This window comes from Rhinoderma darwinii, chromosome 1 (assembly GCF_050947455.1).
Source record: "Rhinoderma darwinii isolate aRhiDar2 chromosome 1, aRhiDar2.hap1, whole genome shotgun sequence".
Lineage (NCBI taxonomy): Eukaryota > Metazoa > Chordata > Amphibia > Anura > Rhinodermatidae > Rhinoderma > Rhinoderma darwinii.
This window is the reverse complement of record NC_134687.1, coordinates 568982452-569126630: the sequence shown is the minus strand read 5'-3', so window position 1 is coordinate 569126630 and position 144179 is coordinate 568982452. Positions and strand designations below refer to the sequence as shown.

The 144179-nt window shown below is 42.5% G+C and overlaps 4 protein-coding genes across 11 annotated transcripts in view; 2 read left to right on the top strand and 2 right to left on the bottom strand.

The window, feature by feature from the left end:
• CENPK (centromere protein K) overlaps positions 1-3650 on the bottom strand; it is a 92686-nt gene extending 89036 nt beyond the window's left edge. The window contains exons 1-3 of one of the 2 annotated variants that reach the window (XM_075839094.1): positions 3507-3650; positions 2306-2332; positions 1036-1164 (exon numbers count right to left, since the gene is read on the bottom strand). In XM_075839094.1, the coding sequence (XP_075695209.1) occupies positions 1036-1164; positions 2306-2332; positions 3507-3509 (159 nt within the window). In that variant the 5' untranslated portion in view covers positions 3510-3650. Of the gene's footprint in view, positions 1-1035; positions 1165-2305; positions 2333-3127; positions 3444-3506 lie in introns of those variants that run through there. The other variant, XM_075839103.1, reaches the window with a different exon arrangement.
• On the top strand, positions 3622-28954 carry PPWD1 (peptidylprolyl isomerase domain and WD repeat containing 1). Its single transcript, XM_075839087.1, has 11 exons — positions 3622-3868; positions 5118-5220; positions 10815-10915; positions 15588-15708; positions 17157-17604; positions 20181-20371; positions 21995-22184; positions 23779-23960; positions 24233-24314; positions 25374-25556; positions 27245-28954. Exons 1-11 carry the CDS (start codon positions 3676-3678, stop codon positions 27386-27388), a joined length of 1938 nt encoding a protein of 645 aa, XP_075695202.1. The 5' UTR covers positions 3622-3675; the 3' UTR covers positions 27389-28954.
• Positions 28955-40137: 11183 nt separating this feature from the next.
• On the bottom strand, positions 40138-81874 carry TRIM23 (tripartite motif containing 23). Of its 3 annotated transcripts, XM_075839064.1 has the most exons (11): positions 81763-81874; positions 79268-79430; positions 73060-73181; positions 61801-62079; positions 49862-50044; positions 48397-48612; positions 45817-45951; positions 45023-45152; positions 43732-43842; positions 41844-41968; positions 40138-40425 (listed from the first exon to the last, which is right to left on the bottom strand). In XM_075839064.1, the coding sequence occupies exons 1-11, from the start codon at positions 81862-81864 to the stop codon at positions 40246-40248; spliced, it is 1746 nt and encodes a 581-aa protein (XP_075695179.1). In that variant the 5' UTR covers positions 81865-81874; the 3' UTR covers positions 40138-40245. The 3 variants fall into 3 exon arrangements, with proteins under 3 accessions (XP_075695179.1, XP_075695183.1, XP_075695190.1); XM_075839068.1 differs by lacking the exons at positions 79268-79430; positions 81763-81874 and adding an exon at positions 73259-73340; XM_075839075.1 differs by lacking the exons at positions 40138-40425; positions 41844-41968; positions 43732-43842; ... (3 more) ...; positions 49862-50044; positions 61801-62079 and adding exons at positions 70795-71625; positions 71741-71894; positions 72108-72378.
• Positions 81875-82201: 327 nt separating this feature from the next.
• On the top strand, positions 82202-116228 carry LOC142661608 (trafficking protein particle complex subunit 13). Of its 5 annotated transcripts, XM_075839057.1 has the most exons (15): positions 82202-82499; positions 87309-87423; positions 87497-88281; positions 95961-96029; positions 97867-97966; positions 99177-99261; positions 101949-102076; positions 102489-102561; positions 103404-103448; positions 106546-106563; positions 110391-110524; positions 113542-113740; positions 114037-114137; positions 114751-114901; positions 115278-116228. In XM_075839057.1, exons 2-15 carry the CDS (start codon positions 87398-87400, stop codon positions 115383-115385), a joined length of 2022 nt encoding a protein of 673 aa, XP_075695172.1. In that variant the 5' UTR covers positions 82202-82499; positions 87309-87397; the 3' UTR covers positions 115386-116228. The 5 variants fall into 5 exon arrangements, with proteins under 5 accessions (XP_075695172.1, XP_075695153.1, XP_075695165.1 ...); XM_075839038.1 differs by lacking the exons at positions 87309-87423; positions 87497-88281 and having other exon boundaries at positions 82220-82499; positions 114754-114901; XM_075839030.1 differs by lacking the exons at positions 87309-87423; positions 87497-88281 and having other exon boundaries at positions 82223-82499.
• The last annotated feature ends 27951 nt before the right edge of the window (positions 116229-144179 follow it).

Here is a 144179-nt window from a genome sequence, read left to right as displayed (position 1 = left end):
TTTCTTTTGGCACTAGCCAGGATAAAGGAGGGGGCATTGTTTGAGCACACTTGAGCGAGTGTGTCTTCTCCAATTTTGCAGCATAAAGCTTTAGCACATGCCAATGCTGCAATTTTGGGAATTACTCCCTCTAGTGACCAGCACATGGAAATTTTATAAATTAGAATCTAATTTATAATATTTCCTGACTTGTGAAAAAAATTAAAAAAATTATAACAATGTTTAATCACTTAAATACTAACTGTTTAACTAAAAAAAATAAAAAAATTCTCAAGCTCTATTTTATCCTTCTTGTGCACTGGTGCTCAAAACTGCACACAGTATAACCTGTCCGGTCTTACTAGAGATTTATACCGGTAGATCTATGTTCTTGTCATGTGCATCTATGCCCCTTTTGATTCATTCCATGATCTTATTTTCCTTAGCAGCAGCTGCCTGACACTAATTACTACAGTTACATTTACTGTGAACAAAAATTCCTAAGTCCCTTCCCATGTCAGTTTTACCCAGTATTTTTCCATTTAGTATGCCATGGTGACATATATTTTCCTTCCTTACATTTATCAGTATTAATCATTTGCCACTTCTCTACCCAAGCCTCCAACTTCTCCAGATCCATTTGTACCATCTGCCCTCCCTTAAGAAATTTAGTATCATCTGCAAAAATGTTAATTTTACTGTGCAACTCCTCTACAAGGTCATTAATATATATATTAAACAGCATAGGAGTCAATCCTGACCCCTGTGGTACCCCACTAGTAACAGTGACCCAATCAGAGTATGTACCGTTAATAAGCACCCTCTGTTTTCTATCACTGAGCCAGTTACACACACTTTGCCCCAGTCCCAGCATTGTCATTTTATGTACCAACCTTTTTATGCGGCACAGTATGAAATGCTTTGGAAAAGTCTGGATGTACTGGCACAAACCGATTAGGAAGTTTACCATAAACGTCATACAAACGTAACACACACCACTTGGAGTGTTACACTGATGCACACTGTGTCACAGAGGACATTGACTTATTTACATACCTTCCCAATTTGTGCCCAGATTTCTTCATAATGTTGTAATAATTCCTCATTGCCTTGCAAGGAAGAAGTAAGTAAGTCAGATGGAATATCATGCTGGAATGCAGACATGTGTCTTGCAAGATGTTCAGTCTAAAAAATAAAATAACAGTTTTAAGTCTTTGTTTTTGTCAAACCATGCAGTAAAAGCAATAATATACAAAGGACAGCATATACCCCATGACCGAATGTTAAAGGGGATCATCAGTCACAAAGGGCACACTTCATGTGATGATTCCGTGACTCAGGAGCTTCTGCCCCCACTATGGGATATTTCTAGATGGTGGGAGTAATGAAAACTGTTTTATTGTAGAAAAGATTTTATATATATATATATATTACATACACACACTAAACATTCGAGGTGGTCCCACAGATGCTCAACAAGTCTGTACTTGGAAAGTACTTGGAAGTCTTGGTCGTGCTCTTCCTACCACTGTCGGACATTTCTAGCCGTGTGACATGTCTTGCTGGAAGATTCCATCTGCCCCATGGAAGACAAACAGCATGTATGGGTGGATGTGATCTGCATAGATGGTTCATTCCCAAATCGGTTCCACAAGTATGAGTGGGCCCAGAGAATGCCATAAAAAAAATCCCCAGACCATAACGCTGCCGCCACCAGCTTATATTCTTCCAGCAATGGTTGCAGGGTGTTTGTTCTCTGATGTTTCTCTCCGGTCACGCCAACGTCCTTCCGATAAAGGAGAAAGCGTGACTCATCGGAAAAACCCTTTGCCAATCATCGGTGGTCCAATTCAGATGCTGCCGTGCAAATTGAAGCCTTTTTTTCCGATGCACCTTTGTTAGCATAGGAGCGGTGACCATCTGTCTGCTTCGGAACCCCATACGCAGTAGGGTTCCCTGAACTGTTGTTTTAGACACACATCTGGTAGCCCACTGGTTGATTTTTTTCTCCACTGTAGCGTGTCATTCGGCCCTCGTGCACCTTCGTAGCCAATGTTCACCTCATATCAATGTTAGGGGCCCCACCACTGGGACCTCCATTGTGAGAACGTGGGGGTTCCGAGCCCCCAGATCTTCCTCACTGCCTAACAGAGTGAGGGGAACATTGAATTGAGCAGCAGTTGAGCATACTCACTGCTGTTCCATTCAATGTCTATAGGAATGACGGAAACAGCCAAGTCGAGCATTGAGGAGGATCTTGGGGTTCGGGACCCCTGTTCTCAGGATTGGTGAGCGTTATAACACAATTTTTTTTATTTGTACCTACCTCTTTCAGAAGGTCGTCCAGCTTGTCCTGCAAGAAAATGTTAAAAAAATAGTTAAATCAGTTCAGTAAAAGTGACAGCCCTAGTTCTATCGTTTTGTGTCCACAGCATTCACGCAAACCTAGGCTTCTCCATGGTGACCGATTCCAAACAAACTCTGTGTAGTCTGATCCTGCAGTCATACTTCCTTTAGATTGCCCCCCACATACATTTGGTAGGTTTGCAAGAAATAGGGGACAGATGGAAGAGAGTATGACGACAGGATCAGACTGCGCAGGTTTATTTGCAGATTCTTACCATGGAGACACATAGGTCTGCATAGGGGCTGTAGACACAAAACTATAGGACATTTTTAAATCAAGACTATTTGCAAAGAGGCTTCATTTTAGATTTCAAACTGATAACAACATTGGTTCCAAAGGTGTACACAGCCAATAAACTCGACCGCTGTGACTGCAAAAGGGAGATGTAACAGGAGAGTTTATAGTCCATTAGAGTTATGGAGACAGCCGCAGATCACTTTCCTTTTTCTTGAGGTCTAGTTTAGGAACACATAAGGAGTCACCGGACCCCATCTCTCCTGATGAACATAAAACACTGAAATCAATCAACTATTTTTAAAGATTTTATGTTGTCACTTAGTTGTTTTTGGAGATAAATGACAGTTATGGGTATACTAAATATGTAAATGCTATGTACTTTTTATATCGTGAGTATTGTGTTTGTTTGGGAGCATTTACTTTGGATCTATATACGCCAAGTCATTATGCATGTGAAAGATGATATATGCATCGGCATTTGTTAGGGGATTCCTTCGTTTATACCTGTTAGATGGTGTGAACAGCACTGATCAGGGCATCTAAGGAGTTAAAGGTGCAGTCTCATCTCAGGGGTTTCTCTAATTTCGCTGGGTAGAGGATAGGGCAGCAGGCATAGGACTGGGTTTTAAGTTTAGGTTTGTTTTCATGAGACGATGCCTTTAAAATGGGGTGCAATTTCCGTCCAGGCCCTCATTATATATAACCCACCTCCCTGTACGCGACATATAATAATATTATAAAGAATAATAATGCTCATGACAGCGTCTAGTTCAGTAACAGGTGACAACTACCGACTCCCTCCCCTGTTCTCCGCACACCACACGCCTTGACAATGAACACATTACTGGACTGAAATCTCCCACAATTATCCCCATAGTGTTACCATGGCAACAGTCGGTCCAGCCAACCCTGCGGATGTTAGACCAGGAACCGGACGACCTGTAAACACAAGCGCGAATCAAGCGCGACTGTAAACCATTGGCAGGCCACGGCTAGTGACGTCATCAGGGAGCGCAGAAGCGAAGCGTGTCGCAAATTAGTGACGTTCAAGCATGGCGGACAGGAAGCGGCGAGCCAGGAGAAGTAGCAGCAGCAGCAGTAGTTCTAGCTCCAGTTCTAGTAGCGAGAACAAGAAGCGGGTGAAGCAGGACGAGCCGCCGCCACAGCAGCGGGAAGAGGAGGAAGACGATGGCGGCTGGGTCGGACCACTTCCAGCGGAGGCAACTCATAGTAAAAAGCGGAAAGGTCGGTGATGCTCCTAATTACAATAATTACATAAAATATACACATATGAATGTATATTAAGTTCTAATACCACTGTTCTAAGCACACAGCTGTGACTACCCTGCTGGACTGTCCACCAAACCATTTTACAGGTTACATATAGATGTAATCTATATAATTGCACTGTATTCACAATCTCAGGGCTGAAGTCTCCCAGCATTCTTTGCTGATTCAATGTCTCCACAAAGATTGTTATGGTGATTTGCATTCTGGGAAATGTAGTCTTTTATTTGACACTATAGGAAGCAGTTCAGAGCCAGTTGATATGCAAATTACAGTGACCTTATTGGCAGAGAGGCAACACATGACATCATCCAAAGGAGTCACGCATCCGTCCATCTGGTTCCTTAAAGGGGTATTCCTAAGATGTCATTGATGGTTCAGTGTGCCCTAACTGCAAAACCATTTGTCTGTCTAATTATAATTATCACAAATGCAGTGTTTCAGAGCACCCGTCCTCCTAAATAATGAAATCCCAGGCAAGGTTTATCCCTTGTAGTTCTTGAATCGCCAGTCTAACATATGCCGTTCCTCCCCGCTTGCTACATGTGGGGTGCTGGCTCACCCTGTATGGCCAGTCTGCGCATCCATGGTGTGTCTGTGCCGCTCGGCTGTGTGACTGTTGCAGTTGTGGAATCGTCCACATGAACCAACAATGAAAAGATGTAAGAAAATAAAGGGAATGCATATTTATAATTTCGTTCACGTACCATATAAACTCTGTGGCGCCACAGAATACCATAAGAGGCAATGTCGGCGGAGGACAGGGAGGTGCATAAAGACGAGAGGAGACGCAAGGAGCTTTTGGGAACTTGTTACCCAGAGGTAAAAAGCAGTCCGGTGTTATGGCAAAATGGACTGCCCATTTGACTCTATGTAGGAGGAAAAAAACAGGAGCAGGAGATAAGGGATGCCAGTACATGGAAGGGAAGCAATGAGTAAGTTGATTTGGGCATGGGTAAGTCTGTGTTACTGTACTGGGATTTTGAAGGAAATGATTGATTGTGGGGGAACCCCTTTGATTTGCACATAGTATGGGGTAGGACCTGGTGCCCCTAATAGTTCAGCGTCTGATGCCTTTATAGAGCCATTGCAACCTTCCTGGTTAGTAGTGAAGGTTTGGGGAGTTCCTGTGGTTATCTCTCTGCCTGCACACAACACACTTCATGAATGTTAATATAAGTCAATGTTTTCTTTTATCCCCTATAAGTTCTTGAGTTTGAGCGAGTGTACCTGGATAACCTACCCAGTGCTTCAATGTATGAGCGCAGTTATATGCACCGAGATGTCATAACCCACATCGTATGTTCCAAGTAAGTATGACTTTTATTTGCTCCAAATACAGTATATCAGATGGTGGCCCTTTAAATAAATAACCATTGATGTAATGCGTGGCTGGGCTGGGTCTGTCAGAGTGGAAGACGCTCATGTAAAGTGGCTCTCGTTCTGGCTCATATGGAGAGTCCCAAGCAGGGGACCCTTCCTCTATGACATTCATAGTTTTCCACTAGACAACCTTTTTTTTAACACAAAAATTCTAAGCCGATAGATTTATTTTTAGTTTTAACATTTTTTTTTTCTTATTTTTTGAGAAAAAGTAACAAGTTTACTCATTTTGCCAAGTGCTAACCCCTCAAACATAGTTTGTAAGCAGAGTAAACAAGGTGTCCACCACCAAAATATAGTCAATGTATGAGGGGAAGGGATGAAGATGGGGAATAGCGATGTAACAAAAACTTTTATTATTATTATTATTATTATAAAAGATGCTTCTGCATACTTAATATGATATTAAAATATAACACTTATTCAGTGTGTAAATTGTTAGCTCGGCTGTGCTCAGTGTATTATACCAGCGGGAAACAGGGTGAACGGTCCGCTGCAGCACCTTATGTGTTAAATAAACCCCACCTGCTTGGTTTTATTCTATTTTATTTGAAAACCACCAAATGGGATTGAGGGATAAAGACCAACTTTATTTTAAATTCTACTACACATCATTAGTATTATACTGTAGTTGTGAACAAGGCAGTATATGTGATTGGCTCAAATATGAGTGAACCAAGGTGTAAACCACACTTGTATCACCTACTGTGTGAATTGTCAGTTATTTAGTGTAGGGAGTATTAGCAACATGTGAAGCTCTCTCCCTGTGCTCTTAGATTAACCAGCGTGCTGCGGAGCTTACTGGTTAGCCGTGTGACAGCTGATCGTGCAGTCTGTAGCTAAAAGCCGACAGCGTGTCTCACTGCCAGCTTCGTTACACTATGTACCCGTTCAGTGAACCGGGTTGTGAAATATAAGTATACACCGCGTTCCAAATTATTATGCAAATGTTATTTTTCGCTGATTTTCCTAAATAGTCGATGCAAATGACAGTCAGTATAATCTTCAAGCCATCAACCGTTGGAGTATAATGCAAATTTTATTGAACAATAATGATAACAGATTTTATTTTTAGAAGTAAAAAAACTCAAAATGCCCTGTTTCACATTATTATGCGCAACAGAGATCAAAACATTTTAAAGAGGCTCTGTCACCAGAATAAAAATGCTCTATCTCCTACATCAGTTTATCGGCGCTGGAATGTAGTTACTAGCAATGTGTTTTTATTTTAAAAACAATGTTTTTTAACAAAGTTATGGCGTTTAGAACATTTATGCAAATGAGGTCCTTAATGCCCAACTGGGCGTTTTTTAATTTTCAACCAAGTGGGCGTATGACAAAGAGGTGTATGACGCTGGCCAATCCGCATCATACACCTCTCTGCCTTACACCCAAGCTAGATTCACTGAGCAGCGTGATCTCGCGAGACCGGGCTGTGACGTCACTTCCGCCCACAGGTCCTTCATCCCTGCGTCTGAAGACAACATCTTTCGTCTCCCTCCAGGCCGATGAGAAGTCCCAGTTGTCGGATCGGTAGTAGTAGTAGTAGCAGCAGCAGCCTGGAGGGAGACGAAAGATGTTGTCTTCAGACGCAGGGATGAAGGACCTGTGGGCGGAAGTGACGTCACAACGCGGTCTCGCGAGATCACGCTGCTCAGTGAATCTAGCTTGGGTGTAAGGCAGAGAGGTGTATGATGCGGATTGGCCAGCGTCATACACCTCTTTGTCATACGCCCACTTGGTTGAAAAATAAAAAACGCCCAGTTGGGCATTAAGGACCTCATTTGCATAAATGTTCTAAACGCCATAACTTTGTTAAAAAACATCGTTTTTAAAATAAAAACAACACATTGCTAGTAACTACATTCCAGCGCCGATAAACTGATGTAGGAGAGAGCATTTTTATTCTGGTGACAGAGCCTCTTTAAAGGTTGTAAAGAGAACTAAAATGGTAATTTGTTGAATTTGCAGCATCAGGAGGTCATATTTACAGAAATCAAAAGCTCTTTCAATCAAAAAAAACTTACCAGGCCAAGTTACATGTTAACATAGGACCCCTTCTTTGATATCACCTTCACAATTCTTGCATCCATTGAATTTGTGAGTATTTGGACAGTTTCTGCTTGAATATCTTTACAGGATGTCAGAATAGCCTCCCAGAGCTTCTGTTTTGATGTGAACTGCCTCCCACCTCATAGATAAGTGGTCAGTCATAAACTCTACGTACTTTGCAGAGGTAATTTTCACACCGTCGGGGACCCTAAAGGGGCCTACCAGCTCTCTCCCCATGATACCAGCCCAAAACATGACTCTGCCACCTCCTTGCTGACGTCGCAGCCATGTTGGGGCATGGTGGCCATTCACCAACCATCCACTACTCCATCCATCTGGACCATCCAGGGTTGCACGGCACTCATCAGTAAACAACACGGTTTGAAAATTAGTCTTCATGTATTTCTGAGCCCACTGCAACCGTTTCTGCTTGTGAGCATTGTTTAGGGGTGGCCGAATAATAGCTTTATGGACACTGCAAACCTCTGGAGGATCCTACACCTTGAGGTTCGCGGGACTCCAGAGGCACCAGCGGCTTCAAATACCTGTTTGCTGCTTTGCAATGGCATTTTACCAGCTGCTCTCCTAATCCTATTAATTTGTCTGGCAGAAACCTTCCTCATTATGCCTTTATCTGAACGAACCCATCTGTGTTCTGAATCAGCCACAAATCTTTCACAGTCGATGATCACGCTTAAGTTTTCTTGAAATACCCAATGTTTTCATACCTTGTCCAAGGTATTGCACTAGTTCACGCTTTTCGGCAGCAGAGAGATCCTTTTTCTTTCCCATATTGCTTGAAACCCGTGGCCTGCTTAATAATGTGGAATGTCCTTCTTAAGTAGTTTTCCTTTGATTGGCAAACTAATTATCACAGGTGTCTGAGATTGATTACAATGATCCAAAGAGCCCTAAGACACAATACCATCCATGAGTTTAATTGAAAAACGAATAATTAAATGTTTATGACACTTAAATCCAATGTGCATAATAATTTGGAACACGGTGTAGTCTACCTCATCCCTCAATAGTGAGCTTCCGTATCTAACAGCCTGGCTCGTCCCGACGCGCGTTTCGCCGAATGACTTCGGCTTCTTTAACACAAGAATTCTAAGCCGATAGATTTCTTTTTAGCTTTAACTTTTTTTTTTTTCTTTTTTTTTGAGAAAAAGTAACGTTTACTCACTTTGCCAAGTGATAACCCCTCAAACGTAGTTTGTAAGGAGAGTAAACAAGCTGTCAAAATATGAGGCCGGGGGGGGGGGGGGTGTTGAGGTGGACCATTTAAGAGCAAGTGCTTTTCAGCTGTTTTTGTAACTCTTATAGAACATAATGTGGCCACCTCTCTACTTAGTACCCACCTGAAATTGGCGACTAACTACTGCCTTGCCAGGAAGGACATGGGTCGGATGACCCTGTTCTCGATATATGTGCATGTCCAGAGTTGGGACCCGCATCTATCAGACAATGGGAGGTCACGTGAATCCGGGCTACTATACAAATGAATTGAGCTAATTTATGTTGTTGAATGTTAAAGGGGTTGTTCAGAATTAGACCTTATTCACACAGACGTGTCCGTTTTGCGCGCGCAAAAAACTACGCTTTGCGTGCGCGAAAGGTCCGTGTGGCATCAGCATATGGTGTGTGGCTGCTTGATTTTCACGCAGCCGGCATCATGACGACACTCTGTTTTTATGTTTACAAACAGAAAAGCCTGAGGTGCTTTTCTGTTTTCATTCATTTATTTTACTACTGTAGCGCGCGGCACCCGGAAGTGCTTCCGTGTGCCGTGCACGATTTGCACGCACCCATTGACTTCAATGGGTGCGTGCTGCACGAAACACGGGTAAGTATAGGACATGTCGTGAGTTTTACGCAACGCACATACGCTGCGTGATAATCACTGACAGTCTGAACGGCCCCATAGACTAATATAGGTCCGTGTGACGCGCGTGAAAATCACGGACGTGTAACATGTTCGTGTGAATAAGGCCTTAGAAAAAGTCTGCTTTTCTGCTAGAAACCATACGCCATACTTGTCCATGGGCTTTGTCTGGTATTGCAGTACAGCCCCAATTGCTTAAATGGGTCTGAGTTGCAAATATGGCCTCTGTTTTAAAACAGAAAGCAGACTTTTTTTTTTTTCTCCTAATTCTATCCAACACTTAAGTTCTTAGCTTACTTGCCAATAAAAAGAACCAAGGGTTCTGGAGAAAAGATAGAACCAGGAACTTTTGTGATGAGGTTTGCCATCTGTGTCCAGAATGATCTTGCTTTAAGACATAACCACCAAATATTCAGCGTGGACCATAGATCTCAGCACCCTCTGAGGCAATTAGGAGGCGTAGAAAGCGCGTATTGACTAAACCCTTGTGGATAAGTACTATGCAGAATCCTCATTGAGGCTTCTGCCAGTGTCGCTTGGTAGCTGCCCTCCGTTATAAATGTGCAGCGGTGATGCCACCTAGAAAGAGACCATTGTATACAAAGATCCCATTGTCGCATGAATGGCAGCTTCACATCAGGTAGAGCTTGATTCATGGTGCCATAAAGCAGTGAAATTACCCCTGATTGAAGTGGAGACTTTTGACATGTACGCTCAAATTGTGGGAACAGGTAAAGACGCTGACCTGGCGAGGATGAGTTCACAGGTGGCAGTTTTGGTGCAGAAATTTCTGCATCTGAAAATCAATCCATTCATCTGAATGGACTTGTCTCCGCAACATGTGCATGAATGCCTGCATGCTCCCTTCACGCGTATGGGACGGTTGTAGAAATTGCTGCGTGTGAATATAGCCGACAAAGCTAAGTATTTGTGTTAAGAAAAAGCGAGTTCCCTGTCGATAGATTAGACTCCTCTGTAGCGTGTTGTGGGATTGTGACGTCTGAAAGGTACGTCAAGTGGCTGACACAAGTTATCCTTTTAGAGGACTAGCAAATGCAATGAGCATTTTGTAGACTTGGAGGAAAGAACTGATGAGGGATAATAGGCAGAAGATGGAAAGTGATGACATTAACTTAGATTATAAATGACACCTCCTCCGTATCATAAATAAGTGGTATGTCAGTGGAGATTTAAGAGCTGGTGAGGGTACAATCTTATCACCAAGGATTGATACTAGATTTAGGGGGGCTGATGTGTTCTACCCAAGGCAGAAGTAGGTGGTATCTGTGACAACTTGGCTGCTCAGTAATATTTTAGAGATTCTGGATGGACGTTCCTCCCTCGCTCTTGTTTCTCCATATACCTGAAGATAGTGTGTTGTATGTCTTCCATATCAGAGGACATTGTAGCAGGGAGGCACCTAAACAGGTGAAGGACTCTGGCTTGTACTGTCATGATAGATTCATATTTTTCAGGACCGCAATGAGTAGAATACAGTAGTAACAGAAAAAATACCTGCCAGTTCTTATAGCAGCACTGCTAGGATATTGTTTTTTTATTTTCTCTTTTTTTTTTTTACCATAGGACGGACTTCATCATAACTGCCAGCCACGATGGGCATGTCAAGTTCTGGAAGAAAGTGGAAGAAGGAATTGAATTTGTGAAACATTTCCGCAGTCATTTGGGTAAGCGCGTTACATTGTATTTTTAATAAAACGGTGGTTGTGGAGCAGTATTTTGTTACGGTGTGATTTGTGTAATACCTGCAGAATATGTTGTAAAAGTATTTGTATGTGTTATTTCTCAGAGATTATGACATTAAGATCTTGGACATCATATACATCCTTATTAAAGGGAATGTGTCGCTAGAATTTTTTTTATTTTTTTTAAGTTAAACATTGTTCTAATTTTTTTAATTTTTTCATGAGTCAGGAAATATTATAAATTAGATTCTAATTTATAACATTTCCCTGTGCTGGTCACTAGAGGGAGCAATTCCCAAAATTGCAGCATTGGCAATGTGGTAAAGCAACCACATTGCTTTATGCTGCAAAATTTGAGAAGACACACTCGCTCTAGTGTCCTCAAACAATCCCCCCTCCTTTATCCTGGCTAGTGCAAGGAGAAAGGAGGGGATTGAATGTTCAAACCTCCTACACTGTGTGCCGCCATTTTTTTGAGCGAATACAAAGTGTAGTAGGCTTACATACAGTAGTAATCACACACTAAAACACGTACATACATGCACAGACCTAACTTACCTGCCGCCGGTCCGTCCGCTCCAAGTGCTTGCATTAGAACACAAGTCCGGAAGCCGCAACCGGAATTAGTAATCTTACTGTCCGGCCGCGGCTTCCAGTCCACAAGAAAATGGCGCCGGATGTCGCTCAGCCGAAGACCTTCCATTTGGACTGTGGGAGCGGCGCATACGCCGTTCCCACACAGACGGCGTACACCATAGTGAATGGAAAGGCTCCCGTTCGCGTTCTCTATGGGGATGTATGTGCCGTATTCCATGTCTGTATGTGTCGTTAATCGACACATACAGAGATTTTAAAAAAAAATGGCAGCCCCCATAGACAAGAGAAAGTTCGAAAATAAAAAAAAAAAGTTAAACACAAACACACAATTTTTTTTTTTTTTAATAAAACACTAAAGGCAAATTGATATAAAAAATATTTTTTCGCGACACCCGTCCTTTAAAGACATTTTTTTCAAACCAAGCTCAAAAAAATAAGTTTTGCCTGGACTACTGGAACCCACGAATATACCACCGGCCTCGTACTTCCATACCAGTAATGGTCTCCAGCTTCGTTCTCCCAGAGCCTCTTCTAGCGGTGCTAGGAACAGGCTTCATGTGATGCACCGCACTCCCCTACACATTGTATTACACATATTGTAGTGGGGAGCGGTACATGACACGGAGTCCTGCCTGGTGCACCACTGGAAGAGGTACTGGGTATCGGAGAATGGACCAGGAGACTACTGCTGGGTCAGAGGAACAGGGCATCTGGGAGGAGCAGACTTCAGGGTTGGGGGAACTAAAGTAGTCTTGAGTTTTTGTTTCTTTAATGACCTAGATGGATTGAGATTATAAATGTGTGTGGGGAAAGTACCAATTAGGGCTGGGCAATTATGACCTAAATCAAAATCACGATTAATTGAACATGTAACCTCAATTACGATTATTGAACAATTATTTAAACCACACACCTTTTGCCTGGCACGTCTCCTAATTGCAAGCTACGCAATTGAAATAATGTTTATCCCATGAGCCTGCTGTATATAATATACCCCCTGAGCCTACTGTATACTACTAGTATACAGAAGGTTTAGAGCCAGGGGGGTATACATACAACATGTGTGTGTATATATATATATATATATATATATATGTATATATATATATATTATACAGAAGGCAGGCTCAGGGGGTATATAATATATGCAATAGTATACCACTTCACTAACACTTGGCTGAGACATCTCAAAGTCCGGTTCTTCCAGACTAGCGTGTTCTTATTCTTCGAGGACCTTCTAACCAGCTTATTTTCAGCATCATGAAAAGTATACAAGAGAGGCCTGTTTCACATACAGCGCCTGTCGCCGGAGGTGGTCAGGCCGTGCTCGGTGCGCATTGTCCGCTGCGGCTTTGCTGCCGTCGCTGCTTATCTTCCCCCAGACGGTCCCCATGCTTTCTGCTTTGTTTTGTAAACAGAAAGCATGGTTGACCGTCCAGGGGGAGTGAGCGGCGACGGCAGCAGAGAGGAAGCTGACGGAACAAAGCTGAAAGCATGGGGACAGTCCGGGGGGGATGAGTGGCGACGGCTGACCAAAACAAAGTGTTATTGGACTAGCTTAAACCCGTTAGGCTGTGTTCACACTGAGTTTTTTTTGTAGGAGGAAAATTTTGGCCTTCCTGCACAGCGTTTGCCCCGATTTCCGCCACATTTTTCGCTCGCGCCTATTGAGTGCTACGGACAAAAAAACTCAGCAAAACACGCTTTCTCTGCCTCCCATTGATGTCAGAGGCGTAAACGCGCGAAGATAGGGCATGAAATCAATGGGAGGCATTTTGGGCCGGTTTTTGACTAGTTTTGCGGAGCGGTTTCCGCGGCAAAAAGCTTGCCAAAATACTCTGTGTGAACAGAGCCTTAGTGACCGCGAATACACCTTTTCATGGCGGCCACTAATGGGCTTTAGGGTATGTGCACACACACTAATTACGTCCGTAATATACGGACGTATTTCGGCCGCAAGTTCCGGACCGAACTCAGTGCAGGGAGCCGGGCTCCTAGCATCATACTTATGTACGACGCTAGGAGTCCCTGCCTCGCTGCCGGATAACTGTCCCGTACTGTAATCATGTTTTCAGTACGGGACAGTAGTTCCACGGAGAGGCAGGGACTCCTAGCGTCGTACATAACTATGATGCTAGGAGCCCGGCTCCCTGCACTGTGTTCGGTCCGGTACTTGCGGCCGAAATACGTCCGTATATTACGGACGTAATTAGTGTGTGTGCACATACCCTTATTCTGATGCATAAGCCTTTTTACGGCACTGCATCAGGATAAATAGAGCAGGGAGCCGTTAAATCTGCCAGAGGTAGCTGAGGGCGTCCCTGCTCGAAAAGGTGAGATCGATAGAGGTATCGATCTCACCCGTTTAACCCCTCAGATGCGGCGCTCAATAGCAAGTTGTTTTGGAGAGGGGGAGGGAGCTCCCTCCCATCCCACCGACACCCGGTGATAAGATCACCGAGTGTCTGTGTCTCCGATGGCAGCCGGGTGCCTAATAAAGGCCCCCGGGTCTGCTTGTAGTGAATGCCTGCTAGGTCATGCCAGAGGCATGTCCTAGCAGATGCCTGACTGTTTTAAACGGACAGGTAGTAATACTGCAAAGTATTGCAGTGTATTATAAGAGCGATCGGATGATCGCATATTAAAGTCCTATAGTGGGACTAGTAAAGTTTAATAGTTAATTAAAAAAAAAATAAAAACCCTTTTTTTTTTTCCCCCTACAAACTGCTTTACTATTAAAAAAAACTAAATAAAGCAAAAACATTACACATATTTGGTATTGCCACGTCCGTAACGACACGACTAAAGCTATTACATTATTTAACCTGCACGGTGAACACCATAAAAGACCATGGAAAAATTGCTGTTTTGTGTGAATCCTGACTTAAAAAAAAAAAAAAGTGATCAAGATGTCGCATCCACTCCAAAATGGTATCAATAGAAACTACAAGTCGTCCCGCATAAAAAAAAAAAACAAGCCCTCATATAACTGCATCGGCGGAACAATAAAAACGTTACTGCTCTTCAAGTATGGAGACACAAAAACAAATAATTTTGAAAAAAAAGTGTTTTTACAGTGTAAAAGTAGTAAAACATACAAAAACTATACAAATTTGGTATCGTTGCAATCGTAACAACCCGCTGAATAAAGTTATTGTGTTATTTATACCATACGGTCAACTGCGTAGATTTAGGACGCAAAAAAGTGGCGCAACTGCTGTTCTTTTTCTATTCCCTGCCCCCCCAAAAAAAGATTTTAATCGATAGATATGTACCCCAAAATGGTGCTGTTAAAAAAAAAACAACTTGTCCCGCAAAAAACAAGACCTTATACAGATATGTCGACGCAAAAATAAAAAAAGTTATAGCTCTTGGAATGAGAGGATGGAAAAACGTAAAAAATACCTTGGTCATTAAGGTTTAAAATAGGCTGGCCATTAAGGGGTTAAATAGTGCAGCGACTGCACTGTGCCGTGCGCTGCTCGTGTGGGGGACCACTCTTGGCTCAGGCAGGGCCCACTGGGTAATTTGGTGGGCCTGTATATGTACCTCAGCGGCCAGCCTGCAGCTGCTGTAACTGACTAACCTAAAATTGTAATCCCTGCATGCCGTACCTTCGGCGTTCTCGAGTAGTAGTGTCGATGCCGTCACATTAAGCCTGCTCTGCCATTGGCTATCCCAAACGTCAGTAACTGTATGCTATCCAATCAGAATCGCTGATATGGTAATCACATATCAGCGATTCTAATTGGATAGCATACAGTTACTGACGGCAGTGGCTGGGCTGCAAGTAATAACCAAACCGAAATGCGCAAAATGACGTCGGTTATCTGCGCTGAATTTCGGTTATTTTTCGATTAATTGGCCAGCCCTCGTACCAATGACATTAATGTCTTAGGAAACCACCATGGAAAGGTATATTCATTCACCTGTAGTTTAGAATTCCAGATTTGTGCGAGTCTGAAAGTTAGAGGAAATAGTCCTCTTGTGATGTAATGAAAAAGCAGATCCGCCAGTTTTCTCTGGGATTGATCTTCTGTATGTATCACTGGTGCAGGAGTAGTAGAGAGCATTGCGGCCAGCTCTGAAGGTTCGCTTCTGTGCACTGTTGGAGAAGACCAAGCGATGAAAGTCTTTGATGTCGTCAACTTTGACATGATCAACATGCTAAAGCTTGGGTATGTATTCTTCCTTCTATCCTATTTTATTCACGCAGCAAATCACTGGACTCCAGTTACATAACCTGGCTAGTTATTGCCTTAGCATCGCGGTTTGTGGTTGTTACAGCAGCTTTATGGTCATGGGAAATACGGCATTAATGGTAATTTACATTGAAAATGAATTGTTAGTCCAGTTCTTGTCTGTAAAGGGTCAAGACGTGTCACATACTTTCCACTGTGAATTTTGACATGCATTTTATTCTTTGCTTTGGAGTTGAAACTCCCATTCATATGTACTGTACCTTGTTGCGGGTTTTTGGTGCAAGTCACAAATTCAAATGGCTGAAAATAGTTAAAGAGGCTCTGTCACCAGATTATAAGTGCCCTATCTCCTACATAATGTGATCGGCGCTGGAATGTAGATAACAGCAGTGGTTTTTATTTTGAAAAACGATAATTTTTGAGCAAGTTATGAGCAATTTTAGATTTAGTTTCTTAAAGACCAACAGGGCGTGTTTTTGCTTTTGACCAAGTGGGTGTTGTAAAGAAGTGTATGAGGCTGACCAATCAGCGTCATACACTCCTCTCCATTCATTCACACTGCAGATAGCGATATAGTTATATTGTTATGTGCAGCTACATACACAAACACTAACATTACTGTAGTGTCCTGATAATGAATATACATTACCTCCAGCCAGGACGTGATGTCTATTCAGAATCCTGACCACTTCTGAATCTTTTCTGTGAGATTCCAGCAAGGCAAGCGTAATCTCGCTTGAAATGCCAGGTTACATCGTAATCTCACGAGATTACGTTTGCCTTGCTGGAATCTCACAGAGATGCTACAGACATGTCAGGATTCTGAATACACATCAGGTCCTGGCTGGTAGTGATGTATATTCATTATCAGGACACTGCAGTAATGTTAGTGTTTGTGTATGTAGCTGCACATAACGATATATCTATATCGCTAGTGCAGTGTAAATGAATGGAGAGAAGTGTATGATACTGATTGGTCAGCGTCATGCACTCCTGTACAACGCCCACTTGGTCTAAAGTAAAAACACGCCCAGTTGGGCATTAGGAAACGAATTAGCATAAGGCTAAAAATCGCTCATAAAGTGGTTTAAAATAGATAGTTTTTCTAAATAAAAAGCATTACTGTCACCTACATTACAGCGCCGATCTCCTTATGTACTTATAATGTGGTGACGGTCTCTTTCTAATGTTTATGGTGGGTAATCCATGTTCACTCCGGTCCAGGGGACTGGGATTCTGATAAGAGAGATTTGGGTGTCTGCATCATGTGAATGATGAGCCATAGGATGTGGATTGAGAAGTGGACCAAGGACTGTACCATGTGGCACATCTTCAGATTGAGGCACAGTTGTTAAATGTTCCCTTGTTTTTTTTTTTTTAGTTTTTAATACTTGAGCACTCTGATGTGGTTAATTATATTTCAGCTACCATCCTGGTCAGTCGGAATGGATCTACTGCCCTGGGGATGCAATCTCCGCAGTGGCCTGTTCTGAGAAGAGTACAGGGAAGATTTTCGTGTATGACGGTCGTGGAGATAATAAACCAATGCACGTGTTTGACAAACTGCACTCCTCTCCTTTAACTGCGATCCGGCTGAACCCCGTGTACAAAGTGGTGGTGTCGTCCGACAAGAGCGGAATGATGGAGTACTGGACTGGGCCTCCCCGTGGATACAAGTTTCCTGATCATGTAAATTGGGAGTTCAAAACAGACACCGACCTCTATGAGTTTGCCAAGTGTAAAACATGTCTCACGGGCATCAGTTTTTCTTCGGATGGTAATAAGATGGCGACTATTGGAGCTGATAGGAAAGTCAGGATCTTTCGGTTTTTAACTGGGAAACTGATGAGGGTTTTTGATGAATCACTAAGTGTAAGTAAAGTGTTTGTCTTTAATGACTTTTTCTTCCAGCAGAAATTCAACACTAAACATTCTAAGAATCCATCTTTTATATTCTAAACCACTAGCTTTACGTTCTGTAATCACTTTGGGCCATATGTTTTAAAGCGGACGTGGATGAGAACGGGATATGCCACCCATAGCAACCAGTCAGATTCCAGGTGGGATGTTTCTTGGTTCAGGGTGAAAAATTTAAGGTTTTTTTTCTGGGAGTCAAATGACCTTAGGATAAGCCATCAATCGGGAGTTATGGGTCTAAGATGCACAGCCGCACGTACGGTTGGGCTGCTGTGTCTGTGCGAATAATGAAGGGGACCTTTATGCTAATAAGCGGGCATCGTACCCATTGATGGCCTATTGAACCCCTTTAAAGCCTGGATTTAATTAGTTGCTCTAACTCTTAATTTTATATTCGTGGTCATACTCATTATTGGCTTATGTAGCCTTATATGTCTGGAAGATGGCTACTGTAACAAGGCTGCGATTTATTAGGGGATGTTGAATGAGTCTGCCTGTCAATCTGTTACTCTCTGCTAGAGGTAGTCACTGCCCTGGATTCTTGCTCTGTTACTAATCTCTGGGTACGTGTTCATGCTAAAGGATCCCATATGATGTGGTTTGCATAACAATCTGTAATACACAAATCTCCATGACTTTGTAACATTTAACTAATCGTCAGCAGTCCGTATCAGGAATAGTTTTCATTTTATTTGTACACAAAGCTGAACAATCTAGAAAGAGCAGAAGGTCAGTAGAGGGCAGCCGCGCTTTCATGTTCTGCAGCAGCGTCTGGTTGACAGCTGTTCGCTTGTGAGCATTTGTGGTCTTGAGACGACTGCCCTTCATTTTTGCCAGATGTTTGGCAATTCCTGGGATGGATGTAATTATCTTTTCTGTCAACTAATTAAACCTGGATTATTGCGTCCCATTAGAATGTGGACGATCTGCAGGAACCAGGTAGCCAATGCTCCTAGAATTTTCCCTATATGCGCCTAAATTCTTGTGTTTTATTTATGCAAGTTCTTAAGGTGCCCATACATTAGATGAACGTCGGATGATTTATGCGTGACTGGCTAACCATCTAATGTGCACGGGGGTGTCCCGACTTTCGCCCGACATCGGGAGAAAGAAGGATCGAGCATGTTGGATTTCAACATGCCACCGATCCTTTGTTCTCATCGGAGATTAGCCTCTGCCAAAGGCATCTGGCATTGGCTTATTAGCCATCTCCTTCTTTAGAAAGGCCTGCTCGGCCAGGCCAAGCGTGCATGTGTATGGGACGGTTGGGAGGAATAGCTATCAGCCGAAGTAGCGTTGGCTTGCATAAGAACGTTGGAGGTGCAGCAGCCGTCCGAACAGGGTTTATACAAAGCTTTTGTAGATCTAAACTTCATGATTCATAATCCTAGCACCGGAAATGCCTTTTACGATTATGTATTTTACTAAAATGATTGTCTCCAGTCAGTAAGTAGTTTTTCGAGGAAAATTTTTCAGCTTATGTACAAGAAATGTATGTGCAACATTAGCTGTAAATGATATTTACAAGAGTGTGAATTCTGAGAATATAATGAGCGGTTGTCTACGTTGGACCAGCCATTTGTTAGAGGGACTTCCAGACAATTCGCTGAATACAGGTTGTCCTGCTGCTGGTACCCCCAGCTATTGGCTGTAAACTTTGCTGCAATTGTTTAATTCCGCTGCAGCGCCACCTCAGGTTATATGAAGAAGTTCAGTTCTCATTTAACCTTTTCATTGCTGGGGCAATATTCACTCTTTTGGCATGCATAAATAAAACCTGAATTCTAAAATGTAAAAAAATATATTATACCCCCTTACCTATATATTCTCTTAAATTAGACACCTGGTACATTGTGAAAATGCCACTCGGCACTATACAGGTATGGGCGCCCAATTTTGTATCTAAAATGTTTGTGGCTTGGCGTAAATATAAAGCTTGTAATACCCCGCACAGCTCTAAGGCTGGGTTCACACAGAGTTTTTTGCAGGAGGAAAATCTGCCTCAAATTTCCGTTTGGAATGTTGAGGTAGATTTTGCTCTGCATGCACGCCGTTTTTCGCGGGTCGTTTTTTTTGCCTGCGGGCAAAAAATTCCGCGAAATACGCTTTCTCTGCCTCCCATTGATGTCCATGGGAGGTCAGAGGCGTAAACGCCCGAAGATGGGGCATGTCCCTTCTTTTTCCCACGAGCCAGTTTTTCAGTTCGCGGGGAAAAAACCACCTCTGCCTCCCATTGAAATCAATGGGAGACATTTTCAGCTGGTTTTGGCGCGTTTTCCGCGTAAAAAAAAAACCTTGTGTGAACTCCCTCTTTCAAGGATGAGACGTTGGGTAATGAGCAAAAAATTAATTTGATAACTTTCTCAGAATCTGAACCAAATAAAACTCAGAATTCTGTCTTTTTTTTACATTTCAGAATTGTATTTATTCTTTTAAGCGTCCTTTCATACAATTGGCATCCAGCAAAGTGTTTTATTGCATAATTATGAGAAGAGGCAGAAGATTTCACTACTTGGTGTCTTTCTTGACAGATGTTTACGGAGCTACAGCAGATGAGACAGCAGCTCCCAGACATGGAGTTTGGAAGACGCATGGCCGTGGAGCGCGAGCTGGAGAAGGTGGACGCCATTAAACTGATGAATATAATTTTTGATGAGACTGGTCACTTTGTGCTATATGGGACAATGCTTGGCATCAAAGTTATTAATGTAGAAACAAATCGGTGAGTTAAATGTTTGACAAATCTGTAACTTTTCTGTGTGTTTTATGTCTTGTTAACCACAGTCCTCGCCTCAACCCTACAAGGGCAGAGGCGGTCTGGTGGCATACGTATAACCAAACTGTATAGAACCTCCAAACAGGCAGTATTGTTACAAAAACAAAAATCCTGACTAGTGCTGGTTGGTTAAAACACCAATTCCCAGCAGAAGTTTGACGTGTCACCGTGCTCTATAGCGGAGCGAGCACAGATGCAACGCATTGATAGTAGTAGGTGTATTACATCCATGCACACTCCCTTATAGCAATGTAGTCTTCAGGAGCAAGAAGAGAAAAAGGAAGACACGGCACTCGCCAAATCCAGATTTTGTTCACTTTATTTTCTTAATCCTGTGATAAAACCACATGGGATACAAGGACACGAACACAGAACTCCCAAAAGACCAGCGCGACAGCCGTGTTACATCACATGACTCCTCATCTTGGTGCCTTATAGCAATGGGACAGGTCTACATCCTATTTTTACTTGTCCTCTCTCCTGCAGTGATACAGGAGTACGCACATATATGCCGTGATTCCCAAATCCAAGGATTGCTTTTTTTGTGACGCTGAATGTTTGACATTTAAAAATGTAATGTTTCTAAAAGCAATCCTCAGTAAGCACATAAGGCTCTATTCACACCATGCTTCTTATACAGTTGGTAATATACATCTGTAAAGAAAAAAATATCCATACTAATATTTGCAGTATCCATAGATCCTGCATACATTTGCACAGCGCAGCCATTTCAGTCTATGGGTGTTACGGAGACGCTGCTTACTCGGCTGTTTCCAGCACTCCCATAGACCCCAATGGGGAGGGCTGCGTGCAATAATGGTCACCTTTTATATTGACTTCTATGGTGGTGGTGGGGGGGGGGGTCACGTGATTCCTGTACTCCTGCTAGGTGAGGGTCCCAGAGGTATATGCCATAAATGTTTAAGATGGAAATACACTTTTTTTTCTTTAATCTTCTGTCTGCTATTGAATCCCTAAGGACGATTAACCGTATACAGTATTGATGAGGACCTATCCGCTCTCCTAACATGTCTGTTTAGTAAATTCTTGCGTTGCCATTAAAATAAAAAATCTAGAGCATCCTTTCTTGGAACTCTGCATTGTTCGTGCCTCTATTATTCCTCCTGGAAATGTAGAAATTGACAACTGGATGTTTCTATCCCTCATTTTCAATGGGGCATGTTCTTACACAATCTGACACTATCCATCATTAATGACCATGTCAGACTATGTAGGAACACCCCCTATTGACAAGGAAAATGGTAACAACCAGTTGTCAATCTATTAATACACTTCCAAGGGGTATAAAAGAGTTATAAGAAAAGAAGCCCAAAAAAATTACAGGTCCTCAGTAACATTAGGAAAGGGCCAATGCTTTTGTTACAGGAAAAATGAAACCTACTTGGTAATGATATTACGGGCATCCTGAAGCTTCCAATGCATCCTATGACTTCGTATTCAGGGATTAGAAAAGATGAGGTGCACTGCCGTAAAGTTACTTTTATTTTTTACAGCTCAGAAGGACGTGGGCTATCTTCATAAATATTGTGCTTTTTTATTTCCTGATAGGTGTGTGCGTATCCTTGGCAAACAGGAAAACATCAGGGCGATGCAGCTGGCTTTATTCCAAGGTGTGCCCAAAAAGCACCGCTCTGCCTCCACAGTGGAAATGAAGGCATCCGATAATCCCGTCCTCTTGAGCGCTCAGCCTGACCCCACCATAGTGTGCACGTCCTTCAAGAAGAACCGGTTTTACATGGTTGGTGAAGTCCACGCGTGCGTGTGACCCAATAATTACATCAAACTAATTCTCGTAGTTCAAACCAGTATTTAATCTACTTTCTAGCCAAACATAACGTATTACTGATCACAGTCGAGTTGCACCTAATCCTGCGTGAAGTCAATGTGATGCGATTAATGGCATCTTGGTTTTAGAACACCACTTATGTAAGGATTACAGGGAAAAAAAAATACAAGGGTTTAAGTCATGCGATTAAAGAGAACGGATTCTTCCTATCCTGAAAAGGAAGCCCAAACCCGGATCATAGTTTAGTTTGCGGCCCCTTCTTGCAACTCATAGTAGATGCCTATATACCCTATGATTTTCACAAATGCAGACTGCGGGAGGTATAAAGTGGTCTTATTCTTGGTTCGTGAATCTACACAACAGAGTGTTATTTTAACTTTTTTTGTTATATGTTTTTATTGATTTTCATATTAGAAGACTGTTTCTGTTCACCAGATCATGGTCATTAGAAGAGATCTGTCTTGCAGATAGATTAGAGTGCTTAAAAATCCAGATGTAATGTGATTGTAAGTCTATGAAGAATGCAAGTGTATAACACATACTTCCTTGTACGGTTGAGCAGTCCTTCATAATGAGAAACATTGGCATGGATTGAATACTAAAGGCCGCATTGCTCTAAGGAGTGATCTGTCCCGAAACATATACGGAAGGTATGGAGAATAGGGAAGAAATTCATGGAAAGCTTGGGTTTGGAGTCCCTTTAAAATATTGCATTAGAGAGCTGCAGCAAAAGCAAATATAAAAGACCGGAAATCCAATAATGGCATAAGTAGGAGCATTCTAATAAGATCATGAGGCTTCTTGTACTGCCGTGATATGCTTCAATAGGACACTCAGGTAGCCTGTGACTTACAGAAGTTCTGTTCCGCCAGTGTGGAAATTCAAGTTTCTATTCTAAAATGACGACAACAAAAAAAAGTGTCCTTTGCTGTTTATTAGCTGTTTATTAGCTTAATTTACTTGCAGGCTTAATTTACTTTCATTATGGTGCTTGAGTAACTGCAGCCCTTTACTTCCTTCTTGCTGAGGGGAAGAGATATGACTAAAAGAACTTGAATATTTTAGCCAAACACTGAAGGTTACAAGCGGTTTGTCTGTGTGTAGTGGGAACTTGCTAACTAATAAAGTCCTGTGATCACAGCAGCATTGGCACTGATTCAAGTAGGTCTCCCTTTCCCTCACCTTCTCTTTTTATCATATAAGAAGGGTGAGTAAGTGATTTAGCAGGCTCGTAGACCGTGACCGTATCTATAAGGGTATGTTCACACGGAGTGTTTTCGGGCCGTAAACGTCCTGACAAATCGAAAAAACGCTGTGAAAAACGTGACTTTGATGAAAAAACTTCTGAAAATCAGGAGCTGTTTTCCCTTGAATGCAGCTCCGTATTTTCAGACGTTTTTATTTTGTGTGTGCACATACCCTGATATGGCAGAAAATAAGCTTAGCAGCACTTGATAAAACTTGTTTTTTGCTTTTTTTTTTTTTTTGTGGTTTTACATATATGAATTGTTTCAGCCAGAGAAATCTTGAAATATTCTAATTTTAGTTTACCAAACGCGAACCAGAAGACACTAAGAGTGCAGATTCTGACAGAGATATTTTCAACGAGAAACCATCTAAAGAAGAAGTGATGGCAGCCACACAGGCTGAAGGACCGAAACGCGTTTCCGACAGTGCTATTATTCACACCAGTATGGGCGATATTCATGTTAAGCTCTTTCCTGTTGAGTAAGTGTCTTTTGTATGTGGAGATTACCTGTCCCCTTATAATATTGTAAGTTATAAAACCGACGACTGAGCAAAAACCAGTAACTTGTTGTACTAGCTGGTATCCCTGCAGCATCACCTCCCTTCTACAACCAGGTCCTGTTTATCTACCCTGAGGAAGATTCATTCACATCATTTTATTTTTCTGTAAGATATAAACTTTGTGTAATGTTCTGTAAATGGCGCAATGTTTACTGCACATGTTAATTATATACGTGATCCTTCTAACACAGATGTCCCAAGACAGTGGAGAACTTCTGTGTACACAGTCGTAATGGATATTACAACAGTCATGTATTTCACCGGATCATAAAAGTAAGTTGGTGCCGTTGTTGTTCTATATTATTCAGTTTTTGCTGCAGCCAGTGTGGTTTGGAGTGTCATTTATTTCTTTATGGTAGGTCTTGATAAAATCGAAGCCAGATATTTAGGAGCCAGCAATACCATGCGAGTGGGCCAAGTCCGCACTGCAACCAGACAAATGCGAGCCTAGCCTTACACTTCACTGTAAATATGTAAGCCACTGGTTTAGTGACTGCAGAAAAATATGCATAGTTTTGCTGTGGTCTGTAACTCCATGTTGCAACATTGACTAAAAATTGGGTCCTGATCGCCTTTCTGTGCTCTCTTAGTCAGAGCAGGGCCTCACCTTCTTAGTGATAAAACCAGGGCCTCCCTCCTTACTCAACAGGCAGTAACAATGCAGCATTACATTTTGCCAATTAAAATAAATGGGCTTCCCACGTAATGTAGACAAGACACTCATTATAGCCCCTCTAATAATTAATAGAGGTCCACCAAATAACATACAAAGGTTGTTGGTTTTCCACATGAGCAGCGTAAACTAGCAGCGTAGTGAGTGACAAATTAAAGGGATTTTACGGTAATAATGATGATATAAATGGTCAGTCACAAGACAAGATGAGTGCGAGATTATCAGATGATCTGGATGGTCGAAGTTCTTGAAATGGGTAAACCGGAAGAAAAATGTGAATCCTCGGTCCAGGAGCAAAAATGGCATAAAAAGCAAACGAATATTGGAATGTCATACAAAAGTAAATGAATTCTACAGACTTGGGTACTGAACCCGAGGAAGATAGGCCAAAGTAAAGTGTTAACATGAAATATGCCATCACTTTATCAGAAGGATTTCAAAACTGCTCATTGCTGTCTTGTAGCCCTGGCTATCTGTGGATATATACAGATTTCTGTATTTTATTTATTTTTTGTCAAGTTTAGTGAAAAAACCTACCAGGCAAAGAAAATATTAACAAGTAATGACGTGTCCAAGTACACATACATACAGGGACTGAGAAGAAAAAAAAAATGAAATATATAATGCTGTGCTTTCTAATACCAATCTTCTGTTTTTAGGGTTTCATGATTCAAACTGGGGATCCTACAGGCACGGGAATGGGCGGAGAAAGCATCTGGGGTGGAGAATTTGAGGATGAATTTCATGCCACACTAAGGCATGACCGCCCCTACACACTCAGTATGGCGAATGCTGGTGCCAGTACCAATGGCTCTCAGTTCTTCATAACCGTAGTGCCAACAGTAAGAACGCCTGACTACAGATTAATCTTTTATATTATATGCTTTGTTTCTACAACCACTGTCCCCCTAGAAGTCAATGCCCATATTTTCCCCGACCTGCCCGCAGTTTAGCACTGTATGCAGCAATACAGCAGTTGCTTTTAGAGTCCTTTATGGTCTTCCGAGTGATTTCTACAGGAAAACGCTCACTCCCCATAAGGATCATTGTACTATTTACATTGCAAACAAGCTATTTATTTATGATTTACAGATCTGAAAACACGAGGCTCAATGTGAGATTGCTGGCTACTGATCGATCTTTCAAACGTTTACAAAATTGTTGTTCAAGAGGCTGTCTCAAGAAATCCCTCTGACGTCCATATTCTGTTTTAGGGCATATGAACTGGATGAGGTCCCCTGCTTGGGGCCTCCCACCTGAGCCAGAATGTAGAACCGCTCTGAAAGAGTGTCTACTGCTCTGGCAGACACGAGGCCGTCCATGTAAAACATGGACAGCTGTTTATCTCGGTGGCCGCCAGGTAAAGCTACATTCTGGCTAGCTGCCGTTTCCCCCGGAAAAATCAGCTGGCAGCCGAGGGTGGTGGCTATCTGAAAGGGGTTGTCTCATATGGGGTTAATGTCCTGGATCATTAATAGTTAAGAATTCTGTGAAAATTATAAAAGTAAAAAATGGAACTAAAAGGTTTACCAGGGCATGCAGTCTGCACTTAATACGGAGAGCTCTCTTCTCCATTTTAGTGTCTTACCTTCTGCATTCACACAATAAAGCATTGAGGATTATGTGGAAGGGAGCAGAGATCTCTCAGTATTAACAGTATAATGTACAGGGCGGGCAGATCAGGAAGTCCGTGAGGTGCACCTTCAGCTAATAGCTGCAAAGCGGAATGTGACGTCAGAAGGTGGCATCGTTTTTGCAATTTGTCCTGTACAGCCCCGTACCATGCAGCAATACAGAACACTTTTTGACAACTTGCATTTAAGTGACCAAAGCGAAAATTCCTAAGATGGACCTACTAGGGTAATGTAACATACCAGGGACTATCAACATTTGGCCAGATCTCCACCTTAAAGGGGTATTTCAGTTACAAGTTACCCCCTATCCGTAGGGTAAGGGGTAAGTTGCTGATTGGTAGGTGTTCGACAGCTCGGACTCCTACTGTTTACGAGAACGGGGAGCCCAAAGTTGCCCGAACCCCAAGTTTGAACCGAATGGCAGGTCGCTCATGCGCACTGCTGCTCCCTTCATTCTCGGGGAGCGCTGGAGATAGCAGAGTCCTTTCTAGTCTATCATTTTCAGCTTTCCAATGTACATCTATAAAAACCACAAACTGTTGAGCATCACTTACCACTCTGCAGGCCCGGACTTCATCTGGTATTAACTAATGAAGTTACGGAATGCTGGATTGTGTTACTTTGGTCCTATTAAATATAAAATCCTCACAGTAGGTCTTTTTCTCTAAACCACGCTAATCTTCCCAGAAGCAAGCCACATATGTATGTAATTCCTCATCCAGTCAGCAAATCATGAGCAAGCATCTGCCGAGTTTGGCCGTCCATTGCGTTATGATGTTGCCTCCTTAATGTTGAGCATAATGTGTTGTCTGAGTTACGAGACTGTCCCCATCCCAGGAGGCCGTAAGAACGCACGTTCTCTTGTGTGTAACAGTCTGTTTTCTATTCTATTCCAGCCTTGGCTAGACAACAAACACACAGTATTTGGGCGGGTAACCAAAGGAATGGAAGTAGTCCAGAGGATATCCAACAGCAAGGTTAACCCTAAGACCGATAAGCCCTATGAAGATATCACCATCATTAGCATCACTGTTAAATAACCTGTGTGTGCGCGCGTCTTATATTTGTGTTTTATACCAATTGTACAAACATCCAGGTTTTTTTTTTTTACATGTCTTTTTATAAAAACAAAAATTTTAATTAAATGTAAATGTGATCTGAAAAAGAAGATATTTACTTGGGTCACACTGACTCATGGAAGACTATCGATATGCACTGTGCTACATTACAAAGAGCATTCTAAACAGGATTTTCCCCACAAAAAATAAGATTGGTAGAAATTGTAGCCAACAACACAAAAGCCACGATCCATCTTTGGCTTTGGTAAGTTGCCGCACAGCCCCATTCAAGCGCCTTTTTGTACCAGGCTTCAGTAGCTATCAATAGTGGAAAAGCCCCTTTTCAATTTTAGCATTATAGCATTTGAAGAAAATAACAGGAGACATTGCTTCTCTGAAATCTGTGTCGTTCAGTATCGAAGCCGGCTGCCACCCACTGCGTTCCCTGGGAGGATGGATCCTCCTTGCAGGAATCAAATTGGTACGAAAGGTAGAAGAAAAAGTTGCAGTAGTTACGGTATCGGCGCCAGGCTGGTAGGAAATAATAATGATGACAGATGGTTTTATCTTTGAAAGGAATTTGTTCTTTATTCAGTGGACGATACTGTCGTGGAAATCAATGGCTCAAAATATATTAGACTGAAATTTATACGAGTCCAAACAGACTCTCAAGGCCAGGCCCCAATATTCAGTATCCTAATTAGGATATTTCACCGATCTGTATCGAGAGAGGAGAAGAAAACACACAGACACTGCTGATATGCTCAAAATGCTCCTCTGGAGGTTTATTTCCAAACTCAAACAATAATATCATTCAGAAGGGGTGTCGGCTTGAGGTTAACCAATCAGAGACAATGTGACAATATTTCTTATTCAGTACAAAGCAGATCATAACGTACATCCCAGATACAACATTATAATTCTTCACACATCAGGTTTGCAGGTGGCCTTATCTCTCTTGGGCAGAATGTTCCCGTAAGATGGGGGAGGCTCTCCCACAAGCATATTTGCCACCCTCCCTTCTCACTCCCTGTTCCTTCTCTGCAAACTCCGTATGGGAGCCAAGGTCAAAGATAAAACATACGAAATCAACATTACTTGTATTAAAGGAACAATGACTTTCCTATTCACTACAAAAGAACCAAGATGGGAAATCCAGACAAGATGGCTGCTGCACGAAACTAAATCATTGAAACATTATCATCACTTTCACATATTACATATCTTAGTAATTCAGCCTCCTGCTTGATAATTCACAATGTAATTTCATACAGAGAATAAACCATCCTTCACAATACGTTTCTGGACCGTACCGGTCCCTTCATCAGGTCTGTTGTACATGTTTGCACGTGTAAAGTGCTAGGTTATATAATGGAAAAAAACATAGTTCCACATATTTTAAAAAAAATACGAGAAGGGAGGGGGAACATATGTTTAACACTTGTTCTATACGATCTGGTGATTGCAAATTACAGTTTTCACATATTTGATTAAAACATTAAGCATTAAAACAAATACATACTCAATAATAGGGTGATGATCGATAAATATTGATTTGCTGACTCCTAAAAACAGCTTACTATATTAATTACATCTTTCATTTTTTTTTTGCAGTAAAGTCCTGTTTTTTGTTTCTTGTTTAGACATAGTGAAGTATATTTAAAAATTGATACTTTGTGGTTTAAAGGAAAATGTAATGATAAATAAATAGCATAACAGTTCAAATGCATGAAGTAGTAAATAATAATATATATATATATCCCGTATTTTGCTAATGTTAATTATTAGAAAATTGCCGGCTTTCAAAAAAAGCTCTTGAATTATTAGTTGTTTTTTTTTTGTAGCGTGTGATTTGTTCCTAGTGGTTGGAATGAAACGAAATATGATAACTTGTAAATTCTGAGGTTTTTATAAGTTAATATTAAAATCAACTATGAAAAAAAAAAGCACATGCTGGTTTTTAACAATGTCTTATTTTGGCAAGATATAAACTGCATATTATGTTCCCCATGGTGGAAATGAAACGAAAAAGGGTGACAATTATAATAGAAAATGTTAAAAAAAATATATAATAGTTATATGTAATGACAGCGCGTGTGTGTGTGTGTGTGTGTGTGTGTGTGTGTGTGTGTGTGTGTGTGTATATTTTTTTTTTTTTTTTGATGGAAAAGAGGAGAATGAGGGTATTTATGTGCCCTGCCACATGAGGTAAATCTATGTAGGACCCCTCTTAGGATGGGGTAGTGTAAATGGATAAAATCTGTTGTCACAGTAAGGATATATCCGTTCCATCCATTTCAAAATGCCAACAGACTAAATGGGGATGACGTTACAGAAGTGGCAGTCTAGTTATCCATCATGGTTGGTGGTTTCGATGGGCACGTTTAATCCATGGTATTTGTAAATAGATTTTCCAAGCTGAAGAATAGGGAGAACTAATGGATGGAATGGATATATCTTTACCGTGACACAGGATTTTATCCGTTTACCCTACCCCATCCTAAGAGGGGTCCTACATACATTTACCTCATGTGGCAGGGCACATAAATGTGATCAATATAATTTACTACTTCATGCATTTGAACTGTTATGCTATTTTTTTATTACATTTTCCTTTAAACCACAAAGTATCAATTTTTGAATATAATTCACTATGTCTAAACAGGAAGAAACAAAAAAACATGACTTTACTGCAAAAAAACCATGAAAGATGTAATTCATATAATATAAGCTGTTTTTATGACCGTTAGCAAATCATTATTTATTTATCGTCACCCTATTATTGAGTATGTATTTGTTTTAATGCTTAATGTTTTAATCAAATATGTGAAAACTGTAATTTGCAATCACCAGATCGTATAGAACAAGTGTTAAACATGTCCCCCCCCCCCCCATACCTCCTTCTTTCCCGTATTTATTTTTTTAAATATGTGGAACTACGTTTTTTTCCCGGGCTTTTGCATTATATAAGCTAGTACTATACGCGTGCAAACATGTACGACAGACCTAATGAAAGGTTCAGAAACGTATCGGCCGCTGAATACAGAACAAATTCCTTTCAAAGATAAAACTATCTTTTATCATTATTTCCTACCTGCCTGGCGCCGATACCGTAAATACTGCAACTTTTTCTTCTACCTTTTGTACTTTTTACATTTTAGGCTTCTTCCACTTTTGCATGTTTAGATAAAATTGCTGCCATCTTTCACAAAATTAAAAATAAAGAAGTTATTGACCATTGTTTGTGCTTATCAAGACAACCCCTGTCCATGTGCCCTCTTGGGGCATGTGTACATTAGGGGGAGGGGAGAGGAGACACTCTTCTGAACCTGCTCTATGGGGTGCCAGAAGCTGGTTTCGCTGCGATTTGATGGACTTATTGTGCGTACATTATAACAGTGAACTTGGAGCCTGATGTAAAACTACAGATTGGCACAATTCATTTAGACGCCACATTTGGGTCTGTTAATTTGATCCATAGTACTGGGCCCCTAATGTATCGTGAGAAGAAACTGCAGCATCCCATATTAAAGAGCAGCAATTTTAAGGGAGAATACGCTGCCTATGGCTCTGTTCCCGCAGTGTTTTTCTCATGTGCACTTTACGTGCCTGAATACGTGTTAAACGCCTGCAGTATAGATGTAGCAATCTTTAACCCCTTAAGGACAACCATTTTTTTCTTTTTAATTCCGTTTTTCACACTGGTGTGGACACTTATTTTTTGAGGGAGGAGTCGTCGTATTTAAAGTACCATATAATGTACTGGGAAACTGCAAAAAATTTCTTTGGTGGACTGAAATTGGGGAAAAAAAAACTGATTCCTCTAGGTTTCGTTTTTACGGCTTTCACCATACAGTAAAAACTACAGCTTAACGTTATTCTGAAGCTCAATACGATTACAATGATACCTGGTTTATATACCAGTTCACAGTGCGCGTTAAATAACACTATATTGTAATAGTCCAGACTTTTACAGATGCAGTGATACCATTTTTGTTTACTTTTATTTTTTACATTACTTTAGAGGAAGAAGGGGGGGGGGGGGGGTTAAACTTTTTTTAAAACCATTTTAGTCCCCCTAGGGGGACTTGAACCAGAGGGCAATACAATGCAAATCTATTGAAGTGTATAGTCATTTTTACAGGCTTCTGTTAAGCCACAGGCAGGGCTTGACAGAGGCAGTACTGGGGGCCTTCATTAGGCACCTGAACTGCCATGACAACCCTCAGCATGGTGGGGGCACAGATGAGCCCTCTGAGTGGGCTGCCCCCCTCTTTCTAACACCTCAGATGCTGGGGTCGCGATTGACTGTAGCATTTGAGGGGTAAAACTGCCAGGAGCGGCGATGTTGCTCCTGGCCGTTCATGCCAGGTGTCTGCTGTAAGACCCAGCGCGCTCCATACTTCCCCTGTGTGAAGGGGTTAAAGTTTTTTGCCATTGTGTATTTCATGCATTAAAAGTTTTATGTCCAGCTATCAAACACCTCTAAGTTAAGTTAATCTAACTTATTAGATGTGATAGATATTAGCTGGATCCTGTGTCAGACATGCAGGACCTGTTTGCAGCGGAGTCGTCTGTTCAGCTGAACAGGCTAAAAAGTATACAAGATACAAAGAAGCAGCATCAGTAAAAGTAGTAAAAAAAATGTAAGTGAATTTAAATGTTGCTAAAAACACATGGCATTAATTTAATAAAAATAAATAATATATATATATTTACAAAAGGTGCATGTAGCCTTTAACTTGATGTTTTCAAAGACTTAAGTGCTTACTTGTCAAGATAAGGGTATGTTCACACGCTTAACAAAAAACATCTCAAAATACGGAGCTGTTTTCAAAGGGAAAACAGCTCCCGATTTTCGCGGTGTTTTTTACAGTCATTTTTGGAGCTCTTTTTCTATAGAGTCTATGAAAAACTGCTCCGAAAACGGCTGAAGTAGTGACATGCACTTCGTTTTCGTGGCCGTTTTGAAAAATGGCCACGTAAAAAAAACGGCCCGTCAGAACAGAATGCTGTTTTTCCCATTGAAATCAATGGGCAGATGTTTGGAGGCGTTCTGCTTTCGATTTTTCGGGCCGTAAACGCCCAAAAAACGGCCGGAAAATGGGAAAGCTGAACGCCTCCAAACATCGCCTCCATGAAAATAGGCCGTGTGAACATACAGATGTAGCAATCCTTAGGGTATCTCGATTTTACCTTATGTAAGAGCAAGGTACAGCGGTGCCGGATCGTTGCATCCATGCACTTTCCTCCGATTGTGAGGAGAAATAATGATCATTTTAACTCAGAGCTGTGTGCGGTGATCCAAGCAGGTAAAACCCTACAGTGTTTTCCCCACCAACATACCACGTGATGGCCAACACTGCAGTTCATAACCAACATTAGCACTTGAGAAAATGGCTCCAAGAAATAAAAGTAGACACCACACAGTAGAGACAATCCATTTATTTTAGGGTGTAGTGAGAAGCAGGAAATGGTTAATGTTTACAAAGTAAGTGTTTTAGGCAAAAATGTAAAGAAAAATTAGTGGTGTCAGACTACACACTGTCCAAACTACCCCGAGGTACCGGGAGAGCATTGCGTCACAAACATGCAACCTTAGAAAGGCGTTCACACTGTACGAGTGCTTCACCAAGGCAATATAAAGGCCCCATTTACATTTAAAAAAAAGTTCTAATACACAAAGTTACTCTAACTTTATTACCACATTGTATTCACCCTCCTTTAACATCTGCACCCAATACAAGAGATGATGGCCGTAAGTACGATAAAGAAAAGCCATAGCCTATAAAAAGGTCTCGAATAGAAAGTTTCTAAAATTAAAGTGAAGCGTGCGTGTCCAACTGTTGTGGATGAACAGTTCGGTAACTTGTATTACTTCTCTTGATCCTGAGGTACAGGTTGTATAAGGGTGCGGTCACATGGGGCAAAAATCAGTAGCAGAAATTTTCTGCGAATGACAATCGGTTCCATTCAGATGAATAGAACAGATTTTCATTTGCAGAAAGTCTGCTGCATGTGACTGCACCCTCGGGCCGGGTTCCCATCGGTCGGATACGCTGCATAAAAATAACGCAGCGTATCCTGCCTGGTACCCGCAGTAACTTCTGCTGGGGGGGGGGGGCAAATGTAACCCCTCCTGCGGTCACATTGGGTGCAACGTCCTCCCAAGAGGCCGGACTGCAGGAAGGAGGAGAGAGTTCTAGGTAAGCATGATTTTTTTATTTTTTTTTAATTTTTGCTCACTGTCTATACAGACGACGGGATGTAAAGATTCCCAAAAGGTTCTAAGCAGTAATCTGATGTAGGGTAAACGGTCATTACATTCTAGGAGATCATTTAAAGGGGTTGTCTCTTTCAAGATAACCCCTTTTCATATTGAAGTCAGCCTGGCTGATCGTCATAGTTCCAGCTGCGAGGGAAATATAGCGTTACATTCCTGCCACTTGTAATCATAGACGGGCTAGGTTGGGTCGACAAGAGCAGCATTGTGTTACCTCTCTGCTTACCCCATTCAGGTTGCCATAAAACAACGCTTCTGTTCTGCTGACACACTACTAGAAGCTTTCTGATCAATTACTTAAAGGGACTGTCACTAGTTTATTAATTCCCCATCTCCTAACTAATCTAATAGGTGCTATGATGCGAAGTACAGTATTTAAAAAAAACAAAACACATTATTTGCAAAGTTCTGGGCATTTTTCTAAATATGCTAAGTTGTCTCTTGCCAAATAGGTAGTGACTTTTCACTCTGGGCAGTGTAATGTGTTCTGTATGACGCTGTCCAATCAGCATACAGCTTCTCTGCTCAGCCCAGCAACACAGAGTGATCATATAGTATACAGCTTCCATTCCCGACTGTGGTTTCAACTGGTGATATCCCCGGTTGTTTCACAGCTAGAACTGCGAACCTGGTGGCATGTGAAAGATTAGAATCTCATCTTTCATATGCCACCAGTGTTCTAGGTGGTCCACAGTCGGAGATATGGCTATTTGAAGTGATCCTTCTTCCCTCCCTATAGCCTCAGTCTCTCACACTGTGTGAAGCAGCTTCATGCTGATAGGACAGCATCAGAGGCTGTGAGGTAGCTCCACCTCAGGAGAATCACTGCAGTTGACACCCACTTGTCTAGTATAGCCTCATTTGCATATTTAGAAAAAAAAGCTCATAACTTTTAAAATAATAAAGGTTTTGGGATGGAATTTTCACTATCGTTAGGAGATAGGCATTACTAAACTAGTGACAGATCCTCTTTAAATCTACCAGTATAGAAGTAGTGAAGCTTCCAGGTAGACCTTTGTGTCACAAGATTTTTCCCATGTAGTTGTAACACATCGTACAACATCAATGGGCTGATAACCGTTGTTACAAGATAAGCAATCATGGATCCGTATTGTGATTATAACGTATACTGACAACAGCAAATTAGGGCTGTGGGGCATTTAGTGCAGCTAGCGCCAACCCGGTACTTGGTGATGGCCGGTCAAGCGCTTGAAATGCTTTAACCAACGTTGTAATATAGAATACTCACAGCCATAGCCCGGCAGGTGATGTAGCCGAAAAATACCAATGCAGGTACTCTTGGTTTACGGTAACAGAGTAACAACTACTTTTCACTAGAATATATACAAGTATACACGTTTTAATGGCAGAACCCACACTGCTCATTTTAAATGGTTAAAGAGAAGTTCAATTACATGCTTTAGATAATCTACTATTTAAATACATGAAATAAAGACTAAGATGTGGATCCAAGTCACTAAGAGATTGTTCCCAATTTATCAAAGTCAGCAACCAAAAAGCAATCACTCAATTAGCCATTATAAAAAGTAACACGTGTGGCTGTAAACCCCAATCTTTCTCCCAGCCTTAAAGTGGTCAACAAACCACTGGTCAACCTTGACTGGGTGAAAAAAAAAATCACACGCTAGACTAAAAACGGCTCTAAAATACGGAGCTGTTTTCAAGGGAAAACAGCCTCTGATTTTCAGCCGTTTTTAAAGCATCAAGCGTTTTTGGATGCGTTTTTTAGCGGTTTTTCTATTGAGACAATGAAAAACAGCTCCAAAAACGGCTCAAGAAGTGACATGCTCTTTTTTACGGGGCGTAAAAACGAAATGTGGGAACGAAATGTCATTTTTTTCCCATTGAAATCAATGGGCAGAAGTTTGCCCCCGTATTTCAGCCGTTTTTCGGGCGTTTACAGCCCGAAAAACGGCTGAAAATGGGCCGGGTGACCATGCCCTAAAAGGGGTTGTTTGAGAAAGAAAAAATAAAACATGGCTGCTTTCTTTCAGAATCTGTGTCACTCGTCCAGGGGCTGTATCTGGTATTGCAATTCTAAGTTAATTACGTCTAAGGCTATGTTCACATCACATTTTTTCTCTACGTTAAATGTAGGCTGTGACTGATGCCCAACAGTGGCATCCATCACCCATAGGCTATAATGGTATCCATTTAATGGTATGAACTCTCCTGACCCTTCTCATGAGGTATCCGTAAAATGGATACCATTACAGTCTATAGCTGACAAATGCTCAGCGTAATACTCGTCCGTGTGCTGTGCGTTAAATTACTCACAACACACGGACCCATGCAAGTCAAAGGGGCCATTCACACATGCAATGTTTTTCACGCAGTGTGTGTCCGTTGCGTGATACTCACTGCATATCCTATAGTGGTGCGTTTTCACCTAGTCACCGATTGAAGTCTATGGGTGCGTGAAAACCACAGACAGCACGCGGATGACATCGCATCCATGTGCTGTCCGTGTTTCACACATCAAATAAATTGAAAAGCAGAGAAATAAATGTAAAAAAAAAAAAAATTAAGTGCATGCAGACATGAAAAACCCATGCCACGCGCAAACACTGATGCCAATACGCAACGCACATGGACAAGAGATGTAGGAAAAACGCTGCGTTTCTTATGTGCGCAAAACAGACACGCTTGTCTGAATATAGCCTAAAGGCTATGTACACATTTGCAGAGGTTTTTTTAATTGCATGGTATGTTTTTTGTTAAAAAAAACACGTTTCTAATTGGTCTTAATTAAAAATGGTCTTCCGTTTGTCTTCTGTACCTGCAGTGTATTTCAGTACATGGGCGGCTGCTGTATTCAGATCTCTCTATGATCCGTCAGCCAGCTCCCTGACAGTAAACTGAGCAGCCCCTCCTCTGTAGACTCATATACGAGCATTTAGTGTGACGTCTGCGCATGTACAAGGTCCTACTCACTGGTGGGGGCTGTGCAGATGAGAACAGTTCTCCTTCAGTTATTCAGTAGCCATTTTCACCTCTTCACTGAGGACTACAGAGCATGCCCAGCGAACTCTCCCAACCACAGACTGCTGGGCATACACCGTGCAACATGTCCCCTGTGTTATCAGAGAGTAGGAGGAAGATCGTGAGCAGAAGCTCAGAGGGGGAGGATTGGAAATAGATAGACACGCAGTGTATACAGTTAACGGATGCAAGTGATGGATGTCAATACAGTGGCAGCCATCACCCAAAGAAAATGTTTCAAAAAAAAAAAAAGATACTTTTTTTTATTTTTATACTGGATACTGCAGGATGGAAAAGCGTAGTTTACTGCGCTATTCCATACCCTTTTTTTTTTTCTCTGAGGTATAGTGACGTATACCGGCCAAAAGGACCTTTTTCTTCATTTTTTTTGCTTCCATCGGGCGATGGAGCCCTATGGACACGCTTAACATGCAGGTTGGGAGCTTTTCTGACAGATGTAGACACTAAACAAAACTTCACGTGAACAGCGCCTAATTTGCAAAACTGGACACAGCCCATGGTCAAGAGTGGTGCCGTTTCTGGAAGAAGGCAGCCATATTTTTCTAGTCTACAACCCCTTTAACACACAAACCTCAGGTTTTGGACGGACAAAGCCAATTGTGCATATTCTGGCCATGCGGAGGCCATCAAGAGTGCACAGTCCTCAGTGGCTCAGCTGATATGTGACCAGTTACTACAGGTTACAGCTCAATTTAATCACTTTTACCAGCTTTAGTGTTTTACAGAACATCTGTTGCCCATAGACTGGACTCTAATGTGCTTCACCTAGATTCTCGATAATAATGCCAAATATTAACGTGACAGTGATATCACCTGTATTTATAGGCTGCCTGTATTCCTTCTGTATATCAAACTAGTGTCCATCAAACAATATGAGATTTCAAAGCTATGCAAAGGCAGCGGTGGCTAAATATATCATCAGGGATTGCAGCAAACTATTAGAAACGAGTGACTAGACCCATCACCAGCATTGCGCAGTAGAGAAAAAACACAGCAGCCAATGACAAAGCCACTCAGACAACTGGTAAGGCACCCGCGCCTTTAAGTAGCTGGCAAATTTCACTATTTTAGCAACCAGACACCAATATTAATTTTTCACTAAACCACTAACAAGAAAGCATGGAAAAGTTAAATATTAAAGGAATTAATGTTAATATTAAAGAGACATCTTCTCACAGTCAGTCAAGGCAGCCATATTGTGAATGAACATTTTCCCGGGAACAAAGGAGATGACGTAACTATGATGCTCGATGCGTACTGTCACAAGTTACGGCAAGTGGCAATAGTCTGGTCTGCACTTTGTATAGATGACACATTGAGGCTGGATGGGGCTCAGATTACATAGGCGACTGCTGCTAATGAAATAAATTAATACTGTAACAGTAGTGTAAACATTATATATATATACATACATATATATACATATATATATATATATATACATACACACACACACACACACACACACACACACACACACACATACACACACACACACATATATATATATATATATAGGATGAGCTATTTGTGTCAGATTTGTAATTTTCACGGTCTGGCGTTACAACTGGTTAAAGCAAATCTTGTGCTAAAGTCAACAGGAGTGATGATAAAGATCTTGTTTTCCATACTACAGTGATATATTGAGGAGAACGCTATCCAGTTGCCTTTTTTTTTTGCAGTTTTATATAACCAGAACTTAAAAGTGAAAGTCCACCCTTGAACACAATTTGATATGTCGACCAGAATTGTCCAGCTAAGGTTTCAAATTCTGTGGGGATAATTTTCTCAATATATTTTTATAGTGGTTGGAGCTCCGTCTTTCTAACAGAGCACAAAATTCCCTGTATAGCCAGAGTTAGGCCGGGTTCCCACGGGTCGGATACGATGCATAAAAATCACGCAGCGTATTCCGACATGGAACCCGCAGCACCTTCAGTCCAAAAAAAATAATAATAAATAAATAAAATCGCACCACGTCGTGATGTGGTTTTTCGGACAGAATTTCCGCTGTGTAAAACAGCAATCATACTTACCCCCTCCCTCCTTTGACGTCCGCTCCGGCCTCCAATGATGAATCTCATTCACTTTGCTGCTACTATAAATGCTGCGGAATTTCTGCACACAATTCTGTTGTGGAAATTCAGCAGCGTTTACGCTACGTGGGAAGCCGACCTTAAAGAAACTCTGCGGTTTTACCTAAAAATTAAACGTTTGCTGGGGACTGCAGTTAACTTACCTAGTGCCCTCCGTTTGATTTGTTGTGCTACCAATTTTCAGGCCCCCTCTTCTGTCCTCTAAGATGGCCATAGCGCTTCTCAGACTACCCGGTGATTCAGTAGTCCGAGACACTCTCCTCTGCTATCAGGTTGGCTAGCGCTGTACACGTGAGAAAAGGGTAGTTTGAGAAGCGCTGCGGCCATTTTGGATGACAGAAGAGGGGGCCCAGTAATAGTCGTCACAACAAGCGAAACAGAGGGCACCAGGTAAGTTAACTCTACATTACACAACAAAGGTTACATTTTTAGGTATAATTGGAGGGCCGCTTCAAATAAAGAAACTCTAGCTGCCTGCAACCACCACTAGGGGGAACTTATGAGCTAACTGAATACTGCTTATGCATTGAATTTAATAAAACAGTACACCCCCTAGTAGTGGCTGAAAATAGTCAGAATTCAATTCTAGAACTATGAAGGGATTTGGAACTCTGTATCACAAAAAGAAAGCTACAACGATTATAAACATATATTAAAGAAATGAATCAGCGCAAAATGCTGGACATAAGAACAAACAAAAAACCACATGGTGTTGAAAAAATGGCCTTTCACTTTAAGATCTTTGTATAATGAAAAGTTATGCAACTTCCTAATATACTTTCAATTACCCACCATTTCCACGAACACGGTTTTCTTTTTTTAAAATTTATATCCAAAGGCTAAAACACTATATATAGATCTAATACTACAGAACGGCTAAAATGTATCATTTTAGGCAATATCCTAAACGTTAAGCAGCAGTAGCAAACTCTCAGGAAAGAGGAGACATATTTGTGCTGCTGCTGTAGTTCGCTTGCAGAGGATTGCCTAGAATGATCCATTGTAGCAAATGCTCAGCTGTGAAAGTTGTATAAGTTTTCACTCTAAACAGAATATGCTTTTCTTTTTAACCTAAGACCAGACACCCCTTCACTGTAGGATTTGCCCGCATATAAGTATACATAAGTAACCTGCTACATCCCGTGCAATGAACGCTGCCTGCAGCATTCCTGGATGACCTACCGGACATGTAGTCCTCCTCACATTCCTTATCATATGCGGGTGAATGTAGCGGCTAAGCGTTGAGCTTCTAAGACTTCATCACATGTAATGATGGTTATTCATAGACTTTCACATTGCTTTAAATACTCAGACACATAAGAAGCCTGTTTGACGTTAGCCGTATTTACGCTGAAACAGCAGAAGATTCTAGAAGGAGCAAGTTACTGAAATAACATTCACCAAATGAAATACCACTTGCGAATTGTTGCTCACATTTAAGCAACATCCAGAACACCTGCAGCTACCAGCTGCCTAGATAACCAATCAAGGCCATCATATAGCCCCATGCCACTCCTGGCATCACAGCCCTGGATATACCAGCTGCGGCCGCAGCACAGTTTGTGAAGGCTCAAAAGCTCTGTCATTTCTTCCACCGATAGGGCACCTGCAACATCCTGCAAGACAACACAATAATGTCACACAATAAAACGGGGACTACATTTTATGCAAATATAATAGTCTGAATAGAAACAGCAATTCGTATAAAGTGCATTGACGGTACAATAAGAAATGTATATTGTGACCTCTGCACTGAATATCTATTTTAGGGGGCATTTTGCTTATGACATTATGATTCTTTAAACAGAGCAATGATGGGGACGAGCGATCATTACTATATTCCCATGCATTTGCATCATGTCGGCAGCTTATCTCCCGGTTTACAACGATAATATTTATTGCTGCATAAATGATACGATCAGCCAATGAATGAGCGTTTACTCGTTCATCGGCTGATTGTTGCCCTGTTTACACAGGGAAATGATCGGGAACAAGTGTTCATATGAAGGCTTGTTTGCCCGATCATTGGCAAAAGGGCCTTTACAGCCTGTAGTCTGCAAGCACAGCATGCAGACGTTGTACTGATCGTCTCTGCCGGCAGCCAAAGCTTAGGATACACATAAATGTGCAGGTATTTTGCCAACATTTCCCTGTAGACCTTCGGGCTTATTATTGGAATCACTCCCTCTTCCAAAAGAAAGTCATTCCGATAATGCAGTAAAATTCCAATAATCCAGAGGAATATCAGAAATTCTGAACAATTGGTGACACTTCGCTCCTTCTCAGCAGGTCAATAGAAATCTCTCATCATCCAAGGTTACTAATGCTTATGTGAACGGCTAGTATTTACAATTGCCGATGGTGTGCTTATGGTCATGGTTTGGAAAACGAGGATCCCGGCCAACAATGACAAATGAAACGTAGATCACTATACCTCGGGAGAATTAGAGGATTATTTTTTTGTGAAAAACTACATTGGTTATACCAACAAAATACAAAACGTGAAAGTACTAAGAAAAATTATTTTTTTTTTTTTCCACTTTTTGTCCATATTTCTCTATATAATGCTAACAAACTTTAAAAAGACGTGGTTCCATTCTGAAGCTGTAATGAAGACAATATGCCTCACAAAAAAAAACATTTTTTTTTTTTTTTTGGTAGACTAGGAAATAAAAAGAATAAAAAATATTCTCCTTTATGAATTATTCCAAAACACATTGATGACCATTGGTCTTGAAAGGTTTTTCTGAATCGTGGCACTGAAAGAGTTAAGTTTACAGCCGTGCTCCCACCGGTGATCATGTAGGCAGACTGGTAATGAACACCCAATCACCTTGACGTAGTTAGTAGTACGTCAAGGTGCAGCTACTGTTCTATATGTCCACATTATAAGATGGAGCAAGAACCGGTGACCAGAAATCACTGAAGCAAAAGCCATTTCCTAATGCATATTTGTTCTTTTCTTCAGCTCTATAGTAACAGAAGCAGCAAAGTGGTATCACAAAGACTACGAAACACGAGACACAACGGTTACCTGCTTATTGGCGAATATTAGGAGCAGGGCATCACGCAATTCCTTTTCAGTGAGTAGCTTTGCAAGTTCACTATGAGCTTCGGTGACCCGCTCTCGGTGACTGCTGTCTATTACAAATACTACAGCTGGGAAAAAAAAAGCACAAGATGACTACTGGCTTGACAGGGCGATTCCCTAACCAAAAGTCAGGGGTAAAATAAAAAAATCCTAAAATAAGAATACTGCCAATATATCCCAAAATAAATGACTGCTATTTCCCATGATGAGGTCTTCCTTCCAATTACAGTATACTGCACTGGCTATAAATGTAGCAGTAATCTGATTGGAGAAATGTTATTCCGGTTATGGTTAGTTCACATAGCGTTTTTTGGCGCCGACTTTTGCTGCAGAAAATGCGTCAGAATCAGCAAAAAAAACAAAAAACACCCCAAATCTCCCCCCATTGATTTCAATAGGAGGCAAAGGTGTTTTCCTTCCCAGGCGGCATGCTCTTTCTTGGAGCGGTTTCCGTCTATGATGTTCCATTAAAATCAATGGGATGCAGAAAAAAAAAAACCGCTTGTTTGAAACTTTTTTGCCGCAGTTTTTGTATTTGATTCATTTTAAAAATAGGCTAACAAAAACATGCGGCAAAAAATGCAGCGAACAAAAAAATTTAAAAAATAATTAAAGACAACAAACTCGTGGCAAAAAAGCGTCCAAATTAATTTGAGGCTGATTTATTAGCTGGACAAGGGGCCTGTTCACATCACTGTCGGGTTCAGTTTGGGGTTTCCATTCCATCAGAGAAACAGATGAACGGAAAGCTGAAAAGGAAACTGTAGCTTCCGTTTGCATTACCATTGATTTCAACGTTGCAGTTTAATGTTGCAGTTAGTTTACCTTTCTTTAACGGAAAAAAACGTGCTGTCGACTACGCTATTGTTTCCCTTAAAAAAACTGAAACTTTACCGAACAGAAACTGAAACATTACCATTGGAATCAATGGTAATGCAAACAGAAGCTATGGTTTCCGTTCATCCGTTCCTCTGACGGAATGGATGAACGGAAATACCAAACAGAACCAGACGCTGATGTGAACAGGCCCAAAAACCTCCATGTGAACTACCCTTAGACACATAAGAACATAAGATCCATCAACAGCAACCGGCTGACAGCTTCCTGGACATCTTTTTCTCATACACTGCACACAGTAAAACCTGAATAAAGCTAGTAAAATGTAATGGATATAGAACATAAGACACTATTTTACATTTGCTGGCTATATGGCTTGACAGTGGAGCTTCCCTTTAAGGGTATGTGCACACGATAACTGCATTTACGTCTGAAATTACGGAGCTGTTTTCAGGAGAAAACAGCTCCGTAATTTCAGACGTAATTGCATGTACTCGCGTTTTGCGAAGCGTCAATTACGGGCGTAATTTGGAGCTGTTCTTCATTGGAATCAATGAAAAACTGCTCAAATTACGTCTCGAGAAGTGTCCTGCACTTCTTTGACGCGCCGTCTTTTTTACGCGTCGTCGTTTGACAGCGCAGCGTAAATGACAGGCCGTCGGCACAGTACGTCGGCAAACCCATTCAAATGAATGGGCAGATGTTTGCCGACGTATTGGAGCTGTATTTTCAGACGTAAATCGAGGCGTAAAACTCCTCGTTTACGTCTGAAAATAGGTTGTGTGAACCCAGCCTAAATGCGCAGTATGAAGTGAAATCCCTTTATGGTCTCAAGATGAATTATAGTAATATGGCATGTTTCCATTAGTTTACCATTAATAAATAAACTTGTGATGGGGTTGTATATGTATAAATAGCAGGTCAATATTACAGGACACAATGGACTATTGTTAATAGTCCCTAAGCAGCGATAAATGAAACAGGTCACACTCACCTTGTGTGTTAAGGTAATAATGCTTCCATAATGGCCTCAGCTTGTGCTTGCCTCCAACATCCCAAATGGTAAACTTTAAGTTTTTATACTCCACTGTTTCAACGTTAAAACCTTTAAAAATTAAACAAAACTCATTCAAGATCAAATGTTTATCAGTCGGAACCAAACAAAGATATTGTTATCAGTTATTACATGCATGGCTACATTAAGGCAGGATTCACACGACCGGGTCCCGCCCGAGCCCGAGTGTCGGCCGGTAAAATCGGCCATTTTGCCCAGCCGGTTTGCATAAAGTTTTGCAACCGTTCCGGGCCGGGCAGATCTGGACAGTGACAACAGCGGCAACTCCTGAAGGGGAATCCCCATGTGTTCGGGGATTCGGCTTCAGGAGTTTCCCCTGATGTCACTGCCCAGATATGGACAGAGACATCAAGCGCTCTGTCCAGGAGCGGAATCCCCGAAAGCACGGGGATTCCGCTCCTTCAAGGAGCTAAAGTGGGGCTAGCACATAGCAGAGCAGGGAAATATCTCCCTGCTCTGCTATAGTGGCGTCACTACAGTAGTAGCAGCCGCAGCAGCAGCAGCTAGCGGCGCCATGGAAGGTGTCACCGGGCCAGGGTGCTTTTAACAAGCAGGGGAAGGGAGCCAGCGCAGCGCTCCCTTCCACCTGCTGTACACCCCGGCCCTGCCACACAGTGTACAGCGTAGCCATTCGTCCGAATGGCATCAACTCCTCCTCCTCACATGCACTCTGCGCTGTGAGGAGGAGGAGATAGAGCGCAAGCCTCGGAAAACCCGGCCATCACTCGGGACACATTCCGGTGATGGCCGTGTATTACCCGGCCCCATAGACTTCTATGGGAGCCGGGCGGCTGGCTACCCGGCCGAAAATAGAGCATGTCCTATCTTTTGACAGCCGGTTTTCCCGGCCGTCAAAAAATCGGTCGTGTGCATAGCCCCATTAGGGGTCTATTATTCCTAATGCAGCCGGGTGCCGGCCGATTTATGAACGTCCGGCACCCGGACGGGAAACCCTGTCGTGTGAATGAGGCCGGGTTTTCCCACAAATAAAAGCATACCGCTAGAGTATGCCATCTTTTACAGAATGATGGGGGTCCGACTGCCAGGACCCCTACCGATCCATAGAATGAAGGGACTGCAACATTGAATGGGTTGGACCTTCCAGAGATCAGACCCCAATATGTCATTACGTTCTTAGATGGGAATACCTCATTAAATTACACTTCAGGTTTAGTCTATTTAACTAGTGCCACGATTAACTTTTACTAACCAATTGTAGGGATTGGTTGCATGAATTCATCTTGTTTCAGTTTGAATAGGATTGTTGTTTTTCCTGCTCCGTCCAGACCTAGAGTTACAACACGGATTTCCATTTTAGGACCAATGTGAACTCTATTGTCCTGGAAAGCAAAAACACTATTAGTGTATTACCATACATAGTCTATATTCAACCCCCGTATCCCTTACAGGTAACTTTTATATAACAGATGAATCGTTTTGCTTATAAGTTAGTTAAAGGAGTTCTCCCTTTTGGACACCCTTCTCAATACAGCCATAAATTTATGACTGATCCAGTGACACTAAACCCCAGTCATCAGCTCTTATCCCTGGTGACAGCTACGGCAGCCAAACACTTCAAACTAATGTGTTACATGGTTGCATCGGGTTCACCAGAGGAATTGGCCGTTTGCGGCGGCTCTCCACTTTAATAAAGGGGGGTCCCCAAGTAAAGGACCTCACTCTATGAGGTCTATATGAAAGGATTGTTCAGTAGGGACAACCACTCTAACACTTACCATAGCAATCAAACATATCATTTAGGTCATGGTCATACATCTGCAGTTGTGTTACATTTGCAGCCTAAAGGGAACTTCAAAATCATATTTACCTCAATACAGTGAACATTACAGACTGAACGACATGAAGACATTTGCTAAGATTGATCAGCTTTTCTAGGGTTGTATGTAGTTATATAGTGGGTGGAAAAATGGCATCCATCCATCGAGTCTGACCTTCTAGGATACTACAATTGGCTGATTGACAAGAACTCTTTCTCCTACTTACCTTTGTGAAAGTGACCGGAATACTAGCGTCTAGCTGGATGTGATCAGCCAACTCTGTGAATTGCTGCTGCTGTTTCTGAAGAGTCTCTAGTAGTCGTGTGATCTCTTGCTTGGCGAGCACCACTCGGCAGTCATCCTGTGTAACAACATTTGATGTTAACCCTTTCACTGTCCAGGACGTACGTAATATGTAATGACTGTAAACGCTTGCCGTAACTAGAATATAAGGACTTTTATTCATGATATCAACCTACTTACCAATGAGAGAGAATAGATTAAAGGGTCTTTTTTCCCCCTACTGCAATGGTGAGAAGAGGAGCAGTTACATATCTAATCACCCCCTGCATCAACTCTGTGACTTGGATGTTTACCATCACCTGGATCGTGGAGATTTTTAGTCTCTACAGTTCTGGTGATTATGGGAAGATATATACATGTAGACTTAGGCATAAGTGGCATGTATGAACTCTGCACATCTTGAACTTTTATTTTTAGGCAGCTTCGTGCGTCTCATTCTCTGCTTGGGTCACACTTTCGACCATCAACATTTTTTTATGCATTTTTTTACACATTTTACTTTGATGCAAAATTGCACGAAGGCGCCCCGGAGTATAAAGTGCTAGTTTGGCATTTTTACAATGTGTAAGGCGTCTAATTTCATAAAATATATGGGTATGTGGGTGTATAATATGATTTTTTTTAATTTTATAGTTTAGTCAGTTACATAGTTACATAGTTACATAGTTAGTACGGTTGAAAAAAGACACATGTCCATCAAGTTCAACCAAGGGATGGGAAACTTCTCTACACATAGGGGCAAATATTTTTTTGTTCTAGGAAATTATCTAAGCCTTTTTTAAAGCCATCTACTGTCCCTGCTGTGACCAGCTCCTGCGGTAGGCTATTCCATAGATTCACAGTTCTCACGGTAAAGAAGCCTTGTCGCCTCTGCAGGTTGAACCTTTTTTTCTCCAGACTGAGGGAGTGCCCCCTTGTTTTCTGAGGGGGTTTTACATGGAACAGGATTTCACCATATTTTTTGTATGTGCCATTCATATATTTATATAAGTTAATCATGTCCCCCTTTAGTCGTCTCTTTTCAAGAGTAAATAGGTTTAATTCTTTTAATCTTTCCTCATAACTTAGATTCTCCATGCCCCTAATTAGTTTCGTTGTTCTTCTTTGTATTTTTTCCAACTCCAGGGCATCCTTTCTATGAACTGGAGCCCAGAACTGAACTGCATATTCTAGATGAGGCCTCACTAATGCTTTGTAAAGTGGCAATATTACATCCCCGTCCCGAGAGTCCATCCCTCTATTAATACACAACAATATCTTGCTGGCCTTTGAAGCAGCTGATTGACACTGCATGCTGTTATTTAGTTTATGATTTACAAGTACACCCAGATCCTTCTCAACAAGTGACTCCCCCAGTGTAGCTCCCCCTAGGACATATGATGCATGCAGAAACTTAATTTGCCAAGTGGACGCCCAAACACTTTATTTGTTTAAATCAGCCTGCAATTCATGAACATCTTCCATAGACTGAACATTATTACATAGCTTGGTGTCATCTGCAAAAATAGAAATAGTGCTATTAATCCCATCCTCTATATCATTAATAAATAAGTTGAATAATAGTGGTCCCAGCACTGAACCCTGGGGTACACCCTTTATAACCAAAAACACTATATCCACAGCGGCCCCTCTCTCTAGGCTTCTGCTCACCTCTTCATAAAAACAAATCAGGTTTATTTGACAACCTCAGTATTACAAGTGACAGCCAGCACAGTTTTACTAAGGACAATTTTTTTGTCACATAATCCTATATATAGTCCCTCAATAGCCCCTCAAACATTTTCCCCACGATGGATGTTAAGCTTACTGGTCTATAATTACCCTGGGAAGACCTAGAGCCCTTTTTGAAAATAGGCACTAAATTTGCCCTGCGCCAGTCCCTTGGCACTATACCAGTCACTAGAGAATCTCTGAATATTATGAAGAGGGGGACAGAAATAACTGAACTAAGCTCTTTAAGAACTCTAGGGTGTAACCCATCTGGTCCCAGGGCCTTGTGTACATTTATTTCATTTAATTTAGCTTGGACCATATCTACTTTCACCCAATTCAGTATATCAACTGATATATTAACATCACTGGCACTGGCTACATCAGATGCTCTTTCTTCTGTTGTATATACAGAGCTAAAGAACCCATTTAGTAACTCTGCCTTCTCTTGATCCTCTGATCAACTCTCCATTACCACTATCCAGTGTAAGGGTTAATAGCAGTAGAGGTATAATTTAGCTATGCAAGACAATGATACAATGATTTACAATTTCAACAAATAAAAACAGTGTCTACATTAACCAATCATGCCAGAGTTATCAAACCCAACGGTTTACTAAGGGCAACTTTTTCACTGCATTAGTTTTCTCCATATTTACTTATGCATTTCCCCACGCCTATGTAGCTCCACCATATGCCTCTGCACCAGCCTATTTATATAGATACTACTCTGTGATATTGTAGACTGTCACTATGAGCTCAGCTTTACATCAATATTCTGCAAAGCGGATACCTGTTGCAAGGCCTTCTCACAGTGAAGACAAGCAGTGGACACCTCTGATAACAAGATGGTCATGTTCTCTTGTTGCTGCCGCAGCCAGATGAGTTGTTCTCTCACATGAGCGTCAACTACACTAAGAGCCATTTCTTCCTGGCGGCAGAGCGTTTCGTGCAGATCTGAAAAATATGCTCGGACACAAGAGCGGGCATTCTCTGCTGTCCCAGGGACCTATCAGGTGGGTAAAAGGAAAGAACAATTCACTTGAGCTAATGGACAATGCAGACATTTATAATGGAAAAGAATGTGTGCGAATTTTCATGCTGTTGCTTTAAAACATCTCTCTAGTTTTATCAAATACATGCGCATTACAGTCCCAGTCAATTCTATGGGAGCACTTGGAACTTCAGAGATCTTAAAGCAGAAGAGGCATGGTACTGGAAAAAGAGATGGGATCATTGGAGGTGCCTGCTCAGACACCCACTGATAAAAACTTCAAGCCTCTAAAACTTGTCAGAATTTTTATAAAGCCAGAGGAACACTTTAAATTAAATATGCTAGACAAATTGTGTATTCATAGACAGAATGTTACACCTGAGGCTGGTACGTGCGCGGTTAACTTAACCGAGAACTCATTGACTCCTTCATGCATTTTTATTATTAATGTTATTTCTGAAAGGTGCACATGGGATTGGGGTATAATATTTTTTTTTTAGAATTTCGTTTTTATTTGCATCAAAAGTATAAAGATTGTCCTGACAGCGGAAGAGTTAAATACATTTATGCAGGGGATTTGGAGCAGTGTATCATAACTATGTGTCTGCTGTAGTCTTTCAGCGCTCTTATTAGCTAAACAGGCACAACATTTTTTTGTGTGGTGTTGGCCATTAGGACATAGGGCAGAATATCGAGCTGACAGTCTACTTTACGTTAAGGAAAAAATAAAAGAACTAATAAATGGGTTCGAGGAGAGCTGTAGGAGTAGCGTAACAGAGACTATAATCCTAGGGTGTTGCGTTCTGGATACAGGACTACTTCCTTTCTACGTTTTCCCTCAATAATTACTTCTGTTTTAGGCTCTGTTCACATTTGCATTGTGGTTTCCATTAATAACAGAAACCACGACGCATAGCTAGATCAGTCGCATGATGGAGCGCCCTCCAACGCAGAAGTGAATATAGCCATAACTGTAGCCTCAAAACTTTACTAGAAATAGAAACTAGAATTAAAAAAAAAAGTAATACACTAAAACAAAATGTTATAAACCTATAATCCAGCATTTCCATTACTTTATACCCTTTACTAACAATGTATTAGATGCTACCTTGAGATAAACGATGTACTTTTCGCCAAGCTTTTGTCATCCATGAAAAACTACTGGAAATATCTATAGTATTTAGATATCAATATCTTCCAACAAGGGCACCAGTGTCATCATAAATAGACTAGAAACACTGAAATTATATCAAAGGACTCCTACATGTTCAGCATGGGCAATTCCAATTCCACTTTCCACAATCTGCTCTCCACCTTCGATCTGTTGGACGATGCCGGTGAGCTTTCTGGAATACTCAGAGATCTCGTCTGTAAAGCTCCTTATACAATGCGCCATGTCCAATATGGAGGCACGAATCTGGCTTGCTTCAGTTTCCAGAACAGCATGCTTTATATAACGAAGGAACAAAAACATCAGTGAAATAACAAAAATTATGGAGTTTCAGAGGAACATTGGACCACATGGTCAAGGCAAATAAAGAGTATATGTATCCCATGGTATATCAGCTCATGTGGGAACAATGTGATAATAATCCTGCATGACAGTAAGGGGATTGTGTTCAATATACTGCAGACACAGTTTGGTATAAAGGTGGACTTACACATTTGATGAATGTCAGCTGTACCCGCCCATTTCGTCAGGACCAGCCAACCATCTAATGGGTATTCTGGTGTCCCGACTCTCCTCTGATGGCAGATGTCGGGGAAGATAAGAATCGGGCTGTTCGATTTAAACATGCCCAATCCCTTTGTTTATAAGAAGATAGGCTTACTCCCCACTCATTATACATGTCGAGCGTGCATGTGTATGGGAGGAACAGCTGTCGACCAAACGACCATTAAAGCTACCTAAAGTGTATGACCAGTTTAACCATTTTTAGCATACATTAGTTAAACGGCTACAACTTTTTCTATTTTTTGGGCTAGCGATGCGATTTTTCCCTTTTTTTTCCGTGATGAATGCAGGTTTCTTTTATCATTTTTTTTTTTTAAACTCGTTTTATTAAGAACTGTTACAGTAACAAGTATAAAAACAGTCACACATTGCTAATTACAATATATGGCATATTAGATCAAGGATATGTACAAATAGCAAGTCAAGTAATGAGTACATATAAAGCATTACAAACAGATGATTTCCCATTAATAATGGCGCTTAGACTGGTTTGCTAGGACGTATGTATGACAGTTCAACAAAAAGACAAAAACCAAAAACAGATATACAGGAAAACAAAACAACCTAGGACCCATGTTACCCATGAGCAACTGATAGATCTGGTACAGCCAGTCCATGGAGATACATAATAAAAATTTGTGGGTCACCTATATTCCTATCTCACATTATCTGGTGAACCAGCGGCGGGGTTGACTGTCAGAGGGGAGTTATTCCAAATATCCCAGACCTTAGAAAATTTAGTACTACAACCACGATTTAGAAATACAACTTTTTCAAAAGGTATTACAGAATTTACCAATCCCTTCCAATAACCAATGGATGGAGGTCGATCATTCATCCAATGTTGTGCTATGGTTTTCCGTGCTAGAAATAGAGTTTCTCTCAAGAAAATACTAGTGTGGTGATTCCATGTCTCCCCATCCAGTATACCAAACAAACATATCTTAGGACATAAAGGAATGCCTACATGTAATAAGGATGATAACAGGGATAGTATATAGTTCCAGAAGTCCCTAATGACAGTGCATGACCATATCATATGCCAAAAATCTGCCTCCGGAACATGGCATCTCAGACATTCTGAAGAAGGCAAACGTCCCATTTTGTATATCCTAACCGGGGTCAGGTATGTCTGGTGTATTATATATAACTGGATCATTTTATTGTTTGCGGATGGGGAAACATGAAGATGAGACTCCAAAATATCATCCCACTCATCTGTCTGGATGGTAGGAATCCATCGTTTCCACCTACTCTCCATAGCAAGTGGTGTGGAATTCACCGTGACGGATAACAAATGGGTATATAGAGCGGATATCAGGCCTCGTGGACCTTGGGAGTTAAGAATCCCTATCAGTGGAAAGGAAGAGATTGTTAAGTTATTTCTCAAGTGATGGAATTGGGTTTGTAGAATATGTCGGGTCTGTAGATACCTATGAAAATGGGTGCGTGGTATGTCATACTTAGTCTGCAACTGAGTAAATGAAAGTAGGACATTATCCTCATATAGGTCACCTATAGTTCCAATAGCTGGAGATAACCGCGGGGGCATTAAAGGAAAGTAAGAAGCATTGTTCCATAGAGGCATTTCAGACACAATATCATTGTAACCCAATTGCTTTTTTGCTTGTCTCCAAACCACACGGGCCAGCTTATGTAAGGGCAGGGGTTTAATATGGGCGGGGAGAGAATTTACTTCAAGGGAGCCGAGCAGACATTGACTCCCAAGTACATGAGCCAAATGGTGCTCTGAGTTGGGAAGATCTTTTTCAGGCATCCAGGAGCTTAAAGTTTTCAGTTGACCTGCTAAATAATATAAAAAGAAATCAGGCAGAGCCGTCCCTGCCCGTGCCTTAGGCCTTTGGAGCGTGGACAACCTGAGTTTATGTCTAGAATTCCCCCATATAAACGGTGATAACAAGGAGTTGAGCTGTTTAAAAAAGGACTTAAGTACGACAACCGGACTGTGCTGAAGGGCATATAGAAATTTAGGCAACAAAATCATTTTAACCAGGTTTATACGGCCAGATACTGATAAAGGCAGTTTACCCCATGTGTGAAATTTAGACCGTGTAAAGCCCAATAGCGGTAACATATTTAAGGAAAGGTCATCATTTGGAAGTTTAGTGATGAATATGCCCACATATTTGAAATTATCTACTAGAGGCAACGGCGACAACTCAGACAGGCCCGGGGGCTGTACTTTGGATAGGGACATAAGAGATGATTTCCCCCAATTAATAGATAAACCGGAATATTGTCCAAAACGTTCAATTATATTAATTACCGAGGGAAGGGTATCCTGCACTCTATCCATGAAAAGCACCATATCATCTGCATAGAGACCAATGATGTCCGTACGATCTGCTATGGTTATACCTGTAATGAGTGGAGAGGAACGTATCCGCAATGCTAAAGCCTCAATTGCCAGACTAAATAAAGCGGGTGAGAGGGGGCATCCCTGTCGTGTACCCCTTTGAAGAGCAATTGATGGGGATAGTATATTATTCACCAAGACATTAGCCCGGGGTGAAGCATATATTATCTGTATCCATTTACAAAAAACGGGACCAAAACCAAAGTTTTCCAGGCAAGCAAATAAAAAGGGCCATTCAATGGAATCAAAAGCCTTTGTTGCGTCCAGGGACGCCAAAGCCCAAGTGTTGTCCTGTAATGTGCTATATTGAACTATCTTCTGAACCCTCCTGATGCTTATAGATGTGCTTTTACCCGGCATAAAGCCGGTTTGGTCTGGGTGTATCAGATCCAAGATGACCGTATTCAGTCGTTGAGCTAGGATTTTAGTCAGAATCTTATAGTCGGCATTTACCAATGATATGGGCCGATATGAACTACAGTCCAAGGGGTCTTTTCCGGGTTTGAGCAGAACCACTATGGTGGCATCATAAAATGTGGATGGCAATGCCCCAGAAGCAATGGCAGACTCAAAGACCTTCTGTAGCTGGGGTGTTAAATGGTCACTGTATTTACTATAAAGCTCTATAGGCAGGCCATCTGGACCGGGGGCTTTACCTTTAGCCATAGCTTGGATGGCCAGGGTGATTTCATCTATTGTGATATCGGCATCCAGAAATGCCTGTTGAGTGTCTGTGAGCTGCGGGAAAGATAAATCTGAGAGATAAGCAGAGATATCCATATCAGTTATAGCCAGCGTCGTCTTATAAAGGGAAGTGTAATAATCCTGAAAGCGTTGAGTCAAAAGTTCTGCTTCCACAAGTATATCCCCGGAGGGGGCCCTAAGCTTCAAGACCGCATTCGAGGCAGAGTTTTGCTTCACCATGAATGCTAATAGTTTGCTGGTTGATTCCCCAGTTCAAAGTATGACTGTCTAGAAAAAAAGAGCTTCCGTTTAGATTTAACGTGTTGTTGTTGGGCGTATAATCTCTGAAAGCTCAACCATTCAGACCTGTGTGCATCAGTAGGGTCAGAGACATAGGACCGTTCAGCTAATGCTAGCCTATTTGTCAGAATTTCCTCATCTTGGGCTGACTTGCATTTAATGTAAGAGATAGTAGAGGATAAACAGCCTCGCAAGTATGCTTTGAGGGTATCCCAAAAATTAGAGGCACCCATCTGTATATCGTTAGTGGATATAAAGCAATCTAGTTGATCCGGGATCCTATCTGATGGGCCGATTAATGATAACCAGAAGGGGCTCACCCTCCACAGGGGCCTACTTCTGCTGGACAGAGTTCGGAGAGTGAGAATAACTGGATTGTGATCCGATATTCCCCGGGGACCATGTGTTATAGAGGCCATGCGCAATACCAAGTCAGGTGTCCCAAATATATAATCCAGGCGTGACAGTGTACGTCTAGTTGAGGAATGACAAGTGTATTCTAACAAGTCAGGATATTTAAAGAGGCTCTGTCACCAGATTTTGCAACCCCTATCTGCTATTGCAGCAGATAGGCGCTGCAATGTAGATTACAGTAACGTTTTTATTTTTAAAAAACGAGCATTTTTGGCCAAGTTATGACCATTTTCGTATTTATGCAAATGAGGCTTGCAAAAGTACAACTGGGCGTGTTGAAAAGTAAAAGTACAACTGGGCGTGTATTATGTGCGTACATCGGGGCGTGTTTACTACTTTTACTAGCTGGGCGTTGTGCATAGAAGTATCATCCACTTCTCTTCAGAACGCCCAGCTTCTGGCAGTGCAGATCTGTGACGTCACTCACAGGTCCTGCATCGTGTCGGCACCAGAGGCTACAGATGATTCTGCAGCAGCATCGGCGTTTGCAGGTAAGTCCATGTAGCTACTTACCTGCAAATGCTGATGCTGCTGCAGAATCATCTGTAGCCTCTGGTGCCGACACGATGCAGGACCTGTGAGTGACGTCACAGATCTGCACTGCCAGAAGCTGGGCGTTCTGAAGAGAAGTGGATGATACTTCTCATCAGAACGCCCAGCTAGTAAAAGTAGTAAACACGCCCCGATGTACGCACATAATACACGCCCAGTTGTACTTTTACTTTTCAACACGCCCAGTTGTACTTTTGCGAGCCTCATTTGCATAAATACGAAAATGGCCATAACTTGGCCAAAAATGCTCGTTTTTTAAAAATAAAAACGTTACTGTAATCTACATTGCAGCGCCTATCTGCTGCAATAGCAGATAGGGGTTGCAAAATCTGGTGACAGAGCCTCTTTAAAGCGCCATAGGTCAACCCATCCAGTTTCTTTTATCATTTTTACACACATGAGGCTTTTTTTTTTCTCGCATTTTTAGGCTTAGAGTTTTAAACAAATAGAAAAATAATAATAATATGCTTTTTACATTTCATCTAATTTTTTTCAGTTAATAATATAGTGTTACCCCAAAATAGACTTTATTTGTGATCCTAATCGTCTACCGTAAATTTTGATATACTCCATGTCTATTTTAGGGTGATTGTGTCAGGGCTAGTGTTACAACAATGTTGGGGGGGGGGGGTAATTTATGTTTAATGTTAATAATTGAAAAAATTATTCAAAAAATATTATTATTATGCCTCTTGGAAAAGACCTTTGGGGGGACTTTAATATTGAATTTTATTTTTTTACACTATACTTTTCCACTGTAACAGATGCTGCACAGCAGCCCCAATTACAGGGGAATTCAACCCTGTTATAGCGACTATATAGTGGTCTAGTTAGACCCACCAGTAGCCTACCACCGATATACCGGTGATCACGGCCACTGGGACTGGCAGTGGCGCTCATGGATAACTGTGTACTGTGTCAGGTTTGAAGAGGTCTTGTGGTGCCAAAACAGTGGAAACCCCCCAAAAGTAACCCCATTTTAGAAACTACACCACTCATGGAATTTATCTAGGGGTATAGTTAGCATTTTGACCCCACAGGTTTTTTGCTAAATTTATTTTGAATTAGTCTGTGAAAATGAAAATCTACTTTCTTTTCTGGAAAAACCATAGAATTATTTAATTTCTGCAAGGAATAAAAAAGGAGAAAAAGCACCCCAACACTTGTAAAGCAATTTCTCCTGATTAGGGAAATAGCCCATATGTGGTAATAAACTGCTGTTTGGACCCACGGCAAAGCTCAGAAGAGAAGGAGCACCATTTGGATTTTGAAGCGCAGATTCTACTGGAATGGTTTTCGGTGCCATGTCGCATTTGCAATGCACAGGAGGAACCTAAACAGTGGAAACCCCCCAAAAGTGACCCCCATTAATACATTTTTCTTGTGGTATAGTTAGCATTTAGACCCCACAGGTATTTTCCTAATTTATTGGAATTAGTCTGTGAAGATGAAAATCTACTTTTTTTTCTTGAAAAAACTGAATTTTCTAATTACTACAAGGAATAAAGGAGAAAAAGCACCCCAACATTTGTAAAGCAATTTCTCCTGATTACGGCAATACCCCATATGTGGTAATAAACTGCAGTTTGATCCCATGGCAGGGCTTAGAAGGGAAGGAGCGCCTTTTGGATTTTGCAGCACAGATTTTTGCAAAATTGGTTTCTGGGGGCCATGTGCATTTGCAGAGCCCCTGAAGTACCAATACAGTAGAAATTCCCCAGCTGTGATCCCATTTTGGAGACCATACATCTCAAAGAATTTTTTATTTCCACAAGGAATACAGGAGAAAAGACACCCCACAATTTGTTACACAATTTCTCTGGAGTAAGGAAGTAAATACACACGGCAATTTAGGGAAAAAGGGCAATTTACTTTGAGTGGAGATTTTACTAAATTGTTTTTTGATGCCATGTTGCATTGCGCTGAGGTACCAGTACAGTGAAAGCCCCAGAGAAGTGACCCAATTTGGGAAACTACACACCACTTTAAGGAATTTTATCATGAGGTGTAGGGAGCGTTTTGACCCCACAGGTTTTGCAGAAATTAGTACACAATAGATATTGCAGATTGAAAATTGCTAATTTTTCCACAGATGTTATTTCAGTGCCCAATGTGTGGTGCCCAGCTTCTACGACTGGAGAGACACACCCCATAAATTGTAAAGCGGGTTCTCCAGAGTACAGTAATACCCCATATGTGGTCATAAACTGCTGTTTGGGCACACTGCCAGGCCTAGAAGGAGCGCCATTTGGCTTCTGGAGAGCAGGTTTTGCTTGGTAGTAGTTTTGTTTAGTGTTTTACTGGTATTTCAGTTTATAATGTGGGGGCATATGTAAGCTGGGCGGAATACATCAGGGCAATATGTAAGCTGGGCGGAGTACATCAGGGCAATATGTAAGCTGGGCGGAGTACATCAGGGCATATGTAAGCTGTGCAGAGTGCATCAGGGTATATGTAAGCTGGGCGGAGTACATCAGGGTATATGTAAGCTGGGCGGAGTACATCAGGGTATATGTAAGCTGGGCGGAGTACATCAGGGTATATGTAAGCTGGGCGTAGTACTTCAGGGTATATGTAAGCTGGGCGGAGTACATCAGGGTATAAGCAAGCTGGGCGGAGTACATCAGGGTATATGTAAGCTGGGCGGAGTACATCAGGGTATATGTAAACTGTGCGGAGTACATCAGGGTATATGTAAACTGTGCGGAGTACATCAGTGTATACGTAAGCTGGGAGGAGTACATCAGGGTATATGTAAACTGTGCGGAGTACATCAGGGTATATGTAAGTTGTGCGGAGTACATCAGGGTATATGTAAGCTGGGCGGAGTACATCAGGGTATATGTAAGCTGTGCGGAGTACATCAGGGTATATGTAAGTTGTGCGGAGTACATCAGGGTATATGTAAGCTGGGCGGAGTACATCAGGGTATATGTAAGCTGGGCGGAGTACATCAGGGTATAAGTAAGCTGGGAGGAGTACATCAGGGTATATGTAAACTGTGCGGAGTACATCAGGGTATATGTAAGTTGTGCGGAGTACATCAGGGTATATGTAAGCTGGGCGGAGAACATCAGGGTATATGTAAGCTGGGCGGAGTACATCAGGGTATATGTAAGTTGTGCGGAGTACATCAGGGCAATATGTAAGCTGTGCAGAGTACATCAGGGTATATGTAAGCTGGGCGGAGTACATCAGGGTATAAGTAAGCTGGGCGGAGTACATCAGGGTATAAGTAAGCTGGGCGGAGTGCATCAGGTCATAGTTGGATGATGTAATAATGGGGTAAATGAATAATACAATTAAATTATCCATGGATAGTGACGTACGCTTTGAAATCAATCCTTTATGCACAGGCCAGATTTTTGGGTGCAGGAGTCGCACTTCTAAAGGGCGTCCGTGGTATTGTACAAAATATCTGCACTCCAGCATTGCTTAATCTTTGAATTCTTCACTAGCCCCATATGTAGCACACACCCTATATGTCATAGTTTCCACTGCATTTACAGGGTCTGCCAGTGGGGGTCTGCTAGCAAATAATGACGTGGGGTTTTAGGTGAAGAACTGCTTTTATTAGTATCATTTTGGGGTACATGCGATATTTTTTAATCAGTTTTTATTCCATTTTTTGGGAGGTGAGGAGACCACAAAACAGAAATTGTCACTGTTTTTTTATAAATTTTTAACAGTGTTCCCTGTGCAGTATAAACATGTTTATTTTGCGGTTCGATACGATAATAGCAATACCAAATTTATTAACTTTAGAAGTTTTACTACTTTTACACTATAAAAACACTTTTTACTAAAGAAAAAAAATGTTTTGTTTCACCATATCCTGAGAGCCATAACTTACATTTTTTTGTCCACGGAGTGAAGTGAGGGCTTGTTTTTGCGTGACAAAACTGTAGTTTTTATTGGTACCATTTTGGGGTACTTGCGATTTTTTGATTACTTTTTATTAAATTTCTTTGTAAACAACGTAACCAAAAAAGGAACATCTGCCATTGTTTTTTATAATATTTTTTTTTTCGGTGTTCACCATGTGGGATAAATAATCTGATATTTTTATTGTTCAGGCCGATACGAACGCGGCGATACCTATTATGTATAGTTTTTAATATTTTTCTAATTTATAGAGGACTTGATCAGGGAAACAGGGCGATTATTGTTTTTATTGATCGTAATTTATATTTGGGGACTTGATCCGATCCGATCTTCTGATCCCCTTCTGATCCCCTGTACAATAGACTGCACTACTTATGTAGTGCAGTGTATTGTAACTGTCATTTTACAACGGACAGTCAGTCTACTAGGCCTTGCCTTTGGCAGGATCTAATAGGATTCCGTACCTGGCTGACCAGGAAGTTGTTGCTAGGCTTCCTGGTTGCCATAACAACCATCGACACCCTGCAGTGTTTCGCACGGGGCAACATGGTACAGAGGGAGCCACCTCCCTCAGTTTCAATCACTTAAATGCCGCGATCGCTATTGACAGCGGCATTTAAGGGGTTAAACTACGGCGATCAGAGAGAACGGTGATCGCCACCGTTGCAGTCGGATGTCGGCACCCGCTGAAGATGAAGCGTGCACAGCTTCCAGCATCCATTTGCGGGAAAGGGTCAATAAAAAGCTTTTTTTTTTTTTTACTTGTAGGTCTCTCTCTGATCTCTTCACAGATCTCACAGAAATGAGATTAGAGATGGCGACATAGACGGCTGTGATTGGTCAGTCTCTGAAGACTGACCAAGAACAGCAATCGCCAGCATGGGGGCATGCGTATTGGTCCCCAGCCCGGTAACAGAGACGGTTGGCTGTCAATGACTGCTGCCGTCGCCGTTTTATCACTATGTGATTTCAGATAGTGACCGTTTATTCCAGCTCCGCAATAGTGCGGCGCAAGTCTGCTTCAATAAGCGGCGTGTGTCGTACTATTGCGGAGCAGGTGCACAACAGGTTAAAGAGGCTCTGTCACCAGATTTTGCAACCCCTATCTGCTATTGCAGCAGATCGGCGCTGCAATGTAGATAAGAGTAACGTTTTTATTTAAGTTATGACCATTTTTGTATTTATGCAAATGAGGCTTGCAAAAGTCCAAGTGGGCGTGTTTAAAGTAAAAGTCCAAGTGGGCGTGTATTATGTGCGTACATCGGGGCGTTTTTACTACTTTTACTAGCTGGGCGTTCTGACGAGAAGTATCATCCACTTCTCTTCAGAACGCCCAGCTTCTGGCAGTGCACAGACACACAGCGTGTTCTCGAGAGATCACGCTGTGTCGTCACTCACAGGTCCTGCATCGTGTCGGACGAGCGAGGACACATCGGCACCAGAGGCTACAGTTGATTCTGCAGCAGCATCGGCGTTTGCAGGTAAGTCGATGTAGCTACTTACCTGCAAACGCCGATGCTGCTGCAGAATCAACTGTAGCCTCTGGTGCCGATGTGTCCTCGCTCGTCCGACACGATGCAGGACCTGTGAGTGACGTCACAGCGTGATCTGGCAGAAGCTGGGCGTTCTGAAGAGAAGTGGATGATACTTCTCGTCAGAACGCCCAGCTAGTAAAAGTAGTAAAAACGCCCCGATGTACGCACACAATACACGCCCACTTGGACTTTAAACACGCCCACTTGGACTTTTGCAAGCCTCATTTGCATAAATACAAAAATGGTCATAACTTGGCCAAAAATGCTCGTTTTTTAAAAATAAAAACGTTACTGTAATCTACATTGCAGCGCCGATCTGCTGCAATAGCAGATAGGGGTTGCAAAATCTGGTGACAGAGCCTCTTTAAGGCTTAGGAAACTTTGCAGGTGTTTTGTGTTGATTGGCTGATTAGAGTGACACCACGAGTCTACAATCTTCAACTTTTACCCAATATTTAATTTTCTGAGAGACTAAATTTTGGGTTTTCATTAACTATTCGCCATGATTATCAACATTAAAATATAAAAATGCTGGAAATAGATCACTCTGTGTGTAATGAATCTATGCAATATATGAGTTTCACTGTTTGAACTGAATTACTGAAATAAATTAACTTTTTGATGATATTCTAATTCATTGAGAAGGACTAGTATATATATGTACGCACGCACACACACACACACACACACACACACACACACACACACACACACACACACACACACACAGTGGGCGGTCCTCAACTGGTTAAAGCCCACCCTTACAGCTTCGGTTAGCAGTCTACTGAATTTGGCACCTGTATTCTGCTGTTGACACGTTCAGGGCTTGAACCTGCAATTTACAGTCCTGCAGGGCTATTACCAGAATGCTCTCTCTTCTAAAAGGATACCGTTCTATTTTGGTCAGTTTTTGAAAATTCAATTTTCTAATATAATGTTTAACTATATTATAAGTTATTTTATGTTCAAATAAATAAATTAAAAGGTGTTCTCTGGGATATGGATGATCTATCCTAATGATCGGCCATTAATATTAATTTTATGGGGGTCCAACCACCGGGAACCCCACCAATCAGAACAATGGGATCGTGTCGTTCCTGTGAGCACCATGACCCCTTCATTGTTTACATAGGCACAACGGCTTGTCTGTACGAGTGTCTGTGCCTGGCCCTGCAGCATGCTCGATTCATTTCCTTTATATAGAACACATGCCCTTTTATCTGTCCTTAAGGATATCATCTAGATAAATAATAAAAATAAAAATGTCTAAAAACAAAAACTTTAAGTATCACACTTTCCTGCCCCTAAATACAATCTAATTGAAATAACATTTTTGCTCAAAACTATACGTAATGGTGAAACTTACAAATGTACAAGTTTGCAAAACTAAACCTATAGCTGAAGGTGGTGACCATAGATGGGGGATTCTGGTACTAAGCGATGCGCAACATGTTAATCTAGGAGCAATTTCAATGATCTTGAAAAGGACTACATCCACCGCCAGAGGAGGAAAAGGGGTGATTGTATGACCATCAGCCATAGTAAAGTATGTGATTGTCTATGTCCAGCTTACTAAAGCTTTGCAGAAGCAGAATATCTCCGCTGTATATGTGCATTGACAACATCAAGATAAATATATTACCGGAGTATTCCTTCTAAGTGTCAACTATGCCAACGTCATACACAGAAAGAAAAATGCATAGGGAGTAAAACTTTATTACCTTGTGACCCTGATGTTTTCCATACTCTTTGCAGACACAGCACATCAATGGGCTAGGCTGACATCCGTCTTCTAAGCACACAAACTCTATGGCGTGAACTTGATGTTGGGTGCAAAGGGTCTTCTCATACGGTTTATCAGCTAAGGGCACACGTCTGTGTTTGGCTAGTGTCTTTGTGGAGTGGGTGTGCAAGGAGCAGTCGGCACACAGGTGGGTTGCACATACAGTGCAGTACACGGATGCCACATGGGCCTCATCTTCGTCACAACGAACAATACTCTGAAGAATAAAAACCATATCAAATTAGCCGAAATATCCCACAAATCCTCTAGTATTTAACGAACAGTCTGCACTTAGAGACATTATACAGTTGTGTTAATGCAACCTATGCTGTAGGTTTAGAACCAAAACCACCAGGCCCGGACGTAGTCATGGAAAGCAGGAAAACCAATAACACTTTTGGGTACTAAATTTACAGCACTTAGACAAATATATTATTAATTACACAATTCATCATTATTGAAACAATTAATGAAATCATGTACCAACCACCAAAAACATTGTAATGTTTGGATAACTGGAGTGACCAAGAATACACCGGACTCCTAGTGATGATTCCGGTGTATTTATGAAGGAAGGACACCCATTACCTCTTTCCGCCTCCCCCACCTTCCTCACAGTGACTAACTGGCTGCTGTACATGCAGATACACGGCAGGCAGCCATCAATCACCACCGAGAGGAGCTGTAAAGAGGTGGCGGGAGCGCTTCCTTCATGAATACACCAGACTCTTAACTTTCTTGATCGCTCCTATATGCCACAATATTATTTAGTGTCGTTTTGGCTAATAGGAGAGCCGAGCTGTCCCCGTACAATGCTGCCCTTATATACCGATGACAAATTGCCTTTAAGTGTACATAACAGCACTACATGTAGAAATAGGTAACAAGTTGCAAGTTAAGTTTCACCATACAGGTTGCGCAGTTGTTTTGTCGTCCCCCCCCCCCCCCCGAACCACAAGGGAAGCTGGTAGTCACATCCCTCGAGCAAAGCTACTGCGAAATGCCCTTTGGATTGGCGGATATCTTGGCCTGCATCAGCAGAACTAAAGGAGTCATAGATGTTTATCCAGGCATAAGCCACTTTATTCTGCTGATCACTGGAGGGACTGGAGTCACCCCCCAATTACTCAGCATAGGCCATTGACTCATTTTTAAAGAAACCCTCTAATATCTTTTCAGGTGACGAGAAAACAGGAAGTGTTTTGGCGGGAAGCCGTTGGGCGGCCCTTTCTTGTGGAAAGGGGCATTGTTGAGGAGTGGTTTTATTGAGGAGTTATGTCTACATTGTCAGCCACTTCTCAGTAAAATGTATCCGGCCTCACTTTGACTACTAATAAGTAATATTCTCTGTAAGCCGCACGACAACTGCTTCCAAATTCTCATGCAGACTCCCAAACCTCTCCTTAGTGATCGGGCAGAGTGCTCAGGACACGCTTTGCTCAATCTTTGAGACAACCGTGTAGCTGTTCAATCACATCCGCACAGTCCTCTATCCCTGCCCTGCATTGGTCTTTATAATAAGAAGGGTAAAGCTTTGGGGAATAAGCACATCATGTTCAGCTTACTAGAGACAGACGATAATGGTAGAGCCTACGAACCTCCAAATGGCACTTTCATACACTATATGAGGACTTACGGCGTCACCCTGAGAAATTTTGTGCGTTTTGCCGAATGTCTGTGTCCACCTTTCGCACTGGAATCACCTACCAGAATACCAACATGCGGCGCTGCATTTCCCCTGAGGAACGACTGCTTGTGACCTTGAGGTATGTGTGCTTCAGAAATTAGTTCTTAGAGGACGCTGTATGCATTTCAAGTCCGACATAACATGTGTTCTTTGTTGTTTCTGTTTTTCCTGTCATGTAGATTTCTGGCCACAGGCAATAGTTACCATTCTTTACATTTTGAATTTCTTTTGGGAGTGACCACCATATCCTTCATTGTGACATCCACCGGTGTTGTGCTGTGGCAGAGCTTAACCTCTTAACGCTGAAGGACGGATATATCCGTCCTCTGCAGCTGCTAGTTCACGCAGGAGGACGGATATATCCGTCCTGTGATGGCGCGGGTACTGAGACTGCACCCACGGGATCAGCGGCAGGAGCACGGCTGTTATACACAGCCTGGCTCCTGCTGCAACTGCGCTCCGATTCCGGCAGTTTAACCCATTAAATGCCGCTGTCAATAGTGACAGCGGCATCTAATGTGTTTGACAGAGGGAGGGAGCTCCCTGTCACCCCATTGGCACCCCCGCAAATAAATCGCGGGTCGCCGTCGGGTTTCCATGGCAGCAGGGGTCTAACAAACACCCCCAGGTCTGCCTTCAGCAAATGCCTGTTAGGCGATGTCGGAGGCATGACCTAACAGATTGCCTGTCAGTTTTACACTGACAGGCAATAATGCTTTGGTATACTAAGTATACCAAAGCATTATATATGCGATCGGCACATCGCATAGTGAAGTCCCCTAGTGGGACTAAAAAAAAAAAAATATGTCAATCAGTTAAATAAAGTTGGTGAAAAAAAATAATAATTATTACAGTGAAAATCAAATAAAACTACTTTTTTTGCCCAAAAAGTGGTTTTATTTAGTAAAAGTGTCAAAACAAATAACAAAATCACACATATATGGTATCCCCGCGATCGTAACAACTTGAACAATAAAATGAACACATTAATTAAACTGCCGGATGAACGGCGTCCAAAAAAAACTGCAAAATTCGCTCTTTTCTCCCATTCCCCCCATAAAAAATTAATCTATAAGTCCTATGTACCCCAAAATAGTACTAATGAAAACTACAATAATTTGTCGCCAAGACCACCTCAACCGAATGGTTTGCTGTCTCCCTGGTGCCAGGGTTCGGCATGTGGTGGAACGGGTGGACAAATTGCTGGGAGGGGCTGGTGATGATCCAGCTGTCGTGGTCCATGTCGGTACCAACGACAGAATAAATGGTAGGTGGAGGAGCCTTAAGAATAATTTTAAAGAACTAGGCTACAAGCTGAAGGGAAGGACCTCCAAAGTAGTATTCTCAGGAATACTGCCTGTGTCATGCGCATCACAGGAAAGACAGCGGGAGCTCAGGGAGTTAAATGCATGGCTGAAGTTTTGGTGTAGAGGAGAAGGATTTGGGTTCCTAGAGCACTGGGCTGACTTTTCATTGGGGTACAAACTGTATTCTGCAGATGATTTGCACCTAAATGGAAGGGGGTCCGCTGTGCTGGGGGAGAGAATTCTAGCTGGGGTGGCGGAGTATTTAAACTAGGGCTGAGGAGGGAGGTCAATGTAGAAAAAAAAGGGGTAGTCAGGTTAGAGAGGGGTCAGACTATATTGGTGGGGGGAGAAACAGAATGTGGGGAGAGGACTAGACAACAAGATAAGGAGATCCTTTCGTTACAAAACATCAGTGTAAATAAAAAGGCCCGATTAATGTCAAATCACATTTCTGATAATAAAAGTGAAAAACTGACAGGCAAGTTAAAGTGTATGTTCACAAATGGCAGAAGTCTAGCAAGCAAAATGGGGGAGCTGGAGGCCTTGATACTGGAAGAAAATATAGATATAGTTGGTGTTGCTGAAACATGGCTGGACTCTTCACATGACTGGGCTGTAAATCTACAGGGTTTTACACTGTTTCGGAAAGACAGGACAAATAGGAAAGGCGGTGGTGTATGTCTGTATGTGAGAAATGATATGAAGGCGAGTGTGAAAGAGACAATAGTGGGTGAATACTGTGAGGAGGTTGAAACCTTGTGGGTGGAACTAGAAAGGGAGGTAAACACTGAAAAAATTACTTTTGGTGTAATCTATAGACCCCCCAATATAACTGAGGAGATGGAAGGTCAGCTATATAAACAGATGGAGCGGGCTGCACAGGCGGGTACTGTAGTGATAATGGGAAATTTTAATTTCCGGGATATTAATTGGTGTCATGGTTCGGCTTCAACTGCAAAGGGGAGACATTTCCTCAACCTGTTGCAGGAAAATTTTATGGGCCAGTTTGTGGAAGACCCGACTAGAGGTGAAGCTCTGTTGGATCTGGTCATTTCTAATAATGCAGATCTTGTTGGGAATGTCAATGTTCGTGAAAACCTCGGTAACAGTGATCATAATATAGTTACATTTTACCTATACTGTAAAAAACAAACGCAGGCTGGGAGGGCAAAAACATTTAATTTTAAGAAAGCCAATTTCCCCAGGATGAGGGCTGCAATTCAGGATATAGACTGGGAAGAACTAATGTCAAATAATGGTACAAATGATAAATGGGAGATTTTCAAATCTACTTTGAGTTATTATATTGCAAAATTTATTCCTATAGGTAACAAGTATAAACGACTCAAATTAAACCCCACATGGCTTACACCTTCTGTGAAAGGGGCAATACATGACAAAAAAAGGGCATTTAAAAAATACAAATCTGAGGGTACAGCTGTAGCCTTTGTAAAATATAAAGAGCTTAATAAAATCTGTAAAAATGTAATAAAATTAGCAAAAATACAAAATGAAAGGCAGGTGGCCAAGGATAGTAAAACAAATCCCAAAAAATTCTTCAAGTATATAAATGCTAAAAAGCCAAGGTCTGAACATGTAGGACCCCTAGATAATGGTAATGGGGAGTTGATCACAGGGGATCAAGAGAAGGCAGAGTTACTAAATGGGTTCTTTAGCTCTGTATATACAACAGAAGAAAGAGCAGCTGATGTAGCCGGTGCCAGTGCTGTTAATATATCAGTTGATATACTGAATTGGATGAATGTAGAGATGGTCCAAGCTAAATTAAATAAAATAAATGTGCACAAGGCCCCGGGACCAGATGGGTTACACCCTAGAATTCTTAAAGAGCTTAGTTCAGTTATTTCTGTCCCCCTTTTCATAATATTCAGAGAATCTCTAGTGACTGGTATAGTGCCAAGGGACTGGCGCAGGGCTAATGTGGTGCCTATTTTCAAAAAGGGCTCTAGGTCTTCCCCAGGTAATTATAGACCAGTAAGCTTAACATCCATCGTGGGGAAAATGTTTGAGGGGCTATTGAGGGACTATATACAGGATTATGTGACAATAAATAGCATTATAAGTGACAGCCAGCACGGTTTTACTAAGGACAGAAGTTGTCAAACTAACCTAATCTGTTTTTATGAAGAGGTGAGCAGAAGTCTAGACAGAGGGGCCGCTGTGGATTTAGTGTTTTTGGACTTTGCAAAGGCATTTGACACTGTCCCCCATAGACGCCTAATGGGTAAATTAAGGACTATAGGTTTAGAAAATATAGTTTGTAATTGGATTGAGAATTGGCTCAAGGACCGTATCCAGAGAGTTGTGGTCAATGATTCCTACTCTGAATGATCCCCGGTTATAAGTGGTGTACCCCAGGGTTCAGTGCTGGGACCACTATTATTCAACTTATTTATTAATGATATAGAAGATGGGATTAATAGCACTATTTCTATTTTTGCAGATGACACCAAGCTATGTAATATAGTTCAGACTATGGAAGATGTTCATGAATTACAGGCAGATTTAAACAAACTAAGTGTTTGGGCGTCCACTTGGCAGATGAAGTTTAATGTAGATAAATGTAAAGTTATGCATCTGGGTACCAACAACCTGCATGCATCATATGTCCTAGGGGGAGCTACACTGGCGGAGTCACTTGTTGAGAAGGATCTGGGTGTACTTGTAAATCATAAACTCAATAACAGCATGCAGTGTCAATCAGCTGCTTCAAAGGCCAGCAGGATATTGTCGTGTATTAAAAGAGGCATGGACTCACGGGACAGGGATGTAATATTACCACTTTACAAAGCATTAGTGAGGCCTCATCTAGAATATGCAGTCCAGTTCTGGGCTCCAGTTCATAGAAAGGATGCCCTGGAGTTGGAAAAAATACAAAGAAGAGCAACGAAGCTAATTAGGGGAATGGAGAATTTAAGTTATGAGGAAAGATTGAAAGAATTAAACCTATTTAGCCTTGAAAAAAGACGACTAAGGGGGGACATGATTAATTTATATAAATATATTAATGGCACATACAAAAAATATGGTGAAATCCTGTTCCATGTAAAACCCCCTCAAAAAACAAGGGGGCACTCCCTCCGTCTGGAGAAAAAAAGGTTCAAGCTGCAGAGGCGACAAGGCTTCTTTACTGTGAGAACTGTGAATCTATGGAATAGCCTACCGCAGGAGCTGGTCACAGCAGGGACAGTAGATGGCTTTAAAAAAGGCTTAGATAATTTCCTAGAACAAAAAAATATTAGCTCCTATGTGTAGAAATTTTTCCTTCCCTTTTCCCTTCCCTTGGTTGAACTTGATGGACATGTGTCTTTTTTCAGCCGAACTATGTAACTATGTACACATTGGCCCGCAAAAATCAAGCCCACATAGACAGAAAAATAAAAACTTTACATCTCTTGGAATGCGGCGATGCAAAAACAAGTAATTTTTTTCTAAAAGGGTTTTTATTGTGCAAACGTAGGAAAACATATAAAACCTTTACATATTTGGTATCCCCGTAATCGTGCCGACCCATAGAATAAAGTGAACATGTTATTTACGCTGCATAGTAAACGGCGTAAATTTATAACGTGAAAATCAATGCTGGAAAAGCTGCTTATTTTCAATTCTCTCCTAAAATAAAGTTAATAAAAGTTAATCGATATATTATTAGCATCTAAAAATGGTACAATTACAAAACACAACTCGTCCCGCAAAAAACAAGCCCTTATACGGCTATGCCGACGGAATAAAAAAAAAGTTACGACTCTTGGAATGCGACCGTCAAAAAACAAAAAATAATCCTTGGTCATTAACGCGCAAAATGGCCTGATCATTAAAGGAACAGTGTCACCAAATTTTTTTTTTTTATATCAGTTTTATGTTAAGGTTTTATTAAAAACGTTTATATTTGTGTGTTTGTGTGTTACTTTTTTCTATTTTTACACTCTTTCTTCCCTATGGGGGCTGCCATTTTTTTTTCCATTTCTGTATGTGTCGATTAACGACACATACAGACATGGAATACGGCAGCTCCAGTCCCATAGGGACTCCGAACGGGGCCCGTTCCATCAACTATGGTGTACGCCGTGTGTGTGGGAACGGCGCATGCGCCGCTCCCACACAGTCCAATTTGAAATGCGCGCCGTCCGGCGCCATTTTCCTGTGGACCGGAAGTCGCGGCCGGACAGTAAGATTACTACTTCCGGTCGCGGCTTCCGGACTTGTGCACATGGAGCAGCGGCAGCAGACGGACCCTAGGGAGCGGCGGCGACTGGAGCAGGTAAGTGATTTCTATGTATGTTCGTGTTTCAGTGTGTGTTTACTACTGTATGTAAACCTTCTACACTGTGTGTTAGCTCAAAAAATGGCGACAAACAGTGTAGGAGGTTAGACCGTTCAAACCCCTCGTTTCTCCCGGCACTAGCCGGGATAAAGGAGGGGGGATTCTGAGAGCTCACTAAAGCGAGGGATTTTTTCCCAATTTTGCAGCATAAAGCAATGTGGTTGCTTTACCACATGCAATGCTGCAATTTTGGGAATTGCTCCATCTAGGGACCAGTGCTGGGAAATATTATAAATTGAATCCAATTTATAATATTTCCTAACTCGTGAAAAAAATAAAAAAAATTAGAACAATGTTTAATCACCTACACACTAATTGTTTAACTAAAAAAAAATAAACATGTTTTGCTGGCAACACATTCCTTTTAAGGGGTTAAAGACCACGGTCATGCCTCAGCCCACGTCAGAACAGTGGCTACGAATTTCAGAGGGATTTATTCAAGCAACTCGATTTCCTAATTGTATTGGTGCCCTAGACGGCAAACACATTCGTGTGAAGAAGCCCCCACGCAGTGGCTCGCGATACTATAACTACAGTTTTTTTTCTATGGTATTGTTTGCCTTGGCAGACACAAATTATTGTTTTACAATTGTTGACATTGGGTCGTTTGGAAGCTCTGCTGATGCCCGCATATTTCGTTCATCAAGAATGGGTAAACGACTTGTGAATAATCGACTGGCGGTGCCGGAACCTTCCATCCTCGCTGGCTCCAGCGGCCCACCAATCCCATATGTCATCGTTGCGGATGAGGGGTTTGCCCTGACAAGGCAAGTAATGCGGCCTTTTGCAAGAAGGGGCTTGGATGAGCGTCGCCGCATGTTCAATCTCCGCCTATGCCGAGCTCGAAGATGTGTGGAATGTGCCTTTGGCATTATGTCGAACAGGTGGCGGGTCTTTCTGTCTACAATGCAATTGTCCCCGCAGAATGTGACACGTGTCATACAAGCGTGTGTCGTTCTGCATAACTTCTGCCGCATTCATGATGCTACCTTTGATGCAGAATATATACGAACACATGCAGCCACCAGCGACACTGTCCCGGCTATTCCTCTAGGGAGATCTCTCACATCCGGACTTTGAGTGCAGGATAGTTTGGCGGCATATTTTGAGATCCCATCAGGAGCCGCACCATGGGGGCTTGATGTAATTTAAAGGGTTGCATATTTTTTTGCTTTTTCTGTCCACAGGTCCCAAGTGGCCAGTGTTTGCTGTTTTATGTTAGGGGCGTGTAGTGTTAGGGACTCGCAATACATGAGGACCATTGACGTGGGTTGCGAGCTTACATCTGTTGGGGTTTGATCGTGCCATTTGCCATTCCTGAAACTGTTTTCATGAGAATGAATGATGGTTGGCCAAAAGTTAGGCGACTCAAATCGCGACTGTCCTTTGTGTGGCTATTGTCACATGACAGAACGCCAACGTTCACATCTCTTGCAAACAATGGCAAACCCCTAAAGATGAACTAATACCTCATAGAACGTGTGCAAGAATTTTGGGCCAAGCCCAGCAGTGTGTGAGTGTACAGTAAAATACATTTGCGCAAATCATTGTGTGGAGGGGTGTAAAAAAAAAAAAAACACACCACGCAATTGCAACTGTCAACAACCTGGTTTTACTGTTTAGAATGCACAGCAAACAAGAGGTGCAAAGGAACACAACAAAAGAAAATAAATGACACACGAACATGGTGTTAAACGTATGTGGGAAGACTATAGAGCCCTTCACTAATGTGCGTTGCTCCGAACAGCACACAGGCACTTTTACAAGTGCTGGTAGTGGTGGCCCGGGGAGAAGTATGCGGGCATTTCAGCACCACTATGCTGGCCATGGAGCTGCGGAGGGTGTTCCTCTCCAGCATAGTGGTGCGGATGATGGCCCTGGTAACTTGGCCCAGGGAAAGGGGGAGCCATGGGTCGGTAATAAGGGTGAGGCCGTGCGCTAGGGGTGGGTGGGTGGTATGGGGCTGGGAGATTGGAAGTGGTGTTAGCCACGGCGAATCCGCGCCACTGCTCGATCGCTGTGAAGCAGTGGTTGGGATTGTGGGGGGGTGTTGCGCAATCTATAAGGGTAATGATGGCCGAGTAAAGGCGTGCCATCCTATCCTCAGGGACCCTCCGCAGCAGGGGAACAATTGCCCGGGCAAAGAAGTCCTGCCCGTCCTGGTCGGCCGCTCGCCGAAGGTAGTCCAGTACCAGAGTATCCACCGTGGCCCCGGCGTCTGGCTGCTGACTGCGTCGGCGTCTTGGTGGTTGGCCCCGGGGGGAGTTCTCAGGCGGAGAGAGTACGGCAGGGGCCGACTCTACTGGGGCCGGGTCCTGGGGTGTTGGCTCCGGGGTAAGGGACACCACTCGACTGCTGGGAGGTTGCGGCACAGACTCTGGCATGTCACTCTCCTCCTCCGTGTCGTTCAAATTGTCGGTGGTTCTGTAATTGGAAAACATAATGAGAAACCAATAGTGATCATTGCCCAAAAAAGCAGGATGGCGAACATGACCTGTGCAAACAAACATTTTACGCATGCAATAGCACATTTACTTACGAACGCATCACCATGATGTCCTTGAGGAACATCAGGTGCTTCGTGTACTTATAGGGCCGCTTTTGGGAAGCCCCATACCCACTTCTGCCTCGGTCGCCCATCTCACGGCGGAACTGGTCCCTACAGCTCCGCCAGCAGGTTTTTACATCCTGGACTGTAGGATGAAAAACAAATACATGGTCACACATTTCGGTAACGCACAAAGAAATCGGCCCTAAAATACATGAGGGGCCCTACACAGCAAATTACATGCTACACGGCGATGCGTCAGCAACACAAAAAGTTGGGCATTTAGCTAAAGACACAGACTGGGACACACTACTTCAATAGGGGGGACATTGCATAGTTTATAAAGACATGTACTCACCCATCCTAGTGCGGCCGCGGGTCCTGCTGCTCTCCCATTCGGACCCAAACAGCGCCTGGGCTATCTCCTCCCAGGCGTCCTCCTTGGCCGTGCGGTTGTGATAGGACTCCGCGTGGGTGTCCCAGATTTCTCCCTTCTCCCGCACCAGGCTGATAAGCCTCTCGACGTCCATCCCACGTCGCATGCCTGCAGTCCTCCGTGTGTAGTTTTCAGTCTGGCCCACTCGCAGAGGAAACTCAAGAACTTCCTGGTTTGTGCTAGTTTGGCCCAGCTTTATAAACGGTTTTTCATGGACATAACAAGTGATACGTGAAAAATGCGCATACAACGCAGGAGCTTCCGTGTGTCATGTGTGTTTTTCACGCACCCATTGACTTCAATGGGTGCGTGATGCACAAAAAAAAAAAAGCACGAATATAAGACATGTCGTGAGTTTTATGCAACGCACTCGCGCTGTGAAAAATTCACGCACTGTCTCATATACTAATATAGGTGCGTACGACACGCGTGAAAAGCACGCGCGTCGCGCGGGCGTATATTACGCTCGTGTAAATGATGCCATAGAGCGACACATACACAGAGTTGTCGGAAGCAATTCTGAGACGAAAACAAAAGATAAATGGACATGCTACAGATAATAATATGCACTGAGATTAATTGAAATCTCGATTAATTGGTTTGTCCTGTATTACGCTGCGGATTTGCTGTAGGAAAATCTGCATGGCAACTCCGCATATAATGTGTGCATGTGTCCTTACGCTGAAGATGGTAGTGCCAGTTGTGACTGTGCAAACATGAGTCAGATAACCAGGTAACCATGGGACATACATATGCCTCCTCTTTCGAATATATATATATATATACACACACACACACATACATTCACATGCTGTCCAGGAACCAATTAATTTACAGAATAAACGTTTTCATGACCACAAAAGCTCAGGTATACCTCTCCATATCCTCCTACGGTTTCTTCAGAGGATCCACTCTGGCCACTTGCACCATTTTGCAGTCGCTCGAGCAGTTCCAGTAGAGCAAAGTTTTTCTTTAGTCCCCAAACACCAGAATCTCCTGTTTATAAAATAGAATATATTTTTTTTATTTATAAAGGAAGGTCTTAATAATTAGACATTTACTGAGTAACTTACTTTTCATTGAGGTCTGGTTGAAAACTTAGCAAAGTTACTGTTACGCCTCAAAGTATTTTAGAGCGTTTCCGTCCTGAACTGTATCATTTGAGTATTTCATTCCCTAATATTGCATCTCATTTGTAACAGAACAGATCCAAGGGCAAGGGAGGGAGGGCGTCTGTAAACATACACTATCATTCCCATGAAGTAAACTGAACTGCCAATAACAGAGCCGGGAGATACAGACGTCAAGTGACTTTCTAATGAGCAGTGACCTGTCCACAGGCAGATAAGGAGGGTATTCCACTGGTAGAAACAGTAACTATTTTTGCATTAAGGGCATATAGATTTCATAGAGGGGGGGGGGGGGGAATGTCTCCTGATCAGCATCGCTTCCTTCCCTATGAGCCACAACAGACAGCTGCTATGCTAGAGCAACTCTTTCTCTGATACGTCCAACCCATCCAGTTTGTAATACTACCTTCCACCTAGGGAACATGGCTACCCCCGGTGATTGCAGCAAATCGGAGTTGGGGTATCTGGACCCACGTGATCAGATGATCGTCAGGCCACCTTCTATTTAAAAGAATGACGGTTCTTCATGAGACAAACCCCCTTTGAAGCTTAATGCTAGCTAATGCTTCACGACCAAGGTCATTGATACCCGTGTCCAGGTCAAATTTTCCATTTCTGATATGCATTTCTTTAAACGAGAATATCTTCGCAACCGGTTTAAATATCACAACTAATTTTACAAGACATGAGGCTTCCATTTTTTAGATTAGTTTAATGAATTCCGTTTTCAATTTTTATTAGGAGCAGACAAATCACTAAAAAATGTGGGGAAAAAAAAAAACACCACATCTTTTTTGTGTGTATGTATATATATACACACACACACACACACACACACACACACACACACAGTCACCATGGATCGCTGTGAGCAGATAAGAGGTCTATAAGGCTATATTCACGCAATGTGAGAAAAAGGGCAGTTAACGGATCAATGGTCACTTTTTCATGGCTGTTTTGCATCAATGTGTCTCAAAATTTGAATCCATTTCCCGACCGTCTTTCACAGACATTTGCCATCAATTTTTCACGGACGTTAGAAAAAAAAAAAAAAAAATTGATTCTGTTAGGGTTTTTTTTTTTTTTACCGTATCCACCTGAAAACACCAGTGCCCACGTAGATAGTGACGCAATGCCACTGTAACTAGTACCACAGTGCCCCTGTAGGTAGTGCCCATATAATGCCACAGTGCCCATGTAAAGCAGTGTAAGGTAAAGAATAGGAGGCCACCAATCACACGTATAATATGTGAAAGATTGAACAATTTGGTGTGCACCGCCTAGGTAATTATATTGTCTTGTAATATATAACTTTTATTTATTTGATTAAAATAGACAATATGTAATATAAGTTCCAATTAGTGAAATTGGTTATGTGTGAGTGACCCCCAGAGGCACCTGTAGGCCAAATGAACAGTGTGACGTGTATGTCACTGGCACTGTAACCACAATAAGGGGGGATTCACACGAGCGTGATTTTCGTGCAGGCCGCGTATTTTTCGCGCGCCACGCACAGCCCTATAGAAGTCAATGGGGCAGTTCAAACAGTGCGTGATTTGTGCGCAGCGTTTGTTCGCTGCGTACAAAACGCGACAGGTTCAATATCTCCGCGTATTTCGCACATCACGCACCCATTGAAGTCAATGGGTGCGTGAAAACCACGCAGGTCGCACGGAAGCACTTCCATGCGAACCGACTGAAACAGCGCACCAGCTGTCAAAAGGATGAATGTAACCAGAAAAGCACCACGTGCTTTTCTGTTTCCAAACATCCAGATGGAGTGTCTTTGAGATGAGCGAACCCGGACAATCGAACCGAACTTCACCGGGTTTGGCCGAACTCGTTTTGGCCGAACCCGGCAAAAAAATTTCCGGTACGCGACGTCAGGAGATAGTCACTGTCCAGGGTGCTGAAAGAGTTAAACTGTTTCAGCACCATGGACAGTGACTACCAATCCCAATAAACATGAACCTGTAAAAAAAAAAAACGAAGTTCTGACTTACCGATAACTCCCGGCTTCTTCCTCCAGTCTGACCTCCCGGGATGACAATTCAGTCCAAGTGACAGCTCCAGCCAATCACAGGCCAAGCACAGGCTGCAGCGGTCACATGGACTGCCGCGTCATCCAGGGAGGTGGGGCCCGATGTCGAGAGGCGCGTCACCAAGGACGCGTCACCAAGGCAACGGCCGGGAGGGAAGTTCTCGGTAAGTACGAACTTTCTTTTTTTTTTTTAACAGGTTTCTCGATATTGTGTTCGGCATTCACTGTCGAGGGTGCTGAAAGAGTTACTGCCGATCAGTTAGCTCTTTCAGCACCTTGGACAGTGACGGGCGTCGACTAGCCTCATCTCTATGATGGCGGCTGCGCGAAAATCACGCAGCCGCGCATCATACACAGATGACACACGCAGCTGTCAAATGTTTTTTGCGCACGCAAAACGCCGCGTTGTTTGCGCGCGCAAAAACACAACGTTCGTCTGAATCTGCCCTAAGAATAGCACGTTCTTGCTGTGCTATTGACATGCAGCACTGTCTAAATAAGGTCCAGACAGTGGAGTCTCCCACAGCGGTGCTCCCTAGTTAGAGCAGAGCAGCATTGTGGGTGGGGGGGGGGGGGTTTCTGGACTGGAGCAAATGCCCGACCACTCCAAAAGGAATAAGGCAGCGGCGCCCCAGCGAGGCAGAGCTGAGGCATCGATGCAGGACAAGCGTCCGGAGTGTTTGGCTACAGTCCAGACTAAACAGACCCCCGCAGCGGTGCCCTGCTTAGGTCAGCAGAGCGGCTGGTGTAGTCCGGTACTGCAAGGCGGCAGGGGCGAGAGATTCTCGCTGGATTGTGCCCGGCCGGTTGGACCACGGACGTATAGTCGGTTGCAGTGGCGTCCCAGCAGGCAAAACTGGGACGGCGATGAAGGAGAGACCGTCCGGTGTGGGATGCCGGAGGTTGCTCTCAGGTTCCCACAGACAGCGCAAGCAGGTGAGCGCCGAATCACGCTCCCCCCGCCCGGATAGAGCCAAGCGAGGTTGCGCTAAATCTCACTTGCACATGTACAGGACAGCTGATAGTTCATTAATAGGTTGTACGTAGCTAGAGGCCATTTTATTGCACATTGGAATATTAAAATTAGTGAGCACCCGATGCACGTTTCACCAGCATTCTGGCTTCTTCTAGGGGTGGGGGACCGCCATTACACTGCCCTATAAATAGGGTCAAAATGGATTGGCCACTCAGACAGTCAATCAGAAAGTCTAAAGCATAAGTTGATGTATAATTTATGTCAAGGCAGTGAGTAACTGAATTAACCAGTTCAGGAACGGCCTATTTTGCGCCTTCAGGAACAGACACCGTTTAGCCCTTTTTAGCACGTGTTAGTTAAACGGCTATAACTTTTTTATTTGTTGGGCTAACGACGTGATTTTTGCGACTTTTTTTCCGTAGACAATGCAGGTTTCTTTTTTTATACACACCTTTTTTGCTATTTTAGAATTTTATTCATAAAGTTTGAAAATAGTAAAAAAAAAATAATTTTTTTTTAAGTTTCAGCTATTTTTTTTTGGTAATAACATAGTTTTACCCTAAAATAGACCTTTTATTTGTGATCGTCATTGTCTACCGTGAATTTTAATATATTACATGTCTATATTAGGGTAATTGGGTCAGCGCTAGCGTTACAACAATGATTGGCGGGGGGGGGGGGGGGTTTTGGGGGGGGAACGTTTTTTTTTGGGGTGGGTACTTTATGTGTATCTATTATAAAAAATGTTTTTGCACTTTACTTTACTATTTTTTTATTACTATTGTCTGTCCCTCAAAGGTCAAAAAAGACCTCTGGGGAACTTTATACATTTTTTTTCTTTCTTTTACACCATCTTTTCCACTAACTGGAGCTGCACAGCAGTCCCAGTTACAGGGGAAATCAGCCCTCTCATAGTGACGATTGTCACTAATAGGGCTGTGCTGGGTCTAGTAAGACCCAGCAGCAGTCTGTCAGTAATGGCACCCGGCGATCATGTGACCAGTCACATGATCACCGGGAGGAATAGACAGCGCCGCTGCTGCTGTCTCTATTCCTATACACAGCGTTCATTGAGCGCTGTGTAAAAAGACATCGGAGAAGACAGAAGCAGCGAAAGCTGCTTCTATCCTCTCCTCAGGGTCCCCGGCAGTCACTGACAGCCGGAGACCCGACATTCAGCTGCCCGATCGCGCGGGCAGCAAGTTAAAACCCGAGCCGTAAAAAGTCTATGGCTCGGGTTTTAAGGACCCTGACCGCTGGCCGTAAAAACACAGCCAGCGGTCGGGAACCAGTTAAATAAGAGAATTATTCTATTTTAGAGTACCATGTTTAGGTCAAGGATCAAGTAACATTATATGCATATAGTAAGCGCTTATCAAAACCCATCATAAGAGTGTCCATTATTAATCAGAAGGGTTTTGTTCTTGAAATCAAACATAATTAGTCTCCATTGATAGAAGAAAGAAGTCACTAGAATAATTATCACCAGATTGTAAAGTACTTATTAAGTATAGAGAGGGGAAAGGATTGAACCAAATCGGTAAAGACATAACAATTCCCGGTGTCCGTACTCCATGAGAAGTTGGGTTTTGGCTATTTTCTTGGAGTCCAAATGGATTGACTGCGTTCAGATTAAAGATCCACTCACTCTCTTTTTTGAGGAGTGGCAGGTCCAAATTCCCCCTCCTAATACCCAAGCGTATTTGGCACAGGGCGCAGCCTTTCAGGGTAGTCCAATTTAAATCATGTTTGACTTTAACGGACTTGGCAAAACGGTGAGGGAACTACGTGTCCGTACAAGAGAACACATCAATTCAATTGTAAATTACAACAAAAACCAAAGTGACGGTCAGTCAAAAAAATAAACCATTTTGCCCCACTCCAATAGCCAGACATTTTGGACAGCAAATTGTGACTTTTGGGCCCTTTTTTACTTCTCTGGTGTAGAAAGGTTGATAAATTGCGCCCAAAGTCTGCATGTGATTTATCACTGCTCTTTGGACATAACTACTGTGGCAAGTCTTAGGTTTATTGCCAGCAGTACTACACAGAACTAGAAAACCCCCTGCATTGCATATCACCAGCACTGAGGCTCCTTCACCGACACTGCTCTCTGCTACCGCGTTATCATAAAACGAAAACCACTCCATTTACCCATTCAGTTCCTGCTGCATTTCAAGGCCTAAGAAGCTATAGGGTGGCTATAAAAGGGTAACTTGAAAAGCAGCAGGAACTGAATGGGTTAAGAAGCTGCCCGGGAGAACGGGACTCCGCATAAAACAATCCCTGGACTCATTACATTTATCAAACCCCAGTCCTCTCGCTCCAGTTCAGTAAAGTGCAGCGTCTGCTTGTAAATAGAGCATTTTTTTTTCTCTCTCCTGCTATGGGGACGGGGCCTGTAACGTTTTCATGATTCTGGGCAAATCCAGAATCCTGCCAACTTGAAATGGCAAATGAATCGAATTAACTTGATTAATCGCCCAGCCCTACGGTGGACAGTGACGTCAGGGGCGCTCTCTAGAAGCGGGATCTCCGGGACAGAGCGATCTGATACCGAGGATTCCGCTCCTAGTGGCGCTATCTACAGGGGGGCACTATTTACAGCAGGGATGGAGAGAGGTCGGGGGATTCCGTTCCTAGAGCGAGCTTAGATAGCGCTATCTGCAGGGAGTTTTGCGTGGCGCTATCTACAGTGGGTGGGTGAAGTCCGGGGCTCCTAAAACCCCAGCAGAGAAGCGCTGCACTCATTAACCCCCGCTCAAGGCCGTCAACGTTTATACATATTCCAACTGCACGGAGCATCGGCAGTTGGAATGTATATAGCCGTATGGAGGTTGTGAAGGGGTTAATTAGCAATTACTCAGGGTTTCAATTATTCTCCAATACATTTTGAAAAGGCTTATAAAAATGGGGGAAAATATAAATAAATCACCTAGTTCAGTAACTTGCCGGTCGAATGGGCAGCGTATTGCTCTGCCATGGAGAGGAAGACGTGTCAGGCAGTCATGGCAGACGGTGTGGCCGCACAGAAGTAAACGTGGTACTTTGTCCCCTTGCAATGTGAAGACGTCTTCACAAACACCACACTCCAGAACCTAAGAGATCCAGAAAACAATGGTTTACTAACAAAGAAATAGAAAATAGTGTCTAGGAGAGCTCAGGAGGCCAGAGCCACGGAGATGCAGAAGAAAGTCATAATACAAAGGAGGAATTTGGGACGGGGTCAGGGATCCCCCATTCGGGAGATAAGTGCGGGTCCCAGAGGCGAGACCCGGATCTGTGAGAAATTTATAGTATATCCTGTAGACATGCCATAAACGTCTAAGACGGAAACATCCCTTTAGATGTTATGCATAGGGTGTATTACAGATACTTGCTGCATGGATCGGAAATACAGTGTCCATAGCCTGCTATAAAGTCTATACTGTACACGAGAGCACACAAGGCTTTATTCTCAGAGATTCCAAATGAATCAATGTCTGCAGGAGGACCTTTGGTAACCACACGCTTTCTGGTGTCTGGACCGTGGCATTATATAGGGAGGTATGGTCTATCAATAGTTATACAGAGTGTTGATACTTCTCAGCAGTAAGATGCCAGAGAGCTACAGATATCCATAATCCAATCTCCTGTCCCTTCTAAGTTCAAGACCGGGTGGAGATCTGGATGTCACGACACGTGGCTGATTTATTCACATTATTAGAACTCCTCTGACGGTGAAGAATGGCAGGTATAACCCGGCCTTGTTAAAGACTAGGGACACCTTCGCACTCAGATTTATTTTTATCGTTCATTTGCTTCCTAAAAGCAAAATTAAGCAACTTTCTTAATAGTCTTCATTATAAACTTCCTATTATTTTGCGGTCTATGCAGCTCCTGTACATAACTGGCTGCGCTGCCGATTTCTTCAGACAATGGGCACGTTTAGCATGTACGTTGGGAGCTTTCATGATGTTCACGCTAAAACGTGACGTGACCAGGCCCTAACTCGGCTCTATCAGTCCAAGTCTGCTGACGGACTAACTTACCCCCCCCCCCCCTCCCAGACGATCGCACCTTGTGAAAGGAGCAAATGAGCGCCGATCAATAAGCCGTCCCGTTGATCGGCGCTCAGGCCGTGTAATACCAGTTTTAGAAATAGCAGCAGGGAGGGGGAGAAGGTTGTACACAACAGATCAGAGAATGGAGAGGGGGGGAAAGCCTCCAAGTTTTCCGGGAGGTCACCTGCGTCAACAGAGAGCACCGACACATTAAACAGGTAAGTGATGCTTCTTGGCCGCTTTTTTTGGTGATCCTTGACAACCCCTTTAAGTACAGTGCACCATGCTGGACAGGGCATCAGAGCTGTAAACAGGTCTATTCATCTGTATTAACATCCCCCATCCCAATCATTCACAGACTTAGCACTGGGGTTAACACGGAAGGGGAATGTCAATCACAGAGGAATAAGTGTGCTTATATCTCAGACAACACTGCTGCATCGCCCTGATGACTCCGGGTATGCCATCTATATATATAGCACGCACCATTATTAAACTTATTATGGTGAAAAGAAAATGGGCCACCTGATGATTAGAACAAGGACATGGTTGGAATAGTCCTACAGCGCTGGCAGATTGATGGACAAAAGCAGATAACAGGTTCCCTTTAAAAAGACTTCAACAAGTCAGAGGATGTGGATAGCGGGCATCCAGGCTCGGAGAACCCCCACTAATCACTAAGGGGCTACGGCAAGCGCTCTAGTTACCTTCCCTCCCTGGCCATAGACAGTATATTGCTGATACACAGGACTTCAAGGTGCACATTATTCACCTCTAGTGACCCTTTAAAGGGGGTACTCCTATCTATGAATAATATGGCATATCCTTGGTTACGCCATAACACTCTGAACAGTGGGGGGGGGGGGGGTCCAGCCACTGAGATCCCTAAAACAGAAAAGTGCCAGGTGGCCAGGAAGGGGGTCCTAGCAGTCACGTGGCACTACATGGGGCACATGCAGGCGGGGACACGATAATTCATCACCTCTAGACAAGAAGATGACAAAAGTTTTGTAAGTCAGTCTCAGAATACAACATGAAAGCTACATCCTATTTTCTCTAATACCAAAAACGGTGGAGGCGTCTGAAGTATTAATAATAGGAATGCCGAATGATATTTTTTTTTTTTTTTTTTTTTTTTTTAGAGAACTGCCTTGATAAATCTCCCTGAGCATGAATATAATGGCTTCTGTCCACTTTGGTCACCCAGCCCCCTTGCAGCAGACATCAGCTCATGGTACAAGTTGCGGTGTAACCAAAACACAGGTCCGCGATGACGTGTAGACTGCGCTCCAGGCCCCTCTCGTCGCAATACTGAAGAATCTAAGCCATTCCCTAGAAGCAGCTTTTAAGCCCTTCATCCATTTACATTCCATAGGTGTAGACTCACCTTCACTGTTCCTCCTGGACCAGTCCGGCTCTGCCTGCTGATGCCCTCCATCCTGCCAGCTGAGCTGTGCCTATTTACAGCTGCGGAAGCAGCGACGGCCATATTGGCAGGACAGACGATCAAAAGCAACAAGGGGTAGCGAAGCGTAGCCAGGGGTTAAAATAAATGTCAAGTTCAGAACTAACCTGGAAAATAATATACTTAATATTAAAATACATGAAATTTAATATTAGCGTCGTAATAAGTAAAAGATTCGGAGACTTTCTGAAAGTTAAAAGTGTAATTACAATAAATTAATTCCCCCCCATGCAGCTAATGGTTCAATCCGAATTCTGCCAGTAGTTGCATGAATCTATAAAGCTGACGGCACATCGCGGCAGCCATCTTTAGTATGGGTATTACAAACAACGTCAAATATTCAGGGGCTCGTAAGGCAGTTCAATGATCTGTCTAAATACATAACTGCTGTCTAATTTTATGTGGTTAACGCTATCATATAGAATTTGACGCAAATAAAATAACTATTGCAAGTCGTGCGACTTTCAAAGGACGATCATGTGACCTGAGCGACGCACGGGTGACGTCACTCACGAGAGTTCAAACTGCTTCTGCGCCGTCTGCAGAAGATTTTTGTTCCGGTAGGGGATCCGTAGATTCCGTCCTAGGAGTGAGTGCTGCACCTATAGACACCATGGACGTCAACCAGCCGAAACAGGACCACTTACTGGCCCTCAAAGGTACAGAGGTGGACCTAAGAACTTGGGTGGGCGGCGCAGGCTGTGGCCGGTTTCAATCTCGTGTCTACTTCCTGTAGTTGTCATCATGTGTCACCCTGCCATTTCTGGGTCAGAAAGTCTGTGTTCTAGGAACATGATCACGCAGTATCCATAGCAATTTAAAGTGGATTCCTGCTGTCATTTCCCTAGTGCAGGTTATAAAACGAATTCACAGGTTTATTTGTTCCGATGGACAGCCCCTTTAATTTTTGTCTGCACAAGTTTCCATAAATGAGACCCTCCTATAAGGAGCAACGCCCACCCTTTTCTGCAAATGTTTGATCGGACCAGTGGCAATCGGCTAATGGCTGGCGGCGCGCTATAGCGTAGTGGCTCACCTATTGCAGCGGCCCTTAGTGGGTTATTGCATTTAATGTATTTATGGAGGGTTCCATAAAATCTCAAATCACCTGTGATAGTTTTTATATATTTTTTTTATCCCTTATGTGCCAAAAAAAACACGTGGTGATATTGAATTGCTTTCTTTCTCCAAGGAGTTTTCACTCCTAAATCGCAAGATGCGAATCAAGCTCCTACAGGAATACATTGCATGGGATGTGATGGCATAAGTTCAATATTCACTTGTGTTTTATCACTGTGGAGCACAAGACTAAAAGAGAAGTCCTGAAGAGATTCCTTTAATTACTTCGTGTATAGGACTGAACTGCAATACCAGATGCAGCCTGAGGACAAGAGTGGCGCTGCTGATTCTGGGGGGAAAAAAAACAGCCTTTTTTATAGTTTCAAACAAACTGCTTTTGCCTACTTTGATCATGTGCCTGTGTCTGCACGGTGCAGCAGCAATTTGAATGTGCCGTAAAAATAGCCCACTAATGGCTGTCATAAAAAGTTGTATGTAGTCATTTACCCCTTGCGCCATCGGACGTCCATTTACAGCGTTGCAGCTATACACACAGTGTAAACTGCCGTAAACGTACGTCACCAGGGTGGTATGGGTGCGGGAGCTGCGCCTTTACCTGCATCATCGGCAGCGGGTGTTCGCTGTATATAACAGCTGACACTGCTGCAACAGTAGGGATCGGAGAGAACTCCAATCCCAGCTGTTTAACCCCTCAGATGCCATGGCCAATAGGGAAAGCGACCCCGCAAAAAAGCAAGCCATAACACCGCTTTATCGACGGAAAAATAAAAAAGCCGTTTTGGGGCGATACATAGGGAACTGTAACGATACCGGTTGTCTCGGTCATGCAAGTCGCATGACCAAGAGATGGATGTTTAATTCCCCTGGCGCCGCAGTCGCAGGTGCCGCTTTATGTTCTGGGTGACGCCGACGCCTCTGACATCCAATCAGGAGACCGCTAGAGCCATCACTCAGAGCAGATGGGGGAGGGGCTGGCAGCGTTCTCTAAGGAGCCTGAAGCCCTTGCATATCAAGGGGTCCGCCTCAGTTGCCCTTCAGAATTAAACAATGATTTCTTACAACTTGCATTACTGAGATAACAGGTGTCGTTCCAATATTTTCCCCCTCCTCTATATCGTCCTGTCATCAGTTTTGAGGACTCAAAACAGCTGACCGATTCCCTTTAGGGGTTAATGATTTAAGATTTGAGTTGTATATTTGGTCATCTAGTAGTTTGTATGTATTTTCTCTTTGTGGAGCACATTTCTTGTTCCACTCCCAGGGGGTATGAATTATAATTTAGTTTGCACAGGATTTTCCCATGAGGGACATTTATGACATATCCACGTGATCTGTCATAAATGTTTGTCCACCTCTGAGACCTGCGCCTATATCTAGAACGGGGCCCCCTAAACCCGTTCTACCTTCTTCTGCTCCCGCTGCCTCCCAGCCACTTATTGATTACATGGTCGGGAGTTCCGGAAACAGCGTAGCTCAGCTGTTTCCGTAACTCCCTTGGTAGTGAATGGCAGTTACGGAAGCAGCGCGTAGCACCCGAGCTATGCTGTTTCTGTAACTACCACTCAGTTCTTTGGAACTTACAGAAACCAGTTAGTTCAGCGAGCTACTCTGTTTCCTTCTTCACGGTCGAGAATCACACGCGTCAGCCGGAGCACAGAGAGGTAGAGCGGAGTTTAGGGGGCCTCCGTTCTAGAGATAGGTGGCGGGAGCCGCATCTATCTGACATTTATGACATATCCTGTGGATATGTCATAAATGTCCCTGATGGGCAAACCCCTTGAAGTCACGTTAAAAACCTGGGCATTAGTCCATTTTATTGTCGCTATTTCTACAGCAACTCAGAGGCAACCAAAAGTTATGTGGCCCTAGCAAAACAGCACACTAACTTAGGCCTCATGCACACGACCGTGGCCATGTGCACGGCCGTGATTATCGGGTCGGCCGGCAGCGCAGTGTCACCCAGGAGCCGCCCGCAAATCACGGGCCGTGCACTTGGCCGCTTGCATTATTTTCTATGAGCCTGGACCGCAAAACACGGCCGTAATAAGACATGTCCGTTCTTTTTGCGGTCCAGGCTCCTGGGCCATGCACGGACCGTGGAAACCACGTTCGTGTGCATGGGGCCGCAATTCACCCGTGCATTTTCGGGGGAATTGCGGCCACAAAAGCACGTTCGTGTGCATGGGGCCTAGCCCGGCAGCTGAGAGAGAGGAAACTAGGTTTCTACCCCTGAGGTAGCTTAGTTTATACCCCTAAAGGAGGCTTGGTTTCTCCTGGCGATACACATGGGGCTGGTCTTTGTTTTTTAAGTGTGCGCGCGCCTCTGCCTTGCTTGTATTTATTGCCTTATTCTTATGATGTTTTAGGTATGTGCCTTTTTGCATTGTATGTCACATTTGTTCACGATCTTATCCTATTTTAGGAATTGCCACATGTATTGAAGTGGGTTCCTTCATTAGGGCCATCCATGTGTCCGGCAGGACTGATCTAGTTTGGTGCTCTTGCGCACTTAACGCCGTATCTTATTAGGCTGGGTTCACACACCCTATTTACAGACGTAATTCGGGCGTTTTAACCTCGAATTGCGTCCGAAAATACGGCACCAAAGTGGCGGCAAACATCTGCCTATTCATTTCAATGGGCTTTACGATGTTCTGTGCCGACGGTCATTTTTTTTTACGCGCCGCTGTCAAAAGACGGCGCGTAAAAAAGTCGCCTGCGTCAAAGAAGTGCATGTCACTTTTTGAGACCTAATTGGAGCCGTTTTCCCTTGACTCCATGGAAAAACAGCTCCAATTACGTCCGTAATGGACGCAGTGAAAAGCGCCTGCACATGCCATTACGTCTGAAATTCCGGAGCTGTTTCTCCTGAAAACAGCTCCGTAATTTCAGACGTAACGGAGGCTGCAGTGTGAACATACCCTCAGGGATCACGGCTTGAGTTTTTCTATACAATGTTTTTAACTTTTGTCTTCTCCTTTTTGGTGTCCATAAAAACGTTACTTTGTTACTAATTTGTTTGCCCTACTTTCTCTGGTAGTTTTAGTTGTTTGTTCTAGGGCATAGACGTTGCACTCTGTAGGTAGGCGGTGTGCCTGCCCATTCTTGGTTTTTCATATGCAGCTCAGAGAGAGGTCTTGGATTGATGGGGGAAGTCCACCATAAGATGATCTTCTGACATGTCACAGGGATGTATTAGAAGTTATTGTTGGGGTTTCGTAAGCCTAAAACCCTGCCACTTCCCTAATGGTGGTAGTGACTAGGGATGTCACGATACCAGAATTTGGACTTCGATACCGATACTTTGTGTAGTATTGCGATTTTCCATACCAAGATGATACTTTGCCAACAGTAATAAAAAAACAAAACAAAAAAAGTTCTTCCGTTTTCTGATGTGAGGCACGGGGTGTGATGAATTTTGAATATGCCTCACATTAATAGTAATTAACCCCATCCTGTTCCTCCGTCATCATGGACAACATTGGGTTAATGTGTAAGGTACATGATGGGGTTAATTACTATACATGTGAGGCACATGGAGGTTAAATTCATCACACCTCGTGCCTCACCTTAATAAGTGAAAAGTTTTGTTTTTTTATAGCGTACACATCATAAATGACGCAACAAAATTGTTGTGCAGGTTATTACGGCCGCGCCAATACCGAGTATGTATATTTTATGTATTGAGACTTATTTTAAAATTATTATTATATTATTGTAATAAATGTGTATTTTTACTTTAATGTACTGGCATATATCTATATACTGATAGTACACAGGCAGTTGTTAGGACATGCCTACGTACAATTATTATAGTAATATATGTTAAAAAGTTATTTACATAAAGAAAATAATTTATTAAATGATCTCTTGGTATTACTGTTACATGGAAAACAAAAGAAGAAAATCGAGATTCGAATCGATAATCGCGCATAGTGTTGAAAAAAAGCCTAGAATTAGTTTTTGGGCAAAATCTCCTACTCCTACCTGCAGCAATGGCTTAGCAATAGGTGAACATTTGTCCAAATTAACGTTCATAAACAATGGTACATCTGTTTTTGTTTTTTTAGTCAGTATCTGATGGGCGACAGTGTAAATACTTGGGTCATATGTGCAGATCCTAATAGAGACTGACACCCAAGACTGTCCCCACCAGTTTGTCATCATGAACCTAATATCTTCTGCGGTTTCAGTGGAATATACTTTTTTTTTGTGCCACACACCACTTATTCAACTTTATTACTTTTCTTGTATAATTTATATTGAAATATATGTAATAATTGGAATATATATCCTGCCTTGGGAGTGCCATAGGTAAATTGATGCAGCCCTCTTATGAACTGATCCCAAAATGTACATCATCCCATCTATTTTATGCCGTGCTTCAGGTCCACATCACATGTGATAAGAGGACATGGAAGACAACGAGCTGCAGCTTCACAGAGGTCCCTGAGACATCCAATCAACATCTGTATTGATGGAACAAACAAACTTTCAAGAATTGTGAGTTTCCACAATATACCATAGTCTTACTATAGACAAGACATCTGCAATAATATCTCGGCTTGTGCACTAGGAGTGAGAACGTCTTCAGTGGATGTAGGTGGACACTGGCAATGGAAGTCATTTTGCATTACCGCCCTGCGCAAAATAACTCTGAGGATTTGCAGACGTTGGCAGCCGGCTCATTAAAGGAATTTCCACTCCAATTCTTGCCAAAATTTGTTCCATGGTTTCCATATCATTCGCCAACATTTACCCTTAAACCTCAAAAATGTCCTCCATTTATCTCAGGGCATCTGTCCTCCAAAGTAGATCATGACTCCTTTGATCCAGTCAATGTGGATCCCTTTATATTTTATGATCCCACACCGAATCTGTTAGAGTTTAAGCCAAATACAAGCCGTGGCGATGACAAGCAAGTGGCATCTACAGAACAGGAGAACATTGTGTGTCAAGCACCAAACGTCAGTAAAACTGCTAGCAAGGAGAACACACATGTGCGGTCATGGAGCGTTTGTACTCGAACTGTTGGGAGCAAAGATTTCATCGCTCCACCTTCTGAAGAACTGAAGTGCATCTTGGATAGACTCAAGTTGAATCTGTTCCATAGGGGAAGATGGACTATCTTGCCATCAGTTTGTGGTGATCGGAGTTTGGAAGAAGTCTGGGATAATTTGACCAGACTGACAAGACGCAACATCCTTCCAAGCTGTAACGCCACAGTGCGTCGAGACATCATGGAGATATGGATATTCTGTGACTTGCGCTATTGCGAGCATATTGGAAGATTAGTGAGATCAAAGTTAAAACTTTCTGGCAGAATTGACTTTTTTGTTCACAAACATGGGATCGTTTTAAGTATCTGATTTGTTTATTTTTATTTTATTTTAGTCTTTTTTTTTTTTTTTTTTTTTTTTTTTTTATATTTACAAGCTTTATACATGATCGGTGTAGTCTAAAATCTTATTTGGGGTAATTTATGAAACCTTTCACAAAGTCTTGCCTCATGCACACGACCGTATTTTTTCCCACCCGTAAATACGGGTCCGGTGTCACACGTATTCGACCCGTTTTGCACCAGTATTTACGAACCCGTGCCCGTAAATATGGGTCCGGTGTCACACGTATTCCACCCGTATTTACGGGCACGTTTTTGGCGGCAAAATAGCACTGCACTAATCGGCAGCCCCTTCTCTCTATCAGTGCAGGATAGAGAGAAGGGACAGCCCTTTCTGTAATAAAAGTTAAAGAAATTCATACTTACCCGGCCGTTGTCTTGGTGACGCGTCCCTCTCTTCACATCCAGCCCGACATCCCTGGATGACGCGCCAGTCCATGTGACCGCTGCAGCCTGTGATTGAGCTGTGATTGGCTGCAGCGGTCACATGGCCTGAAACGTCATCCAGGACGTCGGGCCGGATGTGGAGAGGGACGCGTCACCAAGGCAACGGGCGGGAGACCGGACTGGAGGAAGCAGGAAGTTCTCGGTAAGTATGAACGTCTTTTATTGTTATTTTTTACAGGTTTATACTGATCGGTAGTCACTGTCCAGGGTGCTGAAAGAGTTACTGCCGATCAGTTAACTCTTTCAGCTCCCTGGACAGTGACTATTTACTGACGTCGCTTAGCAACGCTGCCGTAATGACGGGTGCACACATGTAGCCACCCGTCATTACGAGAGCTCCATAGACTTCTATGGACTGTCCGTGCCGTTATTACGGCCTGAAATAGGACATGTTCTATCTTTTTCAACGGCACGGGCACCTTCCCGTGAGAAAACGGGAAGGCACCCGTCGCCAATAGAAGTCTATGAGCCCGTTATTAGGGGTCGTAATTACGACCCGTAATAACGGGAGTTTTTACGGTCGTGTGCATGAGGCCTAAAAGTGGATTTATTTCCCATATGAGCAGATTAAGAAACTTTGTATATTCTGTAGTGTACACGAGAAGTGATATTACAGATTTGACTGGTTGATGTGGTCAACAACTGCTTTTCTTTTTGCTAGGCTTCAATAAATTGAGCCCCAGTGGGCGTCGTGTATGAAAACTGTCTCTGTGAAGGTGTCTATTTTCCTAGTGAAGGAACTTTTGTTTCTATGGGCATTTAGGCTCTCTTCACATTTGCGTTAGCAGTCTCCGTCGGGGGAATTCAGTAATTTTTCCGTCAAAATGATGGAAAACTCGACACAATCCCTGACTGAAGCGAGGTCTGCCTCATGAAGGTTGTGGCACTGCTTCATGGCTACCGTCAGAAGTCCCAATAATGTCTAGTGGCAGTTAAAGGCTTCGGAACATTTTGAAATCGGTCTTGTGTATTATTACGCATAAGACTGAATTCACTTCTGGCGGGAGGACGCCACTGGCAGCTCAGTATGAGAGGTAAAATAAGAACATATGAGGAGGATCTAAAAAGAAAAATTAGGCACTGACACAATGACCCTAAAATTATTAGGAACTGCTTGGCTTTCTGCAACCACAAGAACCCAGGAGCACCATTCAAGGCCTAGAGGAGGATGATCCGAGATGAGCAGATTTAGTTCAATATAGTCTGAAGCTAGCACAATATATATGTATGTGTATGTATGTATATTTGTGTCTGTGTCTGTGTGTGTGTGTATATATATATATATATACGGTATATATCCGAAATTGACAAAGCTTCTGCTGTTAATGCTGACCCCAGTGTTTGCACTACATTGTGCCTATGCTGCTCGTTTGCGCCCAGGCCTTTCTTAAAGTGCCAGTGCGCATTGACAATCTTCCCCGTCAAATCTTAGAGACTCAGTGCCTACTTAAAGCAGCCTCACTGGTCACCTGGCACCTGAACACCTTTGGTATAATTTAGTTTGTTCCTGCAACGGTTCCGATCTGTAGCCTGCTATCAGTATGTATCCCGCTACTAGACACCAGTCTGTGTCCTGCCTGCCAGCAGTCTTGTCTTGCCACCTGCTACGTACCTGTGACCTACTGCCTGTTGGCAACCTGTATCCTGCTGCGAGCCTAAAGACCCATTACCTGCTATGAACTGTGACCTCAGATCTATACTTACCTGCCACAGTATCATCTGCCAGTGCCTGTACCCTCGGTGTACTTCACCGCTGTCTGCTGGGCCAACTGTTACTATACCGGGACCACCTTAAGAGGTAGCGACCTGGTAGTCTCCCCGCAGCGGAGTCCAGATCCCCTTACTGTGGTCAAAGGGTGAATACCTGGGAGGCTACTTGTACAACGCCCTCAGAAGGCGGCCCAAAGTCAAACCGGTTGAGTAGAATAGTGGGTCCACAACCTGCTGGTTATTACCCATGAGTGTGTATGCAGTTCTACAGCATCTGCTATAAATGCTGCGGTCAGTCCACAGTCTAGTGCATACGCTGCAGTCTGAACGCAGCATTAACAGCAGGAGGTTTATACATATACCATAAATAATCCTTGGATAAAAATACTGCCCAAAAATACTAAAAGGAGTATTTTTACTTCGCTAAAAAATATCCTGGCTTCCGTTATAAATGTAATCCATGACCCCAATCTGAACAGAGCCTACAAGCCCTATTTACACAGGCCAATGATCGGGCAAATGAGCGTCGTACGAACAAGCGCTCGCTTATTGCCTGATCGCATCTTTGACGCGACCAGAGAAATAATCGCTTGTTGGCAGCACATCTCCCTGTGTAAACAGAAGGGGATGTGCTGCTGCTAAGTTGAAAAATGTATGGGAACGAACGATCCCCATACTTGCAATCATTGCTCCATGTAAATGAAGCGAGCGCTGAGCGACATGCTGTAGTATTCTACTTTCACAGACTTTTGGCCTAATTGTAACATGTCCAGATTCCCAGAAATACGGTTTACTCTATCCTACAAGAGAATGCATATTTTCAACATGGAAATCCTTCCCGTCATTGCAGTAATCCTGCAGTGTCTGCACCATTTACGATCAGAGTTCCATATGAAAATGGAAGACCGCTGGTGTGTTTGAGGGATTATTGTCCTGTGCTCAAAAAAATTGATGTGGCTTTGCTGTAGCAATTTCCATAATGTCTCGTTTTATTTATTGAGTTGAATTGTGTTCGTAGCAATACATGTGAATTTTCAAATGCTTAAACTTTTTATTGGAATCCAATTTTGAAATGTTCTATATTTCATTCTAAAGATGTCACATGTGGTTTTATTGTACTATACAAAATACACCACAAAAGCCATTAGCATTTTGCAACATTTTCTTACATAAAAGGTATCACTATTTTTGTGAAGCTTCGTTTTTACTTCAGTTTTCTGTAAATTAAAGGAACACTCCGAGCAGAACTAATGCACAGCGTTATGCCTAGTACAGTGCCAGGGGACAGTGTATGACGCAGGGATACCAGAAAGACCATGAAAATACCAGTGTCATACACCACCCCCGCAGCCCATTCATAAGGAAAAGTATATTACAGTATGTATGTTTTATGGCATATAAGGAATATCAAGTTAGTAACAATAAATACCATACACACCTAAAGTGTCATAAACGTATTAAGTGTATACACTCACACACTTTATTTGGATATCATAGTATATGGCCGGCGAGGCAGAGGGAGCAGTAAAAGGAGGAACGGGGCTTAGAGGGCCCCATTTTAGAGATAGTTGTGGCTCCCAGATGTGGGACCCGCATCTATTTGACATTTATGACATATCCTGTGGATATAAAAAGGAGATTTTGACAAAGACCCTTCACTCACTATGGGTCGAAATGTTGCTTGTCGTTTGTGGATGTCTTGACAATAAAACCACTTTGATGATTTGAAGACGTGTGCTGTTGTCCTACTACTTCTTTGGATATCCTGTGGATATGTCATAAATGTCTCTCATGGGAAAACCCCTTTAATGATGACCTTATTGTCTTATTTAGGCCACACCCCTTTTTACATGCCACACCTCCTATTTCTATTTAAGAAAAAAATATATGAATTGATGTAATTTTAGGTTAAAATGTGTGTGTGTGTGTGTGTGTGTATATAATATATGTGTGTGTGTGTATATATTATATACATACATTTTTTTTTTATTTGGTATTATGTAAGATTAGTGTTTACATTGACCACCAGATGTCACCACAATATGCAAACGAAACACACACAGAAAACCATTTTATAGCCTACAATTTTTTTCATCTCCTCACTAGTAAATTGTTAAAAGGGTGTTCCAATCTTAAACTTGCTTGGATCTGTCCGTAACTTCCAAAGACTTCAAAGAAGAGGGCCGCGTGCAAGCACAGCCAGCTTTCTATTGAACTGTATGGAGATTGTGGTGAACTAGGGTCCTGTAGATATGCCATAAATACTTGAGACGGGAATACCCCTTCAACGTACTGTCTGAGAAAAAAATCTCAGATTGTCAGACTTTCTGGACCGTCAGATTTTGGATTAAAGGGGTTTTCCCATCAGGGACACTTATGACATATCCACAGGATGTCAGATGCAGGCCCCACCTCTTGGAGCCGCTCTTATCTCTAGAACAGGGCCCCCATAACTCCGTTCTGCCTATTTGTGTTCCCGCTGAGACTTAGAAGTTCCGACCATGTAAGTAGAAAACCGTGTAGCACGCTGAGCTACGCTGTTTACGTAACTCCCATAGAAGTGAATGGCCATTACGGAAACAGCAGGGTTTAGGGGCCCATTCTAAAGATATATGCTGGTCCCAGAAGTGAGACCCGCATCTGACGTTTATGGCATATCCTGATGGGAAAACCCCTTTAAGTCTACAGCTCCATGATGACTTTTTGTCTTACAACAGACCTAGTAGAATCGCATGTTACTGCAACCTCAATGTTTTGCTATGCGAGGTGTCTGTTGCACGACCAAAAGTTACTGTGTAGCCCTAGCCAAAATACATTTTGACAGTACTTACAATGTCTAAACAGATATGACTTTTACTAGGGCTGGGCCATTATGACCTAAATCAAAATCGCGATTAAAGGTGTTTTCCCATTAGGGACATCTATGACATATCCACAGGATATGCCATAAATGTCAGATAGATGTGGGTCCCAACTCTGGGACTTGCACCTATCGCTAGAACGGGGCCCCCTAAACCCTGTTCTACACCTCTGTGCTTCGGCTGACTTGTGTTTCTCCCGACCATGAAGAAGAAAACCGCGTAGCTCGCTGATTTACGCTTTTTCGGTAACTGCCATTCACTACTACGGGAGTTACGGAAACCGCATAGCTCAGCGAGCTACTCTGTTTTCGTAACTCCCGACCATATATAGTCAGGAAGTAGCCAGCGAGGCGGAGGGAGCAGTAAAAAGGGGAACGGGGCTTAGAGGGCCCCATTCTAGAGATGGGTGCGGGACCCGCATCTACCTGACATTTATGGCATATCCTGTGGATATGTCATAAATGTCCCTAATGGGAAAACCCCTTTAATAAATGATTATTAGGCCACACCCCTTTTTGCCTGCCACGCCACCTATTTTCATCCTACGTCATTGAATTATTATTTATCCCGTTAGCCTGCTGTATATTACTGTATATCCCCTGCTCTACCATTAAGATGCAGATACAGTTTAAACTGGGAAAAAATCATTGATAAAATCGAAATGCACAAGATGATGTCCGTTAATTGCGCTGAATTTCGGTTTTGGTTTTTTTTTCCGATTTAATTGCCTAGCCCTAACATTTACTATTTATTATTCCAAATGTCGGGAACATATCATACCGGTCATGATTAATAAAGACCGCACGTGTTCATTAGCTGAACAACGCACTGTAATATATTACAAATATATTACATATATTACATATATTTGTGTTTAGTGCCATTTGGGCTGCTAAATGGCAAAATCCAACTAGAGCTCAGTGGAATTATGAATTGAAATAAAATAGGGTTTAATCTATGAATAATTTGACAACTGGGTGTTACCATTCCCCTTGTCTAACAATGTCCAATCAGAGCTGACAGTGAGACTGTGTAGGGACACATCCCATTGACTAGAGGAATAGTAACACCCAGTTGTCAATTTATTCATACATTTATGGGCGTAATAACGGAGGAACGGCACAACGCAGAGTTCTAAGAAATGGTGCTCCAAAATTGTTATTACATGGGGAAATTATTTACTAAAACTTAAAGGACCCCTGTTCATGAGGAGTATTTTTTGTGTCAATCACTAGTGCCGCCAACTATGTCTTCCTTTATTCCCTGTAATAATAGAAAAAAGGGCACAAAGTATGGCTCACCTTTTAGAGGCAATAGCGTGTAGTAGTTCTTTAGGGTGCCTGCTGTTTTCTTGACGTAGTCCGGTGGGAAAATGCCAAAATAAAGTATAAAAATGTGTTCACACGGAAGAATTTTTTCGGCGGATTCATTTCAATGGAAGTGGGATGCTTCTTTTTCCCGCTAGCTGATTTTTTTCAGCTAGCGGACAAAGGGGTCTAGCCCGATCTTCGGGCAGTTTCCGCCCAAACCTCCCATTGAAGTGAATGGGAATCTCCCTGCTGACAACTGGAATAATTCTGCTGCAGGACCCGCCAAGCAAAATCCGCCGTGTGAACACAGCCTTATAGTAGCGCTGCCATCAAATGAACAGTTATGAAAAACCTGGTAGTAGGTTAAACAAATCGCTTTATTTGGGACATGTTTCAAATTCCACAACAAAATTGTATTGGGCTATGTTCACATCTGCGTCAGGGCTTCCTTCCGTCGGAACAGAGCCCTGGCACAAACTGAAACCAAAGGTTTCCGTTTCCATCACTATTGATTTCAATAGTGACGGATCCGGTGCCAATGGTTTGTTTGTCTTCATTGTGCAAGGGTTCTGTCATTTTGACGGGATTAATACCGTAGTCGACTGCGCTATTGATTCCGTCAAAACGACAGAACCCTTGTGCAACAGCGCTAAACTGTAACAATTCACACCGGATCCATCTCCATTGAAATCACTGGTAATGGAAACGGAAACGTCTGGTTTCAGTTTGTGTCAGTCAGGGCTCTGTTCCGACGGAGAACTCAGACGGAATGTCGGAACGGAGCCCTGATGCAGATGTGAACATAGCCTTACCTAGGACTTGGCTATGCACAGCTTTTCGTTTAATGGCAGCGCTACTATAAGAGCGCATTATTTTCCTTTTTTTTCCCCTGCGTTTTCCCTTATCCACAAGCGTTTATAGCCAAAAGCTAAAGAAATAACCAGTTTACATACAAGATTACTAATTCTCATCGGCTCCACGTCTCAGTTATCGGTTCCTGTGTGCGCATGCATACTGTATGATGAATGGGACGACCATTGAAGGTTTCAACTTCAAAGCATATCTGTTTTTGTCTGTACATAAGTTTGCTTTCTTGTGAGGTTTTCCGAATATATACATTGCAGCAAGTTACAAGTACCATGTTCTATAAAGTACTGTGGGAATTTTTTTTGTATCCCGTCCCAGCTGTGTGGCAAGGTCCCAACTGATGGTGCCGATAATGGTTCTGAGTCGGATGTGGGCTGTGTGGATTTTTGTACATGATACATCAAACCTAGAGGAGTAAATGGTCTTCTTTTTCTTTCTTTTTAGTCATGCGTCTTACGAAACCAACCTTGTTCACCAATATCCCAGTGACCTGTGAGGAGCGAGACCTTCCAGGTAATTATTGCTTTGCATAAGTAATGATGTTTTCACCGTGGTCAATGCCTTTTATAGGGTTTATCTGAGTCTGTATATATAAATGGTAGATTAAATTAGCAATTTATATTCTCACACTTTTTTCTGCCTTAATTCTATCCCAAAGAGAAATAAGACAACCGAGACAGCGCTATTTGTGTACATATGGACAGCGCTGCTTGTAGACCTGGTCCACTGTGCTGTATGTAGAGAAATAGCATTGCCATCCTTAGCGTTTGTCATCCTTTTTCTAATGTACTTGTCTCCTCACCAGATGGGATTTATAGAAGGCGTCTGAATGCCTGAAATAAATATAAGGCATCTAAATTCAGGGAATTTACGGAGTTCTTTGTCACTCCCTTCTCTCACGAATGAACCATTCTAGAGGCAGAGGTGACTGACGGACATTTAGATCAGGGAAGCCATATCTCACCCCCATAATAAGAAAACACCGGGCTGGGACGGACTCCCTAAAGAACTCTATTACATGCTGTCAAGGGAATTAATTCCATATCTTACTACATTTTATAATAGCTACTAATCGAATGTATGTCCGGACCACTTCACTGAAGCCCGCACAATTTTGATCCCTAAACCGCATGAAGACCCCAGCCTCCCACAATCCTATAGACCCATTGCACTACTAAACCAGGACTAACATCATGGTCTCCAGATTGCAATGTACCTTGCCCCATGTACTATCTGGTGCGCAAAGAGGTTTTCTCCAAAATAGGCATTCCGTCAGAAATATAAGATTGGCGGTGGCGGCCACGGTTAAAGCTTTGCAGATATTTTTCATTGTTTATCGACCTGTAATCTGTTCAGACATTTTGGACTTTGGAACGATCAGTCTGACCCATCCTGGGGTGTTTTTGGTTGGATGGATCCATCTAAGAACCGATGTACCAAAGCGGTTAGGAAATTATTATACTGTGCTGCGGTCAAAAATAATCCAGCCTACAACCACAGCCACACCCCCCCCCCCCCCCTTTCAGGAAACTATTGTCCTTCCTATTTCAAATGGACTGGGTGGAATCTTATATATATAAGGAAAGGTACAACATTTCTTTTGATATTTGGGAATCCTTTATTACGACATTGCCATCCTCGATACGAGCTAAAATCAAACCATGTTTCCACTTGACCAAAAGGTACCCGGAAAGGGAACTACCGGGTAACCCCCCCTCTATAAGCTTATTTTTGTGTTAACCTTGTGTTCTCTCCGGTTTATGGTGAGGCACTGCTTTTTGGATGTTATGGACCAATATGTTGTGCATGTATGATCGCTATTATACCATCTGATTGTTATTTTTGTTCCCCGTCCCTAAATGTGGTGCATTGTACCTCTTTATTGATGTGACATATTATTTTCACAAACTGGTGTGAATGCAATACCATGTTAATGAATATTTTTCCCTTGATGTAGGCGTACAATCGCCACCACTTGTTGGTTGGTTAATTGCTTGTTTTTATGAATGTATTCAGCACATTTTAAAGCTTAATGGGATCCGTGGGGCGATGGTGGTATCCGTCTTGATATGGATCCGGCACTGCGTTATGATTTCTGACGCAGATGTGAACACAGCCATATCTAGACCGTGACCTGAATGATTGTTTAGTTTGTGGCCATAGACTAAGCCATATCCCTAGTATAATCAAGAAGTTCACTGTAGCCAATTCTAGTCTCTTGCATGAAAATAGGATCTCCTGATAATCACTACTTCTCCATTATTAACATTGGGTCTAATGTTTCAGGCATCGTGCAAAATTATAGTGAATACGGAGTATATACGAATGTTCTGTCTGTTTTTGCTCATAGGTGATCTTTTTAATAATCTCATGAGAGAAGATCCTTCCACTGTGAAAGGAGCTGAAATATTAATGCTGGGAGAAATGCTGACGTTGCCACAGAACTTCGGGTAACACCACCTGCTTTTTATTTATATAGTGTAACTTTCGGTGTGTAATTGTCTGACCTATGGCCCAAACATGGTGTGAGCGAAGCCTGTTATTCCGAAAAATCTGCTGCAGACTAGTGAATTTAAAGAGGCTCTGTCACGACATTATAAGTGGCCTATATAGTACATGATGTGATCGGCGCTGTAATGTAGATTACAGCAGTGGTTTTTATTTAGAAAAACTAATTTTTGACGGAATTATGACCTATATTAGCTTTATGCTAATGAGTTTCTTAATGAACAACTGGGCGTGTTTTACTTTTTGGCCAAGTGGGCGTTGTACAGAGGAGTGTATGACGCTGACCAATCCGTGTCATACACTTATCCCCATTCATTTACACAGCACATAGCGATATAGCTATATCGCTATGTGCAGCCACATAAACACACTATAACGTTACTGCAGTGTCCTGAATATGAATATACATTACCTCCAGCCAGGACGTGATGTCTATTCAGAATCCTGACACTTCGCTAATACAAACCCGACACTACAGCACAGCAAGCTTGCCTTGCTGTAAATATCACACAGACGCTACAGAAGTGACAGGATTCTGAATACACATCACGTCCTGGCTGGAGGTAATGTATATTCATTGTCAGGACACTGCAGTAATGTTAGTGTTTGTATATGTGACTGCACATAGTGATCTAGCTGTATCGCTATGTGCTGTATAAATGAATGGGGAGAAGTGTATAACTCAGTCAAAAATGATTGTTTTTCTAAATAAAAAACACTGCTGTTATCTACATTACAGCGCCGATCACATCATGTACTATATAGGCCACTTATAATGTGGTGACAGAGCCTCTTTAATATTGTGGTTTATCAGATGAACTTAATGGCCAAAACACAACGAAGAATGATAAATGGCCAGACCTATCCAGTAGCTGCGTCCAGGACCTCCTGAAGCATTGGTGGTTCCCTCTCAAAATATGACCTGGTGGTTATATTCTCCGTTATGCTTGTTGTTTTTGCCGTTTATAATCTCAATTGATTTGTTTTTTCATTTCTTTTTGTGTTTTTTATTTTTATTTTTTCTCCTCAATTTCTTTTCCAATATGCTGTTCTGTTCTTAAAGGAAAGCCACATTATACTTTTGTGTGTGGGGATTTTGGTGGTTCTTTTTTCTATGTCTGGTAACATTATATTCTACTTCTCCTAACACAGAAATATTTTTCTGGGAGAAACATTTTCAAGCTACATAAGTGTACACAATGACAGCAATCAAACAGTTAAAGACATACAAGTCAAGGTAGGTTATTTTTTTGACCACCATCTCCATGACTGTATTAAGGCACGGAGGGGCAGATTTACTATACAAATTGAGCCAAAATTCTGGAGAACATGCTGTGTGCCACATTCATTAACTGTTTTACGCACTTTAAAAAAAAAAAGGCAAGGGGGTGTGGTTTAGCATAAAGGGTCATAGCTTAAAATGTGACACCGCGCTCTAAAAATGCACTGACGTTTTGCCGCAAAAAAAGTGGCATATATTTTGTCAACTTGGTGGTATAAGGCATAGATAAGTGTCTAGCAAGATGCGCCAAATTTATCATAAAGCATGCACTATTTTGATCATTTTCGCGCATTTTCTGACTGCCTTGTCTATCCTGTCTATAACTAACACAGTATTCGTAAATCTACCCCAGTGCTTTTAATGTTAATGAGTTTTGAACATGGGTAAAACACTGAAGCAAAGTTTATATCCTGGAGACTTTATGAACTTACTAAGTCTCTGTTTACAACTGCATCCTGGTTTCCATTTATAAGGAAAACCAGCACGTAGTGCTGAATCCGTGGCGTAATGGATACCACCAGCACCCGTCAAACTCTATTATAAAACTTATAATGGCGTCCGTCGGGTATCATTGTATGCTGTCCATTGTTTTGACAGGCGATTATCGCTTGATGAACTGAGCCTCCGATGCAGATATGAAGTCATATAATATTTTCCTCTGTCATATGTCTAAATAACATTGATTTTTAGGAAACTTTTCTGCATTCTTATTTGCAGATAATTACAAGTCTATAAAAAACATCCTGACCATAGTGAACAGTAGATTGGAGAGTGAATGAGGAGAATCAGAGGGTTTCGTTGGTTACATAAAAGTAGTTTCATTACTTTAGTAGAGCAGCCAATGTGCAAGGGACAAGCCGCTTATTTTCATACATTGAAGAGTGGAGTCAGTTATCTGAATCATCCACATTGAATGGGGAAAGGAGCGCTGACTTTCTATACACCATGTGGAGTTGTTCAGATAACACTAGTTTTTCTCAGGTGCTCAGAATAGGGTCCCAACCCCGTTGAAGAAATAGAAAGAATTGTATTCGGCTCACACTTTTGAAAAGTTAAAGTGAATTTATTTAGAATTTTTTCGTAATGCCAGTGGCTATATATGCAACGTAACGTTTCGGTCGGAAGACCTTCGTCGGGCACTGAGCCGTACTGGGGATTGGTTTAACGATGTGGCTAGCGCTGAATCTATAATGGCGGCTTACCGCTCTAGGTGGCACCAGTCTAGGTGTGCCGAATACAATTCTTTCTATTTCTATACACCTTACTAGGAATTGAATTCTATGCAAAGAAGCGGTGCGGTGAAGTCTCGATATATCTGCACCATTCAGTGTTGTTGGTAATAAGAACGAACACTGCGCCATGACAGTGCAGTCTGTTGCCCCCCAAATAATTGTTCAGAGGCTTTTATGGGTCGCCGTTATCATCCACTGCATCAATTCGGTTTATGCGCGAGATGTCCACAGATTATAGCAGACTGATTCACTGTTATGTTTTGGAGCATTGGATGCATAAGAGTAGACTTTGACATCAGACTGCCATTAGAGGTCTGTTTCCCTGCTGGATTTTAAATAAAATGTGAAAACGACTTACTCAATGTTTTTCGTTCTAATGTGTCTAACCATTAGGCCTCACGTACACGGCAATGCCATGTGCGTAGACCAGAGCGGCTGTGCACTGTGGCACTGTATTACGGTCAGTATTGTATGCTACCAAGTGGTACCTCTGTACAACACAGTTTGTTTTTTCTCACAGAATATTCTCTCTGTGCCTATAGATATATAAGGGCGCTTTTTTCTGGATCCATGTCATGTGGATCCCAAATTCTGCGAAGCCCTTACCTGAAAAGCTCATTGTCAAGTCATACAGAGTATTGGGAGTGACATTAGCTTGTGTGGATAGGCCAACAATTTTATTTTACCGCACAACGCCTTTAACTAGATCATGTTTGGAAATATTCAAATTTTCCTGAATTTACTAATCTAATAGTTGGTGGATCAACCATCTCAAACACACCCACAAAAAAATCGATCCAATACGGAAAAAGTTTGTCAAACTCGATTATTTGGTACACATATGAAGAGTATTGTTGGTTTTGTTTGTTTTGTTTTTTTTCCTTTCCCCTTTCTTACGCCATCAGTGGTTTAACTATGGGGGGTTCAGAGGGTGTAGTTGTACTAGGACTCTGTGCTTGAAGGGGCCTAAGGGCTAATGCACATGACCGTGTGTGCCACCCGAGTCCCGTCTGTGATCCGTGGAAAGGTAGGACATGTCCTATCTTTCTACGGATCGGAGAGTCTGGTCCGTTTTCACGGACCCGATTCACCCGCTAAAGTGAATGGGTCCGTGAAAAACTGCCCGAGTGTCACTCGGTCGTGTGCAACCGGCCCAAAGCCTCCTCTGTTACATATGAAGAAGGACACACTATAAATTACATTAATGGTTGGGGGTCCCTAGTTCAGATTTTGTATCAGAGCCCAGGAGCTTCAAGGTACGCCTCTAGAGTTCATCAATGTTGTTGTTTTTTTCGGTTTTTCACTGCTTACCGCTTTGTGTTAATAAAAGTATCGGGTGTGATAGGATGAACAGAAGCTACTATGGAATCAAATACAAACTTTTGCTGATCGCTCAGTTTCTTATTACAGGCAGATCTCCAGACAAGCTCACAGAGGTTAAACCTGTCTGCATCCAGTGCTGTGGTTTCTGAGCTCAAACCAGATAGTTGTATAGATGACGTCATCCATCATGAAGTTAAAGAAATAGGCACACACATGTGAGTAGAGGTGAACTACAGAAATATATCATATGGCATATTTCCTGCTCTGATCGTCAGCTCTATGTATTTGGTTAAATGATTTGGAATAGTATTGATCGCATTTTCTTCTTTCTTGACTTGTAAATGGCTGTATTCACATCTGCGCTCGAATTTCCTTTATCTATGACCTCATAGAAACCGAATAATGTAAGTGCGGGATGCTCACATGACTGACACAAACATCGCCAGACAGAACCCATTAACTTTAATGGGTTCCGCCATGTTCCCACGATTCTGCCAGATAAAATGCTGATGCATGCTGCACTATTTTGCCTGCCAGATATGATGGATTCTGCGACAAAAGCACCAAAAGGAGCCTCCGACGCAGATGTGAACAAAGCCTAAATTGTATTGTGTTCCTGTGTTTCAGATTAGTGTGTGCTGTAAGCTATACCACACAAACAGGGGAGAAAATGTATTTCAGGAAATTCTTCAAGTTTCAGGTGAGGATTCCAAAAATGTACGTTATGGGTTTGTCTCTGGAAGCAGTAATACTGACTTAAAAGCTCCTGCCAGAAACTGATAGCATCATCGTGACCAATGTTGTACAGATAATCCAGAATAATATGAAAGGGATTGTCTTGCGTTCCCACGCCATACACATGGGGCACTCCGGGATTCTCTCGATCGTGAGGGTCATAGAAGTTGGGCCCCCACCGATCAGCCATGTATCACCCTTTTCTGTAGATACGTGATAAATGATCTGTATGAGAAAACCCCATTGAGATGGAATCTGTCATTATTGCGAAATCACTCTTGTCTTAATAGGACAACAAGCTGCCGTTTAAAGAGTGACTGCGCTTTCATCAAACTTCTGATGTGTCATAGAGAGAGCACCCGGGCCCCAATGATCCAAACTTCGGATAGGAGTCCCCCACCATTGCTGAAACAATGGTGCAGAAGCGCCCAGCTAAGCAACCTGTGTCTTTGGCCGTGATCAGCGCTCCTTGTCAGCCTGAGGATGGCTCGCGTAGATGTCCTACTTGAGCGGTCTACATCGCAACAAGGAGCGCCGATCTCAGTCGAAGATGCACGGTGCTCCGCTTCTATACCTTTTGTTTCAGCGACATTGGGGTTCTCGGGACCCGGGCCCCAACGATCCAAACTTCTGATATGTCTGACAGAAATTAAATGAAATGATGAAAGTGCAGTCACTCTTTAAACTAGAAGTAGAGGTTGTGTGGAGACCGTATAGTCTACAAACTTGGGAAGTTCTAGTTCTTTTCATAAGGTGAGGCAGCTGGTGGACCAACGGCTATATAACATGTCTTCTGTCTTAACACAGGTTCTTAAACCTCTCGATGTCAAGACAAAATTTTATAATGCAGAGGTGAGTGGTTGACACGAAGTCTACATTTTCCCTGTAAGGTGTAACCTAAATAAAGCAATTATTATAACCTATAGCAATTTTGCAGATATTACTGACGGTATCATCAGAACAGATGTAAAGCAAGGTTTCTTCTAATGAAACATTTTTTGTTAAATCGCTATGAGCGGTATTGAATCGATAATGTTCTAATTAAATTTCCTTTTTTTTTTTTGTTTGCTGCAATGTTTTAGACTAGGGCTCCATAGCCACACAACATTATATACAATTGTACCGTTACAGCAGCACATCCCACAACTTCAATCCGAGGATACATGAAGTCCGTAATACGGCAGAATCCAACAGAAAAAAACCTCTGTTTCAATGGCGTGTGGAAGTACAGTAGGGCTCCATACGTCTATAGGTGCTCAATTACGATTCCGTATGTATCGAAGTTATACGGAGCAGCTAATACACCCTTGTGCCTTTATTAAAAATGATGTTTCTCTTTGTTTTAATGTATAACTTTTGTAAAGTTATTCAGATTCTGAAGTTAAAGACCGCAATAGCTCCAGAATTTAGACCGATCCTTGACACCTGTAATGAAGCATTACACAGCCTGATCCTGGATCATGCAGACCCCCGTTTACAAACTTTATCCATTTCTCACCTTCCGCCGTGGCCATAATGTAACAAATACTTTTCTGTATATAACGGTGTATAAATCTTTTATAGACTCAATTAAATCTAGTATGCGAAAACTGAACAAAGACCCTGCAGTCCTCGTGCTGTATGCCGGACCTATATATCTTCAGATGTAGCTGAACTTTTATAAAACCATAAGGCCCTGTTCACACAGCGGAACCTGCTGCAATATTCCGCCTCCCATTAATTTCAGTGGGAGTCGGGCGCTTCTTTTTCTCACTTGCTGATTTTTTTTTCAGGTAGCGGGAAAAAGAAGCATCCGGTCCAATATTTCGCCTGAACCTCCCATTGAAGACAATGGGAGGAATCTTCCTGCCAATGGCAGGAATAATTCCGCGGCGGATTTTGCGGCGGGATGCTTCCTGCCAATGGCAGGAATAATTCCGCGGCGGGATCCGGTGTACAAAATTCGCCATGTGAGCAGGGCCTAAAGCCTTTTTTTTGTAATGAAATTCTCCATATTTTGATGAATGTATATGTTTATGGTACTTCACAGTGTATATTATATGACACAATAAGTCAAATGCATGCTTGTCTCTACTAATAGAGTAGCATCCTCTTCTCTGCAGCTGGGGTATGTACAACACTAAGTAACTATTATAACATGCTTTTGTGTTTTAATTTTGGTGGTGGGTAAACTACTAATTGAAATAGTTCAGTGACCATTCTAGATTATTTTAGTTCAACATCACATAAATGTTAGATAGGTTCCAGAAGTGGGACCCCACCTAACAGGAGTCACCTACCTACCCCTTGTTCTGCATGAATAAAATGTCGTGGCTTTCTCCGTTGAAGTGTATGGGAGTTCCAAAAACAGCTACACAATCTTCAATGTTGCAATTCTCTACACAGCGCAGGGTCGAGAGCAGAGCTCTTTCAGAGAAAAGCCGAAGGGGCCAGTGAGGGTCCCAGCAGTTGGACCGTCACGAATCGGGCATTCATGGCATAAACTATCAATAGGCACTCAATGTCTGTGGTGGAAAAACCCCTTTAGGAGGGATGGTGAGGTGTTTCGTGGTTGGTTCATGGCACATTTGCCATTCATTGGGAACACTCAATATTTAATTATACATAGTGAATGTACGAACATAGCTTCAGGGGCACTTTAAACACCCTTGAATGCCTTCATTACAGTCCCAAAATATGTGATATTAAAGAGGCTCTGTCACCAGATTTTGCAACCCCTATCTGCTATTGCAGCAGATCGGCGCTGCAATGTAGATTACAGTAACGTTTTTATTTTTAAAAAACGAGCATTTTTGGCCAAGTTATGACTATTTTTGTATTTATACAAATGAGGCTTGCAAAAGTACAACTGGGCGTGTTGAAAAGTAAAAGTACAACTGGGCGTGTATTATGTGCGTACATCGGGGCGTGTTTACTACTTTTACTAGCTGGGCGTTCTGACGAGAAGTATCATCCACTTCTCTTCAGAACGCCCAGCTTCTGGCAGTGCAGACACAGCCGTGTTCTCGAGAGATCACGCTGTGACGTCACTCACAGGTCCTGCATCGTGTCAGACGAGCGAGGACACATCGACACCAGAGGCTACAGTTGATTCTGCAGCAGCATCGGCGTTTGCAGGTAAGTCGGTGTAGCTACTTACCTGCAAACGCTGATGCTGCTGCAGAATCAACTGTAGCCTCTGGTGCCGACACGATGCAGGACCTGTGAGTGACGTCACAGATCTGCACTGCCAGAAGCTGGGCGTTGTGAAGAGAAGTGGATGACACTTCTATACACAACGCCCAGCTAGTAAAAGTAGTAAACACGCCCCGATGTACGCACATAATACACGCCCAGTTGTACTTTTACTTTTAAACACACCCAGTTGTACTTTTGCAAGCCTCATTTGCATAAATACGAAAATGGTCATAACTTGGCCAAAAATGCTCGTTTTTTAAAAATAAAAACGTTACTGTAATCTACATTGCAGCGCCGATCTGCTGCTATAGCAGATAGGGGCTGCAAAATCTGGTGACAGAGCCTCTTTAAAGTTCTCAATAAGTCACCAGGCTTCTTCTAGTTTGGAATTTTTTGGGATTTTTTTTTTCTTTCTATGCATAGTCCAACTCTTCTTTTGCTCCACTACTATGTAGGGGAATGGACACAACAACCGTATCTGAGCCCCATTTTTTTCTAGGCGATGAGACTGGTCTTTCTATCCAGCTCAATACTGTAGTAGTAATATTCTTACACTATGATTTTAATGGCAGGATATAGACTCGGGAGAAACGGAATACTGTGGTTGTGCTATACAGGTGGATACCGCCAAATAGTACTGGGTTTATAGCTTTTACTAATGCTATGTGAAGCTGTAGTTTAATATGTATATTTTGTAATAGCATTCCTGTTCTTTAACATTTAACCCTCCATTTCTTTCTCTAATTTTTTTATTTTTATTTTCCCCCATTAGAGTGACCTCAGTTCTGTGGTAATTTTTTTTTTTTCCTCATTTTATTTAATTCTGAAGCGCTACCTAAAATCTGCCGTTTGTGCCTGTTTAACAAATAAATCTCATGCTGAAATTGCTGCACAATGGAAAAGCAAGATCACAACCAAATTTTTGTGTTTTGCTAGTAGTGGATAATAATGTGTTCGATTTAGATTATATGAATATATTTTTGATTGGATTGATTTATTTTTAAGACGTTGCCCATATACCTAGATGCTATTTAGCGCACTAAATCTACCATACGCTCAAGATTTCTATGGTCATTATTTTCTATTTCATTTTGTTATATTATCTATAGATGGCTATAGATGATTTATATGGAAATTATAATTCGTAATACTATTTTTCTTACACTCAGAATAACTCACTGATTATGGCATCAGAAATAATATTGTTGGCGCCTAAATATTTTGTTGGTGAACCTGCTTTTCCGTGTTGATGCTTATTGTTAACTCCACTTTTTCAAGCTCCACTAAGCCTTTCACTTTACGCTGATAATTGCTTCATTGATATTTACCCAATTGCCTAAAATTTGGTTCAACAATAATCAAAGCAATGGATTGTGGGATAGTAATCTATTTTGTACAAGAAATGCATATTCCAAAAATCCATGTTTCGGAGAAGAAATTCTCCACTAGTGGTAGGATGATAGAAAAGCAAAAATGAAAGACTTTCCAGAAACTTTTGTGCAATGCAGGTGGAAGCTTTGTAAGAAAGGAACTATTTTTCTTTTTTGTAGAAACTTTGTTACTTTTTTCTATAGACTGTATTGCAGCTCAGACGCATTCACTTGACAAGGACAAGAGTGGCGCTGTTTCCGGGGAAGGAAAAAAAGCAAACTTTGTCCAGATTAGACCAAAAAAAACAAAACACATTTAAAGGGATTGTCCCATCAGGACAACCCCTTTTTCTGAAAACCGTGATCAGGTGATCGCTGCATGTGCGACTCCCGGTACCCCTAGGCGAATAGTTGTTATCGGCACTGTTCCGTCTAAGCTGTGTTCTCTGGAAATGAAAGTTAAAAATTCCAAACACCTCCAGACAGGTAAAGCTGTCATTGAGCTCGTTCTTCCACGTTAGCATGTTTTAAGGCCATGTTCACACGGCAGATTTTCAGGCATATTTCGGGCCGTATAGGTATAATGCACCGAAATACACTTGGAATACAACTACAAATAGCTTCATATTGATTTCAATGGAAAATATGCTGTGTAGTTTATACGAGGCGTAGTTTTACGCCATTGAATTAAAAACACCTAGTGAAAATATCCTTTATAAAAAATAAAAATAAATTCTTGAATCGTTTTACAGACTGTTTTTTTTTTCCCATAAAAAAAAGCTTCGAAAATACGCCTCAAAATTATAAAGGCTTGCGAAAATCACTAGAGCTTTGAAAATTCACTCCAAAAACGCCTGGAGGATATTTTCTTTTAAAAACTCACCTCATATGTTGCCGCCTGAACGTATGCGGTGTGAAGATGGCCTAACTCTTTCCTTTACAGAGAGTATACTGGTTATTTATTGCCTGGGAATGTTTTTCCAGCCTCCCCTCTATGGTGACCATATGCCCTACCAGCGCATATGGGCAGGGTCTGTCTTGAAGGAAGGTCATGTCCTGTTTTAAAATGTCAATCTGTTCCTACAAGTTGGAAACACAAAACTTTTCTAGAATCATTGTACGCTGGAGCATTAAGATTTCCCTTCACTGAAACTTAAGGGAGGATACAGTGCTAGTAACCTACAAGCAAGCTCAAATGAGTCCTCAATCCAGTCCTGCTATAATGGAGCAACAATCTGATCACTTTCATACCTCCAATAAAGAACTGGTCACACATATACCGCTCGATGTGAATGCTCCTCATCTGACGCTGCTTCTACGGGTGCCAGTGCCGGACAAACTTAGAGGCTTTGTCACCACATTATAAGTTCCCTATATTGTACATGATGTGATCGGCGCTGTAATGTAGATAACAGCAGGGTTTTTTATTTAGAGAAACGATCATTTAAAAAAACACTGCTGTAATCTAGATTACAGCGCCGATCACATCATGTACAATATAGGGCACTTATAATGTGGTGACAGAGCCTCTTTAACTTCCCTTTGCCTTGGTCCGCTAATGAGCCAATTTCCAAGTCATAGCAATGATCCAGCAAGCTGTACACACCTCGGCAACCCTGTTAAGAGAATTTTAGAATAGGGCACAATAAAGACCTTGTGGAACTAGAGGTTTCCCAATCTTTTATTGTCCTATTTACAAGATAAAAACTTGTTATAAAGTGCAACAAAACATCTGAAGTCTTCTTGTGGAATCTGAATAGCACCCAGTTAGTTTGGAAAGGTTTGCTTCCTTAGGTTGATTAACTTTGATCATATTTCAACTTGGATCATCGTTCAGGAGCTGCTGGAGATTGAGCCCTCAGACAGCCCCACTGATGAATTTCACACTGCATGAGATTCTTTATTTTTAGCCCAAAATACATGCAATAAAAAAGTAAAACAAAACTTTTTTGCCCCAAAGGGTTTCCATAGCCTTTAGAGGGTTGTACATGTATAGAGTAACATGTCTGCTTTCTTGCAGAAGCAGCACCACACCTGTCCATTTGGTTGTGTCCAGTATTGCAGTTCCGCTCCAGTGGCGTGAACAAGGTAGAGCTGCAATACGATACACACAACCCATGGACTGGGGAGGCACTGTTTTTGGAAGAAAGCAGACCTGTTTTTCTCATCATGCACAACCCCTTAAGGCTTGGTTCACACAGTTTTTGTGACGCAGAAACCGCGTCGCAAAACTCCTCAAAAATGGCCCGAAAATGCCTCCCATTGATTTCAATGGGAGGCGGAGGCGTCTTTTTCCCGCGAGTGGTAAAACCGTCTTGCGGGATAAAGAAGGGACATCTTCGGGTGTTTACGCCTCTGACCTCCCATTGACATCAATGGGAGGCAGAGAATGCGTATTTTGCGGCGTTTTATGCCCGCGGCGCTCAATGGCCGCGGGTGAAAATTGGCGAGCAGGGAGAAAAAAATCTGCCTCAAACGTTCAAACGGAATTTTGAGGCAGAAATTCTGCCTGCAAAAAACTCCGTGTGAACATAGCTTTAAGGTCTCCTTACGTTTGATCTTTTTCAATTATTACGATCACTCAGAAACAAGCAAATAGTAAAAACTATTAGCCCGCGGAAATGGCTTTTATTTTAGAGTAGGTTTATTTAGTTGCCTAGAATAAAAGTATATCATTGCCTGGCATATGTTGCATGTGGAAACTCCCATTGCCGATATTTTTTTTTGCATAGCCGTTCTATTATTCTAGTATATTGAGATTCTGTTGACACCGGCTCCTAACAGTTCTGTTTATGGATGAATATGTGAAGGCTCCTGGACGACGATTATCACGAGGTAACGCAGCATGCAGATCCTCAAAAAAGGTGTCCTTTATTTCCATCTTTTTAATACTTATTTACTGGACTGTAAACCCTACAAGTTGGTGCTAGACCATCTCAGGACAGCAACAAATGGTTTCTTGCTGAACTGTATGAGCAGCAACTGTTCAGGACTTCTACAAAAATCTCCTCCTATCCCACATCCATTGTTTGCTCCAATATACCATATAACTAACTTTGCTTCTGATTCTTACGTTTGGGATGCCGGTTGGAACGTCCATTCTAATTGTGGTAACTTTGATTTTTCAGGCATGATACTCGCACTAATCACGTTCAATAATGATGATGATGCTGCTAATCGTATGATCACATTGTGTCTGCCGCTAGTATGTTACAGTATAGTTTTTAAAACAAATTTGGTTTTTCAGACAGATGAAGTGTTTCTGGAAGCCCAGATTCAGAATATCACCACGTCCCCGATGTTCATGGAGAAGGTGTCTCTGGAACCATCAATAATGTACAATGTGTCGGAGTTAAACAGTGTGGTCAAGGATGGTGAGGGGTAAGGACTTTCATATTTTATGCTTTACAATGCATATATTAAGCGGTTTTAGTTGACATCTCCTTCCCATATGACTTATTAACATATATGGAGTTAATAGAGTTGGATCTGTTTTACTCTTCCTTTTGGACTTTTGTGAGGCCCATTGTTTTTACTGGCTGCTGTGTAATGGTTCATTTTCCCCCTGCAGCGACGATGTCGGGGGAGAGAAGGGTCGGACATCTTGGTTTTCAGCATGCACGACTCTCTTATTTGCAATGAGATAAGCTGCTGCCAGAGGAGTCCTCGCAGCAACTTTCTCCCTATTAAGAACGCATGCACACTTGGCTAAGCGTGCATGTGTATGGGGGAAGTTGGGAAGAATACCTGTTGGCCAAACGATTGTTCGGCTGACCGCTATCTGAAACGTATGGCCAGCCTTAGCCTAATGCCGTTTTAAACCATATTCACACGCTGAGGACTATGTCCCAATTGGTTAGCATTTTGCCGACAATGCATGTGAATGTTCCCACACTCCGGAAAATATCTCTGGGGAATAGTGAATGCGCGATTTTAAATCCACAGCGTGTTCATTATTTCTTGCAATTTTATGCTGAAAAGCCACTGGTTCGCTCCTTACAATGGGGCGAATTTTCATGGAGATTCATTTTCTGAACTGTGGCACAAGTTTGAGCTGCAGATTTTCTGTAAAAATTCATGGCCGATTTTGTGTTTGAACATAGCCTTATAGAAATATGAGTGATCCGTTTTGGATAATTCTAGTGGACTGTAGCACTAGGACCAGACCCATGTGAGCGCATAAAGAACATAAAAATTCAAAGCAGGCAGTGCCATGGCTGGAAGGATTGTAATGACCCTGGACTGTAATTCCAACAACTGCTACTTATTACAATCCAACCTATACAAATGAGAAATTTGCTTTGACCTGAAAGCTAAACTACCCATCCACTGAGGGCAACAGAGCTTCATCCATTCAATTTATTTACTGTTCATATTAGCCCACACTGAGATGCGTTAAAGGGGTGGTTCATTTTTTTACAGTAGCCGGTTACAATCGCACTGTTGGGACCCTCAGCAATCAGCTGTAATTTGTGGGGTAACCCAATATAAAGTGTTCAATTCCCATGCTTTACCATCTCAGACCTAAAAGCGGTTGTCCAGTCCCTAAAAATAGAGGATAGGCCATACATTTTTAGGGACTGGAAAACCCATTTAAAGAGGCTCTGTCACCAGATTATAAGTGCCCTATCTCCTGCATAATGTGATCGGCGCTGTAATGTAAATAACAGCAGTGGTTTTTATTTTGAAAAACGATAATTTTTTAGCAAGTTATGAGCAATTTTAGATTTAGTTTCCCAATAGACAACTGGGCGTGTTTTTACTTTTACTTTACCTAGATGGAGGACACCAAAGAGCTCCCTAGTAGATTCGTAGAAAATGGCGCTTCAATGGTGAATGTATGGGCTCTATAGGGAACCGGGCCACGGGCCCATCAATACACATGGTTGTAACGGTGCACCCGCTAAATATGCAACAAAACCTATAAATTGGAGTCTAGCACACGAAAGATGAATAAAACAATGAAAGTTTATTGAATCAATTAAAATAAACAAATATGTGACAACATAGAGATGAGTTACCACATGGAAAAATGGACAACCAGAGCACAGGATGTAAAAAGCGGCTCTGTGTAGATAGGCTCAAGCACAACAGTGGCAGAAAATATATAGTTAAGAAGTAATGTGCAAACAGCCAACTGTCAAACACTAGAAGCCGCTGGGTAATGCATGCAGTACTACTGAATATGCTGTATACTGTCTCTGTATCGTGAAACTGGGACAACAGCCCATAGATGATACAGATGAGAGACTGCAGCTATATATACATCATGATACAAATGCCTGTGGCACTATGCAACAAATAAATAATGAATGCATGTCTCTTACCCATTGTGAAGTGCCTGGTGTCCACCCCGACGCGCGTTTCGGCCCGGACGAAGGCTTCACACCAGGCACTTCACAATGGGTAAGAGACATGCATTCATTATTTATTTGTTGCATAGTGCCACAGGCATTTGTATCATGATGTATATATAGCTGCAGTCTCTCATCTGTATCATCTATGGGCTGTTGTCCCGGTTTCACGATACAGAGACAGTATACAGCATATTCAGTAGTACTGCATGCATTACCCAGCGGCTTCTAGTGTTTGACAGTTGGCTGTTTGCACATTACTTCTCAACTATATATTTTCTGCCACTGTTGTGCTTGAGCCTATCTACACAGAGCCGCTTTTTACATCCTGTGCTCTGGTTGTCCATTTTTCCATGTGGTAACTCATCTCTATGTTGTCACATATTTGTTTATGTTAATTGATTCAATAAACTTTCATTGTTTTATTCATCTTTCGTGTGCTAGACTCCAATTTATAGGTTTTGTTGTGTTTTTACTTTTGACGAAGTGGGTGTTGTAAAGAAGTGTATGAGGCTGACCAATCAGCATCCTGCACTTCTCATTGTTCCAGCCCAGCTTCTTTCACTGCACAATCACACTGGGCTGGAACAATGAGAAGTGTATGAGGCTGATTGGTCACTGATTGGTCAGCCTCATACACTTCTTTACAACGCCCAGTTGGTCAAAAGTAAAAACACGCCCAATTGTCTATTGAGAAACTAAATCTAAAATTGCTCAAAAATTATCGTTTTTCAAAATAAAAAGCACTGCTGTTATCTACATTACAGCGCCGATCAGATTATGTAGGAGAGAAGGCACTTATAATCTGGTGACAGAGCCTCTTTAAGTTACTAATATAATAAATGAACAGTCTGTGTAAGGCACTAATGTGCTGGGCCCTCCAGATTCTGAGACACTCTTTGTAAACGCTCTCTGCTCTGGTTAATAGAGCTGGTAGGTTGGGAGAGGGCTTTGCGGTACTCCATTATTGCTGAATTCTCTGATATTTGTAAATGATTATTTATTTATTTTTTAAATTGACTAATAATAATCTCTCTGATGTAGGTTGTCTACATTTGGATCAAAGACTTATTTACAGCCTCTTGACACACGACAGTACTTGTATTGCTTGAAGCCCAAGCCTGAGTTTGCTGAAAAAGCCGGTGTCATCAAAGGGGTCACAGTGATCGGCAAGCTGGACATTGTATGGAAAACCAACCTGGGGGAAAGAGGAAGACTTCAGACCAGCCAGCTACAAAGAATGGTACAGAATGACCGCAGAGGCGGATTTCTGGACTAAGCGGCTTACTCGATAGTTTTCAATTGTCTTGCTGACCTCTGAATAATCTGTAGACTGTTATAAAATCTCATAGAGAACCCTATGGGTTAATAAATGCTGGGATATTGTCCGTATGTTCTTATTTCACCTTGCTGTGAGTCTGTGCAGCTGGAAAAGTTCACATTCCTGTTCTCATTTGTAAGGTTCATTTAGTTTGAGATGTGCAACACAAACGCCATAACATGGAAAAAAAAGAATGCCTCGTTTTGTTCTATTTTCAGGCTCCAGGATATGGTGATGTGAGGCTTTCATTGGAGACCATACCAGATACGGTCAGTCTGGAGGAGCCATTTGATATCACATGTAAAATCACTAACTGCAGGTAATCTCCTCACCTCTTTTCCACTGCCGCTACAGACAGACCTATACAGGCTTCCCTTCACTCGGCCCTAGCCCTGTTTCTAAATACCCTTGCCAAGATAGAGTGGCTTGTTGGGGCTCACCCTAGTCAAATGCTCTGCCTCTTGCCCTTCATGTCTGCTTGGCATATCCACTATTCTCTTCAGTATCCCATTAGCGCATGGGCATACTTTAGTTATTTTTAAGGAGTTGTATGAAACGTTAAAAAAAAAATGTCCGTTTTCTTCTAGAAACGGCAACGCTGTTGTCCATGGACTGTTTTTTTTGTATTGTAACTCAGCCCAATTTACTTAAAGGGCACTAAGCTGCAATACCACAAACCCCATGGACAAGAGTGGTGTTGTTTCTAAAAGTAAGCAGACCTACTTCAGATTTTTTTTATAAATTCTTTTATTTATCAATTTTACAAACAAACATGTCACGATAAATGCCAAAAATACGCAACCATATGGTACTTCGGCACCCAGGCCGGTATATGTGGTCATCCTGTAAGGTAGATGTCCTACTTCAGATTTATAATTTTGTACTAATACTGAAGATGGTGATGCATCCTTTTTTTTTTTTTTTCTCTCTAGCAGTGAAAGGACTATGGACCTGATTCTTGAAATGTGTAACACAAACTCCATTCATTGGTGTGGAGTATCCGGAAGACAGCTCGGAAAACTCCACCCCAGCTCATCCCTGTTACTAACGTTGACGCTGCTCTCATCCGTGCAGGGACTGCAGGTGAGGATTGTGTAGGGCTTCTCTCGTGGTAAAATGCTTTACAAGTTTACAACAAGAACTTGACTGGCTTATAAAACAAAGTTGCTGTATGAGAAAATGCCACTTGGGTTGTAAAATGTCTGCTTTTTGTTTTCTCAAGGAACAGCACCACGTTTGTCCATGTGCTTTGCCTATTTATTTAAATGTGGCTAAGTTGCAATACCAGATACAGCCTATGGACAAGAGTGGCGCTGTTTCTTTAAAGAGCGAAAAAAAAGCAGATCCTTTTTACGTATATCAGAAAATCACTGCGTTATGTTTCCCTTTTAACCAGAAAAAAATATATACATTATCTTGTGTTTATGCTCTTATTTTTTTTATTTTATTTTTTTACCAGAGTGTTTCTGGCTTACGGCTAACGGACACCTTTCTGAAGAGGACCTATGAGTATGATGATATCGCGCAGGTCTGTGTAGTGTCTTCAACCACTGAGGTCGAAAGTTGATTTACCAAGAGTTTCTCTTTTTTTTTTTTTTTTTTTTTTTTTCCTGATCTTTGGGACTTTTAGACCAATTTCTGCAGGTTCACTAAGTGAGTGGACCCACGCAGTAAAAGCAGATGGTATCTTTCGAATTGACATCAAGCACGTTTTATTGTTTAACATTTTCCACAGCCTGTGCATTTTTTATTTGTAAAATAAAATATTGTGTTTTAATACACTGTATTTTATCTGTTTCAGAAAATAAAGTGTAAATATGCATTTATTTATTTTATAGAACTGTTGAAAAAATAAAAACGACTTACAAATATATTGGTTGGTATATGGTAATGTGAATCTAGTTTTCTGGCACCCGGTATATCGGATAAGTCCTTTTCATAATTTTATTCTGTATAGTTAATTTAGTGTTCTCTGCGTGCAAAATCTAATGATTTAGCAGCCTTTTTTTAATCTCATGCTGTGAATTTTAAAAAGTTCACTTCCAGGATTAGGAAAAAATGGTCTTTCTGGTTAAAAGCAGACCCTTTTTTTCTAATCCTGGGCAACCGCTTTAAACTGTATAACTACTCCATGGTGGATAACAAATGTTGATTTAAATTTCAGTAATTGGGTCACCGCCCTGTCACTTCTTTTGCACATACCATTTCGGTATTTTAGTGGTAATTTCCTTTATTTGACATATTCAAATTCACACATTTAATTCTGCATAGAAATGTTGACTTTTGTGGACCAATTATTGTATTGCTGTTAGGGCAAGAACACCCCCCCCCCCCCCCATTAGAATAAATATACTAAATAATTTGTAAGTATGTAATTTTATTTGTAAATAAAGGATTAAATAGAACGTCATGCGAGTTATTGTGTTTTTAATAATTCTCCCCATGTAAATACAAACAGACCCTGTTAAGGGTTTTTCCCAATGCCCATGACCGCACACATGCGAGGAGGACCGCACATCCCAGAACAGGAAACCTGAGAAGATAAAAATTTTCATGTAACGTCCGCGGTCACAGACGTCTTCCTTGCCAGAGATGCCAGCACATGCGGCCGTCATATCCTGCAGTCACCACTAGGATGCGCGCTCAAGCTCATTCCTGGCCTTAATGGGCTAGAACACACACATGGTTTAGATTGACTGATTGCTCCCAGATCACCCTGGACTATAAGAAGGGCCCTGCCCCTTCCTTCATTGCCTGAGCGTTGTTGTGTTTACCCGTGTTTAGTCTTTGCAAATGGGCCATTAGTGTTTTCGAGTTCTCAGTGTTCCCGTTCCTGCTACCTGTTTCCCATGCTATCTTGTTTCTGTGAGAGAGTTGGAGTCGTGTTGTGTCGTATACTACGCCTGCTGTATTTTGTCGCGCCTGGTGTCTGCCTGTTGCCAAGGTCCCATCCGAGCCTGCCATCGCTACTGTCTGTATTGCCACAGGTACCCTTATTCAAACTATTGACTTTGCCTTGGTATCCTGTTTGGCCAGCTGCTATCCCGCTACGGCGGTACGGACCAGTGGGTCCACACACCAATCGTAACCAGACGCTCAGGCCGTGCACCCCGCTGGTCAACCCATGACGATGTCACATGTTATGCGAGCGGAAATGCTAGACCTCCGGCCTCGACAGGGCCAACTCCTCCAGGTGTTGAACATTATTGCATCGGCTGGATATACAAACTGCAGTTCCACCGGCACCTGCTCCTATTGCCTCGGCTGTTCCTCCTACTACACCTACTGGAAGTACAGACCTTCTGACTACACCTCCTGGCAGTGCTGACCCCTGATTTTCTCTGCCACTACCTCATCGCTATGACTGAGACGTGAGGACCTGCAGGGGATTTCTGAACCAGTGCCAGATCCACTTCAGCATGTATGCCAGAGCATTTTCTACTGAGGGCGCAAGGGTCGCTTTCATCGTCTCTCTCCTTCCTGGCAAAGCCCTAGCATGGGCAAGTCCCATCTGGGAGTGTCAGGGACCAAAGACCCGTGACGTCCAGGGGTTCCTATGGACATTTCGCACTGTATTTGAGGAGCCTCGATGGGTCTAGTCAGCAGCTGCCTCCCTGCTGAACCTTCGTCAGGGAGACACTTCTGTGGGCGAATACGCCATTCACTTCCGCACCCTGGCGGAAGAGTTATATGAGGCCTTGGTGGCTACATTCTGGCAAGGACTGTCCCCTGAGATTAAGGACAAGCTTGCCGCTTGACAGAAGGATCAGAGAACGGTCCCAAGAGGCTCATCGGGAGGAAGGCCTCACTAGTCCGGCTCCTATATTTCAGCAATCCCTGCTGCCCTCATCTGCTGTTCCACCAGAGGAGTCTTTGAGAATGGACATCTCAAACTGTCTATCCAGGAGAAACCACGCAGACGGACTTCGGGACTCTGTCTGCATTGCGGCCTCAGAGGCCATCTTGTGTGTCTGTGCCCCCAAAAGCCCCAGAGCCTAGGGTTGGTTGAATAGAAAACTCTGGGTGAAGGATTTTCTTCCAAATAGTCCATCCCCATGACCATAGTGTCCGGTGAAAACACGCACCGGGTCTCTGCCTATCCGGACTCTGGATCCGCAGCTAACTTCATTCAGAGAGACCTGGTGGATCTTCTCCAGTTGCCCACAACCCCTCTGGAGAGGCCTTTGATCGTTGCCTTGGTGAATGGACTGCCTCTGACAGACCCAATTGTAGCTGTGACCAAACCGCTGAAGCTCCAAGTGGGAGCCCTTCATTCTGAGCTCATCTAGTTTCTTGTCCTGCCCAAGGCCTTCAAGCCTGAGCTGCTGTGCCTGCCCTGGCTCGGACTACATGTCCCAGTTCTGGACTGGAATTCCGGAGAGGTTCTCCAGTGGGGTCCCAAGTGCCTCAACCGCTGCCTGGGGCAGATCCATCCGGCCCAGTCTCAGTCATTGGCAGGATTGCCTGCTCACTATTCATGGTTTGCGGATGTCTTCAAGAGGGAGGCGGAGTCGCTGCCCCCACAGTGGGCGTATGACTGCCCTATTGAACTGGTTCCTGACTTATCCCTTCCCCGTGGAAGGATATAACCTCTCTTCTTGCCAGAGATTGTCTATGTCCGCCTATATTAAGGAGAATTTGGAGAGGGGTTTCATATGAAAATCCTCCTCGGCCGGGGTCGGGTTCTTCATTAAGAAGGATGGATCTCTTCGACCCTGCATCGACTACCCGGGCCTCGACCAGATCACGGTCAAAAATAGATATCTGTTGCCACTGATTTCAGAACTTTTTGACCGCATACGAGGAGCCAAGATTTTTTCTAAGCTAGACCTACGTGGGGCTTACAACCTAATCCGGATTCGCTGGGGTGACTAATGGAAACGGCATTTAACACCCGAGACGGGCACTATGAATATCTGGTGATGCCCTTCGGCCTGTGTAACGCTCCCGCGGTCTTCCAGGAATTCGTCAATGACATCTTCCGGGATCCCTATGTCTGTGTTGAGGTTTAGCTTGATGACATCTTGATTTTTTTTCCCAGTCCCGTTGACTCATCAGAGACATGTCCGTCAAGTTCTTTTTCGATTGAGGGAGAATCGTCTATGTCAAGCTGGAGAAGTGCATGTTTGAAAGGAATTCTCTACCCTTCCTGGGCTACGTCATCTCGGATCAAGGTCTCAAGATGGATCCTGAGAAGGTATAGGCTGTCCTAGAATGGCCACGTCCTCCAGGCTTAAGGTCTATACAGTGTTCCTTGGGGTTCGCCAACGTTTACTGGCAGTTCATCCCGAGCTTCTCACTGACCGCTCCTATCTCTACCCTCACCAAGAAAGGCATGAACGCCAAGGTGTGGACTCCAGAAGCAGAATCCACAATTAAAAGCCTGAAGAGTGCCTTCACGTCAGCTTCACCCCTCCATCATCCCGATGTATCTCGACAGTTTTCGTTGGAGGTGGACTCCTCCTCTGTTCTGTTCCAGAGAGGTCCCGAGGGCAAGGCAGTGGTATGTGGCTATTTCTCAACTTTTCGATTTGGGGATTGGGAGTTACTGGCCAGCAAATTGGCTCTGGAGGAGTAGAGACCTCTACTAGAGGGCGCAGCTCATCTCATCCTGATATTTACTGACCACAAGAACCTCGCCTATCTTCAGACAGCCCAACAGCTGAACCCCCGTCAAGCCAGGTGGTCGCTGTTCTTTGCCCGGTTCCAGTTTGAGCTCTATTACCGCCCTGCCGACAAGAATGTGGGAGCAGATGCCTTGTCCAGGTCATTCGAGACTGAGGACACCATGGAGTCTCCACAAAACATCATTGATCCGTCTTGCATTGTCTCTGTCAACCCCCTGCAAGTTAGAGACGTCCCTCCGGGGAGGACTTTTGTACTCCTGGCAGACAGAGGAAGAATTCTTCATTGGGGACACAGCTCCAAACTGGCAGGTCACACAGGTGCCCGTAAGACCCGAGACCTGATTGCCCGTCATTTCTGGTGGCCCACACTGCCCAAAGACATCATGGACTTTGTCTTGTCCTGCACGGTGTGCGCAGCCAACAAGGTTACTCACTCCAAACCTGCTGGCCTGCCCCAGCCGCTGCCTGTGCCCAATGCTCCCTGGCAGCATACAGCAATGGACTTTGTCACGGACCTACCTCCCTCTGCTGGATGCAGTACAGTCTGGGTGTTGGTGGACCGATTCTCCAAGATTGCTCATTTCGTTCTGCTGACTGGCCTACCTTCTGCTTCTCGACTGGCCAAGCTCTTCATCCAACACATCTTCCGCCTGCATGGCTTACCTCTGCATATCGTGTCTTATCGGGGGGTTCAGTTCACCTCAAAGTTCTGGAGAGCCCTCTGTAAACTCCTCGATATAAAGTTGGACTTTTCCTCCGCCTACCATCATTCCCAGTCCAATTGTGAAGTCGAGAGTTTCAATCAGATCATGGAGAACTACCTACGACACTTCATCTCCAGGCAGCATGATGACTGGGTGCAGCTTCTTCCTTGGGCCGAGTTTTTTTATAACAACCATACAAGCAGGTCCACAAGAACCACACCATTCTTCATCCTTTACGGCCGACACCCACAAATTCCTCTCGTGATGTCAGTTATGTCGCAGGTTCCCGCAGCTGACTCTGCATTCAGGGACTTCCTACAGATCTGGCAGCAAACCCGATCCTCTATTCTGCTGGCGGACAACCGCATTAAGCAAAAGGCAGACACAAGGAGAAGAGACCCTTCCCAGTTTCTTCTGGGTACCAAGGTCTGGCTGTCCTCAAGTAATATCCGGCTGAGGGTGCCGTCGTGTAAATTCGCTCCCAGGTTCCTCGGACCCTTTGAGATCCTCCAGCAGATCAACCCTGTCTCCTATAAGCTTCGGCTGACTGCTATCCTCAGAATCTTCAATTCCTTTCACGTGTCTCTTCTGAAGCCTGTGGTCCTGAACCGCTACTCTAAGACTCTTAGCCCTGCAGTTGCCCCCAGCGGTTCTGCCGATTTTATATTCGAGGTCAAGGAGATCTTAGACTTCAAGAGGATAAGAGGAAGAGCCTTTTACTTGGTTTGATTCGAAGGGGTTTGGTCCAGAAGAGAGGTCCTGGGATCCAGAGGAGAACGTCAAGGCTCCTTCCCTCATTAAGAAGTTCCTCTTTCGTTCTGGCACCAAGAAGAGGGGGCATAAGAGGATACTGTAACATCCGCGGTCGCAGACTGCAGATTCCTATCATCCTGCAGACGTCTTCCTTCCCAGAGATGCCAGCACATGCGGCTGTCCTGTCCTGCAGTGACCACTAGGTTGCGCTTGAGCTTCTTCCCGATCTTAATGGGCCAGAAGACACACGTTTTAGATTGACTGACTGCTCCCAGATCACCCTGGACTATAAAGGGCCTTGCCCCTTCCTTCATTGCATGAGTGTTGTTGTGTTTACCCGTGTTAGTCTTTGTAAATGGTCCCTTAGTGTTTTCCAGTTCCCAGTGTTCCCGTTCCTGCTACCTGTTTCCCATGCTACCTTGTTCCTGTGAGAGAGTTGGAGTCGTGTTGTGTCGTATACTACGCCTGCTGTATTTCACCGCGCCTGGTGTCTGCCTGCTGCCAAGGTCCCATCCAAGTCTGCCATCGCTACTGTCTATATTGCCACAGGTACCCAGATTTAAACTATTGACTTTGCCTTGGTATCCTGTTTGGCCAGCTGCTATCCCGCTACGGCGGTACGGCCCACTGTGTCCACACACCCATCGTGACAGTTCACACCACCTCCACATCTCCGTTTAAGTTTCCTGTCCTCTGGATGGGATGCACAAGGGAGCTTTCAGAATTTTTTTTCCTATTTTTCACACCCTGAGGCTGAGGGAAGGACTGGTACAGCTTACCTTTAGAAGTCCTGTACCTGTATGTGTAAATTTCTCCTCACTGTACCTTCTTTCCCCACGCTTCTGCCTGCTTCCCTGCAGCTTGTTGTCCACAGAAATTCTGGATTGCTGTAGTTGGTGTGTGGTTCTGGAGGACTGAGTTATGTAGGTGTGTGCTTCCGTGGTGAGTGCAGCAGCATTAGTTTTGTCGCAGGGCGCCAACAGCTTGGATAGGCGAGGGATTTTCTTTTTTCTTTTTTTTACTTTTATATTGCACTCTTCAATGCTCAGACACGGCTGAGCACATTATAAATAAATTGGCCATGAGGGAGAATCCAGCAAGCCCTCAATTCTGGAAGAGCTGAAAACAAATAGTCCGGCTGCAAGATGTCGGAAGCAGGAGAAGCCTGGAGTGCTTACCCATCTGAACACACCAGAGACTCCAACCTGGTACTGACCAGTGGGAGGATGGGATTACTGCCTCCATAGGTGAATTGTATTTTTCCTTACTTATATCCCACGGGGGATCCTTTTTTCCTTTTATAATTTTGAGGCCATAATTGGTACGAAGAAACTTGCCGAGACTAAACATAGAGAGTGCAGTATCTGTATAAAGCCCTTATCCTCTTCTTAATGAAGGCCACTTTGCCAGACCAGCCTTGACAGAGTACAGGAGGACTAATCCCCCTTCTTGATTTAAAATATTAAACAGAAGTGAAAAACTTCTGGGAAACCCAGCGATCTGTAATCAGTGGGGAAACCTTGCAGTAAGTGTTCCATTTTCCTGCAGCGCGAACACAGGGGAAATTAAGCATTACACAGTGCCCATTCCAGTTAATAGGTTGTCTGTGTATTGCATGACAGGCAAAGTCCTCATGATTCTTAATCGGCCTCTACTCTAATTAAGAGATAAGGTTCCTGAACAGAAAATCTACCTCTATTAACGCCAAGTTCCCTAATAGATTATATGAAAATGGGTTTTCTAAACTAGACAACCCCTTCGAGAGTTTACAACATAGCCTTTCTCAATTAAGCACTTCTGCGGGGCCATCCAGAGACAGAGTATAGTAGCTCAGAGGATGTTACACCCTTTGTTCAAGAAGAGGGGGAGCTTTTGTCAGATTGTGACTCTTCTGAAGTGTATTTGGCAGGAGAATCCTGTTTTCCCACAGAGGATACTGACTTTTTACCTAAAGGCAATTAGACCCACTATGAATCTGGATGATGTGTAAGAAACCAGATTGGTGTCAGACCAAATGATGAGGGTCTAGTTACCACTGGGTCATTCCATTACATAAAAATATTAAAGCTTTAAAATTTGGATCAGTCACCCGGAGGTTCACCAGTCCAGCAACATAGCGTGATCTCGTGATTGAAGCTGAGGCTGGGAAGAGAACTGTATGACGCTGATTGAACAGTGTCATGCAGAAAATATTACAACACCCAGAGAGAAAAGAAAGAGTTGCCTCCCATTTGGCAAGTATAGACATATTAGCATATTAAGCTCATAACTTTGCAAATAGACGTTTTGAAACACAATTGACACCATAGTTATCATCATAGCGCCTATTAGATTAGTTAGGAGAAAGGGCATTAATCAAATGGTGACAGATCCTCTTGAAGTGTTTCCCAACTTCTCAGGGGCCTCAGCCATTTTTGGTAAAAGTCAAAAAAAGTTTTTCAGAAGACCAGAAAATAGCGTTTAACCCCTTAATGACCGGGCATGTTTGTACCTTAATGACCAAGCCAGATTTGTCAAATCTGGTATGTCTGACTTTATCAGAGAATAACTCTGTGAAAGTTTTGAATATCCAAGTAATTCTGACACTGTTTTTTCGTCACATGTTGTACTTTATTTTAGTGGTAAAAGTAGACTGATACGATTTGCGGAAATTAATTAAAAAATGGAAGAAATTTTGTAAAAATTACCATTGTCCCCTATTTTTAACTGCAATATGTCACATATGTACACACATACTGTACAATTTTTTTAATTAAATATATATTTCTATCTCTTTACTCCATTTTGGCAGCACTTTTGAAAAAATAAAATAAATTTTCAGCAATTTAGAGGACTTACAAATTGAATAATAATTTTATAAATTTTGAAGTACATTTTGTTTTCCTGCACCAAGCCAGGTTTTCAGAGGCTCATAGGTGTCAGAATGGTGGAAACCCCCACAAATGACCCCATTTAGAAAACTAGACCCCTTAAGGTATTTACCTAAGGGTATAGTAAGTATTTTGACCCCACAGTTTTTTGCTAAATTTAATACATAGCAGGTGAAAAAAAAAAAATTTCACTTTTTTTCATAAAAGTATCAGTTTGAAGACCAATTTCTTTGTAAAGCGACCATGAGAATGAAGAAACACACCACAAAATCTATCACCCTGTTTCTCCTGTTTTCAAAAATACCAACGTTGTGGCCCTAATGCGCTGCCTGGACACACGGCAGGACCCAAAAGGAAGGGAGCACCCGGAGGCTTTCAGGACTCATATTTTGCTTGAAAATGTTTTAGGCCCCTTTGTACATTTGGAGAGAATTTGAGCTGCCAGAACGATAGAAACTCCCCATAAACGACCCCATTTAGAAAACTAGACCCCATAACGTAATTATTTAGGTGTATAGTAAGTGTTTTGACCCCACAGTTCTTTGCTAAATTTAATGCATATCAGGTGAAAAAAATAATAATTTCACTTTTTTCATAAAAGTATTTGTTTGAAGACCGATTTCTTTGTAAAGCGACCATGAAAATGAAGAAACACACCCCAATATCTATCACCCTCTTTCTCCTGTTTTCAAAAATACCCACATTGTGGCCCTAATGCGTTGTTTGGACACACGACAGGGCCCCAAAGGAAGGGAACACCCGGAGGCTTTCAGGACTCATATTTTGCTTGAAAATGTTTTAGGCCCCAATGTACATTTGGAGAAGCTTTGAGCTGCCAGAATGATAGAAACTCCCCATAAACGACCCCATTTCGAAAACTAGACCCCTTAAGGTATTTATCTAGGGGCATAGTTAGCATTTTGACCACACAGGTTTTTCGCTAAATATATTGAAATTAGTCTGTAAAAATTAAAATGTACTTTTTTTCTGAAACAACATAGAAATTTTTATTATTTACAAGGAATAACGAAGAAAATGCACCCCAACATTTGTAAAGCAATGTCTCCCGATTACGACAATACCCCATATGTGGTAATAAACTGCTGTTTGGACCCACAGCAGGGCTCAGAAGGGAAGGAGCGCCATTTGGATTTATGATTTTGCTGGAATGGTTTTCGATGCCATGTCGCATTTGCAATGCACTGGAGGGACCAAAACAGTGGAAACCCACCAAAAGTGACCCCATTTTGGAAAAACCTTCAAGGAATTTTTCTAGGGGTATAGTGAGCATTTACACCCCACGGGTCTTTTGCAGAATTTATTGGAATTAGGGCGCGAAAATTAATATCACAATTTTTTCCACTAAAATGTTGCATTTTCTCATTTTCACAAGGGATAAAGGAGGAAAAAAACAACCATTTTTTATAAAGCAATTTCTCCCGAGTACGGAAATACCCAACATGTTGTCATACGTTTTTTCATTAGAAATGAATTAACCCTTTCAGGACTGATCCATTTTTTGCTTTCATATTTTAGATTTTCCCTCCCCGCTTTCCAAGAGCCATAACTTTTTTTTATTTTTCCATCAATAGAGCGGTGTGAGGGCTTATTTCTTGCGGGAGGAGCTGCAGTTTTTATTCGTAACATTTTTTGGTACATAAAAAGTGATTCAAAAGTTGTATTACATTTTTTTTTAGAGCGAAGGTGACAAAAAAAAAAAAATAGCGATTTTGGCGGTTTCAATTATTACATTTTTTTATGGTGTTCACTGTACAAATTAAATATTGGTATATTGTAATAGTTCTGACTTTTACGGACGTAGCGATACCAATTTTGTTCATTTTTTTACATTACTTTAGAAGAAAAATGCGAAAAGGTGTTTTGTTTTTTTAACTTTAAAAAAAAAAATTCTCACTACGAATAACTATAATTCTTCTACACATTTTATTAATCAATCCCCTTAGGGGACTTGATCCAGCGATTATTGGATCACTGGTACAATACACTGCAATACTAATGTATTGCAGTATATTGTTATTCTTACAGGCTTCTGTAACAGAGCGATCGCTGTACCTGTCCGTTAGTACCGAGGGGGCCTGCTGTAATACACAACGGACACCCGCAGCGTATGGAGCGGGCTCAGCACGTGAGCCCGCTCCATACATCAACCGCCGCATCATGACGGGCAATTAAGTCATGGTGCGCAAAGGGGTTAATGCGCAGCGGATGGTTCAAAGTGAAAATTGCAATTTTCCACTGATACGCCATTTTAGTGCATAATATGTTGTGCCCAGTTTGTGCCACAGAAGACAAATACCTCATAAAACGTTAAGCGGGTTCTCTCGGGTATGGCGACACCATATGTGTGGGCGCAAACTGCTGCTTGGGCACACTGCAGGGCTCAGAAGGGAGGGACGCCATTTTGCTTTTGGAGCGCAGATTTTGCTTGGTAGGTTTCTGTTTTGGGTTTCGCTGGTATTTCAGTTTATAATGTGGGGGGCATGTGTAATCTGTGCGGCGTACATAAGGGGTATAATAAGAGGGTATAATAATGGGGTAAATAAATAATAATCCGCAGATATGTGGCCGGTGTCGCACTGATAAATGGCGCCCGATCTTATCCACTTTTGGAACACTCTGCACATTTTGCATCGCCATATTCTGAGAGCCAGAACTTTTTTATTTTTTCACCACCGGAGCCCTGTGAAGGCTTATTTGTTGCGGGACAATCTGTAGTTTTCATTGGTACCATTTTGGGGTACATGCGATTTTTTTTGATCACTTTTTATTAAATTTTTTTGCAATCCTGAGCAAAAAACAGGAATTCTGACACCGTTTTTTAGGTTTTCTTTTTGCGGCGCTCACCGTACGCTATAGGTGACATTTTTACTTTATTCTGCGGGTTTGTACGATTACGGCGATACCATATGTATATAGGTTTGGTCCTTTTTTTAGCGTTTGCGCAATAAAATGACTTATTTATAAAAAAAAAAAATTCTGTGTCACCACCATTCTGAGAGCCGTAATTTTTTAGTCAAAAAAGCTGTGTAAGGGCTTGTTTTTTGCGGGACGGATAGAAGTTTTTATTGGTACTATTTTCGGGTACATGCGACTTTTTGATCACTTTTTATTCTTTATTTAGGGAGCGGTGGTGACCAAAAAAATTGCGATTCTGTCGTAGTTTTTTTATAGATTTTTTTTGGGGTGTTCATCGTGCGGGAAAAATAACATTACAGTTTTATAGTTGGGGTCGTTACGAACGCGGTGATACCAAATATGTATACTTTTTTAACGTGTTCATTTTTTTTCTATAATAAAAGTCTTATTATAGGAAAAAAAGCATTTAGTGTTTATAGAACTTATAACTTTTATTTTTACACTTTTTTTAAAACATTTTTATTACTTTTTTTTACTTTTTTAACTTGTCCCACTAGGGGACACTTAGTCTTGCAGCTTTGATCGCTGCTAGAGTACATTACACTACACACGTAGTGTAATGTACTCTAACTGTCATTGTGACGTGACTGTCACACTGACAGGAAGCAGAGGAGGAACGGCCGGAGGCTGTTCCTCCGAGGCTTTCGTGCATGGCAACCCGGAGGTCATTATCTGACCTCCGATTGCCGTGACAAACATCGGTAGCCCCCACGATCACTTCGTGGGGGCTGCTGATGTGCTTCAAACCACTTAAATGCGGCGACGGCAATCCGTCGCCGCACTTAAGGGGTTAACTGCCGAAATCAGCGGCGATGGTCCGCTGTCCGGCAAGACTGATGTCTCAGCTGTCGGGGACAGCTGTCAGCGCGCGCCTGTCACTCTGTGTTTACACAGAGTGACAGTTTGAAATGCGGACGAAAATGAACGTCATGGTGCGGGAACTAGCAGCCGACCAGGACGTGCATTTTCGTCCTTGGTCGTTAAGGGGTTAAGTATTTTATCTTCAATCCCCAAATAAATACTGGAAATAAAGCAAGTCCGCAATGACGCCAGAAGTCCAGTCGGAGGAAGGTTGGATCTTTTTGGGGTTTTTCCGGGCCTGGGAAAAGATTTCCACAAACAAATGGATTCTAGGGATTATTCAGTCATGATTTTGTCTAGAATTTTCCTCCTCCCCACCTGCAATACAGAGCTCTTACCTTTGGGGGCTCCCAGGCCCCTAGAATATTTAGGAAACTGATTGCAGAAATTACAACATACATAAGGTGCAAAAACATCCTGCTACTTCTGTACTTGGATGATTTTCTGATAGTTTCTTCCTCCCCTCAGTCTCAGACTCAGCCAACAATTCCTTTTGTTCTACATTGACTGACCTGGCTGGAACATAAATTGGATGAAATCGGCACCAACTCTGGCTAAAGTATGAGTCTTCCTAGGAAAACAACCGGATTCATCTTGCCAGAAATAATTTCTTCTGACGCCAAAGATGCAGAGTATTAGATCTTTTTCTGTCTAACAGATGAGCTTTCAGGGAATCAATATCTGTGCTAGGTCTTATGACCTCTGCAATTACGACTGTAAAATGTAAACCATTTCACTCCAGACCCCTTCAAAAGGAGATTCTGCAGGAGTGGGCAGGTTCCCCAAATTCTCTTTGAACTAAAGTTCCATCTGTCAGCAGGTACAGGCTAGTCTCTTCTGTGATGGGCCCAAATAAAATAAAAAATCTATAATCGGGCGTCCCTTGAATACTTAAGGATCCTTTCTTTCTCTAAACAGATACCAGCCCTTGTGGTTGGGGAGCACATTAAAATATTGCCTTTTAGCAGGGTGGCTGGAATGATAAGATGTGTCTGCCGTCTTCTAATTACAAAGAACTTTTGTCAATTGGTCTAGCACTCGAGCGTTGCAGGTACACTGGCTGGAAGGAAGACATTTAAAGATATAGGACACCGCTCTAGTGTTGTCAGAGTATATCAACCGTTAAGTGGAGAGGGGGGACAAGATTCCTCTTCCTTCTGAATTTTTCAGTGGACATTTTTGTGTGGGCAGAAAATTATGTTCTAAGTATTTTGACTGTACACCTGAGAGGTCAGGACAACCAAGTGGCAAACTCTCAGTTGCTCCAGGGTTAGCCAATGAGAATAGTGACTAGGCGACCAGGCTTTCTCTATAATAGTCAGTAAGTGGCGTATGCCTTCAATAGACTTTTCTGCCACCAGAAAGAACAGGAATATAAACAGTTGTTTTTTTCCCCTTAAACCCTCAGGTTCATCCATTAGCAGTAGTTTCCCTGGCCCCGGATTGGACTCAGGAATTCAGGTATACCTTTTCCCCACTTTTCCCAATCCCCAGAGTACTAAAAAAAAATGGAGGAGGGAGCATCAACCCATATCACCTCCTGCTGTCCAATGAGGCTTTGGTTAACCAACTTTCAAGCCCTCTGCGGAGCAACCGTGGGTCTCCCCTGTGAAAAAGGACCACCTTGTTCAGGTTCCCCTCGTCCATCCTGAGCTACACCAATTTCACCTCAGGGCCTGGAATTTGAGAGAAGGATTCTATCTATAAGAGCTAAATAAAGAAAAAGGAAAGAGGACAACGGTGCTCCTCTAAGGTAATATTGTAAGTAACGGAGGGACAGGGAGAGCAGAGAAGAGAGCTGGTAACACTCACCTGGCAGTGTTGCGCAAGGATAGGCACAACACTACTGCTTAGCGTGGAAACAAGTGTTGCTAAAGTTCGTTGTAGGTGTCGGCCTCCACCCGCTGCTATCCCACTGGAGAAAAATCTGTTCCCGGGGAGATCGAACACAGGATATGGGGTCCTCAGTATCAAATAGCACATATAAAAAAATCCATTACTATTGGTTGACCTAGCAATACAGTGTAACCAGGGGCAACCAAAACATCTACAGTAGACCTTTTCTAAATTTCTGAAGCACCCTTCATTCAAAATTTCAAAAATATATAATCTCATGTGATGCAAACATTGATGTTATCGAAGGATGACGGCGCTATTGTTGGGACAGATTATTTTATCTGCATTATACATCATCAACTTAATTTTAGACAGACTTGTTATACATTTATGGTACCTTAGGCCCCATGCACACGACCGTAAAAAAAGGACCCATTCACTTTCATTGAACGCGGACACCTTTCCGTAGCACTATTTATTGTGCCGTGGAAATTTTCCGGGAACTATGGAACATGTCCGTTCTTTCGCATTTTGCAGGCCGTGCTCCCATACATTGTATGGGAGCATGGCCCGAAAATGCGTCTGTCAGTCGGCGGCCGGCCGTGCCCGCAATCTCGGGCCGTGATTGCGGTCACGGTCGTGTGCATGGGGCCTTAGAAAAAACAGCACAAATCTGAGTCCTGAACCTGGTTATATTTATATATTTCTATTCAAATTAACCAGTTTTTATCCTGCCCACTGATGCTGTATAACGATGGGCTTTTATGCACCTGCTTTATTCTGATCGAAAATTGTTCAGATTCTTACTACAAACCGCAGTATTGTGTTTTCTTTTTTTATAGATATATACATTTTATAATTATATATATATATATATGTACATGTTAATGTAGTTTTCTAATATGGTAAATTTTTATTATGTGTATGACTGTTGTGATGGTAAGGTAAAATACCCGTTACTGCAAATGCGTATATATAGTTCACCTGCATACGATTAGGGGAAGCTATTATCTGACATCACTGTTTGATGTATACTGATGTTTGGGGTTAGTTCACTCCTCCCTTCCTGTTTGAAAAATGAGGTGTAATTGCCATCCCGGAAAAAACGCTTGTTCTTTTTTTCCCGGTTTTTCTGTGCATAAAATGATGCTTCCTTTTTGTGTATCGCTGTACGAACCTGAGGAAGGGACCTGTCCGGTCCTGAAATGCGTAGTATCTATTACAATAAAATCTACTGAAAAATACTTTGTATTGAACACTTACCTGTCAGGCGCCGTGTCCCGAATACTGCAACTTTTCTTCTCCACATCCTGTGTTCTATCTATAAGAGGACTTTCAGAACGAGTAGTATTGACGATGATGGCTAGTAAAAGAATAAAAATAAAAAATTGCCCCTAAAATGTATCTACAGGTTTGGAAATTTTTTGTCAGTTTTGTGGGAATAGAACCGAACCTGCTGGGGGCCCCAGACATTCCTCTAATCCTGGAATTCCTTCAGACCGGATTAGACGAACCTCTACAACCGAGCACTCTTAAAGAGGCTCTGTCACCAGATTATAAGTGCTCTATCTCCTACATAATGTGATCGGCGCTGTAATGTAGATAACAGCAGTGGTTTTTATTTTGAAAAACGATCATTTTTGGTTAAGTTATGAGCTAGTTTAGATTTATGCTAATGAGTTTCTCAATGGACAACTGGGCGTGTTTTTACTTTTTACCAACTGGGCGTTATACAGAGGAGTGTATGACGCTGACCATTCAGTGACTAATCAGTGTCCTACACTTCTCATTGTTCCAGCCCAGCATGATCCACAGCACAGTGTGAAGTAAACACGCCCAGTTGGAAATAAGAGAAAACACGCCCAGTTGTCCATTAGAAAGGCTCATTTGCATAAATATAAAATTGCTCATAACTTAACCAAAAATGATCGTTTAAAAAAAAACAAAAAAAACTTTACTGTTATCTACATTGCAGCGCCGATCACATGCAATAGGACATAGGGATTTGATAATCTGGTGACAGAGCCTCTTTAAAGTGCAGAATTCAGCCCTTAGTTCCTTCTACAATGTTAGACTAGCGGTTCTCCCCTGTATGAGGTTTATTAAAGAGATTGCGCCACCACACACATTTATGGCATTTCCACAGGATATGCCTCCCGAATGTAACGTCTATGGCCAAGGGCCATCGTTCAGACTTACACTCTGACTGCGACATCTCCCTCCAGGGAGATGCCAGCACTCAATTCCGGGTCCTGGGACTGTTTCCCGCAGGGTGCGCACGCCCGGCCTTAAAGGACCAGTACACATCCAGCTGTCATCACTCAATAATTAGCCCAGAGTGCTGCTGGATTATAAAAAGGGTTCTGCCCAATTGATCCTTGCCGAGCGTTGTTGTCTACCTTAAGTTTGTCTTGCAAATGGTCTCCCAGTGTTTTACAGTTCCCAGTTTTACCCGTTCCTGCTGCCTGTACCCTGTATCCCGTGCTATCGTATATACCGAGAGAGTAAAGTCGTGTCTTCCGCTGCATCTACTGTGCCAGCTACAGTGAGAGTCAAGCCGTGTCTTCCGCTGCATCTACTAGCCTTCTACAGTGAAAGTCAAGTTGTGCCTCCGCTACTGTCTACATTGCCTCAGGTACCCATTCTGGACTATAGACATTGTTTTGTACCTAGTTGGCCAGCTGATAACCCGCTACGCGGTACGGCCCAGTGGCTCCACACCCCGCGCCGTGACAGTACGCTCAGGCCATGGACCCCACTGGTCAGTTCAAGGGCATGTCACCCTCCCAAGCCATGCAGGCGGACCTGCAGGATCTGTGAGCACGACAGGATCAACTCCTTGTGGCAGTAAACTCCATGGCACAGCAGCTAGGGGCGCTAGCTACTTCCTTCACTGCTCCTATTCAAGCTCCTCCGATCGACCCTCCTGCTACACCTCCTGGCAGCTCCCGTTCGGATCCTCGGTTCTCGCTGCCATTGCCATCTCGGTTCCATGGAGACGCAAGTTCGTGCAGTGCATTTCTGAACCAATGCCATATCCGCTTCACTCTACACGCCCGAACATTCCCTTCGGACGGAGCCAGGATCGCCTTAATTATATCTACTTACCGGCAAGGCCCTGGCGTGGGCGAATCCAATCTGGGAACGACAGGGACCCGAGACCCGGGGTTCGTGCGGTTGTTCCGTACCGTATTCGAGAAGCCTGGACGAGTTTCGACGGCAGCCATTGCTAACTTTAACCATTGCCAGGGGGACGCCTCCGTCGGCGAATACACCATCCAGTTCCGGACCCTGGCAGGAGAATTTTCCTGGAACAATGAGGCCTTGGTAGCATCCTTCTGGCATCGCCTTTCGCCCGAGATCAAGGACGAACTTGCTGCTTGAGATCATCCAAGCTGCCTTGGATGACCTGATTCTACTTGCTACTCGAGTGGACATAAGGCTCAGAGAAATATCTCAAGAGGTTCGACAGGAGAGATGGCTTCCTAGACTGGCACCCAACTTCCAGCTTGCCTTCTTCTACTGCTCCACCCGAGGTTCCGATGCAGGTGGATCGGCTTAAACTGTCCGTTCAAGAGAAACAGCGCAGGCGCACCTCTGGACTCTGTTTATATTGCAACCTCGTTGGCCATGTCAGGCATCTGTGTCTTCAGAAGCCAAAAAACTCCAACGCCTAGGATTGGTTGGAGAGACAATCCTGGGCGATATTGCATTTAATAGTAAACTCTCCTCCAAACTGTTCATTCCTGTGACCATCGTCGCTGGCGAGAGACCTCATCCAGTCTCTGCCTGCCTGGACTCTGGCTCTGCAGCCAATTTCATCTGCCAAGACCTTGTGGATCTTCTTCAGTTGCCCACTGTTCTGCTGGAAAGGCCGTTGATCGTTGCCTCGGTAGATGGACTGCCTTTGCCTGACCCAGTTTTGTTTGTGACCAAGCCGTTAAGACTCCAAGTGGGAGTTCTTCACTCTGAACTCATCTCCCTGTTTGTCCTGCCCAAGGCCGTCAACCCGTGCTACTGGGTTTGCGTTGGCTCCGTCTACACGCCCCAATCCTGGATTGGAACTCTGGAGAGGTTCTCCAGTGGGGTCCCAAGTGTCTCGACCGCTGTCTGGTGCATGTTCATCCACCTGTCTCCTCCGCATCAGTCACGGGCAGGGTTTCCTCCTTGTTACTCTCAGTTCGTAGATGTCTTCGACAAGAAGGAAGCAGACATTGCCACCACATCGAGCATATGATTGCCCTATTGACTTGGTTCCTGATTCGTCCCCTCCTTGCGGTAGAGTGTACCCTCTCTCCTTGCCTGAGACCCAGTCTATGTCAGCCTACATTAAGGAGAATCTGGAGAGGGGCTTCATAGGCAAATCCTCATCCCCGGCCGGAGCCGAGTTTTCCTTTGTCAAGAAGAAAGATGGATCTCCCCGACCCTGCATTGACTACCGAGGCCTCAACTAGATCACGGTGAAAAACAGGTACCCTTTGCCTTTGATTTCAGAACTGATCGCATACGGGGGAAGAAAATTTTTTCCAAGCTAGACCTGCGGGGGGCTTACAATCTAATCCGCATTCGTCAGGGTGACGAGTGGAAGACTGCATTTAATACACGTGATCGACACTACGAATATCTGGTCATGCCCTTCGGCCTGTGTAACGCCCCTGCGGTGTTTCAAGAATTTGTCAATGACATTTTTCGTGATCTCCTCTATGTCTGTGTTGTGGTGTATCTCGATGATATTTTGATTTTTTCCCCAGATCTTGTGACTCATCAGGGTCAAGTCCGCCAGGTGTTGCTTCGACTAAGGGAGAATCATCTTTATGCCAAGCTGGAGAAGTGCATGTTTGAAAAGAAGTCTCTACCCTTCCTAGGCTATATCATCTCTGATCAGGGTCTCAAGATGGACCCTGAGAAGGTAAAGGCTGTCCTGGAATGGCCACGCCCCCAAGGCTTAAGGGCCATACAACACTTTCTGGGATTCGCCAACTTCTACCGGCTGTTCATTCCTAACTTCTCTTCATTAACAGCTCCCATCTCCACCCTCACTAAAAAGGGTATGAATGCCAAGGTATGGACTCTGGAGGCTGAAGTCGCATTTAAAACCTTAAAGGAACAGTGTCATCGCAAATAATTTTTTTATATGTTAAAGATGTTAGTGCTGTAATAAAAACGTTTATATTCATTTGTGTGTTTGTGTTTTACTGTTTCTTATTTTTACACTTTTTCTTCCCTATGGGGGCTGCCATTTTTTGTTCCATTTCTGTGTGTGCCGATTAACGACACACACAGACATGGAACACGGCAGCCACAGTCCCATAGGGACTGCGAACGGCTCCCGTCCCATTGACTGCCGTGTACGGCGTCTGTGTGGGAACTGCGCATGCGCCGCTCCCACACAGTCCTATTCGAAATTGGCGCCGTCCGGCGCCATTTTCCTGTGGACCGGAAGTCGCGGCCGGACTGTAATATTACTACTTCCGGTCGCGGCTTCCGGACTTGTGCACATGGAACAGCGGCAGCAAACGGAGCGGACGGGCCAGAGTGAGCCGCGGCGGCAGGAGCAGGTAAGAGATTTCAATGTATGTTAGTGTTTGTGTGTGTTTACTACTGTATGTAAACCTACTACACTGTGGGTTACCTCAAAAAATGGCGACACGCAGTGTAGCAGGTTAAACCTTTCAAACCCCTCGTTTATCCCGGCACTAGCCAGGATAAAGGAGGGGGGGATGCTGAGAGCTCACTAGAGCGAGGGCTTTTAACCCAATGTTGCAATGCTGCAATTTTGGGAACAGCCCCATCTAGTGGCCAAAAATGGGTAGTATTATAAATTAGAAATAATTTATAATATTACATGGCTCGTGCCAAAAAAAAAAAAAAAATTTGAACAATGTTTAATCACCCACACACTAAATGTTTAATTTTTAAAAAAAAAACATGTTTTTAGGGCAACACCATGCCTTTAAAGAGGCTCTGTCACCACATTATAAGTGTGCTGTCTCCTATATAAGGAGATGGGCGCTGTAATGTAGGTGACAGTAATGCTTTTTATTTAAAAAAAACGATCTATTTTCACAACGTTAGGAGCGATTTTGGTTTATGCTAATGAGCTTTCTTAATGCCCAAGTGGGCGTATTTTTACTTTCGACCAAGTGGGCGTTGTACAGAGGAGTGCATGACGCTGACCAATCGGCATCATGCACTCCTCTCCATTCATTTACACTGCACTAGCGATATAGTTATATCACTATGTGCAGCTACATACACAAGCCCTAACATTACTACAGTGTCCTGATAATGAATACACATGACCATCCAGCCTGGACGTGATGTGTACTCAGAATCCTGACACTTCTGAATCTTTTTTGTGAGATTCCGGCAAGTGAAACCAAATCTCACGAGATTACGGAGCTAAACGAGATTTGGTTTCACTTGCCGGAATCTCACAAAAACGATTCAGAAGTGTCAGGATTCTGAATACACATCACGTCCAGGCTGGATTTCATGTGTATTCATTATCAGGACACTGCAGTAATGTTAGTGTTTGTGTATGTTGCTGCACATAGTGATATAACTATATCGCTAGTGCAGTGTAAATGAATGGAGAGGAGTGCATGATGCCGATTGGTCAGCGTCATGCACTCCTCTGTACAACGCCCACTTGGTCGAAAGTAAAAGTACGCCCACTTGGGCATTAAGAAAGCTCATTAGCATAAACCAAAATCGCTCCTAACGTTGTGAAAATAGATCGTTTTTTTAAATAAAAAGCATTACTGTCACCTACATTACAGCGCCCATCTCCTTATGTAGGAGATAGGGCACTTATAATGTGGTGACAGAGCCTCTTTAAAAAAAAAAAAGATAATAGCATGTGTGATGGTGCATTTTGTGTGGTTTATTGTGAGTTCTCAGCAGAGAGGAATGATTCTGTAATCCAGTACCACAGGTCGTGTCTCCAGCCTATGGACAATCAGACGACTCAGAGGAGAAGTACACAAGACATAAAGTGTTCTCATTGTCCAGTCTCCACAGGGGGTCATCAGGAGACACCACAGTTATATTCAGCTCAGGTGCAGACCAGCAAACAAAGCCTCATCCCGGCTGTGGCAATACACATAAGTAGCACAAAGGACCACAACTCACATACAGACAGTAGAACTACAAACTAGAAACTGCCAAGATGTTCCTCCCCCTGAGGGGTATATAAGGGCTTGTCCTGGGGAGGATGGAGATCTTCGGGATTTAGACCTTCAGGAGAGCTGAAGCTGAGGCCGGCGCTCTGAAGATGTTCCTGTGATTACCTGATTTTGTGGACTGTGTTTTGTTCCTGCATTGAACGTGACTTGTCCTGTCAGCATTGGATACAATAAACCCTGTTGGAGTTGCCCTGTCGTCACTGGCTCTGTTGATCGTGTATTAACCTAACGAACCCCATGACAGCATGTTTTATTATATATTTCTAATTTAAAAAAACCTAATTATAAACTCACCAATTTGTAAATGGTTGATCCGATAATAATTATTACATCACCATAATTTAAATGGTTGATCTGATAATTACTATTACATTATCTTGACTTCAATAGTAGACTGTGTAGTTACAATTACTAAGTTGTAAATGATTGATATAACTATTATGACACCACTTGCCAGTGGTCACTATTATAACATTACCAGGTGCTATGGTAACTATCACAAAATTTCCAAGCTGTCAAGAATTCATATCTAGCTATTATTACACAAGCCAATAACAATTGAACTGGTTGATGTGTTAACTATTCTTTCTCCACGTTGTCAATGGTTGATATGGTAACTATTGTTACATCATCATGCCGTCAATGGTTGATGTTATTATTATAACCTCGCTGAATATAAAGGGACGCCAGCCACTGTGCCTTCCTGTGTGATCGACGTCACTTTCGTTGCCTGACTGCCGCTAGGCTGTCAATAGCCACGTGCGTAGGTCGTGCTACATCTTAAAGAGGCTCTGTCACCAGATTTTGCAACCGCTATCTGCTATTGCAGCAGATCGGCGCTGCAATGTAGATAAGAGTATTAAGTTCTGACCATTTTTGTATTTATGCAAATGAGGCTTGCTAAAGTCCAACTGGGCGTGTTTAAAGTAAAAGTCCAAGTGGGCGTGTATTATGTGCGTACATCTGGGCGTGTTTACTTCTTTTACTAGCTGGGCGTTCTGACGAGAACTATCATCCACTTCTCTTCAGAACACCCAGCTTCTGGCAGTGCACAGACACACAGCGTGTTCTCGAGAGATCACGCTGTGTCGTCACTCACTTCCTGCTCCAGGTCCTGCATCGTGTCGGCCACATCGGCACCAGAGGCTACAGTTGATTCTGCAGCAGCATCAGCGTTTGCAGGTAAGTAGCTACATCGACTTACCTGCAAACGCCGATCCTGCTGCAGAATCAACTGTAGCCTCTGGTGCCGATGTGTCCTCGCTCGTCCGACACAATGCAGGACCTGGGGCAGGAAGTGAGTGACGTCACAGCGTGATCTCTCGAGAACACGCTGTGTGTCTGCACTGCCAGAAGTTGGGTGTTAACGAACAGAAGTGGATGATGCTGATTCGTCAGCATCATACACTCCCATTCCTAACGCCCAGCTAGTAAAAGTAGTAAAAACGCCCCGATGTACACACATAATACACGCCCAGTTGTACTTTTACTGTAAACACGCCCAGTTGTACTTTTGCAAGCCTCATTTGCATAAATACAAAAATGGTCATAACTTGGCCAAAAATGCTCGTTTTTTAAAAATAAAAATGTTACTGTAATCTACATTGCAGCGCCTATCTGCTGCAATAGCAGATAGGGGTTGCAAAATCTGGTGACAGAGCCTCTTTAAAGGCACAGGTTGATGTCATCTGGTTTCTTCTCAGCCTGTGATTATTTGAACATGTTCAGAACTGCTGTTTTGAATTCGATCCAGACTATTTTCTGACTCTGCCTTTGGATCGCTGCCTGCCCTGACCAGTATCTTTCTAATTGTGTTGCATGAACTCTGCTATCCCTGACCTTGGATTTCTACAACCGAGCTTCTGTTTATCGACTCCTAGTACCATACTTTGGAAATACCATCTGCAAGCTGTTAGCAGTTGCTATTAAAAACAACTCTAGGATCGCAACTTGGAGATTCCCAGCTCAAATTCCATACTCCTTTAAGGGGCATTTTAAAGAGAAAAGCTCAAAATCCCTCCATCTCTGCTCCCCAGTTGAATCCAAAGCCAAATCTAATAGTGATACAGCGGGTCCACACTACTGTGACAAAGCCTTAGGGTATGTTCACACAGGTCGAATACGCACATAATTGCGGTGAAGTTTTCCAGCCAGAATGTCCGCTGCGTAAAACTGCACAGAAAAAAAAAAAGGATACTTACCCTGGCGACGCGTCCCTCTTACCTCATGATGATCTGCAGCCCTGGGATGACGTTCCATCCCATGTGACGGCTGCAGCCTGTGATTGGAGGAAGAAACAAAGACTTCTGGGTAAGTTTAAGATTATTTTTTTTCTGAGTTGCGTTTTTTGCGGCGAAATCGCAGCAAAACCGCCGCAAAAGAAACCCGTAACATCTGCTATTTTTTACTTCCCCATTGAGACAAGCAGCGTTTACCCCAATACAATTAACATGCTGCGGATTAAAAAAAAACACACCGCAGGTAAATTTCTGAACAGATTTTCCGCTCAGCATTTACGCAGCGTGTGGATGCGATTTGTTCAACTCTCATCCACTTTGCTGGTACTGTATTATGCTGCAGATTTTCTGCAGTATTTACGCTACGTGTGAACTTACCCTGAGGCTGGGTTCACACGACCATGTTACGTCCGTAAAGTACGGAACGTATTTAGGCCGGAAGACCCGGACCGAACACACTGCAGGGGGCCGGGCTCCTAGCATCATAGTGATGTACGACGCTAGGAGACGTAATTGCAGTTATCGTGTGCACATACCCTTACAGTGACACATTGTCAATTTGTCAAATGATTATATTGTTTGAAAAGGAAACAGGATTTAAAAGTCCCCATTTTCAGAATGCAAAAATATTAAATATATTAAAGACGAATTTGGAGAAACCTTTTCTTTTGCATCTAATATAACAATTTTATTGTATATCTCTATAGAAATTTTAACACACAACATGACCAGTTTATTGTAGACTTATTTACTTGGCACAGATAATGTGAAGACTAAAAATATCAAAGACTTTTACCTAAACAAAATAGCCATGTACAGAACTGATATTTTTTTTTACTGTATATCTGTATGTATGTATGTATGTGTGTGTATTATTATATATATATATATATATATATATATATATATATATACATACATACATAAAGTTAACCAACAAAAGATGTAAATTGTAACAACATTACATTAACAGTTCAACATAATGCAATGCATAATTTATTACAACAAATACATCTAAATAGTTAGCAAAACAAGACTTATTGCAATTGTCTTGACATGCTTTGATTATTCAATTAAGATCAACAAATTCACAAAGATTTGCAAATTAATGTAAGAAAATGGGCGGAAATAATGGTAAGCAACATTGTCTCTTTCTTTGGCTATAAATGCTTTCTCTATACCAGTGGTCTCAAACTGCTGATAAACTATAACTCTCAGGACGTCTGACAGCCTACTGCTGCCAGGGCATGCTGGGATTTGTAGCTTCCCAGCGGCTGGAGAGCCACAGGTTGGAGACCACTAATCCATACAAATAAATGTTGATGCCTGAAGATTTTATGTAAACCCGAAATACGTAGCCTATGTTTAATAAAACGTTCTAAACTAGGTAAATTTGCTCCCTGAGGCTCTTCAACTACAATCTGGAAAAAGATGTTCCTAGCAACAGTACATGTGTAGTCAGCTACAGCTCGGTTCTACAAGGCACAAAAAACTGATCCTAAATGCTACTCTGATTTCAACATCACTTGCCTTTATCAAAGTTTAACTTGGAATACTCATCTAATATTACTACTCTTCTTATACCACCTGATGCCAGTCCAGTTGGTTCTCTGGTTCACCCTAACCCAGTGCCAATAGCACAATAGAGTTCCACCAGTGAAGAGCTCTGGTAAACAATCGCTCCCTCCCCTCATATCCTGAGTAAAGCACTGTTCATCTAATTAACATTGATACTTCAGATTTCCACGACCAGGACCACCGGTTATCTCACACATCTGGGAAACGTACATGGTGCATCACCAAATAGTTCTCCTATAAGCACAAGGCCTAGGAGTTGTGCCCACAACTTATCATATTTTTTCTACTCTGGATATGTACACAGAAGAGTGCCCTTTGTTTCTCTCTATTGCCCTTAGTCCCACCTGTCTACCTTGGTCTTTTCAACAATTATGTTTTTGGGGAACGCAAACTCCTCATGCCATTAGTAAAGAATCTTGCCCTTAATATACTGTAGAGATCATGATAATATTCTTAACAAAAGTATGTAATGCGTTAGAGAGGACTTCACTCGTATTTGGTGTCCAAATTTGCATCTAGACTATTAAGTAATCAATCGAAGAAAACTGTTTCAATGGATGGTGCCAACACAGACCGATCCCTTTAACTCAAAATTGCCATCAGAAAAATAGACTAATGGTGCGATGTGCTAGTGGGTGCTATACACTGTTACTGGTGTGAAGTGCATGCACAAGACAAGTTAGTAACTGTGCTGCAATATAACAGCTGCTCTTTGAGAAGGAAAAAATTGCGGGGCTTTCAAATGAATAGGGGTTGTCAAAAATAGTAGTAAAATGTGCAATGAGGAATTCATTTTTGAACTTACTTCTGATTTGCCAGTTCGTCCTTTCTTATAAATTTTAGAAGTGGATCTCAAACCTGGCAAATCTGTTTTCCATGTACTTAGGATATATTAAGAAATTGATCACCCATTAATCAAAAACTGTTTAGCAAATTTATTTTCTTTTTAGTTTAGCTCTTCTCAATATACCACAAAGTAAATGATTTGCCCTTTGAGATGGTTTCCCCTGTGCTTATTGCCACCTGTTAAATAATGTGCTTTGTATAACCTACTAAGAGAAGTGAATCGACGGCTACTAAGGAGACTTTTTTGGTTCAGGAAAGCAGTGGTTAATCATTAAGCCATTGGCCATTCGAAACAACATAGAATATCTTTATCATGCCACTGCTATCTACTAAACTTGTGTACCATTTGGACACGATTACGGATCTAAAAAAGGTAGGAAAATTTGTACGTTTGAGAGATATTATTTTTTAAGGAAAAGCCTAAAGGCTAAGAAAACCAATCGAGTAAATTAACAGCACTGTTTGGACAAATACAGATAGTATTGAGTTCAATGTGAGCTGTAAGCAACGTTCAGCCATAATATTACAACCAACTGCCTAACATTGTGTAGGTCTCCCTCATGCTCCCAAAACAGCTCAGACCCATTGAGGCATGGACTCCACAAGACATATGAAGGTGTCCTGTGGTGTCTGCCACCAAGACTTTATCTGCAGATCCTTTAAGTCCTGTAAGTTACAATGTGGGGCCTCCGTGGATCAGACTTGTTCTTCCAGCACATCCCACAGATGCTCAAGCGGATTGAGGTCTGGGAAATTTGAGGCCAAATCAACACCTTCAACTCATAATGTTCCTCAAACCATTCCTGAACAATTTTTACAGTGTGTCAGGGCGGTTTATCTTGCTGAGAGGAAATAACGTTGCCATGAAGAGGCGTACTTGGTCTATTACAATGTTTAGGCAGGTGGTACGTGTCAAAGTAACATCCACATGAATGCCAGGACTCAAGGTTTCCCAGCAGAACATTGCCCAGAACATCACGCTGCCTCCGCCGGCTTGCCTTCTTCCCAGAATGCATCTTCGTTCCACATCTACTTAAGGTAAGTGACACACATGCATCCAGCCATCCAGATGATGTAAAAGAAAACATGATTAATCAGATCAGGCTAGTTTCAAGCCACTTATTCATTCTATTGCTCTATGGTCCAGTTCTGATGATCACGTGCCCATTGTAGGCTCTTGCGGCGGAGTCAGCATGTGGACTTTGACTAGTCTGTGGCTGCGCAGCTCCAAATTCAGCAAACTGCGGTGCACTGTGTGTTCTGACGCCTTTCTATCATAGCCAGCTGTAACTTTTTCAGCATATTTTGCTACAGTAGCTCTTCTGTGGGATCATACCAGACAGGCCAGACTTCCCTCTCCACGTGCAAAATGTTAGCATTTTACTATGGCTGTTTGAAGCAGGAGATTTACAGCTCTAACCATAAAACAGAGCTCTAACTATTATAAAGCTATATTAGAGTACAGAATTTTGGATTGCATATACAATTTAGCTCTTTACTGCCCTCAGGAATATTACGTTTTAATCACCCTAAAGCACCATAGAAATTACACTCTAGACCATTTGAGATATTCGGTATTGAACCCTATGGATATTACTAGGAAAACTAACGACTAAACCACCCTATAAAAAACCCTGTCATATAGTGCAAAATGACTAAAATGGGAAGGTATTTTGCCGAATTCTTCTTGAGCACCAACAAATTGGAGAAATCACCTCAAAAACTCCTGGGCTTACCCGTGATAGTTATGAGACAAAAACTTTGTTGTTTAGCAAATTATGTGAGTTCTCCTTCGTGCAGAACATAAATGACACTACTATCCATCCTTTGATGACTGTTGGAGTAAAAGTAGTTCTGCTGCGTTTTGCATTTTTAAAGTTTCGTTTCCGATTAATAAGGTTGGGGGCCTACATCTTACTTAGCTATGGGGTCCCATAATGAGTTTGATTGTTCACCCCTGGATATATTCTGATTGTCATATTTGGAGTCAAGAAAGAGTTCCCCAATGCCTCTAAGAGGTAATTGGCTATAGCCTCATATGTGGTTGTTTCTCTCATTCCTCTGGATCAACACTATAGGATGATATGTTGAACTCCTTTTTTTTTTTTTTAAACTTTGCAAACTGTGATATTATGTTACTATTAATAACTAATTACAAGTATGAAATGTAGACTTTACAAACAATAACATTAGGATATTTTTTCCATGATTGATACAAGCAGGACTTGATTTGCCTATAAGGACAGTAGGCCTGTGCCTATAGGTGGCCCCTGACAAATGGCACCCACTGAAGGTAAAATGTACATATGAATGTACATAGTAAGAGTATACATCTATCTGTAAGTTATTTATATATTTATTAAGCACTTACAGTGCTGTGGGGCAGACACCCAGAGAGGGACAAAGGGAAGGGTGCAGAGGGAACTAGAAGGTGAAAAGCTCACCGCAATGTCCTGCTTTATTTTCAATGGGCAGAGTCCAAGGTATCAGACAATCTGTTCCTACAGGTTCCTAGAATGGAAATCTGGTACTGGATACAAGTGTTGTTCATAGGGATGGAGTCAGAGTCCGCGGGGATAGCTAGAGTTTAAAAAATGTCTACCATCTAAGGACATAGTCCAGGGTGAGTAGAGAGACACGGTTCAACTGTTGTGTGAATGACAGGTACATTATATAAAGAGCTGAGCAACTGTGATAAAAGTCAAATCACGAGACAATTACACGTGTCACAAAAAGACAAGTATTAATAAACTGATTAAAATCACACAAAGTAGTTAAAATATCAAAGCAAAGTTATTTTGTAAAACTTGCAGGATTCAACACATCATAAGATGTACACCCCTCCGCTACGTAATGAATTCTGTGCCAAGGCATGATGAAACATGGGCATATCCATTACCACAAGTTCTTTCTATTAATGTTTTC

Excerpts from the sequence above, each read along its gene's own strand:
- PPWD1 (XM_075839087.1), top strand. The coding sequence starts at position 3,676 with ATGGCGGACAGGAAGCGGCGAGCCAGGAGAAGTAGCAGCAGCAGCAGT. Across the intron at positions 3,869-5,117 it reads TCATAGTAAAAAGCGGAAAG|TTCTTGAGTTTGAGCGAGTG; the intron begins GTCGGTGATGCT and ends ATCCCCTATAAG. Across the intron at positions 25,557-27,244 it reads TCATAACCGTAGTGCCAACA|CCTTGGCTAGACAACAAACA; the intron begins GTAAGAACGCCT and ends ATTCTATTCCAG.
- TRIM23 (XM_075839064.1), bottom strand. The coding sequence starts at position 81,864 with ATGGCCGTCGCTGCTTCCGCAGCTGTAAATAGGCACAGCTCAGCTGGC. Across the intron at positions 43,843-45,022 it reads GCAACCAATCCCTACAATTG|GTTTTAACGTTGAAACAGTG; the intron begins GTTAGTAAAAGT and ends TAATTTTTAAAG. Across the intron at positions 41,969-43,731 it reads TTATTACCTTAACACACAAG|CTGTAGTATTTGTAATAGAC; the intron begins GTGAGTGTGACC and ends TTTTTTTCCCAG.
- LOC142661608 (XM_075839057.1), top strand. The coding sequence starts at position 87,398 with ATGGAACAAACAAACTTTCAAGAATT. Across the intron at positions 96,030-97,866 it reads TGAGGAGCGAGACCTTCCAG|GTGATCTTTTTAATAATCTC; the intron begins GTAATTATTGCT and ends TTTTGCTCATAG. Across the intron at positions 114,902-115,277 it reads CATCCGTGCAGGGACTGCAG|AGTGTTTCTGGCTTACGGCT; the intron begins GTGAGGATTGTG and ends TTTTTTTACCAG.